The following is a 142,603-nucleotide window of genomic DNA, read 5'->3' as shown; positions in this document are numbered from 1 at the left end:
GGGAGGTGTTTTCAAGCCAGTGAGAAAAATGGTTTTACCCCAAAACTCAATGAGAAAGATCAAAGGACCCTACCAAAAATTACTTAAAATCTCTTTCAAGTCATTCTTCTACTCCTATTGCCTCTGAAACCAGCTCCGAGCAAAGAGGGCGTGTTTCCAGAGATAGAGGGGGCCAGTGCTCTGCTCTGGAATCGTTTTTGTTTTTTTTTTTTTGCAAAAGCTGCAGAGAGAGGATACAGAGGCTCACACACTCACACTCGCATGCCCTGCATCGCTAGCGGAAGTGGGTCCAGGCTATTGACTCAAGAAAGATGAATCAGATTGTCATCTTCCATTTCTGCTTTTTGTGGATTGCCAAACACTCTCAGCTGTTTCCAGGGCTGCTGGGGAGGCGGGGGGGGGGTTGGTGGTAGGAAGGATGAAGAGAGGGAGGGAGGGAGGAAATCCCAGCCTCTGTCGCAACAGGGCAAGAGTGTTTTTAAAACAGGCACTGCTTACAAGCTATTTTCACTTTCTGCAAACAACTTGTGCAATTGTTAGTGGCCATAGTTACCCACCCAGGGCTCCGAGAAGGGGGAAGAGGAGGGGGAACCTGGCAGGGAGCAGTACCTCCGTGCCTGATCCGAGGCATCCAGGGGGCTGTGTGGGGATGCTGTCTTGCTCACGACTTCTTGAGTGGACACCTCCAACCATCAAGGCTGGGGCTCTGATGTGACTCTGTCACACAAAGGCTGCAGGGGAGGGTCTTCTAACCCTCCAACACCAGCAGCAGGTGGCTTGTTACAGAAATCCCTCTAGTGGAATCTGGGGACCCTTGGGAGGCAGACAGACCAGGTTGACACCTTGACATCACTGTTCCATAGCTATCTCTCTGGGCCTCTTGTTTTCTCCTCTGGAAAAGAACACTCACCATTCATGACCCTCAAACATGGATTTCATTTTTTTTTCCTAACAAGATGGGGAACTCATCTTAAAAAAAAAAATTCTACTAAAAGGCAAGACTAGTGAAAGGCAATGAAGGTCAAAAACTCAGCATTTTACCCCTTCCAAAAAAAAAAAAAGACTGTGCTTTACAAAAGTTTGGCTAAAACCTCAGAAGCTTCCAAAAAGAGGTAAGACTTTTTTCAGCCTAGAGAAGGCCACGTCAGTGGGACCAGCAAGCAGTTTCTCCAGCTCTAGGGAAAAGCAGGCAATTTATGGTTCAGGGATCAACCTTAAAATAACTCCTTCACTCCTAAAATGCAGTGTTTAAATTTATAGAAACACCCACAGGTTCCTGGCAGCTGGGGGCTGCAACTGGCAACCCCAGGTGCTAGCTGGGGCAGGACTCCCCTCACCCAGACACTGCCAGGCTGCCCTCCATCTAAGCTGCCTGTCCCCACATCCTCTCACCCCTCCCAACTGTCCCAAGCCCCCAGTTATCCAAGCGGCCAGACCAGGGCTGTGATTTTTTTCAAACGATGCAAAACTTTTTTTTTAATTAAAAAAAACCAGCAAAATCTTATAAAAATGTTCTACCAGGTAGTCAAAATGCCCGCTTGTCTCATTTACAATAATACAATATGTCACAGTTTCTATGTACAATATTATAAAAAAGGTTGCACAGTACAAGTTAAGGCGTTATTTTTCACAAGGCATCAAGCCTCGATCCTCTAGTGTAGACCCGGTGGGGCCGGGGGAAGACGACGCTTAATTATTGCACCATTTTGAAAACAAAACTCGTCAAGGAGGATCGTGGTCTTCTCCCACCGGGCCTTCAGTCTCTGCTGGGGGTCGGGCATCATGGCGGGGGGGCGGAGAGGGGCACCCCCTCGGTGGCCACGCTGTGCCCGGCCCCGGTCCTCTGGGTCCAATAAATACCAGTCACAGTTTGGAAGGGGGCCGTGCCCGGCGCGTGGGACCCGCCACGGCCGCGCGCGGGTGGGGGTGGGGGGCGTCCGGGCTACATGTGCCGCTTCATGTGCAGCGCCAGGTGGTCGGAGCGCGAGAAGGCACGGTCGCACAGGTGGCACTGGAAGGGCCGGTGGCCCGTGTGCTTGCGGTAGTGGCGCGTGAGCTCGTCCGATCGCGCGAACTTCCAGCCGCAGCCTTCCCAGTTGCAGTGGTAGGGCTTCTCGCCTGCAGGGAGAGGGCGAGAGCTGGTCTTAGTTTTCCTCCTGCCGGAGACTCCCGGTACTCACTCTGCTGCCTAGTGGCTATTCGGGTGCGCACATCCTACCCCTAACCAGCTCTCCGAAGTGCTCCCGGCTACTTTTTAAACCTGTAGGCATCCTAGGCACATTATCCCTCACTCCCCGGTCTCGCGATCCTCACTCCCCCGGGGTCCGAGGCGCACCCTGTCCGCTCCTCCTCGGTGTCTAGAGCCAAGCCCCCAGGGGGCTCCTAAGCCTGCTCTCTCTCGCAACAGTCTGAGACACAGGGCCCCCCTAGGTTTCCTAAGTGCTCACCCCTGCCCAAAGTCCCGAGCCACGCTCCCAGGAGGATCTAGGGGCGCACTCACGCCCCAGGTTCCCGAACCACGCCCCCAAGGGGCTTTCTAAGACCTTGCCCCCTGCCCAACCCTTGGGCTACGCCCTCTGGGGGTTCCTAAGCATGCCCTTCCTCTAGCGCGCCCTCGCAGTGGTCCCCAGCCCGAGCTCGCCGCCCACCTGTATGCGTGCGCAGGTGCGCCTTGAGGTGCGAGCTCTTGGTGTAGGTCTTGCCGCAACCCGCGTAGCTGCAGGTGTGAGTGGCCGTGCGTTTCCGCGGCCAGGACCGGCGGCCGCGCTTGGGCTTGGCCTCCAGCAGCTCCAGCGGAGACGCAGGCGGCGTGAGGAGACCTCGGGCAGCGGGTGGCGCCAAACCCAGAGCCGCGGCGGCGGCGGCCGCGTCGTCAAAGAGACCGAAGGCGGCAGGCGCGGACGGCGCGTAATGCAGGCCGGGCCCGGGCGCGCCGAAGCCAGGGCCGCCGAAGGGAGGCGGGAAGGGGGCGCGCGGGCCGGGTGCAGGCAGGCGCGCGGGGCCATCGGGACTGAGCGGTGGCGTGTCGGCCGGTGGCGGGGGCCGGCCTCCGGGGCCTCGCATGCACGCGGCTGCCGGGCCTGGGGCGCCCTCGCGCTTGAGGCCCCGTGGTCCGCGGGCCAGGCCGGGCGGGCAGCCGTAGCCGCCGCCGCCACCGTCCGCCTCAGGGGGCTCAGCCTTCACCAGGCGGCCCGGCGGCGCCAGCAGAAAGCGACCGTGCAGCGCGGGTCCCGGTGGCACGTCCAGTTCGGGCCGCAGCAGCTCGGACACTAAACCGCCCGCGGGGGCGCCATAGGGAGGCGGCGCGCCGGGGTCCGGGTAGTAGAACGCCGGCGGCGGGGGCGGCGGGGGCGGCGGGGGCTCCGGGGCGGACTCAGCTCCCAGGCCGTCCAGCCCCATGGACAGGATGAAGTCCAACACGCTGTTGAGGTCGTCGTCGGTGCCGCCTGCCTCGGGCTCGGTGCGCGGCCAGCGCTGCGGGTGACAGGGCGATAGGCGCGGGCGTGAGCGCGCGGTGGGGCGGGGATCGCGGACCGCTACCCGCCTTCCATTACCCTGAGCCCGCAGTGCCTGCCGCCTGCGTTCTCCTACCCCGCAGCCCACGTTCTGCTACCCTGAGCCAGCCGCCCCCGCCGCCCGCGGTCCCTGCCGCCCTCACCTCCTGCAGGCCGCGCTCCCGGCACGGGCTAGCGAAAGTGGAGAAGGACGGGAGGATGGGCTCGCTCAGCGCCATGGTTGGGACTTGGGGCTGACGCGGATTCGGGACACCGGTGAGTGGCTGCCCGAAGCCGGGCTGGTCGGGGCGCGGGCGGGCGGGGACTGCTCTGCGGGCCGCGGCCGGGCCCGCCCAAGCCTTATAGGCGCGGCGCGCGCGGGGGCCGGGCCAAGGCGGCGGCGGCGGAAACGCGTCCCGGATGGGGACGAGCTCCGGGCGCAGCCTAAATTTAGCCGCGGTATATAAGCCGGCGGGCGGCGGCGGCCGTGGCCACTGAGGCCGCCAGGGCCCTGCACGGCCGGCTCGGCCCCTAGCGCGAGCAGCCAGGCCGCGCCCCTACCCCGGGCCCGCCCCCGCCCGTCTCCCAGGCGACGGCGTCAACACACGCTCCACAACAGCAGCATGACGCTCAGGGATCCCCGCTGTCCAGTCCTGGGCTCCCGCCTGCGTAAGGACCCGGAGCAGGGGATGGCATCGGGGACCCGGGACTGTGAATGGACCGGGGTCCCCGACGGATGGGGAAATGGGCCCCGCAGTCACAGAAGGGTCCCCAGAATCTTTGATGGATGGGGGTAATGGGTCTGGCGAGCTCAGGGTGGTGTTCCCTCGACTCCTGATGGATGGAGAGACTCAGCGGCTCATTTCCTTGGGACCCACCAAGCCCTGATCCACTGCTAGGCCCACCACTCTGCTTTCATGATGATATCAAGAAGTGTTAAAGTTTTGAGACTCTCGGTCTCAAGGAAGCCCTTCAGGGAGGGGAAACTGAGATTCCAGACGTGCTGGGAGAGGCTTGAGGTCTGACAGCTGTCCGTAGGCTTGGTGCCTTTTCTGACTCATGTAAGTGAACAGACTCAAGACAAGGAATCTGACAACACAGACCTAGAACCAGCGGGGCCAGTGGCAACAAGCCTCCCCTGGGAGCATCTTAAACACGGCCTCCTAGGTGCCCCACACCATGCTTGACGACCTGCCAGGAAGGGACTGTCCCTCCTGCTGTTACTGTGTGCTGTTCTCTGTGGGCACTGGGAACGCATTTGCAAATCCCTGCCTGGAGGCTTTCACTGTAATGGGGGGTGGGGAGGAGATGTCAAATGAACGACTATTTGGGGGAAAGCAGGAGCCGGACATAGGTAGTGAGTGTGTGTGAAACGGGGAGCGAGAGAATGTGTGGAATTTTGAACCTCACCCAAGAGGAGATGTGTGAGTCAAGATGTGGGGGAAAAGGGAGCCAAGTGGGTATCAAAGGGAGAGTATCTCATGGTGTAACCTGGAGCCAGTATCCAGCCTTGATCTCTTGATACCAGCACCCACGTTCAGGCTTGGAGGTGTCCATAATCAGGTAGAGTCCCACCGCCAGGTGGGGAGGGGTGCAGGCAGCTCCTAATCTGAAAACCTTCCCTGGGGTCAGGAGACTTTGTCACGGATATCATCTGGACCCCCCAACCCCCACCAAAGCCCAGGGCCACTGCAGGGGGACCGCCTTTCCATCACACAGATGCCAAGAGACCCTCTTTGGGGTCCACAGTCCTGGATCCTCCCAGCTGGAAGGAGCTCAGGGGTGTGCCATCTCATCGTGATTCATCAGATTGTGGATTAGGCAAACACTTGATAAGCCCTGTTTGCCAGCTGTGGGGCACCCAGAGGTGCTTTCAGTCCCAGGCACAGTTCATGACTTCAAGTTGAGCTCCAGCATGCTTCCTGCGGCCAGCCACTGTGATGGTGGGGAGTCAGTCTTGGCCACTGACCACTCCCTGTGTGACCGCAAACAAGTAGCTTTGCCTCTCTGAGCTCACAGAACATAATAATGCCTTACCCCCACAGGGATATTGTAAGAGTCATGCAGATGCTTTTTCTTTGGTGGAAGTGTTGATGAGATCCTGTGACCTTACCTGAAGGGCTGATTGCTTTGCTGATTGACATTCTCTGGGCCTCAATTTCCCCAAACGATAATGAGCAGAAGTTGAAGGGAAAGCGAATGTGTTTCCCAGGTTGTGTGATTCTCAGGCAATCGCAGACCTCTGCTCAGATGGCCCCTGGGTCCTCCTTCCCCTCAGAGACGTCCTACAGCTCTCTCCAGCCCATCCCTGTTCCTTCCCTACTCTTGTTTCCCTGCAGGTTCTGAAACACACCAAGCACATTACCTTGCCCCCCAGGCTTTGGTACTTCTGTGCCTTCCACCAAGCCTTCAGTCCTCTCACTTTCCACTTGCTGGGCTCTGGCTCATCTCCCACCCCCTCCTCCCTTAACTAATGAACTTTATTTTTATAGAGGAGTGTCAGGTTTACAGAAAAAATGAGCAGAAAGTACAGAGAGTCCCCATATATCCTCCCATGACAGTTTCCACTGTTATTAACACCTTGCGTTAGATACATTTGTTACGTATCAGTAATACATCATTATTGAGCCAATCTCAATACAATATTATTAATTCAAGCCCGCAGTTTACCTTACGGTTCACTCTTTGTGTTGGACACTCTATGGGTTGCAACAAATGCATAGTGACATTGATCTACTGTTATAGTATCATATACAACAGTTTTCAGTTCAGTTCAGTCACTCAGTCATGTCCGACTCTTCACGATCCCATGAACCACAGCACGCCAGGCCTCCTTGTCCATCACCATTTCCCAGAGTTCACTCAAACTCGCATCCATCGAGTCGGTGATGCCATCGAGCCATCTCATCCTCTGTCATTCCCTTCTCCTCCTGCCTTCAATCTTTCCCAGCATCAAGGTCTTTTCCAATGAGTCAACTCTTCGCATGAAGTGGCCAAAGTATTGGAGTTTCAGCTTCAACATCAGTCCTTCCAGTGAACACCTAGGACTGATCTCCTTTATGATGGACTAGTTGGATCTCCTTGCAGTCCAAAGGACTCTTAAGAGTCTTCTCCAACACCACATTTCAAAAGCATCAATTCTTCGGCGCTCAGCTTTCTTTATAGTCCAACTCTCACGTCCATACATGACCACTGGAAAAACCATAGCCTTGACTAGACGGACCTATGTTGGCAAAGTAATGTCTCTGCTTTTGAATATGCTATCTAGGTTGGTCATAACTTTCCTTCCAAGGAGTAAGCGTCTTTTAATTTCATGGCTGCACTCACCATCTGCAGTGATTTCGGAGCCCCCAAAAATAAAGTCTGACACTGTTTCCACTGTTTCCCCATCTATTTCCCATGAAGTGATGGGACCAGATGCCATAATCTTAGTTTTCTGAATGTTGAGCTTTAAGCCAACTTTTTCACTCTCCTCTTTCACTTTCATCAAGAGGCTTTTTAGTTCCTCTTCACTTTCTGCCATAAGGGTGGTGTCATCTGCATATCTGAGGTTATTGATATTTCTCCTGGCAATCTTGATTCCAGCTTGTGGTTCTTCCAGCCCAGCGTTTCTCATGATGTACTCTGCATAGAAGTTAAATAAGCAGGGTGACAATATACAGCCTTGACATACTCCTTTTCCTATTTGGAACCAGTCTGTTGTTCCATGTCCAGTTCTAACTGTTGCTTCCTGACCTGCATACAGGTTTCTCAAGAGGCAGGTCAGGTGGTCTGGTATTCCCATCTCTTTCAGAATTTTCCACAGTTTATTGTGATCCACCCAGTCAAAGGCTTTGGCATAGTCAATAAAGCAGAAATAGATGTTTTTCTGGAACTCTCTTGCTTTTCCCATGATCCAGCAGATGTTGGCAATTTGATCTCTGGTTCCTCTGCCTTTTCTAAAACCAGCTTGAATGTCTGGAAGTTCATGGTTCATGTATTGCTGAAGCCTGGCTTGGAGAATTTTGAGCATTACTTTACTAGCGTGTGAGATGAGTGCAATTGTGCGGTAGTTTGAGCATTCTTTGGCATTGCCTTTCTTTGGGATTGGAATGAAAACTGACCTTTTTCAGTCCTGTGGCCACTGTTGAGTTTTCCAAATTTGCTGGCATATTGAGTGCAGCACTTTCACAGCATCATCTTTTTTAGGATTTGAAATACCTCAACTGGGATTCCATCACCTCCACTAGCTTTGTTCGTAGTGATGCTTTCTAAGGCCCACTTGACTTCACATTCCAGGATGTCTGGCTCTAGATGAGTGATCACACCATCGTGATTATCTGGGTCGTGAAGATCTTTTTTGTACAGTTCTGTGTATTCTTGCCACCTCTTCTTAATATCTTCTGCTTCTGTTAGGTCCATACCATTTCTGTCCTTTATCGAGCCCATCTTTGCATGAAATGATCCCTAGGTATCTCTAATTTTCTTGAAGAGATCTCTAGTCCTTCCCATTCTGTTGTTTTCCTCTATTTCTTTACATTGATCGCTGAAGAAGGCTTTCTTATCTCTTCTTGCTATTCTTTGGAACCCTGCATTCAGATGTTTATATCTTTCCTTTTCTCCTTTGCTTTTCGCTTTTCTTCTTTTCACAGCTATTTGTAAGGCCTCCCCAGACAGCCATTTTGCTTTTTTGCATTTCTTTTCCATGGGGATGGTCTTGATCCCTGTCTCCTGTACAATGTCACGAACCTCATTCCATAGTTCATCAGGCACTCTATCTATCAGACCTAGGCCCTTAAAACTATTTCTCACTTCTACTGTATAATCATAAGGGATTTGATTTAGGTCATACCTGAATGGCCTAGTGGTTTTCCCTACTTTCTTCAATTTAAGTTTGAATTTGGCAATAAGGAGTTCATGATCTGAGCCACAGTCAGCTCCCAGTCTTGTTTTTGTTGACTGTATAGAGCTCCATCTTTGGCTGCAGAGAATATAATCAATCTGATTTTGGTGTCAACCATCCAGCGATGTCCATGTATAGAGTCTTCTCTTGTGTTGTTGGAAGAGGGTGTTTGCTATGACCAGTGTATTCTCTTGGCAGAACTCTATTAGCCTTTGCCCTGCTTCATTCCATACTCCAAGGCCAAATTTGCCTGTTACTCCAGGTGTTTCTTGACTTCCTACTTTTGCATTCCAGTCCCCTATAATGAAAAGGACCTCTATTTTGGGTGTTAGTTCTAAAAGGTCTTGTAGGTCTTCATAGAACCGTTCAACTTCAGCTTCTTCAGCGTTGCTGGTTGGGGCATAGACTTGGATTACTGTGATATTGAGTAGTTTGCCTTGGAAATGAACAGAGATCATTCTGTCGTTTTTGAGATTGCATCCAGGTACTGCATTTCAGACTGTTTTGTTGACCATGATGGCTATTCCATTTTACTGCCCTAAAAATCCCTCCCTCCCTGCCTCTAAGTCCTGGGTTAGGTTCTATAGTTTTGCCTTTCTTGGAATGTCATACAGTTGGAATCACAACGTATGTATCTTTTTCACACTGGCTTCTTTCACTCAGCAGCATGCACTTAAGATTCTTCCATGTCATTTGAATGGGAGAAAATAATAGCAAATGAAGCAACAGACAAACAACTAATCTCAAAAATATACAAGCAACTCCTACAGCTCAATTCCAGAAAAATTAATGACCCAATCAAAAAATGGGCCAAAGAACTAAATAGACATTTCTCCAAAAAAGACATACAGATGGCTAATAAACACATGAAAAGATGCTAAACATCACTCATTATCAGAGAAATGCAAATCAAAACCACTATGAGGTACCATTTCACGCCAGTAAGAATGGCTGTGATCCAAAAGTCTATAAGCAATAAATGCTGGAGAGGGTGTGGAGAAAAGGGAACCCTCTTACACTGTTGGTAGGAATGCAAACTAGTACAGCCACTATGGAGAACAGTGTGGATATTCCTTAAAAAACTGGAAATATTGCTGCCTTGCTGCTGCTGCTAAGTCACTTCAGTCGTGTCCGACTGTGCGACCCCATAGACGGCAGCCCACCAGGCTCCCCCATCCCTGGGATTCTCCAGGCAAGAACACTGGAGTGGGTTGCCATTTCCTTCTCCAATGCATGAAAGTGAAAAGTGAAAGAGAAGTTGCTCAGTTGTGTCCGACTCTTAGCGACGCCCTGGACTGCAGCCCACCAGGCTCCTCCATCCATGGGATTTTCCAAGCAAGAGTACTGGAGTGGGGTGCCATCGGAGTATGATCCAGCAATCCCACTGCTGGGCATACACACTGAGGAAACCAGAAGGGAAAGAGACACATGTACCCCAATGTTCATCGCAGCACTGTTTATAATAGCCAGGACATGGAAGCAACCTAGATGTCCATCAGCAGATGAATGGATAAGAAAGCTGTGGTACATATACACAATGGAGTATTACTCAGCCATTAAAAAGAATGCATTTGAATCAGTTCTAATGAGGTGGATGAAACTGGAGCCTATTATACAGAATGAAGTAAGCCAGAAAGAAAAACACCAATACAGTATACTAATGCATATATATGGAATTTAGAAAGATGGTAACAATAACCCTGTATACGAGACAGCAAAAGAGACACTGATGTATAGAACAGTCTTTTGGACTCTGTGGGAGAGGGAGAGGGTGGGATGATTTGGGAGAATGGCATTGAAATATGTATAATATCATATATGAAACAAGTCACCAGTCCAGGTTCGATGCACGATACTGGATGCTTGGGGCTGGTGCACTGGGATGACCCAGAGGGATGGTATGGGGAGGGAGGAGGGAGGAGGGTTCAGGATGGGGAACACATGTATACCTGCAGCAGATTCATTTTGATATATGGCAAAACCAATACAATATTGTAAAGTTAAATAAAAAAAAAAGATTCTTCCATGTCTTTTGGTGGCTCGATAGCTCATTTCTTTGTATCAAGGAATAATAGTCCATTGTAATAATAGTCCGGTTATATCCATACCATGCATGGTATGGATACACCACAGTTTATCCATTCATGGTAAACAATCTGCGGGAGACCCCAGTTCGATCCTTGGGTCAGGAAGATCCCCTGGAGGAGGGCATGGCAACCCACACTGATATTCTTGCCTGGAGAATCCCCATGCACAGAGGAGCCTGGCGGGCTACAGTCTATGGGGTCACAGAGAGTTGGACATGACTGAGCAACTTTCACGTCCATTCACCTATTTTTTTATAATGATGATAGTAGTAAATTATTTCTTAAATATTTATTTTTATGTATTTATTTGGGTGCACTAGGTCATAGTTGCAACATGTGGGATCTTTAGTTGTGGCTTGCGAGATCTAGTTCCCTGATCAGGGATCAATCCCAGGCCCCCTGCATTAGGAGTGTGGAGTCTTAGCCACTGGACCACCAGGGAAGTCCGTCTATTCACCTTGGAAGGACATCTTGGTTGCTTCCAGTTTGGGGCAATATAGTTGCAGTTGACTAGGCATTGATTATGGCTGCTGTAAAGTTTCATGTGCAGGTTTTGCCTGGATAAGTTTTCAAATTAATTGGATAAATATCTAGGAACACAACTGATGGATTGTAGGATAAGACTGTATTTAGCTTGGTGTAAGAGACCACCAAACTGCCTTCCAAAAGAGCTGTACCATTTGCGTTTCCATCAGCAAGGAATGAATGAGAATTTTGGTTGCTCCACATCCTTGTCAGCATTTTGTTGTTCAGTTGCTCAATCGTGTCCGACTCTTTGCATGAACTGTAGCATGCCTGGCTTCCCTGTTCTTCACCATCTCCCAGAGTTTGCTCAAACTCATGTCCATTGAGTCAGTGAGGCCATCCAGCCGACTCATCCTCTGTCATCCCCTTCTCCTCCTACCTTCAATCTTTCCCAGCATCAGGGTCTTTTCCAATGAGTTGGCTCTTCACATCAGGTGGCGAAAGTATTAGAGCTTCAGCTTCAGCATCAGTCTTTTCAAAGAATATTCAAGGTTGATTTCCTTTAGGAATGACTGATTTGATCTCCTTGCTGTCAAGGGGCTCTCATTAGTCTTCTCCAGCACCATAGTTTGAAAGCATCAATTCTTCAGTGCTGAGCCTTTTTATTGTCCAGGTCTCACATCCATATATGACTACTGGAAAAACCATAGCTTTAACTATACAGACTTTTGCAGACAAATTAATGTCTCTGCTTTTTAATATGCTGTCTAGATTTGTCATAGCTTTTCTTCCTAGACAAGGAGTAAATGTCTTTTAATTTCATGGCTTCAGTCACCATCTGCAGTGACTTTGGAGCCCAAGAAAATAAAGTCTGTCACCATTTCCATTGTTTCCCCATCTGTTTTCCATAAAGTAATGGGAATGGAAGCCATGATCTTCAGTTTTTGAATGTTGCATTTTTGAATGCCAGCTTTTTTCCTCTCCTCTTTCACCTTCATCAAAAAGGCTCTTTAATTCCTGTTTACTTTCTACCATTAGGGTGGTGTCATCTGCATATATGAGGTTATTGATATTTCTCTGGGCAATCTTGATTCCAGCTTGTGCTTCATCCAACCCGGCATTTCACATGATGTACTCTGTGTATGGGAAACAGTGGAAACAGTGGCAGACTTTATTTTTGGGGGCTCCAAAATCACTGCAGATGGTGACTGCTGCCATGAAATTAAAAGACACATACTCCTTGGAAGGAAAGTTATGACCAACCTAGATAGCATATTCAAAAGCAGAGACATTACTTTGCCAACAAAGGTCCGTCTAGTCAAGGCTATGGTTTTTCCAGTAGTCATGTATGGATGTGAGAGTTGGTCTATAAAGAAAGCTGAGCGCCAAAGAATTGATGCTTTGGAACTGTGGTGTTGGAGAAGACTCTTGAGAGTCCCTTGGACTGCAAGGAAATCCAACCAGGCCATCCTAAAGGAGATCAGTCCTGGGTGTTCATTGGAAGGACTGATGTTGAAGCTGAAACTCCAATACTTTGGCCACCTGATACGAAGAGATGACTCATTTGAAAAGACCTTGATGCTGGGAAAGATTGAAGGCAGGAGGAGAAGGGGATGACAGAGGATGAGATAGGTTGGATGGCATCACCAACTCGATGGACATGAGTTTGAGTAAACTCTGGGACAGGGAGGACAGGGATGGACAGGGAGGCCTGGCATGCTGCAGTCCTTGAGGTTGCAAAGAGTCAGACACAACTGAGCGACTGAACTGAACTGAACTTTCCATATTGGTTAAATAAGCAGGGTGACGATATACAGCCTTGACGTACTCCTTTCCCAATTTAGAACCAGTCTGTTGTTCCATGTCGGGTTCTAACTGTTGCTTCTTGACCTGCACACAGATTTCTCAGGAGGCAGGTCAGGTGGTCTGGTATTCCCATCACTTGAAGAATTTTCCAGAGTTTGTTGTGATCCACACAAAGGCTTTAGTGTAGTCAATGAAGCAGAAGTAGATGTTATTTTGGAATTTGCTTGCTTTTTCTATGAACCAATGGATGTTGGCAGTTTGATTCCTCTGCATTTTCTAAAGTCCAGCTTTAACATCTGGAAGTTCTTGGTTCATGTACTGTTGAAACCTAGCTTGGAGGATTTTGAGCATGACCTTGACAGCATTTGAAATGAGTGCAATTGTGTGGTAGTCTGAACATTCTTTGGCATTGCTTTTCTTTGGGATTAGAATGAAAACTGACCTTTTCCAGTCCTGTGGCCACTGCTGAGTTCCCAAATTTGCTGGTATATTGAGTGCAGCACTTTCACAGCATCATCTTTTAGGATTTGAAATAGCTCAACTGGAATTCCTTTACCTCCACTAGCTTTGTTCATAGTGATGCTTCCTAAGGCCCTCTTGACTTCACACTTCAAGATGTCTGGCTCTAGATGAGTGATCACATCATCGTGGTTATCTGGGTCACATCATCATGGTTATTGAGGTCTTTTTTGTATAGTTCTTCTGCATTTTCTTGCCACCTTTTCTTAATATCTTCTGCTTCTCTTAGGTCCATACCGTTTCTGTCCTTTATTGTGCCCATCTTTGCATGAAATATTCCTTTGGTATCTCTACATCTCTAGTATCGTCAGCATTTACTGGTGTCAATTTTTTTTATATTTCAGCCATTTTAATAGATGTTTGGTGGTATCTTGTTGTTTTAGTTTGCAATCCCTTGATGACATCTGATGTGGAGCACCTTTCCATGTGCTTATTTGCCATCTGTATGTCTTCTTTGGACTAGTTGTTAACTGTTTTTTTAATTTTCTTATTGGATTTTAATAATTCTTTGTGTATTTTGAACACTAGCCCTTTCCAGGTAGATGTTTTGTGAAGATTTTCTCCCAGTCTGTGGCTTGTCTTTTGATTCACTTAACAGTGCCTTTTGTAGAACAGAAGTTTTTCATTTTAATGAAGCCTAGCTTATCAGTTTTCCATTTCACAAATTGTGCTTTTGGTCTTGTATCTGAAAAGTCAGTGCCAAACCCAAAGTCATCTCCATGTTCCCTTATGTTATCATCTAGAAGATTTACAGTTTTGCATTTTATGTTGAAGTGAACGATCGTTTTGAGTTAACTTTGTTGTTGCTTGGCTGATAGTTTGGTTTTGCGTGTGGATGCACAGTGGCTCCAGCATCCTCTGTTGAAAAGGCTGTCCTCAGCTCATCTGACTGTGTGTTTCAGTGTAAATATGAGCTTCCCTGGCTCCTTGACCCCACAGATATTGAGCCCTCCCCAGGCCATACAGTGCCTTCCTCCACCCCCTGTATTTTTGTTGTATGGCCCTTTTCACCATTGATCATTTTTTTAATCCACCCGTTTGCTTTTTTTTTTGTCTCTCCTACAAATAGTGGATCACTCGCAGGGAGGATGGGAGCCAGGTGTATATTGGATCCATTGCGTGTGTTCTTCAAGCCCAGCTCAGCACACAGTGGGTGCTCAATAAATGTTCGCCAGAGGGATGAGCAAGCAGATGATCGGCTACATCTCTTGCAGCCATAGGAACTTCTGCAGGTAGCGCTCTACACCTGCAGGATTGTCTATACTCTCTCCCCTTCACCCAGCCTCCTGCACACCTTCCTCATCACTGTGGGTGATAATACGTTACATATGTCACCAAAAGTTATGTCCAAGTCCTCACTCCTGGTTCCTGTGAATGTGACTTTAATTGGAAAGGGGATCCCTGCAGATATAATTAGGGGTCTCGAAATGAGACCATCCTGAGTGAGGATGGGTCCTAAATCCAATGATAAGTGTCCTTATAAGAGAAAGGACACAGAGACACGAACACAGAGAAGGCCATACAAAGGTGGGACAGAGACCAGAAATTGGTAGCTGTAAGCCAAGGGGCACTGGAGATTGCCAGGGGTCACCAGAGGCCAGCGGGGAGGCCTGGGACAGATATTTTCCTCGGAGCCGTCAGAAGGAACCAACCCTATCAGCACCTTCATTTCGGAATTCTGGCTCCTAGGACTAAAGGGAGGCTACATTTCTGTTATCTTAAGCCCCCCAGTTTGTGTCATTGTGTGGTGGCAGCCCCAGGAAGCTCAGACGTCATGGTGACCAGCTGTTCTGCCTTCCTGGTTTCCATTCAGAAAGGGAGCCCCTCACTCTCTGTGTCCCCCGGGCCCAGCTGCGGACCTGGTGTGGAAACAAAGACGACGTGATGGCCACCCACCGAGGACCTCCCGGGGCAGCGTGAGGCACTTCAGCAGAGCATCCAGGGAAGGGAACCCACACAGCGTCCCTCCAGGGGGTGGAAGGAATGTGCGCTTGAGTTACCACATAGCTGTGTTACCGTGGGCACATCATGTAACCGAGCCTCAGTTTCATGGTGAGATAGGAGTCCTTACTGCCTGATTATGGGCATGGAGGAGTGAGCCGGATAGGAGATCCTGGGCCGAGGGAGAGACTTGGCACCGAGGAGTTCGGGGCATGGCCCCTCTCTGGCTGCGGGTCTGTCTCCCTGCTATCCAGGCTGCGCCCCATCCTGTGTGGGTATGTGTGATGTCTCAGAGGATGATACTTTTGGAAAATGAGCTCTGGACCCCCAAGTTCACCTCTTACAAGTAGGGTGACTTACTCCTTTTTAAAAAATTTTATTTATTTATTTTTGGCTGTGCTGGGTCTTTGTGGCTGTATGTGAGCTTTCTCTACTTGAGGCAGGCAGGGGCAACTTTCTCGCTGTGGTACACAGACTTCTCTCACTGCCAGGCGTGGGCTCTAGGGCATGTGGGCCTCAGGCATCACGGCTCATGGGCTCTGGAGCACATGGGCTCAGGACTTACAGCGCATGGGCTTAGTCAGGGGATCTTCCCAGCCAGGGGTTGAACTGGCGTCTCTTGCATCACCTGCATTGGCAGGCAGCTTCTTTACTACTAGCAATACCTGGGAACCTTCCCTGAGCGTGGGTCAACCCCACATCTCCTGCACTGGCAAGCGGATTCTTAACCACTGGACCACCACAGGGGGAGTCTTGGGGTGTCTTGGCAAAGCTTCCGAGCAGCCTGTCCCATTGCTAAGCGGGGGAGAATTAGGCATGTGTCCAAGCATTGCATGGTCAGTAATCAAACTGCTGATGCTGAAGCACACAGTGGGTGCTGAGTACCCTTCTCCCTGCCATGGGTAAATTCCTAAAGGCTAGGGACTGGCCCTGTCCACCCCACCAGCCCTCTCTTCCAGTCAGGAAGTTTATGTCTCTTGATAGTGATGTGCTTGCTCTCAGCTCTTTCCCCAGTCCTCCCACCCTCTCCTAGCAGCCCCACATGAATAGTCTAAGCCTCTCAGATCCATGAATAATGTTTGGAGCACTGTGGTTGCACAGATTCTGAAATCACATCCAGGTTCAGTGCTGGAAAAGAGTGCTGTGATCGATTAGTGATGTCGGTCACCAGTGAAGCCTTGTAGGGGTAGTAGGCATTCCAGGCTCCTCTGCCCATGAAACTCTCCAGGCAGCAATACTGGAGAGGGTTGCTCTTCAGGGGAGTAGGCATGCAGCTTCACGTTTACCATCTCTTGCCAGGCTGTCTTTAAGAACTCAGAAAACTTGCAAATCAGCAATTTTGAGTCTGAGCAACAAATAAATGTTGAGCTTCCTCTCCACATTCTACTGGACATGAAGAGGAAAATAAAAATGTACACAGCTCTGTTTCTGCCCACAGAGAGCTTACAGTCTCTTTTGACTGGGTCCTGGCCATTTCTAGGATCCTGTACTTCTTTCCCCTTTTCTTCTCAAGTCTAGATCGCCTCTCCCTTTAACAGCTGTTCTGTCCCAAATAGCTATTGTGTGTACTTGGCTCAGCTCCCAAGAGCAAGCACTCAGGAATTCTACAGAAAACACGTCACTTAAAATACAGCTGAGCTTCCAAGACAAATTGTGAACGCTCTAGAGGAATTACAGTCGCATGACAGCAGCAACTGGGCGATGGCTCCCAGCTGGGGCAATCAGGGTATTTCTGCTTAAGTTTGCACGAGTTTTTTGCAGCACGTTGCCAAACTCGGCTCCCCGACGTTTTGAGGCTCAGTGTTTCTCGAGGATGAGAAATGATGCAGGCAGGGATGACCCTGCAAGTGGGCTTTTCCTGCAGGTCACCACCTTGCCGCTGCCATGCTTGTGGCAGAGACCCATTGAGAAAGGGCACTTGCCAATTTGCCTTCCAGTCTCTGGGGTTTTCTTATCGCTTATGAACAATTAAGTAGTGAGCGTATAGGGAGGCTGCAGAATGTGTTTGGTTGATGACTGATGGATTTCTATGAGGACCCTTCATCATCCCCTCACCAGTCAGGCTGTGACTATCTCAGTCTCATTAACGCAGGGACAGGAGAGGGGAACAATTATTAAGCACCTACTGTATGCCAGCTCCTGCACTAAAGAGCTGCATATATTTTCTCATGTTTAATCATCACAGCAGGTCTGTTCAGCATGGTGAGCAACGAACAGAATGGGGGTGCTGAGCCAGAACCCCAGGTCAGATCCTGGCCCTGGCACTTATAGATCAGTAACTTTGAGTGAATGGCCTTCTCTTTTTTGAACCTTTGTCCCTCTTCCATCACAGGAGCATGAGAATACCTTGTCACATGTTAATGAAGATAAGAGACACCCCATGTAAAAAAACTTTTCCTAGAAGAGGCCCTCTGTTCCTGGAAGCTATTTTTATTTGACTAAATCAAGGGCTGGTACATCCTCGCTTGTAGCTTTTTACAAATATGTATGTGTGTGTATGTGTGTGTGTATGAAGATGTCATGAATATTGTTCTTTTTAAAAAAAATTATTTTGTTTAAGTATAGTTGATTAACAATGCTGTGTTAATTTCTGGTGTACAACAAAGTGTTCGTCATATCTCCCATATATTTCAATTTTAATTATGGATGTGTACATATGTGTGTATGATTTTTATGAAGGTGGGATTCACATAATATAAAATTAACCATTTTAAAGTGAGAAATTCAGAGCATTGAGGACATTCACAGTATTATGCAACCATCCCCTCTATATAGTTCCAGAATATTTCCATCCCCTCAAAAGGAAACCCCATTCCCATCAGCCAGCGCTCCATATCCCCTTCTCCCCCAGCCCCTGGTAACCACAAATCCGCTCTAATTAGTTTCTATGGATTTGCCTGTTCTGGATATTTCAACTGAAGGGAATTGCACACTACGTGACCTAAGCAGCTTTTGTTTGCCCAATAGTTACATGCGTTATTTTCCCCTTTATGAATGATTAGATAGATTGTGGAAGTCACTCAGTCGTGTCTGACTCTTTGTGACGCCGTGGACTGTCGCCCACCAGGCTCCTCCGTCCATGGAATTCTCCAGGCCAGAATACTAGAGTGGGTTGCTATTTCTTTCTCCAGTGGATCTTCCTGACCCAGAGATCAAACCTGGGTCTCCTGCATTGCAAGCAGCTTCTTAAGGGAAGCCCCTTATGAATAATTTGGAGAAAACCAAAAGAATACTGTTTCAGGATACATGAATATTCTATGAAAATCAGATTTCAATGTCCATAAATATATTTTTTATTTATTTTTAAATAACTTTATGTGTTTGTCTGTGCTGGGTCTTTGTTGCTGTGCGGGCTTTTCTCTAGTTGCAGGGAGTGAGGGCTACTCTCTGGCTGTGGAGCACGGGCTTTAGGGCACACGAGCTTCAGTGGTTGCAGCTCCCCGTCTCTGGAGCACAGGCTCAATAGTTGTAGCGCGTGGCTCAGTTGCTCCATACCATGTGGATCCTCCCGGACCAGGGCTCGATCTGTGTCTCTTGCCATTGGCAGGTGGACTCTTTCCCGCTGAGCCACCAGGGAAGCCTTCGTAAATATGTCTTATTAGCACACAGACACACCCATTCATGGATGTGTTGAGACTATGCACAGAAAAGAGACTGGATGAACTCAAGCAGAAAACACTGAATCTCTGGACCAAAGCTTAGAGAAGGTGAATTCTTTCTGGACTCCAGAGAGTGAGCTGGGTCCCCAAACCATAACTGCCTCTGAGTGTGGATTTAATAGACATTTATGGAATTCTTCTTACTGAGCTGGTCCTGAAGAGTGAGTTGTCATCAAGAGTGAGTGGGTCTCTGCCCTTACTTAGCTCCCAAGTGTTAAATCGATAACTAGCCAAATAGATACGGAGATGAATCGGAAGACATCCTTTAGATCAGGGATGTAGGGACATTCAGCATCTGGGATATCATAAGGCCTGGTTGTAGAGGTACAGTTTTTTAGTGATGACTGACTTCATAGGTTTTTTGTTTTTTCTGCTTAGATTTTTTGTTACCTTTTGGCCATAGCATCTGGGCTAGGGGCTGCCTTTTTGTTTTATTTTTACTTCATTTTTACTTTTAAAACAGTTTTATTTCAATTTAAAATTTTTATTTTATTGATATTTTGTTTTATTTAGATGTCAAATGTCTAAATTTTAATTTTTTATTTTAAAAATGTTAGTTTTATTTAGATGTAAAATTTTTTTAAGTTTCAGAGTTTTCCTTGGGGGCCTAGTGGTTAGGATCCTGGGCTTTCACTGCTGTGGCCTAGGTTCAATACCCGGGTGGGAACTGAGATCCTGCAAGCCGCAGCAGAGTCAAAAAAAATTTTAAGTTTTATTTAGGTTTAATTCTTTTCGTTTAAAATTTTGAATATTATTCAGATTTTCTAAAACTTTAATTTTGTTTCGATTTACTGTGGGATCTTTTGCATACTCTGAAATTTCCAAGTGGTGCCTCCATCACCTCAGTCCAGCTTTAGAACTGTTCCCATCACTCCAGGGGAATCTCTCATGGCCCCTTTTCAGTCCATCCCCACTTCCCCCCCAGCTCCAGGCACCCACTGATGTGCTAAGTCTATAGATTTGCCTCTCCCAGATATTCCATGTAAACGCAACCTTTTCATCTGGTTACTTTCACTATATATAATTCGAGGCAGAGCCTAACGGCCCCTGGTTTCTTTTCATTGCTGAATAGTATTCCGTCTTACGTGTGAACCACAACTTCGTCACCCCTTCGTCTATTGATGGACACAGTAATACTGTGTTGTCCTTGTAACTTCTTGGGGCCCAGGAACAATCCCACACGCATAGCTTAGAAAGGGCAGTAGGGCCTCCCTGATGGTTCAGTGGTAAAGAATCCACCTGCCAGTGCTGGAGACACAGGTTTAATCGCTGATCCAGGAAGATCCCACACGCAGCAGAGTAACTAAGCCCGTAAGCCGCAACTGTTGAACCTGTGCTCTAGAGCCTGGGAGTCGCAGCTACGAAGCCTACATGTGGTAGCTACTGAGGGCCATGGGCCCTAGCACCTGTGCTCTGCAACGAGAGAGGCCACTGCAGTGAGGAGCCTGCGCTCCGCCACTAGAGAGTGGCCCCTACTCACCACAACCAGTGGAAGCCTGCCCAGCAATGAAGACCCAACACAGTCAAAAATATATACAATTTTTAAAGAAAATGCAGTAATGTCCTTTCCCACCTCGTGTGCCCTGGCCTCCCCTTCCCTCATTGGCTGGGGACTCTAGCACTGTTTGCAAAGTCACCCCTTTGGGCGGCTGGTTAGACCTGTGTGGTTCCCTGCCACACCTAGCCAGGAGGAGGAGGATGGGGTCCTGCCCTCTGAGACACCCATGGGTTCTCTGCACTCACGTGCCCAGCATAATCAAACAGCTTGACCTAACAAGAGGAACAGGAAAGGCCTGGGCGCTGGGGCAACAACCACCAATTTTGAGCCCCCCGTGTTTGGCACCTGGGAGACCCTTTTCCTCGCACAGTCCCCTGACTTGCATTCTGACTTCAAGAAAGGTTTGAGCCTCGCTCGTATGCATAACAAGCCTGCACAGAGCCTCCTCTCCTTAGGGATCACGGCCCGTCGTCACACAGCTTGCTTTTTTCCTGTCGTCAACTGAAGGAGCTGGTTTTGGCACTGACCTCATTTGAATCTGCCTCTGCTCCTTCCTTGGTAGATGGCCTCAGGCACATTGCTTCACCCTGCTGACCTGCAATGGTGTAATCAGGGTGGAAAATAATAATGACATGATTAAGTTATTATGTTATTATATCATTATTATATATTGTTAATAATGATGGGCACTAGACAGGTTGGCCAGTGCTCTTCAAGGGATGCAGAGTTTAAGGACCCCATTTAACATTGCTAAAGTTTATTTCTAAATCTCCACATCTTTTATTTGGGCAAGGGGATAAGGAATTTCTGGATGCCTGGAACAGCTTCTCTGGAAAGCAAAGAAGCATAAATATTTTTCAGATCCACCTTTTTTTTTTTCACTTTCATTTTTTTAAGTTGAGGTGAAATTCACAAAAGGAAAAATTAACCACTTAAAGTGTACAGCTCAGTGGCATTAAGTCCATTCAAAATGTACAAACATCCCCTCGAGCTAGTTCCAGAACACTTTCATCACCCCAAAAGGAGACCCTGGACCCATTAGTGGGTACACTCACTCCCCATTACTCCCTTCCCATCTCAGTCCCTGGCAACCATTCATCTGCTTTCTGTCTCTATGAATTTGCCTGTTCTGGAGGTTTCATAAATGGAAACATTCAGTAAGTGGCCTTTTGCGTCTGGCTTCTTATACTCAGTGTAATGTTTTCAAACTTCATCCATGTTTTAACATGTGTCACAGTTGCTCAGTCATGTCCAATCCTTTGTGACCCCACGGACTGTATCCCACCAGGCTCCTCAGTCCTTGGAAGTCTCCAGGCAAGAATACTGGAGTGGGTAGCCATTGCCTTCTCCAGGGGATCTTCCCCACCCAGGGATCAAACCCAGGTCTCCCACATTGTAGGCACATTCATGTCTCAGTGCTTCATCCCTTTTAATGGCTGAATAATATTCCAAGATCTAGAGGACCACGTTTTGTTTATCTGTTGATGGACATTTGGGCTCTTTCGACCTTTGGGTGACGGTGACTAGCGCTGCTGTGAACATTTGTGTACAGGTATTTGCTTAAGTCCCTGTTTTCAGCTCTCTGGGGTCTACGCCTGGGAGTGGAATGGCTGGATCTTATAATAACGTTATGTTTAACTTTAGGGGGAGCTGCCTGATCAAATCCATTTTGAAAAGGCTCACCTGGGTTGGAGACAGTACTGGGTCTTCTAGCCTTGACTGCACCCCCCACCGCTGCCCCAGGATATTTCTTCTTCTGATGACATTGATTTGAGCCTATTCAAGCACAATCTCATGTCTTCCCTCCAGACACCCCATGATGGCTCTCTCTACCAAACGCTTTCTCCCCCGTTCCAGGAACACAGGGCTTTTCCCACTTCCCACTGGGAGCCAAGCCATGGGATGGATGACTGGCACCGCGGCTTTGACCGGATGGAACACACCTGGACGCTGCAATCAGCCCCCTTTATGAGGAACCTGAGGCTCACTGCCACCACACCAGCCCCCTCTCATCCCCAGTTCTTCAACATCTATGCTCATCAACCCTGGGCAAATGCTGGCTTGTGGTCCCTGAACTACAAATGCTTTTCTGATTGAATCTGGGGGAGGGAGGTTAAACAAAAACTTAAAGAGTGATAGGCCCTGATGGAAAAATATCTACAGTATCGTGGGGTCAGAGGTGCCCCCACTAAAAGACACACCCACATCCTAGCCTCCCATATCCGTGAATGTGACCTTCTTCCCAGGATGCATAGTGGCAAAGAATCCGCCTGCTAATGCCCGAGGTGCAAGAAACTCGGGTTCAATCCCTCGGTAAGGAAGATTCCCCTGGAATAGGAAATGGCAACCCACTCCAGTATTCTTGCCTGGGAAATCCCATGGACAGAGGAGCCTGGCAGGCTGCAGTCCACAGGGTTGCAAAGAGCCGGACACAACTGAATGAGCACGTGCACACGTGATTAAATGAAAGATCTTGAGATCATTCTGGATTTAGAGTGGACTCTAAGTTCAGGGACAGGTGTCTTTGCAGAGAAAAAGAAGGGGAAACAGAGAGAGAAAGCAGGCCATGTGAAGACGGAGGAAGAGAAAGGGGTGATGCACCCACAAGCCAAGGAGTGATGAGGGCGGGTTGCTGGCAGCCACCAGAAGGTGGGAGAGAGGTGGGACAGAGTCTCCCTGCAAACCTCTGGAAGGAGCCAACCCTGCCCACACCTTCATCTCAGACCTTGGCCTCCAGGACTGAGAGACAAATGTGTCTGTGCAACGCTACCCAGTTTGTAGTCATTTTTTAAAGCAGCCACAGCAAGGCGGGGACAGGAGGGGTGGTCAGGGGTCTCTGCACACTGAACCTGGCCTGATTGTGACTGAGATCGCCCGCTGAGGCTGAGGTGCCTTGGGCCCAGCCGGGAGTAAGGCGTGCCCACAAACAGCCAGGGTGGAGCAAGATAAATGCCATGAAAGAGGCACAATTATTATCGTTCTCATTATCATTATTGTTGAGTCATTACTGGTCTCCGTGAAATGGGGGGCTCATTATTCCCCCTACTCCAGCCCATCCCTCCCTTCCCCACCCCAGTTAATGGAACCCCCTTCTTTTGCTGAGGCTAGAGTTGCCAGATCAAACATAAGACGCCCAGTGAAATATGAATTTCAGAGAGCTGAGGAAAGATGTTTTCATATAAGAATCTCCCCATATAACTGCCTTCCCCTCCCCATGCTTAGCCTAGAGTTGTTTTTACAACTTGGCTGTGCCACGTGCATGTGGGATCTTAGCTCCCCAACCAGGGATTGAACCCGAGCCCCCTGTAGTGGGAGTGTGGAGTCTTAACCACTGGAACGCAGAGCAACAAAGTCCGTGCTCCAGACCCTGGGAGCCGAAACTACTGAGCCCACAGGCCTAGAGCCGTGCTCTGCAACAAGAGAATCCACTACAAAGAGAAGCCCACGCACTGTAACAAGGAGCAGCCCCCACTCGGTGCAACCGGAGAAAGCCCAAGCGGCAGTGAAGACCCAGCGCGAACAAAAACAAATAAGTAAATAAAATTAAGCCCTGGACCACCAGGGAAACCCCTACAAATAACCTTTTACTTTTGGAGCGACAGAGCTAATTGCAGAAAAGCTGTGAAGATCATACGCAGAGTTCCCAAGTCTCCCCGACCCAGTTTTCCTGAAAGTTAACGTCTCACAAGACCACGGTGTGTTTGTCGGGACTGAGAAATTAACACTGGGCAAAACTATTGATGCTACACTCCAGACTGTATCCGATGCCCCCGCATCGTCCATGAGTGTCCTTTTTCAGCTTTGGGCCCCATCCAGCGTTTAGTCATCACGTCACCCCAGTCTCCTCTGGTCTGTGACAGTTTCTTGGGTTTGGTTTTTCCATCACCTTCACAGTCCTCCGGAGTGCCAGCTGGCTGTCCCCCAGGACCACAGAATGTTCCCCCATCTGGGTTTGTCTGCTGTTTTCTTGTGACTAGATGGGGGGATTTAGGGAGAGGACCACCGAGGTGAGGGGTCCTCCATGTCACACCGTCCCAGGGGTCTCTGATGTCCTCATGACTTCTTACTGTGATGTGAACACTGCGCTTCATGCTTGGGGGCACCATGAGCATCCCCCCTAAACATCTTCAGGAACCAGATGGAGCGTCGGTTCCTTGAACGCGGAAGGCAGCGACAGGATGCATCAGGCACTGGGCCAGGCCCTGGGAGGAACCCACTTCGAGCCGCTGGAAGACAGACTTTTAAAAATGAATTAATGATCTTTGGTTGCGCTGGGCCTTCATTGCTGTGCATGGGTTTTCTCTAGTTGCAGCAAGCAGCGGCTACTTTTCGTTGAGGAGCGAGGGCTTCTCACTGCGGTGGCTTCTCTTGTTGCTGAGCATGAGCTCTGGGTTACATAGGCTCAAGAGTTTAGAGCACACAGGTTTAGTAAGTTGTGGACCCCGGGCTTACTTAGTTACCCAGCAGCATGTGGAATCTTTAAGGTCCCGTGTCCCCTGCATTGACAGATCGGTTCTTAACCACTGGATCGCCAGGGAAGTCCCAGACGACAGATTTTAATGGGAGAAAGTGGATGTAGAAGAACTTCTCCAACTTCAGAGCCTGGAATCCTGAAACGGTCCTCTTATCTTCTGCCCAGTTTCCCGAGGCTGCATACTTTGCAGCTTCTTTAAGCGATAAGAGAGGCAGCCATTTTTGAGAAGTGTGCCTGAAGCGTGTTCCTCATTTAATAGCCTGAAGAACTTGGGCTGAGTCATTTTAACTCTCGGAATTGATTTCATCTTCACAGCAGCTCTGTGATGTTACCCAAATTCTCCCAAGGAGAATGGAGGCTCAGAGAGCCTCTTGAAGATCACACAGCAGCTTGGGTTTGCTTGCTCCCACCAAATCTGCTCCCTATCTCAAGAAACCTTAGTAGTTAAGTTGCATCTTCCCTAGAATATGTTCTTTTTTTACTTAATCCATTTATTTGGCTCAGTGGTAAAGAATCCACCTCCAATGCAGGAGACACAGGAGACTCAGGTTCGATCTCTGGGTCAGGAAGATCCCCTGGAGGAGGAAATGGCAACCCACTTCAGTATTCTTGCCTGGGAAACCCCATGGACAGAGGTGCCTGGCAGGTTCTTGTCCTTGGGGTTGCAAAGAGTAGGACACGACTCAGCGACTGTGCAAGCATACCTACACGTTTTAGTTAATCATTTTTGGCCGTGTCTGGTCTTTGCTGCTTCATGTGGGCTTTCTCTAATTGCGGTGAGTGGCGGCTTACTCTTTGTTGTAGTGACCGGGCTTCTCATTGTGGTGGCTTCTCCTGTTGCAGGCCACAGGTTCTAGGGCACTCGGATTCAATAGTTGTGGCACATGGAGTTAGCTGCTTTGCAGCATGTGGGATCTTCCTGGACCAGGGTTCGAACCGGTGCCCCCTGCATTGGAGGCAGACTCTTAACCAGTGGACCACCAGGCAAGACCTAGGATATGTTCTTAAAAGGTTGGGGTGGGGGCAGGCCATCATGAGAACTGGGTCAGGGGGGCCTGCGAGCAGGATTTTCCAAGCTCGGTGCTGCTGACATTTGGGGCCGGATGGGACTGCCCTGTGCACTGCAGAGTGTTGAGCAGCATCTCTGGTCTCCACCAACCAGATGCCAATAGCATCCTCTAGTCGTGACAACCAAAAATGTCTCCAAGCTTTTCCCAAGGGAGCAGAGAGACCCTCCATGTAAACACAGGAGTCGAGCCTGCTACTCAGCTGTGATTTGCATTTCCAACAAACCCAGGAGCCCAGCTGGGCGGTGGGCCCGCTTCCCAGCTCTGGAAGGAAATCTCCCTCCATCCATTGTCACCATCAGCAGCCAGCTTGGAAGATGTTGGACTTTGGCAATTTAACAAAAGTCTAAGCTCCCCTGACTCAGGGGAGCCTTGTACTCAGCGATCAGTACTGTTTACACCAAACAATGACTGAGGAATTGCAGAAAGCCTGTCACATGTGGGTATGTGAAGAGCAAGAAAAACCAGAGGGGCCGTCAGCTCTCCTGACTCATATGCTGCTGTGCTGGGAGTTTGGCCAAGCGCTGACTCACGGCGATGTCATACCTGTGCCGCAGCCCAGGGACGGCACCCTTCTGAGAAAATATTGGCTCAAGCCATGGGCATTAGGCTCGGCCCTGTGCCTGCTCGTGGCACCAAGGGTGTGAAGGGGTGTGGGACCCACGATGGCTTTGCACCCTCCTGGGGAGCCCCGGGCTGTTTGCAGGAGGCAGGCTGAGTCAGCTGTGGAGGGTGGTGCTGGGCCGAGACTCCTGGAGATGGAGAAAGGGGGAGGGGAGCAGAACTTCAGATATGCGCCTTCTGGTTCTGTGTATTCATTTTTGTCTTTAACTTAAAAGAAAAAGTGAGATGAAATTCCTATTACATAGAATTAACCTGGGCTTCCCTGGTGGCTTAGAGGTAAAGAATCTGCCTGCCAATTCAGGAGACTAGGGTTTGATCCCTGGTTTGGGAAGATCCCCTGGAGGAGGAAATGGCAATCCACTCCAGTATTCTTGCCTGGGAAATCCCATGGACAGAGGAGCCTGGGGGGCTACAGTTCATGGGGTTGCAGAGTCAGACACAACTTAATGACTAAACAACAACAAAAATTAACCTGTTTTAGTCCTGCTATAACAAACTACCATAGACCGGGTGACTTAGAAACAGCAGGACTTTGTCTCTCAAAGTTCTGAAGATTGCAAGTTAAAGATCAAGGTGCCGGCTGATTTATTTCACTCCGTTTGTTTTCAAGGTCCACCTACATTAGCACATGAAACAGGGTTTCATTCCATTTTAAGGCAGGATAATATTCCATTGTGTAGATGAACCACATTTTTTAAATTTCTTCATCAATTGATGGATATATACATATTTCTTGGCTATTGTGAGTAGTGCTATTCCAAACATGTGTGTACGAATATTTGTTTGAACACCTGTTTTCAATTTTGGGGGGTCTACACTTAGGAGTAGAGTTGCTGGGTCATGTGATAATTCTATGTTTAACCTTTCAAGGAACCGGCAAAGTGATTTCCATGGCGGCTACAGCATTTTACGTTCCCACCAGCAGTGCACAAAGGTTCCAATTTCTCCACACTAACACTTGTTATTTTCCTGTTTTATTTTTTTGTGTTTTTTTTGGTGGGGAGCAGGAGGCAACCTAGTGAATTTGATTTGCATCCACTTTAAAGCATCTGCTCTGTGTAGACTCTGTCCAAAGTATTATGAGGGTGGGGGGGAGGGCGGGTGGTCCCTGGGGCCTGGAAGAATTTATGGGGACTCTTGAAACAGTGGGAGCATATGTCTCTTGACCAGGCTAGGAGGGGCATCCAGGAAGACTTCCTGGAAGAAATGGGTTAGACAGAGCTTCACTTGTGGCTCAGACAGTAAAGAATCCATCTGCAGAGCAGATGGACCAGGATTTGATCCCTGAGTTGGGAAGATCCCCTGGAGAAGGGCATGGCAACCCACTCCAGTATTCTTGCTTGGAGAATCCCATGGATTCTCCCAGGCTACAGTCCATGGGGTCTGCAGAGTCAGGACTGAGCGACTAACACTTTAACTTTCACAAGGGTCTTGCGCTATGGCCCATGGGTCAGCTGCCTGTTTTTACAAATAAATTTTTGTTTATTTTTGCATGCACTAGGGTCTTTGTTCCTGCGAGCAGGCTTTCTCTAGCTGCAGCAAGCAGGGGCTACCCTTAAGTTATGATGCCTGGGCTTCTCATTGCGGCGGCTCCTCTTGTGGCAGAGCACAGGCTCTAGGAGGGCAAGGGCTTCAGTAGTTGCGGCTCCCAGGCTCTAGAGCACAGGCTCAGTAGTTACGGCGCACAGGCTTGGGTGACCCAGGGCATGTGGAAACTTCCCATACCAGGGATCAAACCCATGTCCCCCTGCATTGGCAGGTGGATTCTTAGCCACTGGACCACCAGGGAAGCCTGCAAATAAAATTTTATTGGAACACAGCCATGCTTACTCATTTACATGTTGCCTATGTCTGCTTTTCACTATAACAGCAGAATTGAATCATTTCGAGAGAATGTATGACTGAGAAAGGTAAAAATGTTTATGTCAGGCTCTTTATAGAAAAACTTTGCCAACTCTTAAGCTAAGAAGGATCAGTGTGTACATCACTCCGACTCATGAGCTGGCATGATCAGGAATGGTGTTCTAGGTTTTCTGTCTGGAGGGTTGTCCAGTACCTGAGAGGAGTGTGAGAGATGAGGCCAAGGAGTTGGGGTCGGAGGTGGGGGATCTGGTCTGGGGCCAGTCATCTCCTCTGCTGGTTCCACCCTGTTTTTTCATCCTGCCCTGGGCTGGGAGGCTGGCCTTTAACACATCAACGACTCCTTGTTGAGTTTGGCCCAGAGGGCAGAAGGAAAGTGACTAGGGAATTGGTCCTCTGGGGTCCCTCCTGCGGGCGGCTGCAGTGGCGGTGCTTTCTGCTGAGGGCTGCATGCCCTCCCCAGGACACCCTGCCTGCCCCTCCCTCACCCCTGCTGCCTTGGGTGTCCCCCCAGCGCTGCTCATCCTGGAGGCTGGACCAGCCTGGCTGGCTTCCCAAACCCTGTCCCTTTGCCTCTTTTCCCCAATCACCCAGGGTGAGCATCTATCTGGGCTGTGTCCTGGGGGATGCATTGACCCAGCTGTCCCCAAAAAGATTTTCTCCTTTTTTTTTAGTGGGTGAAAACAGAACTTATTTTTTTATGGACTGAATGTTTATGTCCCCTTAAAATTCACATGTTGATCTCCTAACCCACAATGTGATGGGATTAGGAGGTGGGGCCTTTGGGAGGTGATTAAGTCATGAGGGTGGAGTTGTCATGAATGGGATTAGCACCCTTATAAAAGAGACCCCAGAGAGCTTGCTCACCCCTCTGCCATGTGTTGTTCAGTTGCTAGGTCACGTCCAAATCTTTGTGACCCCATGAACTGCAGCACGCCAGGATTCCCTGTTGTTTACTGTCTCCCAGAGCTTGCTCAAACTCATGTCCATTGAGTCAGTGATGCCATCCAACTGTCTCATCCTCTGTCATCCCCTTCTTCTCCTGCCTTCAATCTTTCCCAGGATCAGGGTCTTTTCAAATGAGTTGGCTCATCGCATCAGGTGGCCAAAGTATTTGAACTTCACCTTCAGCATCAGTCCTTCCAATGTGTATTCAGGGTTGATTTCCTTGAGGATTGACTGGTCTGATCTCCTTGCTGTCCAAGGGACTCTCAAGAGTCTTCTCCAACACCACAATTCGAAAGCAGCAGTTCTTCGACACTCAGCCTTCTTTATCGTCCAGCTCACATCTGTACATGACCACTGGAAAAACCATAGCTTTCACTATCTGGACCTTTGTTTGCAAAGTGATGTCTCTGTTCTTTAATGCTGTCTAGGTTCGTCATAGCTTTTCTTCCAAGGAGCAAGTGTCTTTTAATTTTCACAGCTGCAGTCATTGTTCGCAGTGCTTTGGGAACCCAAGAAGATAAAATCCGTCTCTGTGAGGTTACCATATATATTGTATCAGTGTATATATATCAATATATATTGTCTGTAGCTGGGAATCAGGCTTGTGTCAGAACCTGACCATGCTGGAACTTTGATCTCAGACTACTAGCCTTCAGAACTGTGAGGGGTAAAAATCTGTTGTTTAGGGACTTCCCTGGTGCTCCAGTGGTTAAGACTCTGCAGTACCAGTGCTGGGGGCCGGGGTTTAATCCCTGCAGGGAACTAGATCCTGTGTGCTGCAGCTAAGAGCCCGCATGCCGCCTTCAACTAAAGATCCTGCATGCTGCAACCAAAGATCCCAGATGCTGCGGCTAAGACCTGGCTCGGACAAATAAATGAAAAAAAAAAAAAAATTTTTTTTTTAAATCTACTGTTTACAAGCCACCAAGTCTATGGTATTCTGCTAACAGCAGCCTGTGCTGATGGAGACAGCCTGTATTGTCTCCCAGTTTACAGGTCAGGAGCCCAGCATGACGTAGGTGGTCCTCTACGCAGGGTCCCACAAAGCTGCAGTCAAGGTGTAAAAAAGCAGAACCATCACTTTGCCAGCAAAGGTCCAGGTGGGGGAGCCTCACCTGAGACTTGGGGTCCTCCTCCCTGGGTGTGGGCCGAATCCAGTTCCTTGTGGGTGTAGGACTGAGCCCCTCGGCTCCTGCAGGCTGCCTGTTCTCCCTCCTTACAACCTGGCCGCAGGCTTCCTCGAGGCTCGTGGCCTCGCAGTTCTCTGCTGCCTCCAATTTCTGGCTGCTAGACCTTCTTCTCTAAAAGAATTGTCCTTCAAATACTTAGTTTAATTTTGGATTGTCCAACATTGTTTTTGTAAAATTGTGGTAAAGTAAAAAAATAAAATAAAATTGTGGTTAAGTATACATAACAGAAATTAGCCCCCCTTTTATGCTTTGTTTGATTTTTAAAATTTGAAGTGTAGTTGATTTACAGTGTTGTGTTAGTTTTAGGTATACAGAAACGTGATTCAAATATATATATGTACACACACACACACATATATGTGTGTGTGCTAACTCTATTCAGTCATGTCCAACTCTTTGCAGCCCTCTGGGCCATAGTCCACCAGTCTCCTCTGTCCATATGTACATATATATATATTTTTTTCCTTTTCATATTCTTTTCCCTTATAGTTATTAGGTTATTAAAGAATATTGGGTATAGCCCTTTTTAAGTGTACAGCTCAGTGGCATTAAGTACATTTACATTATTATGCAAACATCACCACTGTTTATCTCCAGAACTTTTCATTTCCCCAACTGAAACTCTGCCTTTATTAAACACTAACTCCCCAATCTCTCCTCCCCCAGCCCTTGGAACTACCATTCTACATTCTGTCTATGAATCTGTCTACCCTAGGGACCTCAGCTAAGTGGAATCATACTGCATTTGTCCTTTTGCGCCTGGCTTGTTTCACGCACAGTCATATTCTCAAGGTACATTCATGTCATATGGGTCAGAATTTCATTTCTTTTATGGTTAATATTGTGTTGTACAGATATACCATATTTTGTTTATCCATTTATCCATTGATGACACCTGGCTTGCTTCTACTACCAACTTAGTTAAAATTTTTTTTTGATTAAGAAAACTGTTGCTAAAAAACAAAGATATAACCTAAAATTTAACCAGTGGGCCCTCACCTGATTAGGCCAGGCCCACCCTCCTTTACACAGACTCAGAAATCAAATGATTTGGAACCTTAACTGCATCTGCAAAAATCCCTTCACTTTGGCCCTATAATGTAACCTAATGAAGGGAGCAATGTCCCAGCTATTCACTGGTCCCACCCATAAGTAAGGTATTACACCAGACAGGAATCTTAGGAACCTGAGTCCCTCCTACCATGAGCCCCACCACCTCCCATTGCTCGTGGACGGTTAGAAAGGATTGCTCTGGAGGCTGGGGGGTGGAATTGGGAGTGGGGAGTTCCTCATCAGTAACACAGTGCCCCATCCTTCCAAATAAAGACCACGTGCATTGAGATAATGATAGTCCTTTGTCCTCTGGGCTGAGTGTCAATGCCCTGGATGACAAGACCCTGCAGGTAGGAATGGAGGGACTGCATTCAAGTTGTAAGTCCCCTGTCCCCATGCACAGAGGAAGCATCTGCTCACTTTTGAGACCTTTTGGAAGTGACTGGCCACTGGTTTTTGTCCCTATCGGGTCCAAGGGGACCCCTCGGAAAGGTTTTCAAAGGACTGACTAGCTGATGGCCAGACCTCTTACCGAGGTTATTGATTTGTTGCGATGAAGGACCTTTTGCAGACAATCAGAGGGCTGAGTCCCCATGACTCATGGTGTCCCGGGCACCTGGAGGCTGTGTACCAAAGGTGGTGACCGTCAGGGGAGGCTGCGTGTGTGCATGCGTGTGGCTCCCGGACACACCTGGTTGAGTCACCAGGGAAACCGCTGGGCAGTGGGGACACCGGCAGGTTGGAGGGGGCGGCCTAAGGGGTTCCACGTGGATCATCAGCTCCTTCAGGGATTCCTGTTTCACATTTGGGTTCAGTTTGGGGTCCTTGGGTATGTCACTGAGGCTGCTTCCATGTGGGGCTTGGGGTGGGGGAGGGGTGGATCGTGAGTCCATGGCTATAAAGCACGTGGTATGGACAGCAGTCACCTACAGTGCCCACCATCATCAGTGACAGCTCCTCATGGGCAGGGAGGTGGCCCCTGTGAGCCCAGATCCTTTCACCACCCCCTTCCACGGCCTGTAAGACGAAGCCTTATCCTTCCTCTGGGAAATCCCGCCAGAGTTAGTACCATTAGAGCAGGGTTCCCTGGGTCATGGGGCTGGTGGGACTCTGAGCACCAGCTCCGATCCAGGTGTGGAAAGTTCTGCTGAAGCCTACGTCATTGCTGCCCCTTAGTGAATACACTAGGTGCTCAATAAATGCCTGCCCATTTTTTTTCAAAGGAGGATAAAATTTGCACACAGCTTAGGGCTCTAACTTGAAGGGTTTGCACTGACGTGGATTGCACTGATGTGACCATCACCCAGATCAAAACGTGGGAACATCCAGTGTCCCCAAGGTTCCGTCTGCCATTGAGGAAACCATGCTTCTGACCTCTATCCCAGGAGATGAGTTTTGCCAGCTGTTGATTTCACTGATGGAATTCACTGTGGAATCACCATTATGCCCTCTGTCATGTCTAGTCCCTTTGCTCAATTTGGTACTCAGGGGTTCCAACGTTCTGTATGTAGTAGAACTCCTCCACCTCAGCCTACCCTGCCATTGGTGTATTGTTATTATTCAGTCACTAAGTTGTGTCCCATTCTTTGCAACCCCTGGACTGCAGCACTCCAGCTCCTCTGTCCTTCACTGTCTCCGAGTTTGCTCAAATTCATGTCCGTTGGGTTTGTGATGCTAAACAATTTCATCCTCTGGCGCCCCCTGATCCTTTTCACTTCAACCTTTCCCAGCATTAGGGTTTTTCCAATGAGTCAGAGCTTTGCATCAGGGCGCCAAAGTATTGGAGCTTCAGCTTCAGCACCAGTCTTTCCAGTGAATATTCAGGGTTGATTTCCTTAAGGACTGACTGGTTTAATCTCCTTGCATTAAATGAATATACTATAGTTCATTCATTGATGACATTTGGGTTCTTTCTTCCCTTCCTTCCTTCCTCTCTTTCTTTCTTCCTCTCTCTCTCCCTCCCTTCCTTTTTTCTTCACTGTGAATCTGTGGCTATATTTCTTTAGTGCAAACATACAGATTTATTCCTTTAGGGGTACACATCTAGGAACAGGATTACAGGATTGTAACTTTAGGAGATACTGACAAACACTTTTCCAAAGTGGCTGGACCAATTTATTGCTCGTGAAAACAGAACAACCACCCCAAGGGGAGAGTGCAGCTACTTAAGGAGCATGGCCCGCAGAGTCTGCAAAAAGAAAATCTGAAACACGAACCGTGGACAAGATTTGAGAGTACCCCCTAGACTGGCTGATGGGGGGCATGTAGCAGGTAAGTGAATAATGCTCAGGTTGAATTTTGTGAAATGAGATATCCCCACCCCATCTGAGCCAGAGAACATTTATTATGCCCACTCAGGTCCTGATGGCCTTCCCTGGTGGCTCAGACAGTAAAGAATCTGCCTGCAAGGCAGGAGACTCAGGCTTGATCTCTGGGTCAGGAAGAGCCCCTGGAGGAGGAAATGACAACCCACTCCAGTGTTCTTGCCTGAAGAGTCTATGGACAGAAGAGCCTGGTGGGCTACAGTCCACGGGGTCACAGAGTCAGAGATGACTGAGCAACTAACACACACACACACACACACACACACACAGGTGCTTATTCTGACAATCACCAGCTTCTATGCCCACGGAAGTGGCCTTTCAGGAAAATATTGAAAAACATTGACTGTGGCTTCGGATTCAGCCAAGTGTGACTTTGCTGGGCTAAGTCGTCTCCCCTCTCTGTGCCTCGGCTTTCCTTTTCTGTAAAGTGGCAAAGGCGTTGGGAACTCCCAAGGGCACTATGAGCAGTACTGAGACGCTGCTAGTGGACTTCCTTTGTGCTCCAGCGGCTAAGACTCCACAGCGTCAATGTAAGGAGCCCCGGTTCGATCCCTGGTCAGGGAACTAGATCCCAGCTAAGAGTTCACATGCTGAAACTAAAGATTCCGCATGTCGAAGCTAAGACCTAGCACAGCCAAACATATATATTTAAAGGGAGACGTTGATAGAAAGTGACTTAAAAATCCCGGTTCACTGTGGGCGACCCGCAGATGTGCTGGATCCCAGCTGCCGGTGGTACTTAGAGGAAGATTCCTTTCCTTTCCTCGGAAGATTTGTGACGGTTTACAAGCGCTGGGGCTTGCCAACATATTTCAAATATGTGCTTGGCCTCCCAGCCGCATCCACATTCCCCTTATCACTCCGGTGGAGGAGTCAGAGATCCCAGCCAAGGCGTCACTTTCCCTTCTCCGAGTCCGCCTGCCGCCAGCGGAGCCCTCCGCCCCGCGCTCCTTCGCAGCCTCAGCCTCGGGTGTGTGTCCAGGGGCCGCTTGCATAAACTCTGTGTTACGTAAGTCCTGAGCTGATTTTTGGAAAACTCCCACCCCCTCCTCCCAGCACCTTTTTTTTTTCTTTCCCTCCAGATTTTCCAGTGTCACCCAAACACCCAGCTGCAGGAGGGGGGATGGGGAAGGGGTTGTTTACACGTCTTGGTTAGAACAGCGTGTCTGGAGGCCCGGCCAAAATGTGTGTGAGTGCTTTCGATTGTGGAAAAACAAATGTGATTTGAGAAATCGAAAAAGGAAAAAAAAAAAAAAAAAAGAGGAAAAATGAAATGGAAAACAACTGCTGGCAGAACTGGAACTTGGAGGCACAGCCCCAATTGTAGGATTTCTAACGACCTGGGGAAGAACGTTCCGGAATACTCTAGGAGGCCCTTGTGCTCTTGGCAGGCTGACAGCCCGTGCCCCTCACCCTCCACACCACATCACTCGGGCCACTCCGGACGTGCTGAGGAGGGCGAACGGCTGCTTCTTTTCCCGGGGTTGTGAGCACATGTCCCCAGGCGCTTAAAAATAGCCACGGTTTATTGCAGACCTGAGTCTAACAATCAGGGTTTTCTTCAGATGTAAAAACTTTTCCACCGCAAGGGCAGTTTTTTTTAAATATGTGTAGTAGGAGTTTTCTTTTTTTTTTCTCCCAAGAGTAGATATGAAGGCTTGAGTTTAAAATGGCCAGCCCAGTGTTGTGTGTGTGTGTGTGTTTGAGGATTGAGGGACCTACTAATATTGAAGACCTACTATGTGCCATTGCCTATGTGGAGCCCCCATTGGGCCTCAGGACTCAGACAGCCATTAGTTTTTCTGGGGTCGGGGGAGGAATCAGAGGCACCGCTAATCCTTGGCTAGCCAGGAGTTCCACTGTCTGAGTTGGAAGTCTCTGGTCCTGACCCAGGCTTGTTTCCCTGTATGAACCTAGCCTCCATGGACCCTCTGAAACTGAAGGTAAGTTGCTGGCATATGTCTACCATGAATAATTCCAGCTTTCATCACGCAGGGCCCCAGGACATCAAAAAGATACAAACCAGTGACTTCCCCTCTCAATGCAGAGAGCTTGGGTTCGACCCCTGGTCAGAGAACTAAATCCCACAAGCTGCAACTAAAGATCCCATGAGCTGAAACTAGGACTTGGGGCAGCTAAATAAGTAAATATTAAAAAAACAAACAAACAAACAAAAAAAACCATTCCTCCCAAAGAGATTTTTTAGAGAACCATGGCCTAGAGCTTGGGTCAAGTTGCTTCTCTTCTCCAGTCCTCAGTTTTGATATCTGAGAAATGGGTTTATCTCCTGATACTTGCTAGATTCGTGGTCTGGAGTCCCTCCCCACACTCCACCAGATACTGACATGTCCGCTGGAGGAGGCTTTTTCCTGCCTTTGTAGTGCAAACGTGTAACAAGGCCACCTTGATCTTTGTGAGAAAGCTCAGGCCTGAAATATGACCTCTGGGAGGGACTTCCTGGTGGTCCAGTGACTAAGAGTCCACGTTCCCAATGCAGGAGGCCCGGATTCAATCCCTGGTCAGGGAACTAGATCCTGCATGCCCCAACTATAGATCCCGTGTGCTGCAACTAAGACCCAACACAGCCAAATAAATATTTTTTTTTTTTTAAAGAAAGTTACCTGTTTATTTTTATGAAAAAGAAAAAAAAAAATGTCTTCAGGGGGTCTGAGGCTCATTTCCTTTTTCATTAGTTTTCTGCCTGGCCAAGAGGTCTAAGTGTTACCAAATGATTGGGTCGTCAGATTTAACATCACAGAAATATAACATCACAAATTTAACCTCATCAGATAAAACGTGAGGTACCCAGTTAAAAGGAGATTCAAACAGCACATTTTTAGCATAAATATATACCAAATTTCACATGAAATGGGACATACTTCCTCCATTTAAAATTTTTTTTAGGTTTTAGAACCTAAAAATTTCATTTTCACCCTCTGAAGTAAGAAAAAATAAAACTTTTCTTTTCCTCTGCCCTAAAATTTTTTTTTCTTCTGATTTGAAAAGATATCAAGGGACTTCCCTGGCAGTCCCAGTGGTTCGGACTTATCCTTCCAATGCAGGGAGTACGGGTTTGATCCCTGGTCGGGAAGCTAAGATCCCACATCCCCTGAGGCCAAAAAACTGAACCATAAAGCAGAAGCAGTGTTATGACAAATTCAATAAAGACTTTTTTTTTAAAATGGCCCACGTTAAAAAAAAAAATCTTAAGAAATTACAACATTTCTGTGAACTCCTAAAAGTACCAGGGCTCTGGACTTCCTGTCCATGATGTATCAGCTGGCCCTGGAAAAGGTGGCCTTCATTTAAGTCCAAGTTCCCTGGGTGGACAGTGACCACAGAGATTCCCTTAAGTGACACCGTCAGGCATCTCCCAGGCCTCAGGCCAGTTCTGGGAAGAATCGGGGAGAAGTGTCGCTGGTTCAGGTCACTCTGCCCCTCACAGAGGTGCTTCCGGTCCTGAGGGGCTCTGTTTGAATACAAGGAAGCGTGAATCAGACCTCGGCGCCCCGGGAGGCAGGCCCAGTGAGGTGTCTTTCCAAGGGGCTACCCTGAATGCTCACCCCTTTGCTCACTGGCCTTCCGGCAGCCTGGGGTTTGAGGACAAATTTAGATCATTGGTCATCTGACTGAAGTAGACCTTCAACAATTTCCCAGGGTTTTAACAAGTTGTCACCAGACCTTTCTCGAGGAACCACTAGAGGGTCAGAGCCATCTTGGTGGCTTGGGCCCCAGCTGGGTTTTGTTGAGATGAGCCAGGTGGATCAGATATTTGGGGCCCCAAAAAACCAGAACTGCCTTTGATTTCTGTCTGGCTATGATGTCCATGATTTTTGCGTGATTTCTGCCTGATTGTGAGGAGGTTCAAGGGAGAGGGGACATACCTATACCTATGGTTGGTTCATGTTGAAGTATAGCAAAAAACAACACAATATTGTGAAGCAATTATCCTCCAATTAAAAAAAAATAATTTTTTTTAAAAAGGAAACAAGCTGTAACAAAATCCAGTCACCAGATTGAGAAAATAAAAGGCAGGATACCCAATTAAACTGGGATTTCAGATAAACAACCATTTCCCCTCCCTCCACCTCATCACCACACGGCATGTAGGATTCTTGGTTCCCTGACCAGAGATCGAACCCTCACCCCCTGCATTGGAAGCATGGAGTCTTAACTGCTGGTCCGCTAGGGAAGTCCTAAACAAAGATTTTAAAATGTAAGTATATCCTAAATTTTGCATGGAATGAGATATACTGAAAAGTCACCCAGTGTTGATCGAAATTCGGATGTAACTGGGTGTTCTGTGTTTTGTCGGGAGGTGGGTGGGGGAGCACGCAGCCTAGCTTGAGGTGGTAGCGGGTGCCAGGCCAGCAGCACCATCTCCTTAGGTCATCACCACAGCCAGTGAACCGATGAGGAGGCTGAGGGCTGCAGGATGCTGGTGCGGAGTGGAGGTCTTTCTGGTGGGCGGCTGCAGGCATGTCCACACAGGCATGCAGAATTCAGGTTTAATCCTGCCAGAGCAGAGCTCCTCAAATAATTAAATGTAGCATTGCAACATGACACAGCTACTCCACTCCTGGGGATCTACCCCATCCCACCCGCACCAAACTGAAAGCAAGTGTTTTCATGAGTTTTTGCACACACATGTCCACAGTATCACTAGTCCCAATCGCCAGAATGTAGAAACAAAGGAATTTTCTGGCGGTCCAGTGGTCAGGGCTTCAAGCTTCCACTGCAGGGGGCTCGGTTCAATCCCTGTTTGGGGAACTAAGATCCTGCCGGCTGTGAGTTGTGGCCAAAAGAAAAAGGGAAAAGGTAGAAACAAGCCCAATGTCCATCAGTGGATGAATGGATAAACACAATGTGATCCATCCATACAAAAGAATATTACCAGCCAAAAAAGGAATGGAGCACTGATTCATGCTATGATGTGGATAAACCTCAAAAACACCATGCTGCGTGCGTGAAGGAAGCCCAGACACAAAAGTTTATATGTGATTCCATTTATATGAAAGATCCAGAATAGGCAAATCCACAGAGACAGGAAGTAGATTTGGGGTTGCCAGGGGCTGGGGGAGGGGACATGGGGAGTGATTGCTAATGAGATGGGCTGTCCTTTTGAGGGTGAAGGAAATGTTTGGGAACTAGATAAAGGCGCTGATTGCCCAACACTATAAATGTAGTAAATGCCACTGAAACACAAACTTGAAAATGGTTAAAATGGTACATTTTATATTGTTTGTTAATTTGAGCACGACTTTTAAAAATATTAGGGAGGGGCTGGCTAAGAGGAAACTTGGGCTATCATCAGGCCTGTGGCCAGATTCCTGGAAAAGTTGTGAGCAGGGACCCTCTTTGGTGGGCTTCCCAGGTGGCTCAATGGGTAAAGAAACCACCCACAATGCAGGAGACGCGGGTTCGAGTCCCCGGGTCAGGAAGATCCCCTGGAGGAGGACATGGCAACCCACACCAGTATTCTTGCCTGGGAAATCCCATGGGCGGAGGAGCCTGGCGGGCTACCGTCCATAGGGTTGCAAAGAGTCGGACACGACAGTGACAGAGCGTGCATACAGGCACGTGCCCACTTTGGTTGGTTACTTGCTGTCATGAGCCGTGCCGTTTATAGATGTCAGGCTCCACTGAATGCTGGGAGGCAGGACCACTGGTGTGCTGCCCCCTTACAGAAGTGGCAACTGAGGCCCTTGAGGTCAGGGAACTCGCCCAGGGACTCAGCATGAGCAGCTGGGATTGCCTGTGGGACCTCAAGCCCAGCAGGTCCTTCCAGGGAAATACCATTTGCAGGCCAAGGGTGCTCAAGTCACCCTGGGGGTGGGCCCAGGAAAGCCATCGTGGGACATTGTAGCAGAGAGAGCCAAGGGCTTCTCCTCTGACAGCCCCTGGCAGGCCCAGCATACAGGGGCTGACGGAGGATTAGAAAAAGGCCGGAATCCCCATAATCAGGAGATGCTTTGGTTAAGAGCTGGGTTCCTGGAACCAGGTAGCTGGCTTTGTTGGGCTAGGGGAAGGGCTTCACCCCTCTGAGCCTCAATTTCCCCCCTGAACCTGCCCCTCCCCCCGAGGGTCGGCATTAGCAGAAGGTGGTGCTATGTGTGGGCTGGTGCGGCGTTGAACCCAATCCCTGGAGAGTTCACCACACCCCAGGGCATCTCGACCGAGCTTTGAAACCCCTCCCCCGAGGGGCCTGGACATCTAGTTATCTGTTTGAGAAATGAGAATTGCGGAGAGGACACCAGCTCATTCTGAAATGTTTAAACAGGACCAAAGTCAGTCCACCCTGCTGAGAACTGGGGGCTGGGGGGCAAGCACACACAGGGTGCTCTGGGTAGGAGATTTAGAATAATCCATTGACTGATGGATTGATCGATGAATAATACTTTCAAGAAAACAAGGTAGCAGATGGGGTCATCTTGTTCTTGCAAGAGAGTGGTTCCCTGCTCAGGCAAAGCTGAACAGAAAGGCACAGCGTCCCATGCAAAGGGGAGTTAAAGGCAGAGAGAAAGAGACAGAGAGGGGACTGCAGAGAGATGGGGAGAGACAGAGAAAGTGAGAGAGGGACCCTGAGATTGGCTGATAAAATTAAGCCTTTTAGCTACTTTGAATTGAAGCCCCTGATGGGATTCAAACCTTCATCTGACAGATGCAGGAAGAAGCTGAGAGGTGGAGGGAGTGCCCTCCTTTCATCATCACCCGCACCCGTGGATGCAGCTCTGGTGGAGCCCCCGGCGGGCCTGCCACAGCCCCCAGCCTCACGGATGTCCTCTGTCCCCACTCCTGCATCCCCCTGGCCCACAAGTCCAGTTAAAAATAGCTAGTGGAGGACCACGGTGACTTCTGAAAGGGGCCTCAGCCCAGCCAGCCACGACGTGCAGGCCACAGCCAGTGACGGCATTCATTGTGGCAGCACTCAGGGTACAAAGGCTCCTTCAGGGGAACCGGCGTGTCTGGATCGGATTTCTGGAGAGCAAACGCTTCTTTCATTTCCCTGAGCCCCGGCAGGGATCTGCCCTAACGGCAGAAGAAAACATCCCCTGGAAGGGAACAGGATCTCTTTGGGGGTGTGGGGGGAGCCCCAGGGCTCTACTGAATGCTGGCACAGAGAGAAGCTCCTGGGGCACCCCAAGGCAGCCCACTTCCCCCATTTAGAGTAAGTTGGGAAGGCTTCCTTCTCCAGTGTTATGAAAGCGGCTCTGTAGCACTGGCATTCTTTCTTTCCCAAATGCTTGGGGAAATTTACCAGTGACGCTGTTCAGACCTGGCTTGCTACGCGGGAAAGTTCTCCACCAGCCCATTGGTTTCTTCCATAGATACAGGGCTATCCTGGCGATCTCTGTCTTCTTTTTAAGAATATTTGTTTATTTGGCTGAGTTAGATCTTAGTGGCAACACCCCGGATCTTCAGTTGCCACATGTGAACTCTTAGCTGTGGCATGTGGTATCTGGTTCCCAGACCAGGGATTGAACCCAGGGCCCCCTGCATCGGGAGTGTGGAGTCTTAGCCACTGGACCACCAGGGTGGTCCCCTGGTGATCTGCTGCTTCTTGAGTAAGTTGGGGGAATTTGAGTCTTTCAAGGAATTTGTCCGTGTCATCTGAGCCATTGAATTGACTGGAATCAAGTTGTTTTTGGACGGAGGAGCCTGGAAGGCTGTAGTCCATGGGGTCGCTGAGGGTCGGACATGACTGAGCAACTTCACTTTCACTTCTCACTTTCATGCATTGGAGAAGGAAATGGCAACCCACTCCAGTGTTCTTGCCTGGAGAATCCCAGGGACGGCAGAGCCTGGTGGGCTGCCGTCTATGGGGTCGCACAGAGTCAGACACGACTGAAGCGACTTAGCAGCAGCAAGTTTTTTATAGAATGCCCTGGTGAACCTTTTGAAATGTGTAGGACTTGTCCCCAGGGTCCCCTCTCTCCTTCCTGACATTGATCATTTGTGTCTTCTTTTATTTTTCTGATCCATGTGGCTCAGCCCAGGAGGAGAAGCTCCACACCTTGGTGTTGACTTTGTCCCAAAATTCGGGCAGTAGTGGGCTTTGTTGTTCTCACTGTTCTGATGGCAATGACATCAGAGGTCCTTTTGGAAAGGCCACCCTGCCTGTGCGAACAACCTGCCTATGTAAAGGTGATGGTCACCCATCTTCTGGCTGCACCCTTTGAGCTCCCTAACTTTAACTTCTAAGCATAGAACAGAAAGAACTTTGGGCCCTGTGAAGTCCAAAGTCCCTGGCTCAAATCCATTCCTTTTTGTCAGGACTGGGCTAGGGTAAGGCAAGTGAGGCCTCCAAGTGTAAAATGGAAAGAGGTGTCCATCAGCAGGCTTGTGGAAGGCAAGGTTGGAGAAAGCTCAAGGAGACAACTTGGGTTACCATGACAACGGGTGATGCTAATCCCTGCTTGCTACACCTGTGAAGAGGGGGAGGAGATGGAATTAGAACTGATGCACGGATTAAATATATAATAATATATGGATGCCACACCCAGGGAAGTAAACATCCTGAAAATAATGATGGTGTGTGCATGCTCAGTTGTGTCCCAGTCTTTGTGACTCCATGGACTGTGGCCCTGCAGTCTCCTCTGTCCATGGGATTCTCCAGGCAAGGAACACTGGAATGGGTTGCCATTTCCTCCTCTTGGGGATCTTCCCAACTCAGGGATCAAACCCATGTCTCCTGCATTGGCAGGCGGATTCTTTGCCACTGAGCCACCTTGGAAGGATTCATAATAATTATTTAGCTTCCTAAGAGCCATTATTTGCTCCATTTTACAGATGAGAACACTGAGATCCAGAGCTGGTGGCAGAGACAGGATTCGAACTCTGGCTGTCAGGCCCCCAGCCTGTGTGCGCTTTGGTCATCACTGCCGACCGAAATCACAGCTCCACCCGCGTTCCTCTCTGCTTGGGTTTGCATATTCAGCTGGAGAAAAGTGATTTAAAACAGGAACACCCACGGTGGCCCTGAGTCTGCCTAAGTTCTGGAAGCGGGGCAGCCTCAGGACTCTGAACTTGGCTGGTGTTTTCCCCTAGCCCCAGGGGCCCAGGGACCAGGATTTGGCCTGTCTTAGGCCCCAAACCACCTGCTCGGCCCAGCGTCCAGCCGGCCTGTGTGTGAGTGAGGCAGAGAGGGGACCCTCCGCCGTCCTTATATACCGGGGTTATTTTTAACCCGGCCTTCCAGAACATTACGGAGCTTCCTCTCTCCGACTCGCAGGAAGCCCTACTTGGCTGTGTTTCCTGCTAACACGCGGCCCTGAGATTGCTGAGAACAACAGGCTCAAGACTGCTCGGCTCCGGGGAAAAAAAAAAACCTGGCCCCCTTTCAAAGCCCTGACAAAACCTTTTAAGAGCCCAGCGCTCCCGCCAGCCAGAGCATGGCCCCCATAGGGCTGACAGATTGGTCCAGACTGTGTCCAGGGCCCCCAGGCAGGGGGCCCCCAACTCCATCACCCCTTCCCAAGGTGGGTAGAAAAACCTGTGCCCTCCACCCCACCCCCACCACGCCCCTTGGAGAGACAAATACTTGCCTTGGTGGATTTTTTTATGCTTTTGTTTTTTTTTTTAATTTTTACCTGTGTATTTTTACTGAGGGGAAATTCACGTAACATAAAATTAGTCATTTTCAAGTGGAAAATTTGGTGGCATTGAGTCCATTCTCCATGCTGTGCAACTATCACCTCTACCGAGTTCCAAAACATTTCCACCACACCAAAAGGAAATCCAGTCCCCATCAGCAGTCACTTCCCATTCCTCCTCCTCCAGCCCCCCGCAACCACTGATCTGCTTTCTGTCTCTATGGGTTGGCCTGTCGTGGACATTTCTTAGAGATGGAATCGTGCGTTGTGTGGCTTCTAGCGTCTGTCTTCTCTCCCATAGCAGTTTTTGAGGTTCATCTACCCTGCAGGATGAATCAGCGCTTCACTCCTTTTTATGACTGAGTACTGTTCCACTGCATGGAGGCCCCTGTGTTTTGTGTTATCCACCCCACTGTGTTCTTCTGTTTGTTTTGGCGGCAGCATGCAAGATTTTAGCTCCCCGACCAGGGACTGAATCCATGCCCCCCTGCGGTGGGAGCAGTGGAAGCCAGAGTCTTGACTACTGGACTGCCAGAGAAGTCCCTACTTGTTGATGGATGGATGTTGCTTTCCAACATACTTTGAAGGCTTAGGTTCAGAAGAAACTATTTTTGTCAATGCTGTGTCATTTTTTTCTTGAAAGTGTGGCCGTTTGAGAGCAGAGCGAGTCATCCATAGTGTCTGCGATTTGGCAGCAGGTGTGGAGGCAAAGCGCTTGGCGACAGAGGCATCTCAGCACTTCCGTTCTGGTTTGACCTGTTATTCCCGTGGTCTTCTGTGCGCAGTGATGGTTTCTCACGGGTGGGCAGTGAGCTGTTGGGGGCAGCTAGGATCTGGTTCAATCCAGCCTCCTTTGCTTAACAACCGTGGGACGCTGGACAAAGCCCTTTGGTTCTCTTAAAGCCTAAAACCCTTATTCTTTGACATCAGCCCCCAGTATCCAGAGATCTTTGTGCTGGGAGGGCCCTCTCCTTTGCAGATGAAGAAACCGAGACTTAAAGAGGGCGTATGACTTGCCCAGGGTCTCAGGGGTACAAGAAGCTCAGAGGTGGGGCTCCCCTGGTGGTCCGGTGGTTAAGACTCTATGCTTCCACTTCAGGGGGTGCAGGTTCGATCCCTGGTCGGGGAACTAAGATCCCACATGCCATGTGGTGAGCCAAAGGGGGAAAAAAAGGAAACAAAACAAAAAAAATGCCAGGGATGCAGCCCCAGCTTGATTTTGGGTGGGCTCCTCTCCTGGTTGGGGGCTGGCATGCTTGTGAGCAGCCTTCTCCTGACCCTCCTGGGGTCCTTTCTTTGGCCCCTCAGAGGAGCCACTGCCTCCTTTTCCAGTTTTTCTTGTCAGTACCTCCTGGAGTCACCCATCCTGTTGTTTGCTCCTTTGTGGCTTTGTCTCAGATAAGATCTTGTCACCATGTCTAAAGACATTTGCTTGAGTCAATGGTTCTTACCTGATGGAGATTCTGCGCTCCAGGGGATGTCTGGCAATGTCTGGGGACATTTTTTGTTGTCACAACTTGGGGTAGAGGGTGCTATTTGCTTTGAGTGGGTAGAGACCAGAGATGTTGTTCAACAGCCTACAGGGCCCAGGATGTCCCCTACCCACAGGGATGATGGACCCCAAATGTCAGCACTGACATGAGAGAGACCCTGCCTCAACATGCAAGAGATCCTGTTTGCTGTCTGCCTATCATCAACCAGTCTATCATCTGTCAATTGATCATCTAGTTATCGTCTTTGAATCATCAATCAATCATCTATCAGTTATGTATCTACCATCCATCTAATTATCTGGCATCTATCTGTTAGTCATCTGTCTATATCTATCTACCATATTTATTCCTCTTGGCTCAGATGGTAAAGAATCTGCCTGCAATGCAGGAGACCCAGGTTCAATCCCTGGGGAGGAAAGATCCCCTGGAGAAGGGACTGGCAACCCCCTCCAGCATTCTTGCCTGGGAAATCCTACGTGCATGGGGTCAAAAAGAGTTGGACTGAACGACTATCACTTTCGCCATATCTATAATCTATCAATTATCTATCTCCTATCTATCTACCTACTTAACCTATCACAGGTAACAAGCCAGTCTCAAATATCAGCAGTGCCAAGAAATCCCAACCCAGCGATGACTCATGTGTCTGTATCAGAAAGGGCCGGGGTCCTCTGTGGGCTGGCTTCTTCCCACCTCCCAAGACTTGGAATCCTCCTACAGCCCTGTGACATGGGATCCTTTATCCCCAGGTGAGGAAACTGGGACCCAGGGAGGGGAGGGGCCTTGCGTGTGAAGCGGAGCTCAGGCTGCACTCTGAGGGCAGTAGGGAGCCATGAGAGGTGTTAAAGCAAGGGAGGAAACCAGTTGAGTCTGTGTTGGGGAGATGGCTTTGGGGCCCGGATGTGGTCTTGACTGAGGCAGGGAGCCTCGAGGGGACCCCTTTGGGAGAGCAAAAGGACTCCAAGAAGGAGGGGGCGACCCAAGTAGGGTTCAGGAGAGGTACTGGAGAGAGAAAGAGACGAGCAGGGCTGTTTCTGTAACAGCGGCTGCAGAAGGGAGGGGGCCAGCTTCATTGGGCTCCTCCTAGGGGTCCAGGCATGGACCACCATATGTGTCCCTGGGGAGGGGAGGTCCCCTGAAGAGGGGAATGGCAACCCAGCTTGTCACCGAATAAGCCTTCATCAGTGTTTATCTAGGCCAGGTATGGTTCAGTGGGGACACAGACTTCTGGTGAGGAACTGGCATGCGGGGGGCTCCAGCCTGAGGGGGACATTTGGACATAGACACCCCCAATTCTGTGGGATTCGAACGGGGCAGTGGGAAGGACCCAGTGCTGGGGGCGCCCAGAGCGGGAACAGGGTCTCTGCCTGGGACTGGGGAGCGTGGCCCAGGGAAATGGTATGTAGGTTCAGGCAAACAGGCAGAGCGGTGTTCCAGGTAGAGGGCATGGGTCTGGAGGCGAGACTTCAGCAAATTTGGGAAACAGGAGGAATTCAGTATGTCAGAAGGAAATCTAGGGAAGTGAACCTAGATTAGAAAAGATTGTAATGTGAGTGGCTCTTCCCTGGTGGCTCATCGGCAAAGAAACGGCCTGCAGGGCTGGAGATGTGGGTCGGGCCTCTGGGTCAGGAAGATCCCCTGGAGGAGGAAATGGTAACCCATTCCAGCATTCTTGCCTGGGAAATCCCAGAGAAGCGCCTGGCGGTCCATGGGGTCGCAATGAGTTGGACACGACTCAGAGACTCAGCAACGACACTGAGAGCTGGAGGTGGTGTGATGGGCAGTTATGGGGACCGGATCCTCTCTCTTGTCACCTCCCATCCCTGCCCCAGCATCTGACAAGGTGGCAGCAGCTGTGGTTGGGAACCTCATCCCAGTAGGAACAGGGGACCTCAACTCAGGGCAAGTTTAAAAGTTGCACCTAAATTTATACCCGAAGCAGCTTCCAAGCCTGCAGCTATTTCTCGTCACCTTATTTTGGGTCTGCTGCCCTGGACACCTAACGCTTTGTAGCTGGCTCCACCAGCCAGGTCCCAGCACTGAACTTAACCCTCTGACCTTGCATAGCCCCGGGTGGAGGCCCTTGTCATAGCTACGGGTCCCTGAAGTCACTCAGCAAACCGTCAGCCTCTGGGCTGCGTGAGGCTGGGGGATACAACCCCCTGCAGGCCATGCCCGAGGAGCCCTGGGTCCGGGGAGAAAGAGCAGGACACAGATACCCCAGACTGCAGTCAGGGCTGGACTGAAGGGCGGGACGGGATGTGGGGAGGGGGAGACAGCAGGCTCCATAATGGGATCTGACACATGGAGTTGAGATGCGGGGGCACAGAGGGGATCCCCTCGTAGGGAAACCGCATGTGCAAAGACCTGGAGAACTGAGGCAGCCTGGGCCAGCCAAGAGGGGTGGAGATGCCCAGGGCCAGGTCAGCGGTGCCTGAAGACTGGAAGCCTGGACTTGACCTGAAGGCAAGCAGATTTCTCTCTTTCTTTTAAGCTTTTGTTTTATTTCTGTATTTATTTTTCACTATGCCCGGTCTTCGTCGCTCGGCGTGGGCTTTCTCTAATTGCAGCGAGCGAGGGCTACTGACTAGCTTGGTGTGCGGGTGACTCCTCTGGTGTTGGAGCTCGGACTCTAGGGTGCAGGGGCTGCAGCAGTCGTGGCACGTGGGCTCCCTCGCCGCGGCTCCCGGGCTCGAGCGCTCTGGCCCAGTAGCTGCGGCCCAGAGGCTTAGTTGCTCCACGGCACGTGGGCTCCCTCTCCGCGGCTCCCGGGCTCAAGTGCTCTGGCCCAGTAGCTGCGGCCCAGGGGCTTAGTTGCTCCACGGCACGTGGGCTCTTCCTGGAGCAGGGATTGAATCTGCGTCTCCTGCACTGGGAGGTGGATTCTTTACTACTGAGCCACCAGGGAAGCCCAAGAGGGTTTCTTTAAAAAAAAACAACTTAATTTGTATTGGGATATAGCCCATTAACAGGGGCTTTCCAGGTGGCTCTACGGGTAAAGAATCCTACTGCCAATGCAGAAGACGCAAGAGACTCAGGTTCAATCCTGGGTCGGGAAGATCCCCTGGAGAAGGAAATGGCAACCACTCCACTATTCTTACCTGGAAAACTCCACAGAGAGAGGAGCCTGGCGGGCTACAGTCCATGGGGTCGCAAAGAGTTGGACACGACTGCGCATGACTCGACAGCATAGCCGAATAGCAGCGTTGTAATGGTTTCGGGTGAATGGCGAAGGGACTCAGCCATACAAACCTGTATCCATTCTCCCCGAGGGGCCTTCTTGACGGAGAGACAGCTGGGTTCCATCCCACTCGGGAGGGTCCATGGCAGGGGGCTGTGCGGGGGCAGCTGAGCTGGAGGAATCTTGCTGCCTTTGCCTAGAAGAGCTGAAAACATCTCCTGGTTTCTCATTTCCAAGACCCGTGGCTTGTCTAAATGTGGAGCATTTTACTCCGTGATGGATGCCCCCTCTGCCTCCCACAGTTTATCTCCGCACCCACTCACTCATTCCTTTATTCATTTATTCAGTCATCTCAGTCATGCCTTCCCTGTCCCTGGGGAGCCTGGCACTCAGCCTGCTTTGGTCCTCCAGGACCCCTGGCTCATCTACCAGAGCAGATGCGTTCCTCACCCAGTTTTGCCTCAGGAACAAATTCCCCTTTGATTTCCACTGGCCACCACCAGCTGGGATTCACACACTGCTAATCCCTGTGCCAACCAACCCATATGGGGTGGCCCAGGAGTCCATGGACAGAGGAGCTTGATGGGCTACAGTCCATGGGGTCACAGAGCCAGACACGACTGAGCAACTAAGCCCAACACCACAATGTGTCTATAAACTATAGCCTGGGGTGGGCGACAATCCTGCCTGCCGCTTGTGTTTGTAAAGCCTGGGAGCTGAGACTATTTGTTATCTTTTCTTTTTTAAATTGTAAAATATGCATAAATTGAAAATGTTAGTCTCTCAGTCCTGTCCAACTCTTTGCGACCCCATGGACTGTAGCCCGCCAGGCTCCTCTCTCTGTCCATGGGATTCTCCAGGTAAGAATACTGGAGTGGATTGCTGTTCCCTCCTCCAGGGGATCTTCCCAACCCAGGGATCAAATCTGGGTCTCCCGCATCGCAGGCAGATTCTTTACCGTTCTGTCTGAGCCACCAGGGAAAGCCTGGTGCATAACATAAAATTCATTTTAAAAACGCACAGTTGAGTAGCAGTAAGTACATTCACATTGCTGTGCCACCATCGTCCATCCTCAGAACTCTTTCATCGTCCCAGACTGAAACTCTGTCCCCATTAAACACGAACTCTGCATTCCCCCTCCCTCTCCCCCGACCCTGACACCCACCATGCTCCTTCCTGTCTCTTGTGAGTCTGACTCCTCTAGGGACCTCGTATAAGTGAGATCATTTAAGTGAGGTCATATAAGTGAGATCAGTATTTGTCCTTCTGTGTCTGGCTTATTTCATTGAGCGTAACGTCCTCCAAATTCATCTGTGTTGTAGCCTGTGTCAGAATTTCCTTCCTTTTTGAGGCTGAATAATATTGCATTGTGCAGATGGACCATACTTTGCTTATTCATTCATTCATCGATGGACATTTGGGTTGTTTCCACCTTTAGCTATTGTGTGTTTTCTTTTTATAACAGCTTGACTAAGATATAGTTCACATCCCATATAATTTCACCCACCCAGGGTGTACGAGTCCATGATTTTTGTGTATTCAGAGAGCCATACCTCTGTGTATTTATAGACCTGTCACCGCAATTGATCTTGGAACACGTTCATTACCGTGAAAGAAACCTGTATCTCGTAACTGTAACCCCCTGATACAAATGATTTTATATTTTTTAGTAGTTGAAAAAATACAAAAGGAAACATACTATTTGGAGACAAAAGGAAGCTCTATGAAATTCAAATGGTGTCCATAAATAACGTTTTATTGGCACCTGGCCCTGCCCATTGATGTACATCTGGTTGGTTTTTTTTAAGAAGTTTTTTTTTAAAGTTTTATTCTTTCACCCACAGCATAATCATACTAATCTCCCTCTCTCTCTCTCTCTTTTTCTGGTGCGTGGCATGTGGAATCTTAATCCCCTGACCAAGAATCAAACCCATACCGCTACATTAGAAGCACAGAGTCTTTTTAAAAATTTATTTATTTATTTGTTGGCAGCACTGGGTCTTCGTTGCTGCGTGGGCTTTCCTCTAGTTGCAGTGAGTGGGGGCTACTCTGTGCTGCGATGTGCTGGCTTCTCTTTGCAATGAGTTCCCTTGTTGCGGAGCCCAGGCTCTAGAGCCCAGGCTTCAGTGGTTGTGGTTCACGGGCTTAGTTGCTCCACGGCATGTGGGATCTTCCCAGACCAGGGGTTGAACCCATGTCTCCTGCATTGACAGGCGGGTTCTTTGCCACTGGACCACCAGAGGAGTCCCAGATGTGTATCTTGTCCCTGGCTACTCTCAAGCCACAGTAGGAGAGTTGGGTGGTTTGGGCAGAGACTGTATAGTTCACAAAGCTGAGCCTTGGTACCGTGTATACCTTTGCAGGAAAAGCTTGCTGACCCTGCAATTTCTCTGCACCTCATCATCCAGGCTCCAGTCCTGCTGTGTGTGCATGCTAAGTCACTTCAGTCATGTCTGATTCTTTGTGACTCTATGGACGTAGCCCACCAGGCTCCTCTGTCCATGGGATTCTCCAGGCAAGAAGAGCAGAGTGGGTTGCCATGCCCGCCTCCAGGGGATCTTCCCGACCCAGGGATAGAACTCACGTCTCATCATGTTTCCTGCATTGGCAGGTGGGTTCTTTACTGCTAGGGTCACCTGGGAAGCCCCCCAATCCAGCTGAGCCCCCTCCATCTTGCCCAGGGATGTCAGCACCAGCCTCCTGCTTCCTTCCTTGTAAGACTGTTATGCCCAGGAGCACGAGTGTCAAGTATGCCTCCTTCAGGGAGGCCCTGCAAACATCACTGTGGATGGTGTGTTCAGAGTTCAATTCAGACGTCCCGTGCCGTGGCTCCCTTAGCTCAGGAATTCTGAGCGCCAGCACCGCTGACATCTGGGACCGGATTGTCCTCTGTGGGGGGGCCATCCTGTGCATGGTAGGGGTGCTTTTCTGAGTGTGTGTTTATTTGGCTGCGCTGGGTCTTAGTTGTGGCACCTGGAATCTTTGATCTTTGTCGCAGCGTGCTGGATCTCTAGTTTTGGCATGTGAACTCTTGAGCTGCAGCATGTGGAATCTAGTTCCCTGAGCAGGGATAAAACCCAGGCCTCTAGCCTTGGGAGCGTGGAGTGTTAGCCACTGGACCACTAGGGAGGTCCCAGATTGTAGGGTTTTAAGCAGCAACCCTGATGTCTGCCCCCCACATGCCTGCAGCACCCTCCACCTGCCGGCACTGAAGACCAACAATGTCCCCATGTAGCTACATGTCCCTTCAGGGCAGAATTGCCCGAGTGAGGATCCCTGCAATAGAACTGCTTCATTTGTACGTAAGCAGTTTAATATTCAATATTATGTGTATATGTAGCTCTTTCCCTGCTGATAGATGCCTCCGCTACTTCTGGTTTTTCCCCTTTCTTAGAAATAATGTAACACGCTTCCTGTGTGTAACATTGAGTCATATTTTAAATCACAAAAGGACCTACATGAGACTCATCTAGCTGTTTGAGAAACACAGTATTCGTCCCGGGTAGCCTCTCAGCCTGGGCACTGCTGACACGTGAACGGGGATCCTTCTTTGCTGTAGACCTCTGTCCTGTGCATTGTGGGGTGCATTGCAGCATCTCTGGTTTCCACTCACCAGATACCAGCAGCCCCCAGTAAAACCTCCCCCACCAACATAACCAAAAATGTGCCCTGACATTGCCCAGTGTCCCCTGGGCTTAAAATCACCTTCCCCTTTTGTCTGACCCCACCTGGCCTGGCTTGGTGGGTGGTAGAAGGTGAATCGGAGAAGGCAATGGCACCCCACTCCAGTACCCTTGCTTGGAAAATCCCATGGATGGAGGAGCCTGTTAGGCTGCAATCCATGGGGTCGCGAAGAGTCGGATACGACTGAGTGACTTCACTTTCACTTTTCACTTTCATGCATTGGAGAAGGAAATGGCAACCCACTCCAGTGTTCTTGCCTGGAGAATCCCAGGGACGGGGGAGCCTGGTGGGCTGCCGTCTATGGGGTCGCACAGAGTCGGACACGACTGAAGTGATTTAGCATAGAAAGTGAATAGAGACCTCCCCCTCATCACGCAGACACACCAAGGGTTGGGCTTTTCACACCTGACACCTCTCCCACTCCTCAGCGCCCTCCTGTGATATGTCGATTACTCGCCTCTTTAGCAGATGGGTAAACTGTGACCTAGCGAGGAAAGCCAGTAATCTATCCTCCTGCTCCCTTACGTAGTCTCCAGGCAGCAGAAATTACAGCCCTCAGAGTCCCAAATAGCTTGTTTCTCTCTCTCCAAGGCAGCTGCTGAACACACTAGGCTGTGGTTCAGACTCCCAGCTGCAGAGATTTTTAAAGATTCAATTCTCATCCACTGGAGATCACAAGCTTTAAAGAAGGCAAAGCAGTCTGGTCCCTGATGAGGGTGGCCTTGTTGTGTTTGCCCACGGCAGTGGGGAACCATCACAAATGTGTGATGGGGAAAGTAAAAATGAGCCCCTGCCAGTGAGTCCCACCCCAGGCTGTTCGCAGTGAGCTCAGAAGGAGGCTCCTACAGACATTTTGGTGAGAATGTGGGACCCTGAGATGGTACTGGGTGCAGCTTTGGAGGCATGGCTTAGAGGTCACCTCCTCCAGGAAGCCTCCAGGAGTGCATTCCTTCCATTCTCACCTGGTCTGCTTTGCAAAACTCCTCAAGGTTAGGGAAGCCTCCACCCCTGGGCCCTGAAGGCTCCTCACCAACTGGCGAGGCAAGATGTCGAGGTGAGGGAACCTTGAGAAGAGCGTGGAGGCTCAGGCTGTTAGAGCTTTGAGGCTTCTCCGCATTTTCAGAAAAGAGAAGGCTATTTAAGCCGGTTGTTTCCAACTCTGCCTGAATATTCGAGTGACCTCGGGGAGACCTGAAGACCTACAATCCCACCATCTGAACTCAGTGAACACGGTATCCCCAGCAAAGGGATAAGCCAGGGTCAGGTGCCTTGGGATATGAGGGACAGGGGAGGACCATCATGGCTCCTCCAGATCCTGCCCCCAAGATGCACAACCAAGCCTGGGCACCAGCAACCAGCAGGCATGCTTACTGGTGAATGGCTGTAAGATAACTAACTGCACTCTGCAAAAATGTCACTTTCTTGAAAGACACAGAAAGGCTGAAAAAAATACTCCTGATAAAGGAGACTAGGTCCTGAAGAAGACTCTCGAGAGTCCCTTGGACAGCAAGGAGATCAAACCAGTCCATCCTAAAGGAAATCAGTCCTGAATATAATATTCATTGGAAGGACTGATGTCGAAGCTGAAGCTCCAATACTTTGGCCACCTGATGAGAAGAGCCGACTCATTGGAAAAGACCCTGATGCTGGGAAAGATTGAAGGCGGGAGGAGAAGAGGGTGACAGAGGATGCGATGGTTATATAGCATCACCGACTCAATGGATACGAGTTTGGGTAAACTCTGGGAGAGAGTGAAGGACATGGAAGCCTGGTGTGCTGCAGTCCATGGGGTCGCTTGGACACGACTTAGTGACTGAACAACAACAACAACGGAAAGACATGAGAACAAAAGACAACCAGTGAGAAACTTCCCTGGTAGTCCAGGGGCGAAAACTTTGTCTCCCAATGTACAGGATGCTGCTTTGATCCCTGGTGGGGGAGCTGAGATCCCGTGTGCCTCACAGCCAAAATACCAGAACAAAAAACAGAAGCAATATTGTAACAAATCCAATAGGGACTTTAAAAGTGATGCATATTAAAAAAAATTATTAAAAAAGACAACAGGTGAGTCTGGACTGGATCCTAAATGAGGAAAGAAAATATTGCCTTAAGGGATATTGACTTAGTCTGTTTGTGCAGCCATAACACAATATCAAGGCTTCCCAGGTGGCTCAGTGGTAAAAACCTGCCTGCAATGCAGAAGGCAAGTGTTCGACCCCTGGGGTGGGAAGATGCCCTGGAGAAGGGAATGGCAACCCACTCCAGTATTCGTGCCTGGAAAATCCCATGGACAGGGGAGCCTGGCGGACTATAGCCTATGAGGTCACAGACTCAGACACAATTGGGCACACATGCATGCCACACAATACCAGAGACTCAGTGGCTTATAAACACAAACTTATATCTCACAGATCTGGAGGTTGGAAGTCCAAGTTCAAGGTAAGGGCTGATTGGGCACCTGTTAAGGGCTTCCTGGCTCATAGTTGTTGCCTTTTCACTGGGTTTTTACATGGCAGAAGGGGCAAGGGAGCCCTCTGGGATCTCTTTATAAGGGCCCTAATCCCATTCACCGGAGAAGGCAATGGCACCCCACTCCAGTACTCTTGCCTGGAAAATCCCACGGATGGAGGAGCCTGGAAGGCCGCAGTCCATGGGGTCGCTAAGTGTCGGACACGACTGAGCGACTTCACTTTCCCTTTTCACTTTCATGCATTGGAGAAGGAAATGGCAACCCACTCCAGTGTTCTTGCCTGGAGAATCCCAGGGACGGGGGAGCCTGGTGGGCTGCCGTCTATGGGGTCGCACAGAGTCGGACACGACTGAAGTGACTTAGCAGTAGCAATCCCATTTACAGGAGTTCCACCTTCATGACCTAATCATCCCCCAAAGGGCCCACCTCCTTGATACCACCACCCTGAGTGTTAGGATCCCAGAGTATGCATTTTGGGAGGACACAAGCATCAGACCAGCAGCGGTGGGGTTCATTTGACTGCAAAATGTCAGTTTATTGTTTAGTTGCTAAGTCGTGTCCAACTCTTTGCCACCCCCATGGACTGTAGCCCACCAGGCTCCTCTGTCCATGGGATTTTCCAGGCATGAATACTGGAGTGGGTTGCCATTCCCTTCTCCAGGGGATCTTCCTGACCCAAGGATGGGACCTGGGTCTCCTGCATTGGCAGGCAGATTCTTCACTGCTGAGCCACCAGGGAAACCCTACAAAATGTGAGTAAGATCATGGCATTTCTCAATGAAAAATTTGGGGAGTGCAACATTTGTCCTGGAGTTGTGTGGGAATCTCCTGGTTCTCAGGAATCGCCTGTATCTCAGGATATACAAAGAGAAGAATTTAGGGGCCTTGGAACATGGTGTCAGCTGTGTATTCTCAAATAGTTAAAAATGATATTATATTGCTCTGAACTTAATATTTATATCCCACCCCATGCATGTGTTGCAATCCTAACCCCACCTGGAGTGGGGTGCCATTGCCTTCTCCGATGTACCTCAGAATATGACAGTATTTGGAGGTATGGTCTTTAAAAAGATGATTATGTTAAAATGATGCTGCACAGTGGGCTCTAACCCAATCCGACTGGTGTCCTTATGTGCACGCTTCGTCGCTTGGTCGTGTCTGACTCATTGTGACCCCATGGACTGTAGCCCGCCAGGCTGCTCTGTCCATGGACTATGGAAGCATCGTGGTTGCAACAGCAGGACCAGGGCAGGGGCCCTTCTCTGAGGGCCAGTGGGGATGGTGGTGCCAGGGTGGGCGTCCGGTGCAGTCTTGGGCGGAGGTCCACACTGCCCCTTTCCAGCCTCTCCCCCACCTTGATGACCTCAGTCCCTTTCTCTGTCTGGTCTCTTGAGTTGTCCCTCATGAGAGCAGTGTTTGCTCCATTTTGCAGAAGTGGGCATTGACAGGCCTGTTGGCCACACACTGATGTGCTTGTCACGCCTCAGGGCAGAGAAACCCCGTCCCCACACGCTGTCACTCCTCGTTCCTCTCCCCCCACACCTGGCACCTGCCAGTCTCTTCCCTATCGCGATGGATTTGCCTGTTCTGGATGTTTCATATAAATGGAATCACATACAATGTGACCTTTCGGGTCTGGCTTCTATTGCTCGCCAGTTTTCGAGGTTCCTACGCGTTGCAGCCTATGTCAGTGCTTTGTTCCTTGTTGTTGTTGTTCAGTCGCTAACTTGCGTCCAGCTCTTTGCAGCTCGATGGACGGCAGCGCACCAGGCTTCCAGTCCTTCACTATCTCCAGGAGTTTGCTCAAACTCATGTCCATTAAGTTGATGTTGCTCTCTAACCGTCTAATCCTTTGCTGCCCCTTCTCCTTTTGCCTTCAGTCGTTCCTTTTTAGGGCTGACCAAATATGTTATTTTTTAAAATCAGGGCTTTGCTTATAGAAATGCAAAATGCTATATTTGGCAAACATCAAACGATGTTTGGTTTCATTTTTTTTTTATCCCCTCCACAAATAGCTCAAAATTGACTCAAGCTGCCAAACATCACACACTCCCAACGCTTAACCACAAGCCTAAGGGTCTCCTATTGAAAAGATTCGGGGTTCGGACATCCTTGGATGGCCCCCATGGGACTAACATTTTAATTAAAAAGGTCTTACAATGACAGACTTGAAATGTAAACTCCCAGGCATAGAAGGCCCGGGCCATGCCTGACATTCCAGGCCAGTCTCCTTGGAGCCCAGCAGCCGCAGAAGTCCCCAAGCTGAGCCAGGAATAGTTCTGCCTTTTATTTGGAAAGAGAATTACAGGGCGTGCAGCCCAGCCCCAAGCTTGCTGCGTCGAAGCCGTATTTTTGAACACGACCGTAACCACACACTTGCCTTCGATGGTCTGTGCCAGGCTAAATGCTGCCAGCTGCCTAGACGCTCGGCTTGAGGCTCTAAACACAGGTTCTTTTTTATTCCTGTTTTAAGGTCTATCCGACTATTTCTGTGCAAAAACAGATTTAAAATCTCGATGGCTCAGAAGCCGCTGGCAGCTGCCAAGGCCGCCCTGTTCTCTCAACTCCCCCCAAGGGGAATCTCAGGTTTGCCTTGTCTGTGGAGATTTTCCTACCTGCAGGAGCTGTCCCTGGTTCCCCAAATTTCCACCTCCCCATCACCCCAAGCCTGAGGAGGGTGGGTCTCTGGGACTGATGGGCTGACTGGCTAGGATGAGATGAACGATTCCTGGAAGGAGGCCTGGGTGTTTCTACCAGAGAAAGCAGGATGCATGATGGGAATGAAAACAGTCATGTGGTCACAGTGGTTGAGCCAAGATTTGAAGTTGGGCCCTACCTAGGTGAACGTCACAGCGTTAGACCGTGTTGAGCCCTGGCTGGTGGGAGTGTAAAATGGTGAAGTCGCTGAAGTTTGGTGGGTCCTCCAAAAGTTAAAGGTAGAATTACTAGCTGAGCCACAAGGGAAGCCCAAGAATACTGGAGTGGGTAGCCTATCCCTTCTCCAGGGGATCTTCCCGACCCAGGAATCGAACCAGGGTCTCCTGCATTGCAGGCAGATTCTTTACCAACTGAGCTATCAGGGAAGCCTAGAATTACCCAATGACCCATTAATTCCAGTCCTACCACAAAGAATTGAAAACAGGGGTTCAAATGAAAAAGGGCTCCCTAGGTGGCACAGTGATAGAGAGTCCAATGCAGAAGACATAAGAGATGGGGTTTAGTCCCTGGGTCAGGAAGATCCCCTGGAGTAAGAAACGGCAACTGACTCCAGTATTCTTGCCTGAAAAACTCCATGGACAGAGGAGCCTGGTGAGCCACAGTTCACGAGGTCGCAAAGAGTCAGACACGACTGAGCAACTGAGCATTCATGCATGTGCTTCCTGTACCCGTTCAAATAAAACTTGTGCATGCATGTTCACAGCAGCGCTAGTCAGAGTCTCTGAAAGGTGGAAACAACCCAAATGTCCACCAGAGGATGAATGGATAAACAAAATGCAGTCCATGCATGCAATCGATTCTAGGTGGCACAGTGGTAGAGAATTCGTGTACCAATGCAGGAGACCCAAGAGATGCAGGTTCAATCCCTGGCTTGGGAGGAGGGCATGACAACCCACTCCAGTATTCTTGCCTGGGAAAGCCCGTGGGCTGAGGAGCCTGGTGGGCTACAGTCCACAGGGTCGCAAAGAGTTGGACATGACTGAGCAAGCACAAGGTGAGGTGTACAATAGAATATTACTCAGCCATCAAAAGAAAAAACACTGATGCATGCTACCATGTGGATAAACTTTGAAGACATCATGCTGATTGAAAGAAGCCAGACACAGAAGGCCACAGAGTGTACGATCCCATCTACAGGAATTGCCCAGAATCAGCAAATCTGTAGGGACAGGAAGTAGACTAGTGGTTGCCAGGAGCTGGGGGAGGGGCAGATGGGCAGTGACTGCTTATGGGGACAGGCTCTCTTTTGGGGGTGATGAAAATGTTCTGGAACTAGGTGGTAAACTAGAGATGATGGCTGCATAAACTTGTGAACCTACGAAGCCCACTAAATTTACTTCAAAATGGTAAATTTCACATTATGTGAATTTCATTGCAAAAAAAAAAAAGCAACTCAGCTCTACCCTTGGGTTCAAGGAAAGGAAGTGTCTGGAAGCAGGTGGGGGAGATAACGGCATATCAGCAACACCTGTGAAAAAAACTTCGGGGTTCCGTTGGGTTGATATGACTCAGCGGGGGGAGGGGGCGGGGCTGGGACACAGTGAATCTCTGCCCCTCAACAGGGGTATAGGGTCCGGAAGAGGGAGGTGGGTTCCCTGGCCAGACCACAGCCGTGGAGTGAGGCAAAGACAAAGAGCAGGGGATTTGGGGAAGAGCTCTGCAGGGCTGAGAAAATTTCAGAACCCATCCCTTCAAAGAGAAATAGTCAGTGTTAACTCTAAAGCTGGGCTGATTGCATTCAAATCCCAAACTCTGTCACTTACGAGCTGTTATGGCCTTGGGCAAGCCACTTGGCCTCTCTGAGTCTCAGTTTCCTCAACTGTGAAATGGGGTTAAGAATAGGACCTGTTTTGAGACTTCCCTGGTAGTCCAGTGGCTGGGACATCGTGCTCCCAATGTGGTGAGGGTCAGGGTGGAGGGTCTGGGTTCGATCCCTGGTTGGGGAACTGGATCCCATACGCTATGAGTTTGCATGCTGCGGATCCCAAGTGCCACAACTAAGACTCAGCACAGCCGGATGAATAAATATTAAAAAGAAAATAAAAGAATAGGACCTGTTTCATAACAGCTGTGAGAACTCAGTGGCTTGGGGTAAATGCACTATTCCCAGCAGAGGGAATGGCATAGGGAAAGCTCTGGAGATGTGAAGCTGTGTGACCGAGTGATGATGAACAGTGGGCAGACCTGGAGAGAGGCTGGGTTTCCGCCTCAGACACACCCAGCACACAGTAGGTGTTCAGACGGCTTCAGATGCCTGCCCTGGCCTGGAGGAAACGAGCCAATTCCATCCTCTTTGCTTCAGGTTGGCCCCTAGGAATTAAAGCCGCCCCCCCACACCCCACTCCAGTTCTAGTTTAAAGAAGTTATACAAATGAGCAAGCACATAAAAAGATGCTCAACATCATTAATCATCAGGGAAATGCAAATCAAAACCACAAAGCGATACCACCTCACACCCATGAGGGCGGCTCCTATCAAAAACACAGAAAATAACAAATGTTATCGAGGATGTCGAGAAATTGGAACACTTGTGCGCTGTTGGGGGGGAAAGTGAAAAAGTGCAGCTGCTGTGGAAAGAGCACAGGAGTTCCTCGAAAAATTAAAAATAGAACGACCTTATGATCCAGCAGTCTCACTTCTGGGTAGATCCCACAAAGAACTGAAATTGGGGTCTCTAAGAGATCCTTGTCCACTCGTGTTCATAGCAGCATTTTCCACAATAGCGGAAAGGTGGAAGCCACCCAAGTGTCTAGCAAAGGATGGATGATGAAGCACAACGCAGTCCATCCGTACAGCGGAATATTATTCAGCCTTTAAAAGGAAGGAAGCTGTCGCACAGTACATGGATAAACCTTGAAGACATTATGCTGAGTAAAATAAGCCAGTAACAAAAAGATAAGCGGGCATGATTCTGCTTATGGGAAATTCCTAGAGCAGGTTCATAGAGACAGAAAGCAGAATGCTAGTTGCTAGGGGCTGGGGGAGGGGGAGTGGGGAGTTAGCATTTAACCAGGATAGGGTTTCGTTTTTGCAAGGTGAAGGGCACTTGGAGATGGATGGTGATGATGGTGTGAAGGTACTCAGGGCCACTGAGCTGTGCATTTAAAAATAGTTAAGGTGGTGAATTATATGTTATGTGAATTTTACCACAATTTTTACCACAATTTGAAAAAAAACCACACACACTCTGAGATGTGTCTGTAAGAGAATAGATAATTCATTTGTACCCAGGGTGGGGCTCGCTGGGTGATGCAGGGTGAACAGCTCATTCTCTGGGTGCCTGTTTCCTCCACTGCAAACTGGGGGTGTGGGGGCCCCCCTCCCAGTGTCACTGGGAAGGTTAACATGTCATGTAGGGAAGCCAGATGGGGTTGGGAAGGGGCGCCCCACATTTCGCAGGTCCTGCTTGGGAAATCAAACCTTGAATGTTCTGTTTTGGCTGACTGAGCACCGTGCCTGCACTTTATTGCACAGAAAGATGCCAAGCACCTTGAGCAAACATAAAACTAAAACTTGGGGCTTCCCTGGTGGCTCAGTGGTAAGGAATCTGCCTGCCGATGCAGGAGACGCAGGTTTGATCCCTGGTCCAGAAAGATCCCACATGCTGAGGAGTTACTAAACCCTGCGCCACAACTACTGAGCCCGTGCTCTAGAGCTTGTGCTCTGCAGCAAGAGAAGCTGCCACAACGCGAAGCCTGCGTGCCCAGACCAGAGAGGAGCCCCTGCTCTCTGCAACGAGAGGAAAGCCTGGGCAGCGACGAAGACCCTGCACAGCCAAAAGTAAATAAATAAAATTCTAAAAAAATAAAAAACAAGAAAACAAAACCCCCAAACGTGCTGGTGTTTGTCCCGTGCCTGCCACGTGCCTGGCCAGCATTGTATCCGCCCATTTTACAGAAGAGGGAACTGAGGCTCAGAGAGGTGAAGTGACTCGCTCCAGGTCACCCAGCAGGATGTGGCTGGGGTGGAACTAGAAGCCCTAATTTGCCTGAGCCCAAGCTGTGAAGGCCCTGAAAAACAGGGGAAGGCTCCCCTTGATGGTTCAGAGACAGGGGCAGCGTTGGTTTCTTCTGATACAACACAGCGTGGTTGGGTGATCAGAACTCTGTCCTAGCTGTACAACTCTTTCATAAATGCAAAATATATTCGTTTTCTTCACTATGGTGAGGAAGTGGGGGAAAGTGCTATTTTACAAAATGTGCTACCTAAATGCTATTGTGGGGAGGAGGGATCATCCCCGATGAGCCCGGGGAACAGCAAAGGGACACCTGGAGAAAATCCAAAAAAGGTCTGGAGTTCGGCAAACCAGAATTGTTCCAAGGTTGTTGTTTAGTCAACAATGTTACCCAAACTCATGTCCATTGAGTCGGTGATGCCTTCCAACCATCTCATCCTCTGTTGTCCCCTTCTCTTCCAGCGTTCAATCTTGCCCAGCATCAGAGTCTTTTCCGATGAGTCGGCTTTTCAAATCAGCCCAAGTATCAGAGCTTCAGCTTCAGCATCAGTCCCTCCAATGTGTATTCAGGGTTGATTTCCTTGAGGATTGACTGGTTTGATCTCCTTGCAGTCCAAGGGATTCTCAAGAGTCTTCTCCAGCACCACAGCTCAAAAGCATCAATTCTTCTGCGCTCAGCTTTCTTTATGGTCCAACTCTTACATCCATACACGACTACTGGAAAAACCATAGCTTTGACTAGACAGACCTTTGTCAGCAGAGTGGTGTCTCTGCTTTTTAATATGCTGTCCAGGTTTGTCATAGTTTTCTTCCAAGGAGCAAGCATCCTTTAATTTCATGGCTGCAGTCACCGTCTGCAGCTATTTAATTGCTCCCTTTTGACAAATGGACTGCAGACATGGGAGAAGATGGCTTTGGGGAGGCTAAGGAGTGGAGGTAGGGGAGACAGAACTCTTTGTACATCATTGCAACTTTTCTGAAATAATAGTCTGGATGAGCTAAAACTATCCAAAGTAAAAACTTCCTTTTCATGAAGTCAACATGAATTTTGGCCCAGATGGGGCTGTGTCTCTGGGGGAGGCTTATGCTTCAGGCTGGAGAGAACACGGAGCCCTTTGTCACCCTTGAGAATCGGTGATATTGCGTCAGGTGGCCTTGGCTCACCAGACATGAGTGTAAGGCCACCTCGCGGCCAAGCGGATTGGAGGGAGGAGCAGGCTTGGGAACAAGAGGGATAAGTACCCAACCCTTTCTTTTTTCTCCCCCTTTCCTCTGGGTCACTGGAAAGTCTTGTTGGTTCTGCCTCCAAAATGCATCCTGATTTTGTTCTCTCTACTACCTGGCACCACCCAGCCTTCATCCCTGCTCCAACCCATCCCTCTGGCCTCTTCCCCCTCGTCTCCTCCATCACCCTGTTCCAGCCACCCTGACCCCATTGTCCAGGACTTTTCAGCCTCCGGCCTTTGCACTGGCTATTCCATCTGCCTAGAATACCCTTCCCCCAGGAAGCCATGTGGCTCCTCCTCTAACTTCCTCCTGTTCTGTGCTCCAGAGTCACCTGGGAGCAATCACCCTTGCCACTCTGAATTAAACAGTCCCCTCTCATCTGTTTGCTGCTTTGCTGAATCATCTGTCTCCCCTGCCAGGTCTTCACTTTCCAGGACAGGTGTTACTGACCAGGGTCCTTGGCATTCCCCAGCCAGTAGAAATTGACTAGAGGCCAGACAAAATATTCAGGCAAGGCCTTACTGGGGCCCCTACTGCAGCAGGAGAGAGCGGCTGCATGTACCAGCTTTCCTTGCTTGCTTGCTTGCTCCCTGGGGCGGGGGAGTCAAGCTCATTCCGTTCATGGGATGAGGGTAGAGAATGTCCGAGGGTCAGGCTGGAGGGATGGCTTAGGTGGTTTGCCCACCCCTTAGGTGGTTTTGTGTGCAGGATGCGTGCACAGTAAGCTGCTTTTGCCCCAACCCCTTGCTTTTGATCCAGGCTCTTTAAAAGTGGCAATTAGGTTTTTTGGTCTCTTTTGTGTCTTTTAGAATTGGCCCTAACTGCTGGATGCACCCAGTTATTTTTAGTCCCATTCAGTTTCTTGGTATTTTGTTGCTTGAGGAGAGGTGTGTCCAGGTGCAAGCTTGGCAACACTGAGGCAAGGGGTCCCAGGTCCCAACCTGTGTCAGCTTCTTGCAGCTTTACTGTGATACAGTGGCTGCATGAAGAATTCCCTGGTAGCTCAGACAGTAAAAACAAAAACAAAAAAACACCCTCAGTGCAGGAGACCCAGGTTTGATCCCTGGGTCAGGAAGAGCCCCTGGAGAAGGGAATGGCAACCCACTCCAGTATTCCTGCCTAGAGAATTCCATGCACAGAGGAGCCACGCAGGTACAGTCCATGGAGTCACATAGAGTTGGACACAACTAACCCTTTCAAAGCATGCACCTGGATGGGTTTTGGTAAAACTGCACGCACACAGTGGAACTGGCAAGCGTGTTTATGCCTGTAAATTTCCCGAGTCTCTTGGTAATTCCTTTCTCCTCTCCCCTTCCTCACCTGTCCCTCCCATCTTCACCCCTTCCCTCATCCCAGGCATCCACAGTCTGCTCTCTCTGACTATGGATTGGTTTGCACCTGCTAGAATTTCACATAAACGAAATCATCGGGAGTTTTCCTGTCTGGTTTTTTCCACTCAGCATCACAGTCTTGAGCTCCCTCCAGGCCATCACGTGCATCTGCAGTCCATTCCTTCCTGTGGGTGGAGGAGGGTTCTGTGGTGGCCACCGACACAGTTTCTCCCTTAACTGATGGTCATCTGGGTTGTTGCCATTCTTGACAATTCTGAATAAAGCTGCTATGAACATTCCTCTGAACACGTGTTTTCATTTCTCTTAAGTAAATACTTAGGCGTGGAATGACCGGGTCAAATTCTAAGTATGTGTCTCACTTTTTTAATAGAGGTAAAATTTGCATGCCATGAAATTAACCATTTTCAAGTGAACAGTTCAGCAGAGCATTCAGTACATCCACAATGTTGTGCAACATCGTCTCTATCTAATTCTAGACCATTTCCATCGCCCCAAGATGTTTAACCTTTTAAAGCTGCCAGGCTGTTTTCCAAACTGGTTGTACCCTTTTTACATTCTCGCTGCAGTGTCTGAGAGTTCTAACTGATCCACCCGTTGAGGGTCGGTGTTTTTTTCTGTCTGTTTCACCCAGAGCCAGCCCTGGCTCATGCAGGTGTTAAATAAATATTATTTGTTGAATATGTGAATGAATGAATGACCGTGATGACTCCTGGGGTGGTTTCTGAAATACACAGGTGGGGGCCTGGAATACATCCAATGCGTGTTGAGGACGGAGATGCCCCCTGATGTCTGGAGACCCTAGGGCATCCGGGTCACAGTATAGCTCCACGTGCTGGCCACCAAACAGTCCTCAGTTTATCCACAGCATAAGTTCCATTTTACAGAGGGGGAAACAGGCTCTGAGAGCACCTCTGAGGAGGATGTGGGGTTAGCAAGGACTCTGCAAAGGCCCCAGAATGAGGCAAGAAGGATCAAACTGCATAGAGGCCAGCGGTTGACCTGGTTTCAGGGGACTTGGTTTGAACCCTAGCTCTGCCGCTGTCATTGTGTGAGCCCAGGCAGGGCAGCCACCATCCTGATCTTCCCTTTCCTCTGTTTTGGTTCAAACGGTAAAGAATCTGCCTGCAGTGCAGGAGACCCGGGTTCGATCCCCAGGTAGGGAAGATCCCCTGGCAAAGGGAGTGGCTACCCTCTCCAGTATTCTTGCCTAGAGAATCCCATGGACAGAGCTACAGTCCATAGGGTCACAAAGAGTCAGACACGACTAAGCAACTAACACATACAATTAATTAGGCTGCACCAGGATCTTAGACGCAGCGTGCAGGATCTTGTCTTTTTTTCAGTTGCAGCCTGTGGGATCTAGTTCGCTGGCCAGAGCTCAAACCTGGGCCACCTGCTTTGGGGCTCGGAGTCTCACCCATTGGACCACCAAGGAAGTCACCGCTTTCCTCTTCCATAAGGGCTTTATTGAGGGTCTTGTGCGAGTGGAGTTCATAGCCGTGACTACAACACTCAGTCCCATCAAGTCAAATTCTAGGAGGTGAGACCAAGAGGAGGGGCAAGCTGGGATAGATCAAGGCTCATTTATCTTTATTGTTTTTAACTAGCAAATATCCAACATCCCTGGTTTTCCTATACATATAGTAGCAGTATATAATTTCCTAAACAAATATTTATAAGTATAAAAATTTATAAATATTTTCCTTATATATTTATTTATATGACTATTTGTATATTTATGTATCAATATATTATATATCTTATATAATTTACTATATTTGCTGTTTTTGTTCAGTCACTAAGTTGTGTCCGACTATTTGCAAACCATGGACTGCAGCATGCCAAGCTTCCCTGTCCTTCACTGTCTCCTGGAATTTGCTCAGATTCATGTCCATTGAGCCAATGATGTCATCCAACCATCTCATCCTCTGTCCCCCCCTTCTCCTCCTGCCCTCAGTCCTTCCAAGCATCAGGGTCTTTTCCAATCTCTTTGCATCAGGTGGCCAAAGTATTGGAGCTTTAGCTTCTGCATCAGTCTTTCCAATGAATACTCAGGGTTGATTTCCTTTAGGATTGGCTGATTTGGTCTGCATGGTGTCCACGGGACTCTGAAGAGTCTTCTCCAGCTCCACAATTATTACATGCAGATATAGACAGTCAATCCTTGTTAGTCAGAGAGTCTGTGAATTCTCCAACTTGCTAAAATTTACCTATAACACCCAAATCAATTCAAGGACACACACAGAGGGGCGACACATCGGAATCACTTAGTGCAGGACCCCATCCGAGGCGGGACAAGGCCACGCTCTGCCTTCCTGTTCCAGACTGTAAACAAGCATCCTTTTCATACCCTTTTAGTGCCACAGTTTCCCCACTTCTATGCTTCTCATTGATGATCCTGCCGTTTAAGAAGGCCCCCAAGGGTAATGCTCACGTACTGTCTGGTGTGCCTAGGAGAATAGAGGCTGGGATGCATGTTGGGGAAAAACACGTGTCACTTTATTCAGGTGTGAGTTCTGTTGGCCGTGAGGTGAATGTGAAGGAATCAACACTATACATTAAACAAAGTGTATTTAGGACTTCCCTGGCGGTGCAGTGGATAAGAATCTGCCTGCAATGTTGTTGGACATGGGTTCGATCCCTGGTCTTGGAAGATTTCACATGCCTTGGAGCAGCTAAGCCCATGCACCACAACTCCTGAGCCTGCGTGCTGCAACTATTGAAGCCCACGTGCCTAGAGCCTGTGCGCCCTGATGCAAGAAGCCACTGGAACGAGAAGCCTGCACACCACGATGAAGAGAGGCCCCTGCTCTCCGTAACCAGAGAAAGCCCTCTTGCAGCAACGAAGACCTAGTGCAACCAAAAATATCTTAAAAAAAAAAACAACACCTATGGCTGATTCATGTTGATGTTTGGTATAAACCAATGCAATACTTTAAAGCAATTATTTTTCAATTAAAAATTAAAAAAAATTTAAATGCAAATCAACAAAATTTTTTAAAAAGTGTATTGAAATAGAAACATGTGGAAAACAAGGCTATGCATTTACTGAAGATGTTGTGACCAGAGGCTTGCAGGAACCTCGCCTTGTATTTTCTTTAGGGGCTATGGGTCCAATATTGGCTAATTCAGTGTTTTAGAAGTATAATGAGAACTGACTATACACACACACAATATGTGAACATATGTAAATATATGCAAATATGTGATAATACACAAATGTGTAATACACGTAAAGTTTTATACATAAACTTATATTTACACACATTTAAAAAATACTGTATATATATATATAAACACAACATTGTAAAGCAGCTATACTCCAATACAATTAATTTAAAAATTGATTCCTGCTTTGTTGACTACGCCAAAGCCTTTGACTGTGTGGATCACAACAAACTGTGGAAAATTCTTAAAAAGATGGGAATACCAGACCACCTTTCCTGCCTCCTGAGAAATCTGTATGCAGGTCAAGAAGTAACAGAACTGGACATGAAACAACAGACTGGTTCCAAATTGGGAAAGGAGTACATCAAGGCTGTATATTGTCACCCTGCTTATTTAACTTATATGCAGAGTACATCATGAGAAATGCTGGACTGGAAGAAGCACAAGCTGGAATCAAGATTCTGGGAGAAGTATCAACAATCTCAGATACACAGATGACACCACCCTCATGGCAGAAAGTGAAGAAAAACTAAAGAGCCTCTTGATGAAAGTGAAAGAGGAGAGTGAAAAAAATGGCTTAAAACTCAACATTCAAAAAGCTAAGATCATGGCATCTGGTCCCATCACTTCATGGCAAATAGATGGGGCAACAATGGAAACAGTGAGATACTTTCTTTTCTTGGGCTCCAAAATCACTGCAGATGGTGACTGCAGCCATGAAATTAAAAGACGCTTGCTTCTTGGAAGAAAAACTATGACTAACCTAGACAGTATATTAAAAAGCAGAGGCATTACTTTGCTGACAAAGGTCCGTGTAGTCAAAGCTATGGTTTTTCCAGTAGTCATGTATGGATGTGAAAGTTGGACCATAAAGAAAGCTGAGCGTGGAAGAATTGATGCTTTTGAGCTGTGGTGCGGGAGAAGACTCTTGAGAATCCCTTGGACTGCAAGGAGATCAAACCAGTCAATCCTCAAGGAAATCAGTCCTGAATATTCACTGGAAGGACTGATGATGAAGCTGAAACTCCAAGATTTTGGCCACCTGATGCGAACAGATGACTTATTTGAAAAGACCCTGATGCTGGAAAAGATTGAAGGCAGGAGGAGAAGGGGACAACAGAGGATGCGATGGTTGGATGGCATCACCGAATCGAAGGACATGAGTTTGAGCAGGCTCTGGGAGTTGGTGATGGACAGGGAAGCCTGGCGTGCTGCAGTCCATGGAGTCGCAAAGAGTCAGATACAACTGAGCGACTGAACTGAACTGATATATATATATATACATATATTTTTTCTTTTTTACGGTTGGTTTGTTTGAATCCTGTTCCAAGCCAATGTGCGTTAGGTTGGAATGTCTCTTTAACGTATAGTTTTTCCTCTCTCCTTTCATTTTCCCCTTTGCTTTCTATTCGTTGAGGAGCCGGGGTCGCCTCTAGATTTTGCCACTGGCATCCGTGTATGTCATTCACCTGGTTGTGGCTCGGTGTGGATTTTCCAGCATGGTTAGCCCCCTTGAGACACAGGACAGGTCCCGGGGCTCTGTGCCATCTGAGGGACCCCGCAACGTCACGTCCTGTCCTCACAGCCTCCAGTGACCACCCACCGGAGCCCCAGCCTCTGAGTGGGCTGCATTTGAGGCCGGACAGCTGTCCCTCTAAAGCCGGGATTCCCCCTGGGACTGGGGTTAGGACAGCAAGGTGAATCCCACCCCTGCTGGGTCAGACTCGTCTTTATTTAGAAAGGGAATACTTTGTTCATCATGGATATTTTTGCACTCATTTGATTTTCAAAAAGATTGCATTACATATTATTGATGTCTAAGATGGAGATATTCTTAGAGCACTCTTGGCCCCCCACCTCCCTCCTCTGGACCCCTTTGACTTTGATCCTCATCTGCATGGGATAATAGTAATAATATCTTCCCTCCTACCACCGTGGGGTTGGAGTGAGGTTGGAAGGAACCCACAGGCAGGAGAGTGTTTTTAGCCCCCTCCCTCCCCCAGGACAAGGTGGTCCTGGAAGGGAAGTGGTTCAAACAGGGAAACTGAGAAAGAAGAAGGTCACCTGGTTGCTGGGCAGAGGGGTAGGGGAGAGAGGACCCGGTCACCTTCCTGCCCTCCCTGACTCTGTTGCTTCACCTATAGTTTGAGATGGCAGCCCCATTCTTCTGCTTCCCTCTCTGTCTACAGACTTCAGACTTCCAAAAACTGACCTCCCCTGGTTCTCTGAGTTTCCTGAACACCTACTACGTGCTGAGCTCAGCCCCACCCCTGTCCCAGGGCCACAGCAGTGAATAGGACAGGTCGAGTCCTGCCTGATGGTCCTGACATTCCAAGGGGATCACGTCTGATGATTTGATGACAGGTCATGACAGAGACAGGGAATTGCATAAACAGGGTGTTGGGGGGGGTATGGGAGCTATTTAGTAGCTAGGGGACCCAAGGGGGCCCTCTCTGAGGAGGTGACATTTAAGCTGAGGCCTGAAGGAGGTGAAGGAATGCATTGTGTGAGAATCTGGGGGAAGGTGCTTTGGACAGAGGGAATGGCATGTGCAAAGATCCTGGGGTAGAGAACAAGCTGGGCTTTTGAAGAGCCTGTGGCCCAGGCAGGGAGGGAGCAGGGCTGGAGAGCTGGGCGGAGGTGTGCCAGAAGCTTCAGGAAACCAGGAGATCGGTTTGGGGATAAACATTCGAATCAGGCTTTCAGATGTAATTTCTCATAGCATCTGCTTTTCTGGGGCCATTTGGCTATGTAGTGCCTCTGAAGCCCTCCGCCTACCCTCGCATCCCCATCTGCCTGCCTCTCATCTTGGAGTTGTGCATTGGAAAGTAGAATCATCGCCCCTGGCTTTGCAACGAGTTATGAATACTGCACTTAGTTAAAGCTTAGTTTCCAGTGGTTATGTACGGATGTGCGAATGATGACCATAAATATGACCATAAAAAAGGCTGAGCGCCAAAGAATTGATGCTTTCAAACTGTGGTGCTGGAGAAGACTCTTGAGAGTCCCTTGGACTGCAAGGAGATCAAACCACTCAATCCTAAAGGAAATCAACCCTGAATATTCTTTGGAAGGACTCATGCTAAAGCTGAAGCTCCAGTACTTTGGCCACCTCATGCGAGGAGCCGACTCATTGGAGAAGACCCTGATGTGGGGGCGGGGGCGGTGCGACAGAGGATGAGACGATTAGAGAGCATCACCGACTCACAAGACATGAACTTGAGCAGACTCTGGGAGATGGTGGAGGACAGGGAAACCTGGTGTGCTGCAGTCTATGGGGTCGCAAAAAGCTGGACACGACTTAGCGACTGAACAACAATAAATGCTCGAGGTGAGGGTAAGGGAAGCAGTGAGCATTTTGCCAGGTCCCTCTAGGTTCCAGGTGCATGTCTGTGTGTGTGGTGGTCGAGGAGGGTGTAGCAACCATGGCAGAGCCCTAGGAACCCCCAACCTGACCCAGGATGAGCAAGAGTATCCTAGAGAGCTTCTCAGAGGCAGTGTCCAAACCGGGGCCTGCCCCCAAGCAGCCGTATGGGGTAGCCGTATGCTGGAGCTCAGGCCCCTGCCTGGAGCTCAGGTTGGCTTTGAGAGGCCCAGTGTTTTTGAATCCTGGCTCTTCCTTCTTTTAGGCCTGGGGCTCAGGACAGTCCCTGAACCACCTGGAGCTCTGTCGCACCCAAAGATCTGGAGGGAAGTGTCCTTTACCATTTTTTTTTCCTTCCAGTTTTGGGACTATCTGAAGGCAGGGGCGAGACCAGGGCAGGTCTTGGGGGATTCCCAGGGTTCTGCTGCTCAAACCTTGCCTCTTGGAGGTGGGAGGTGGGGGTGGAGTGAGGCTGGACCCAACCTGACCCACCTCGAGCAGAGAATTTCTTTGAGGTTTCAGAATGTATTTTGAAACATCTCTGAAGTTTTCGCTCACCCCCTTGACATTTTCTTGTTAACTTTGCTGTAAAACCACATGCAATTTTCTGTTGAATCTGTGCGTACACTTCCCCAGACTCAATCCTCTCATTACTGAGTGAATAGTCACTAAATCCAAGACAGGCCTGGGAGCCGGGACCCTTTGCTGCTGTGCTGCTATCCTACCTGGACACACCTCTGCTGGCAACAAGATACAAAGAAACCACATGGGAGAGGACATCCCCATGTCCAGCGTCCAGCGACTGGAAGTTCTCCTTCCAATCCAGGGGTTGAGGGTTTGATCCCTGGTCAGGGAGCTAAGATCCTAGCTGCCTCCCGGCCCAAACACCAAAACATAGAAACAAGCGATATGGGGCGGATAGAGAGTAGCGTGGAAACATAGACGTTACTGTATGTAAAATAGACGGCCAGTGGGAACTCGCTGCAATGACGTGGGGAGCTCAACCCAGTGCTGTGACTGCCTAGAGGCGTGGGAAGCGGTGGGAGTGGGAAGCGGTGGGAGTGGGAAGCGGTGGGAGTGGGAAGGAGGTTCAGGAGGAAGTGGACATATGGATGTCTATGGCTAGTTCGTGTTGATGAATGGCAGGAATCAACATAATATCGTTCAGTGATTACCCTTCAATTAAAAATAATTTTTTAATGTGAAAGAAAATAAATGATGATAATAAGCCACAACAAGCCCACGAACTAGGTACTGCCATCATCAATTGTACACACGAGAAAATCAAGCTGTGGTCAATCTGTCTCCAAGTTTGGTAAGAGAATGAAATGAGCTTTCTATCTTTCTTATGTTCCTGCTAATTGGGTTGCTCCTGTTCCTAAAGCCAACACTAGAAGATATAGCAATATTTGTTGCTGTTCATTCGCTAAGTCTCTTTGCCACCCCATAGACTGCAGCACACCAGGCTTCCCTGTCCTCCACTATCTCCCGGAGTCTGCTGAAGTTCATGTCCTTTGAGTCGGTGAGGCTCTCTAATCGTCTCATCCTTCATCGCCACTCACCGCCCCCCCTTCTCCTTTTGCCTTCAATCTTTCCCAGATCAGGGTCTTCTCCAATGAGTCGGCTCCTTGCATCAGGTGGCCAAAGTACTGGAGCTTCAGCTTTAGCGTCAGTCCTTCCAAAGAATATTCAGGGTTGATTTCCTTCAGGATTGACTGGTTCGTTCTCCTTGTAGTCCAAGGGACTCTCAAGAGTCTCCTCCAGCACCACAGTTTGAAAGCATCAATTCTTTGGTGCTCAGCCTTCTTTATGGTCCGGCTCTCACATCCACACATGACTACTGGAAAGTGTTAGTCGCTCAGTTGTGTCTGACTCTTCGTGACCCCATGGACTGCAGCCCACCAGGTTCCTCTGTCCATGGGATTCTCCAGGTAAGAACTGGAGTGAGTTGCCATTCCCTTCCCCAGGGGATATCTCCCCAACCCAGGGACTGAACCCAAGTCTCCCATATTGCAAGCAGATTCCTTTACCATCTAAGCCACCAGAGGAACTGGTAAACAGCCACAGAAAAGAATTCTAGGCGTTGAGGTCCTTGCTCTTAGGGGGAAAGGGGGGCTTATTCATGCCTGAGGCTGGAAGGAGGCAGGAGGGCATCTTCCATGAGGTGAGAAAGGTCAGAGGGAACAGCCAGTGCAAAGGCCCCGTGCTCCTCACAGCCATCCTGCATGGTTGGCGATTAAAAAAAAATTTTTTTTATTTATTTTTTGAAAAAAAAATTATTTTTTGGCTGTGCTGGGTCTTGCTATTTCAAATCCTTAAAGATGATGCTGTGAAAGTGCTGCACTCAATATGCCAGCAAATTTGGAAAACTCAGCAGTGGCCACAGGACTGGAAAAGGTCAGTTTTCATTCCAATCCCAAAGAAAGGCAATGCCAAAGAATGCTCAAACTACCGCACAATTGCACTCATCTCACACACTAGTAAAGTAATGCTCAAAATTCTCCAAGCCAGGCTTCAGCAGTATGTGAACCATGAACTTCCAGATGTTCAAGCTGGTTTTAGAAAAGGCAGAGGAACCAGAGATCAAATTGCCAAAATCTGATGGAGCATCAAAAAAACAAGAGAGTTCCAGAAAAACATCTATTTCTGCTTTATTGACTATGCCAAAGCCTTTGACTGTGTGGATAGTAGTTTCCATAAACTGTGTGGATCACAGTTTCCATAAACTGTGGAAAATTCTGAAAGAGATGGGAATACCAGACCACCTGACCTGCCTCTTGAGAAACCTATATGCAGGTCAGGAAGCAACAGTTGGAACTGGACATGGAACAACAGACTGGTTCCAAATAGGAAAAGGAGTACGTCAAGGCTGTATATTGTCACCCTGATTATTTAACTTCTATGCAGAGCACATCATGAGAAACGCTGGGCTGAAAGAAGCACAGGCTGGAATCAAGATTGCCGGGAGAAATATCAATAACCTCAGATATGCAGATGACACCACCCTTATGGCAGAAAGTGAAGAGGAACTAAAGAGCCTCTTGATGAAAGTGAAAGTGGAGAGTGAAAAAGTTGGCTTAAAGCTCAACATTCACAAAACAAAGATCATGGCATCTGGTCCCATTACTTCATGGGAAATAGATGGGGGAACAGTGGAAACAGTGTCAGACTATATTTTTTGGGGCTCCAAAATCACTGCAGATGGTGAGTGCAGCCATGAAATTAAAAGACGCTTACTCCTCGGAAGGAAAGTTATGACCAACCTAGATAGCATATTCAAAAGCAGAGACATTACTTTGCCAACAAAGGTTGGTCTAGTCAAGGCTATGGTTTTTCCAGTGGTCGTGTATGGATGTGAGAGTTGGACTGTGAAGAAAGCTGAGCGCCGAAGAATTGATGCTTTTGAACTGTGGTGTTGGAGAAGACTCTTGAGAGTCCCTTGGACTGCAAGGAGATCCAACCAGTCCATTCCAAAGGAGATCAGTCCTGGGTGTTCTTTGGAAGGAATGATGCTAAAGCTGAAACTCCAGTACTTTGGCCACCTCATGCAAAGAGTTGACTCATTGGAAAAGACTCTGATGCTGGGAGGGATTGGGGGCAGGAGGAGAAGGGGACGACAGAGGATGAGATGGCTGGATGGCATCACTGACTCGATGGACATGAGTCTGAGTGAACTCCAGGAGTTGGTGATGGACAGGGAGGCCTGGCGTGCTGCGATTCATGGGGTCGCAAAGAGTCAGACATGACTGAGCGACTGAACTGAACTGGGTCTTCATTGCTGCATGGGCTTTTCTCTTGTTGTGGCAAGCAGGGGTATTCTCTAGTTGTGGTACCTGGGTTTCTCACTGCAGTGGCTTCTCTTGTTAGGGAGCACCGGCTCTAGCACGCAGGCTTCAGGAGTTGTGGCTCAAGCGCTCAGTAGTTGCGGATACCGGGCTCTAGAGTGCAGGCTGAATTTTTACGGCACACTGGTTTGGTTGCTCCCCACGCAGGTGGCATGTGGGATCTTCCCTGTCCAAGGATCAAGCCTGCGTCTCCTGCACTGGCAGGCTGATTCTTTACCACTGAGCCACTAGGGAAGTCCAATGGTTGGCAATTTGAACCCCATTGCTCAGGTGAAAAAACTGAGGCTCAGCTACCCCAGAGAAGCCCCCCCGGGGGGTTTGTGGCAAAGCCGTCTCTGACTTTGGACACTTGTTTCTCGGAAGAGTGTCGGGACTAGGCCTTCCTCTCAACTTGTCCCCAGTTCATTCTGGGAGATCTTACCAAGATGTCAAATGAGGGGTTGCAGGTGGGGGGCGAGGTGAAGGAGGGCTTTGGCATGTCAGGGCCAGGAGAAGCCAAACACCTGTGAGCAGACAGACAGACAGGCGGGTGGCAGCCGGCAGAGGAAGTGGCTTAGCAGGTAGACAGGTAACAAATGCATGGAAACCCCAGGCTGGCCCGGCGTTGTGGGCGGGCGGGGGGCCCGGTGCCTGCTGCCACATCTGAAGGGCAGCCCCTGGCACCTCCCCCGCTGAGGAGAGGCAGGAACAGCTGTGGCGACTGGGGTTCCCAGTGGAGGCTCACGTAGTCCCGGCTTGGGTGTCAGGGCACTCATGAGCTCTGTCCTTCAGCATCCCTCGAAACATCTCTTATCAGGAGGTTCGCCACTGCCTCCTGCATTTTCCAGCTCCAAGAAAGAAAAGGCCTCCTCTGTTTTTTACATTGTTTGTTTTATTTTTGGCTGCGCTTGGTCTTTGTTGCTTTTGTGTGGGCTTTTCTCCAGCTGCAGAGTGGGGGCTCCTGTCTAGTTGCGATGCTCAGGCTTCTCACTGCGGTAGCTCCTCTTGCTGTGGAGCACAGGCTCTAGGCCCGCGGGCTTCAGTGCTTGCGGCTCCCAGGCTCTGTAGTTGAGGCACACTGATTTAGCTGTCCCGAGGCATGTGGAATCTTCCCGGACCGAGGGTTGAACCCACGTCTCCTGCTTTGGCAGGTGGATTCTTATTCACTGCACCACCCGGGAAGTTCCCCTCCTTTGTTTTTAAGTTTTATTGAGATATAAATGCACATACCCTATAATTCGCCCATTTGAAGTATCTTATGCAATGGTTTCTAGTGTATTCACAGAGCCGTGCATCTATCACCACGGTCCATTTTCCAACATTTTCATCACCTCAGGAAGTAACCCTGTACCCTTCAGCTGTGTGCATGCTCAGTTGCGTCCAACTCTTTGAGACCCCCATGGACTGTAGCCCTCCAGGCTCCTCTGTCCATGGGATTTTCCAGGCAAGAATACTGGAGTGGGTTGCCATTTCCTCCTCCAGGGGATCTTCCTGACCCAGGGATCGAACCCACATCTCCTACATTGCAGGCAGATTCTTCACCGCTTAGCCACTGGGAAAGCCCTACTCTTTAGCTATCATCTCCCTACTGCTCCAGTCGCCTCCCCCGACCCTAAGCAACCACTAATCTGCTTTCCAGCCATGCAGATTTTCCAATTCTTTCTTTCTTCCTTGCCTTTATTTATCTGGCTGCACTGGGTCTTGGTTGCACCATGAGGGATCTTTGGCTGCAGCGCATGTATTCTCTAGGTGTGGCTCGCAGGCTCCAGAGCTTCCTTGCTCAGCAGTTGCCAGTTAATTGCCAGCAATTAAGGGCTTAATTGCTCCCTGGCACATGGGATCTTACTTCCCCAACCAAAGCCTGAACCCACATCTCCTGCTTTGCAAGGCGGATCCTTAACCACTGGACTACCAGGGAAGTCCCTGAAGCTTCCATTTCTTGACGGCGTCACTGGTTCAGCTCCCTCCAGCCTGTCCCTGCTTGGCACGTCTCCCTCTAGCCCATGTCAAGTGGTGTCGCTTTATCTTCACATCACCCGCATGGGGTGAGTGCTACCACTGTGCCCAATTCACAGATGAGAAAACCAAGGCTCAGAGACTGCAAGCTCTGGGTCCTGTTACAGAGCGGGGGCTGGGATTTGAACCTTCACCTCCCCAGCTTTAGCTCTGCAAAGTCCCCACTGCCCTTGAGATAAGGCCCAGCCTATTAACTTCAATTTGTCAAGTGGTCCTCCCCTCTAAGCCTTTGCCCATGTGGGTCCTTTTCCCTGGAGCATCCTCCCCACTTTCTGCAACTAACCCTCACTCTTTTCCCCAAGACCCCTTCCAGCATCCCTTCCCCCAGGAAACCCTCTGGAGGCCCTGGTATAGCCGTTCCCTGCCCCCTCCCCAGCCTGAGCCCTTGGCTGTGAGACCAGCAGGCATCCGGCTGAAAATCTGAAAAATAAGTCCTGTAAACAAGTCACTGGCAGCATTAAAGGCTCTCATGGGCCGGAATCGCGATGGGGGGCCCTGATAACCCAGCTGTTTTGTGCTAGCTGCCCTGTGATGACATGGGCCAACTCTTCTCAGAAGTACGCATATGGAGAGGCCCCCAAACCGCCCTCCCCCACCCGGCGCTGATAGCAGATAACAGCGCCCGAGCTGTGGTTTTCGCAGCAGTCAGACTTGTGGTGCTAGGTCGACCGAGCCGAATGAGATCAAAACAGTATCTGGGCCCAGCCGTGGTCAGGAGTGAAGGGCCGCGCGTGGGGCACTCGGGGATACGAGGGGGAGGCAAGGGGGCCCCCAGTGCCTGATGAAAGCCGTGGGTTGATATTATGCACAGTGGGGCTTTTTCCATCCATTTCACACTGAAGAAATTGAGGTCCGGGACTTCCCTGGTCAGGCCTGGTGGTTAAGAATCCACCCGCAAATGCAGGGGAAATGGGTTCTATCCCTGAAGATTCCACATGCCGCAGGGCAACTAAGCCCACGCGCCGAAATTATTAAGCCCATTCTCCAGAGTCCACAAGCCACAACTACTGAAGCCAGCGCAAAGAGACCCTGTGCTCTGCAACAAGAGAAGCCATTGCAGTGAGGAGCTTGTGCATAGCAATGAAGAATAGCTCCGCTTGCTGCAACTAGAGAAAGTCTGCACGCAGCAATGAAGACCTAGTGTGGTCAAAACTAAATAAATAAGTAAAAATAAAGTTATTAACAACAAAAGAGAAATTGAGGCCTGGTTGGTCCACAAGCCACATTCCTTGGGTCTATCTTGGCCAAGTGGGCATCCAGATGGGTCTCAAACACTCTTGGTTCATAGACAGGGTTCAGGAGTAGTGGAATGAGCTGCCATCAGGCCCAGAGCTCTCCAGGGGGACTGTGGATTGTCTTAGGGGTTGGCAGGAAGTGCCAGTAGCTTAGGAGACTATGTCTAGAATGGTGGCTTCTTTTCTGTCACATGGTCATGTCTCTGGAAAGGGGCACTTCAGTCTTCCTGGGTTCAGGTTTGAGGATGGCAGTTGCCAGCCAAGGACTCGGGACCTGGAGAGGCTGACTCAGCTGAACCCTGCTGGAAACAGAGCCTTGACTCCAGAATGCATCCATGCTATTCCACACAGTTTCACACTGTTTCAGCTTTCTCAGGAAAACAGGCTCAAATTCCCTGCACCCTGGGGCCTCCAAGGATAGGCCTGAAAGCCCCCAAGCTCCAAAGGCAGGGCTGGGTCTACAGTACATCCACCCATTTTGAGCAAATATTTTCAGAACAACCAGAGCATGCCAGGCCCTGTCCCAGGTATATCCACAGGCACGTTTGGGAAAAAATTCAGACCCTGTGATCTGATCCCTAATGTCCTCTGACCCCATCTTCTCTCATTCCTAACACACTAGCCTCTCTCCTGTGCTGTGATCACACTGGGTTCAGTCTGCCTCTGGGCTTTGCATTAGCTGTTCCTTCTGCCAAGAATGCTGTTCCCATGGATCACTCCCTCTGGTTCTCTCCCTCACTTCCTGAAGGTCTGAGCTCAAACAAGGAGGCCTTCCTTGACCTTCTCAGCAGAAATAACCTCCCTAGTCCCACCCACCTCCTTGCCCTGATTCGTTTTTCTGTATTACAGAGATTTTTTCCTGATGTTATGTTCCTAAAGGAAATCGACCCTGAATATTCACTGGAAGGACTAATGCTGAAGCTGAAGCTCCAATCTTTGGCCACCTGATGTGAACAGTCGACTCATTGGAAAAGACCCTGATGCTGGGAAAGATTGAAAGCAGGAGGAGAAGAGGGTGACAAAGGATGAGATGGTTGGATGGCATCACCGACTCAATGCACATGAATTTGAGCAAACTCTGGGAGATAGTGAAGGAGAAGGAAGACTGGTGTGCTGCAGTCCATGGGGTTGCAAAGAGTTGGACATGACTTGGTGACTGAACAACAATGTTGAAGTCGTGTTGCTTGTTATACATTTTTTTTTCCTCCATGGCCAGGAATCTTGGCTTTCTTGCTCGCTGTGGTACCCCAGCCGGGCATGCAGCAACTGCATAGTAAATAGCTGTGAACAAGTCTGGGGGAGAACGCATATATGTGTATGTATGACCGAGTCCCTTCCCTGTTCACTCGAAACTCTCACACCATTGTTTGTTCATTGGCTATACCCCAATACAAAATAAAAAGTAAAAAATAAAATAAAATAAATCGCTGTGAATAGATGGATCAAGTCAAGCGGAGGTGTGAGGTGGGGCTGATTTGGGTTTGGGGAGGTCTGTGGGGGACCTCTCTGACCTGACATTGGAAAGGAGGCTTGAAGAGTTTGCTCCTGGGGAAGTGGGCCCAGGTGTGACCCAGGACAGGCACAGAGCCCCCCGGGAACCACCAGGCGAAGGGGTCGCCGGAGTCCCCAGGCTTTGCTCAGGCCCCGAGTTCTGAGATTATCTCTTTCTCTGTTCCCTACCCTTGTCCATGGGATCTGAGGGTTGATGTGTGTTCATGTCCGGCTAACTCTTTAAATAAACTTTTTATTTTGGAATAATTTCATGCTTCCCGGCAAGTCACACAGGAAGTACAGGGAGCCCTGCAGCCCTCCCCTCACCCTCCTCTATCAACATTTGACATTTTCACAGTATCTTTGCCAAATTGAAGGGACGTTAATGTTTACATTACTATTAATGAAATGTCACAATTTATTTGAACATCACCAGCTTTTCCACTGGCATCCAGCTTTGGTTCCGGGATCCCACACTGCATTTAGTCACTGCACTGTTTTAAAAATATGGACACTGGGGCTTCCCTGGTGGTCCAGTGGTTGGGAACCCGCCTGCCAATACAGGGGACATGGGTTCGATTCCTGGTCTGGGAAGATCCCACATGCCGCGGGACAACTAAGCCTGTGAGTCACAACTACTGAGCCTGTACACCTAGAGCTTGTCCCCCGCAAAAAGAGAAGCCACCACAATGAGAATCCCACATACCCCAGTCCTGCTCACTGCCACTAGAGAAAGCCCTTTTGCAGCAACAAAGACCCAGCCCAGACAAAAATAAATTAAAAAAAAATTAAATAAAGGAATTTTCTTTTCTCCTTTCAAGTAAATAAATAAAATTAAAATATGGATTCCATGTATTGGAAAGGCTTCCCTGGTGGCTCAGATGGTGAAGAATCTGCCTGTAATGTAGGAGACCAAGGTTCGATCCCTGGGTCAGGAAGATCCCCTGGAGAGGGGAATGGAAACCCACTCCAGTATTCTTGCTTGGAGAATTCCATGGACAGAGAAGCCTGGCAGGCCACAGCCCACGGGGTCGCAAAGAGTCAGACAAATCTGAGTGACAAACACACACATATATTGGAAACCCAGCTGGGAAGCTGGAGAAGGTTTGAATGAAGGGCTGGGTGGTGTCAGTGGACTTCTGTGAGGCTACCCCTGAGCAGGAGGTCCCTAAGGTCAAAGGCATGCTGCGAGGAAGCCAGGGAAAAATTGAGGCTCCATCTGGGAAAGAACCTGCTAATCCTGGGAGCTGTCAGGGGTGAGGGTCCCCCCAGGCCGCTCTGTGGGTAGTGAGTGCCCTGTCACGGGGGCATGTAAGGAAGTTCTGTTTGGGCTTCTGTTGTTGTTCAGTCATCAGGTCATGTCTGACTCATTGAGACCCCATAGACAGCAGCACATGAGGCTTCCCTGTCCTTCACCATCTCCCGGAATTTTCCCAAGTTCATGTCCACTGCATCAGTGATGACATCCAGCCATCTCATTCTCGGTCACCCTCCTCTCCTTTTGTCTTCAGTCTTTCCCAGCATCAGGGTCTTTTCCAATGAGTCAGCTGTTTGCATCAGGTGGCCCAAGTATTGGAGCGTCAGCTTCAGCATCAGTCCCTTCAATGAGTATTCAGGATCAATTTCCTTTAGGATTGACTGCTTTGATCTCCTTGCCATCTAAGGGTTCCTAGAGGAGATCTTATGGCATGCTCTGGCAAGCACAGGGAGGTTGGATGGGATGAGCAGATGTCCAATTCCCACTTGAGAAGAATTCCCTGGAGCATTTCCATCTTGTTCTCCTTGTGATCCACCCACGTTCCTCTTTGCCTTCAAGTCTGAGGAGCTGAGTTTTCATGTTGGGCAAGCAGGTCCCTCTCTCTGAGCCTCAGTTTCCCCATCTATAAAACAGAGACTTCTCACACACTGGGATGACTATCTTCAAAAAGATGAAAACGATCAAGGGTTGGCAAGGACTTAGAGAAATTGGAACATACAGAGAGTAAATTTTTTTTTTTTTTAAATCTTTGGACTTCCCAGTGCAGGGATCTTAATTCCCCGACCAGGGATTGTACCTGTGCCCCCTGCATTGGGAGTGCCGAGTTGTAACCACTGGACTGCCAGGGAAGTCCCCATACTGCGGATGAGAATGTAAACTGGCTTAGTAGCTTGGAGAAGAATCTGGTCGTTCCGCAGAGTTAAACATCGAGTTGCCATATGACCCAGCAATTCCACTTCTCGGTACAGACCAGGAGAAGTGAAAACACATGTCCCCGCAAACACTTGCGCACACACACGTCCACAGCAGCGATAGTCAGAGTCTCCGAAAAGCACAAACAACTAAATGCCCATTGATAGGTGAGGGGATAAACAGAATGCGGTCCCTCCATACAATAGAATATTATTCACCACACGCGTTTATGCTCACTGACTTCAGTGGTGTCTCTCTGTGACCCCGTGGCCTGCAGCCCACCAGGCTCCTCTGCCCATGGGATTCTCCAGGCAAGACCACTGGAGTGGGTGGCCATGCCCTCCTCCAGGGACTCTTCCCAACCCAGGGATCAAACCCACGTCTCCTGCAGCTCCTGCATCACAGGCGGATTGTTTACTGCCGAGCCATGGGGAAAACCCATTATTCAGCCATAAAAAGGAGTGAAGCTCTGATACATATTACAATGTGGATGAACCTCAAAAATATGATGCTGAGTGGAAGAAGCCAAGCCCCAGATGCCACATATTGTGCAATTCCATTTATAAGAAATATCCAAACAGGCAAATCCGTGGAGACGGAAGGCAGATGTGTGGTTGACAGGGGTTGGGGGTGGGGCCATAAGGAGTGATTGGTAAGGGGGGCAGGAGTTCTCTGTGGGGTGATAATGTTCTGTAATTAGATAAGGGTGATGATTGCATAACACTATGAGTATGCTAAAAAACCACTGGATTGTATACTTTAAAATGGTTAAAATGGTGCATTTTATGTTATGTAAATTTTGTCTCGATTTAAAGAAATCAGAGCTAGCCTCTACGACCATGCCTAAAGCAGGGGGCTGGTGGCGGGGGGCGGCCACAGGTACTGTCCCTTCCCCCTTCTTTTGACTCAGTGACCAGGATAGATTTGGGGTGTCTAATGACACCCCACCCGCCATGCCCAGGTGGCAGCTACTCAGGCTAGAATGGTAAAGGGGGAAGTGGGGCTTTTCGTGGTTCCAGGGCCCCTGGATTTGCATCGGCCACTTTTACATAAAGATCTTTCCAGGCTGTGCCCAGTGGGCCCTGAAGCCGGCCATGGGGTCCTCGGGCTGTGCACAAGGGGTGATGTCGCTAGTTTAGTTGCTAAGTCATGTCCAGCTCTTTTGCGACCCCATGGACTGTAGCCCGCCAGGCTCCTCTGTCCATAGGATTTCCCAGGCAAGAATACTGGAGTGGGTTGCTGTTTCCTTCTCTGAGGTGTCTTCCCAGCCCAGGGATCGAACCCACAGTCTCCTTCATTGGCAGGCTGCTTCTTTACCACTGAGCCACCAGGGAAGCCCTCACTGGAAGCTTCTGCAATACCCAGTGTGACCTGCTGGTTCCTGTTTTGGGGGAATGTTATCACTACTGTCTTCTTAGAAAGAGCTCAAAGTGGGGGAGCCTGCCAACCCCCACCGACTCAGGGCAACACCTTTGTCCTCTCCTTCCCCGGGGTGGGGTTCAGATTGCAGCTCTATCCTGGGGTCAGCAGGGACTCCAGGCCACGGGTTGGGGTGGGGGAAGGTGACAGGGCCCATTTACAGAGCACTTCCTATGTCCCTGGCTTTCTCTGTGCTGTGGGTCATCTCCTGGGACCCCCAAACAATGTGTTAGCCCCAGGCCCACAGTTCAGCTGAGAACATGGGGTTCATAGAGGTGTGATGGCCAGACCAAAGCCAGGCTGGGGTTTGAGGTGCTGGCCTGTTGCCAAACCAAGGCTGATAAAGCCCCTGTTGAGATAAGCTGGGGAGACGGCTTGCCACCGTTTATTCAGGCAACAAATATTTACTGAGTTCCTCCTGGTGCCAGGGTCTGGGGCTGGGAGCCAGAAATTTGATGGGGAGCAAGCCAGAATGGTCTTACTCTCCAGATGACTGATGGCCTATAGCCAGGGGACAGATGAGAGAGAGACAAATGAGCAAGGTGATTCTACAGAGTATGGTGGGGTGGTAGTGGGGTCTGAGAGCTGCAATGAGGGCCTGCTTGGGGGAAACGGGCTGGCGGGGTCTTGATGGTGACCCCCTGACAAGGTACCTGACAAGGCATCTCTTTCGTTGCTCTCTTTCCTGCTTTGGTTTCACCCCCACGGGTCTAGAATTTGCATCATTGGGACATTTCTTCTTTTTAAAACTTCTGCCTCCTGCCTTCTCTTGGTGCAGGCTGAAGTGGGGGGCGGTGCAGCTCCTACCACACAGCCCCCCATGAGCAGAGGAATTCCTCCTCAGCTTCAGGCTTCTCAGAAAAGCCACCTCTGCGGTCCCCGGCTTGTGAAATGACCCCTGGGCTGGCCAGGAAGACCCTGCTGGACTCGCTGCCTACCGAGCGCCCCCTGCACCTGAGGCTGGAAAGGACACCTCCTCGCCAGCCCCATTTTACAGAGGAGACCCCGAGGCCAGCGAGCTCAGACCAGGACTTGAATTCAGGGAGCCTCAGCTCTTGGGCACAGTGAGCCTGCCTACCCTCCACAAGGGCATCAGACTAGAAAGAAAGAGACCCTGGAAGGGTCAAGGAGGCTCACATTGCATCTCCACCAGCAACATGGAGCCAGGTAGCCTGGCCTCACTGGGCCTCAGTATCCCCCTCTGGCACATGGACTGGGGACCACTTCTGCTTGCGGCTTTAGCGGCCTTTGTATGTGTCCACTCCATATCGTCAGCCTCCACTTTAACCTCTTGTTGGCATTGCATTGATTTCAGAGTCATGTCCATGCTCTTGCTGGTAGCTTTGGAGGTTCTACGTGGCCAGTCCCTGCCCCCACCCCAGACCTGGGTCTTTGCCAGATCCTCAAACACATCAGAATCCCCCTGGACCCCAGCACTTGCTCTTCCTGCATCCACCCATGTCTCCAAACCTCATCTAGTTGTTGTCTACTTACCTGTCGGTCTCGGCCTGATGTCAAACTTCTTTCCTTCTTTTTAAATGTTTCGTTCAAGTATAGCATATAGGCATCTACAGCTCAATAACTTTTCCTCAAGTGAACACACCAGTGTAACCAGCATCCAGATTAAGAAACAGAACATTCCCAGCCCTAATCCTTCCTGCCAAACCCTGGTGGGCTCAAAATTTTTGAATTGATGGTTAATGATTACATAACAGCCCTGCTGTCTGTGATGCAGCTGCCAGATAAGCTGCTGGGCCCATGGGTTGCATTAATAGAGCTATAGACTCCAGAACAAGGGAGGTGATTTCTCTCCTCCTTTTGGGTTGATCAGAGCAGGCAGACGGCGGCCCCTGCCACTATGAAATGGGGCACAGAGACAGAGGGTTCAGTGAAGACCACCATGGTATGTGTGCTTGTGTGTGCCCTGGGAGAAGGCATTGGAGGCTTTAATGCATTTAACTTAGAGAAGGACAGGCCCAGGTCCTTGTCACCAGCTTTAGGTGGCTCAATGGCAGAGCAAGGCAGGGCAGGGGCAGAGGGTCCCCTCTGAGCAACGTGTGGATTTCTGGGCTCCTTTAATGGTAGTGAGCATCCTGTTAGGAGAGGGATGGAAGCCTGATTCCCCAGGACACCAAGCTGAGCAGGAGCTCATTACTGCAGGCTGGCCAAGACAGAGGTAGTCTAGCCTCTTACGTCACACCAGGCCTGGCAGAGAGGAGGGCATGGAGGAGGTCTGCAGGAGACGTGTGGCCATTCTGGGACCTTTCTTGGGAGGGAGACAGAAGCCCAGAACCTACCCAAACTCACGGGGCCCAAACTGGCTTTCCAGGCACGGGCCGGCCTTGGGGTGCTGGTTTTGGGTGGAGTTCAGGTCAGGTTATATCTGGCATGGCGGTTCCCTCTCGCCGGCTGCAGCTGCCCGGGGCGGGGGGCCACTGGGCACGCTCCACCACCCGCACAGTCAGGCCGCCGCAGGTGCTGGGCCGGCCGCTTTACATAGCCATGCTTGGCCTCCCCCGCCTGGCTTGCCAGCCTGCCCCCTCGACTCTCACCAGGAAAGGGCCCCGGGGTCTCAGAGCAGGAGCCGACTCTGAGCACCAGTGAGCTCTTGAGTATTTTTATTTCACTTCTGCGTTTCACTTTTACTGGTCGTGGGTGACATGTACATGTTAGTTAGGCTCCAAGCAGTAGCTGCTGCGTCTGGGCTGGTTCCCTTGTGTGTCGATCAGGGGTGGGGATGGGGGCGGGCACACGAACTCGGGTTTGAATTCTGTCCCCGCCATTGGTGGGCTGTGTGGCCTCTGGAGCGATCCTTAGCCCCTCTGAGCCTCCTGAGAGGGGCGTGGGGTGCAGGAGGGGACCTTGGGCCTGGGTTCTGATGCCACCCTGCTTCTGGCCTGCCGTGCAGCCTCAGGCAAGTCCCTTCTCCACTCTGGACCTCAGTTCTCTTCTCTGTAAGATGGGAATAACTGCGACCATGTCCTTGAAATGTTGCTTCTCTGACCCAGCGGTTGTTTGGGGTCTGGTTGGGTGGTTGTCCGGGGGAGGTGAGGAGTCCTGGAGACTTTGAACCAATGGTGTGTCCTTGAACTTGAGAAGCTTGAGCTTGTATGAGGCTAGTTTAAAGTGCAGATTCCTGAGCTCCCCCCTCACCAAAATCACATATATTGACCTCCCCACTTCCAGCCTCTTTGGAAGCAGAGGTGCTGTCTCCTGGGCTGCAGTCCTCATTTTGTCCCCAATAAAATTTAACTAGCAACTCAAAAAATAAAATGCAGATTCCCAGGCACTTCCAGGGGTGTGGAGGGAGCAGGGGAGGGTTGGCCTCAGGTGTCAGCAGATGCCATGTCAGGCCGACAAACTTCAGGAAACGCTCTAGGACCCGTGAGTGTGGTTGGAGTCCGGTGAGTGTTTCCTGAGGGGCTTCCCTGGTGGCTCAGCCAGTGAAGAATCTGCCTGTGACACAGGAGATGCACATTCGATCCCCGGGTCGGGAAGAGCCCCTGGAGGAGGGCATGGCAACCCACTCCAGTACTCTTGCCTGGAGAATCCCATGGACAGAGGGGCCTGGTAGGCTGGAGTCCGTAGGGTAGCAAAGAACTGGACACGACTAAAGCAACGGAGCACGCACTGTTTCCTGGGACAGGACCGGGGAGGGCTATGGGGAGGGCAACACCAAGGCCCGGAGAGGTGAAGCCGTTTGCCCTGGGTCGCTCAGCCAGCCAGTGGCCGCACTGAGATTGAATGGGGCGGGGGAGTCGCACACGGGCCCCGGCCGCTCCAGCGAGCCTGGCGCTCTGGTGCACCCCGCTCTGAGCATCTGGCCCAGGGGCCACAGGGCTGCCGAGGAACGTGAAGCTTCGCGCTTCCCCCGGGAACAACTGGCAGCCCAGTCAGGGTTTATATAGCGGCTCCCAAAATATCAGGCCGTGGATAGGCTGAGGCGGCGGAGGGTGCGGCGGGCCAATGCCGTGGCTTCCTGTCCTGCCAAGATGTTTCCTGCTGATAGCTGGGCCCAGTGGCCTTATCTGTGACCCTGGGGCCACCAGGAGGACACCCCCCCCCAACAAGGGGACAGACTGTTCTAGGCCCCAGGGAAGGGGCTGCAGGGACCCAGGAGGGGGTCAGGGCGAGCAGCCCTCTGAGGGCGGTGGGTAGTTAGGTCCACTCTCAAGTTTTGAGATGGAGTGGAGCCCGACTGCCCCAAGTGGAACTGCAGCTCTGCGGCTACAGTGACTGTGTGACCCTCAGGAGCTGAGTCCCACTCAGAGTCACCCTCATCCATCAAATGGGGATAGCAGTGGGCTCCATTTTCACTTAACATCCCCCACCCTGGCCTCCCAGCCTGGGCATCAAGGAGCCTCCAGTCTGGGGGAGATGCCTCCTGCACACACAGCCCTACAGGCTCAGGGCTCAGCTAAAAGGAGGCTGGAAGAATCCAGGTGTCTGTCTAGGGTGACTGCCTGGAGGAATGGTGTCATAGCTAGGGTTTAGCGGATATGTAGGAGTTCATCAGGCAGAAGGCATGGAAGGGATGACCAGGCTGAGGGAACAGTGTGTGTGAAGGCTTGGAGTCAAGTGACACTCTCCCTATTTCACAGAGAAGGAAGCTGAGATTCCAAGAGGGGGTGATTCCATGGCTCTGAAACCTGACTATTCCTCCTAGATCTGCCGACCAAGACCTGAGCTCCTGGGAGAGGACTTATTCCGTCTTGGTCGAGACCCTGGGATCCGGGGGATTTTTTTTTTTTTAATTTCAAAATAGATTTTATTGCAACCAAAATAATGGCATTAGTTCATTCACATAATAAACTATATATATATATATGTATGCACATTTTAAATTATAGGCAATAAAAGGAATAATATTTTCTAGGAAATAAAGTTCATTTTGGCAGTGGGTGTAAAATTAAAGTTGCCTCTAGTCATAACTCAACATCCTCAATTTTGTATAAGTGTGACACATTTTCTTGCTTGCTGTGTCCTGCTCAGTCACTGTGTCTACCGCTTTATCAGACTGATACGCTGTGATTAATCATTACTCATTTCACTCTGATTCTCAAAACAGTCTTTCACCTCTGACTCTCGCCGGCTCCACCGTGGTCCTCTGAGCCCTGGTGCCTGAGTCTGGGGGCTCTGATGGGAGAAGCAGGGAGGGACCGGGGTCAATGATGCATCTCCAGGTTCCAGCTGAGGCCTGAGACAGGGTCGCTGGCCCTGCCGCTGTTTTGGCCTCTGGCTTCAGGGACGTGGTCCACACCTCCCTGCCCTCAGAGGCAGGGACCAAGATGCCACAGAACAGCAGGGTCCTAGGACTGTTTCTCCAGGAGGACCCAGCCTGCCTGCTGGGCCCATATCTCCCATACTGGCTCAAGTTTAGAGCTTTTGTGCAGAACACAAGGAGGGTCAATGGGGTGAGAGGTGAGGGAACCGCTGGCTTTCATCTCCTCTTTCATTTTTAAGAGACGTGAGTGAAATATGGAACTTCGTTCATAAATCAGTGCTACCTCTGTGGGGCCTCAGCTATTTGGGGCTCCTGGTTGGAGGACTCAAACAAACGTGTGTGTGCACTCAATCATATCCAACTGTTTGCGACCCCAAGGACTGCAGCCCGCCAAGCTCCTCTGTCCACGGAATTCTCCAGGCAGGAATACTAGAGTGGGTTTCTGTTTCCTCCTTCAGGGGATCTTCCTGACCCAGGGATCGAACCCAAGTCTCTTGCATCTCCTGCATTAGCAGGTGGATTCTGTACCACTGCGCCACCTGGGAAGCCCCACTCAAACAAATACATGTACATGAATATTCACAACAGCATTTTCACAGTAGCCAGAAAGTGGAAACAAACCAAATACCCGTTGATGGGTGAAAGGTAAACAAAATGTGGTCCATCATACGAGGAAATATTAGCCATAAAAATGAATGGAGCCTGATACACGACACAGTATGGATCAACCTCAGGTTCATCACCCAGAGCGAAAGAAGCCAGACTCAGAAGGTCACAAAGTGCGTAATTCCATTTATATGAAATGTCCAGAAGAGGCAGATTCATCAAGACAGGAAGCAGCCTAGTGGCTCTGGGGCTGAGGGAGGGGTTACGAGAAGGGACTGCTTATGAGAACAGGGTTCCCTTTTGGGGTGATGAAAACGATCTACAATTAGATACTGCTGGTGGTTGCACAATTTTGTAAATGCACAGTGCCCCTGAATTGTTTGTTCACTTTAAGATGGTTTGTTTCATGTCATGTGAATTTCAGCTTATTTACAAAAAAAAAAAAAAAAAAGATTTTTTAGCTGTGTGGCAGTGTCCTAGGGCTGGGGGGGTGTTTAAAATTTCAAATGGTGAAGCCTTGCGCTATGATCTGATTTTCTTGGCTGAGGACGGGATGTGCCCATTAGGCAGTCAGTGCTCCATAGGAAGACCTGCTTCTAGAGCTGGGGCGAGGTGGTCCCACCCTGCTGTAATGAAATGCCTGCATGCTTTAGCTCTGCCTGCCTGCTGGACCCTGAGCTACACACGCCCCGCCCCCCACCAGCTCCCAGTCCCCCCACAGAATCCTCCTAAGGGCCATTGTGAGCCCACTTCCCAGATGATGAGTTGAGGCTCAGATTCCCCTGGTCACCCAGACAGAAGGCAAGCAGCCGAGTCCCGGCCGCATTCAGGTCCGGCTGGCTCCAGCACTGTGCGCTTGGTATACCTCCCCAGCCCTCGCTTTCGGATCTAGGACCCCTCCCTCCCCCAGGCGGCGGTGCCGTGGGGGCTGCAATGTGACCACACGCCCCCACACACCCACTCACGTGGCTGGGCTCCTGCTGCCCTGGGCGTTCTGGGAAGCCGTGCCAGGTGTAACCTGTTTCTCTTGGAAGGGAGCAGAGGCAGCAGTGGGATGGGAAATGCGCTCAGCGTCTGATTGCAGGCGGAGTGGGGGAGGGGCTCTGCGGGAACTGCTGGGGGGAGCAGCTGGGAGCAGTCTGAGCTTCGCGGGAGGAGGGCCAAGGCAGCCCCTGCTGGGTGATCGCTAGGCACATCACTCCTGCTCTCCAACCTCAGTTTTCTGCCATGAAACGGGCTTTATGAGAGCTACTGCCTCTCAGAGCAAATCTGAGGGATTACTATTGTTGTTTAGTCGCTAGTTCGTGTCCGACTCTTTGCAACCCCATGGACTATAGCCCGCCAGGCTCCTCGGTCCATAGCATTTCCCAGGCAAGAATTTTGGATTCCCTTCTCCAGGGGATCTTCCTGATCCTGAGATCAAACCCGTGTCTCCTGCATTGGCAAGTGGATTCTTTACCACTGAGCCACCTGGGAAGCCCAGTGTGAGGGATGGATGAGACAACTAGGGGTTCAGGCAAGGGGGAGCCCTGCTTGGCAGGTGGAAGTTGGGACAGGAAGGACTGTTTGGATCCTAGATGGGACACACGAGAAACACTCTGGGCTTCAGTCGGTAAAGAATCTGCCTGAGATGCAGGAGACCTGGGTTCAATCCCTGGGTCAGGAAGATCCCCTAGAGAAGGGAATGGCAACCCAGTATTCTTGCCTGGAGAATCCCACGGACAGAGGAATCTGGTGGGCGCAAAGAGCTGCACACCACTGAGCAATTAACACTTTCCCCGGGGGTCTAGTGGTTAAAACTGCACTTCCACTGCAGGGGCCGGGGTTCGATCTCTGGTCAGAGGAAGTTCCGCATGCCTCACGGTGCAGCCAAAAAGAAAAAAAAAAAGCAAACAGTATGTTTTGGCAGTTCCTCAAAAAATTGAAAATAGAATTGCAACAGATGAATTGATAAACCCAATGTGGCATATATGTTTGATGAGCTATTATTCAGCCTTTAAAAGGAAGGAAATTCTGACACCTGCTGCAGGTGGAAGGAACCAGGAGGATGTTACACTGGGTGGAAGAAGCCGGTCTTGGAAGGACAGATACTGTGTGATCCCACTTATTCGAGAGCCCGAAGGTAGTCACATTCGTAGAGACAGGAAGTCGAATGGGAGTTGCCAGGGAAGGAGGGAAATGAGGGGTGTTAGCATTTAATGGGGACAGAGTTTCAGTTTTGCAAGATGAAAAATTCTGGAGATGGACAGTGGTGATGGTTGCACAACAGTGTGAATGTACTTAATGTCATGACCTGTGCTCTTTAAAATGGCTAAGACGGTAGGACGGCCCTGGGGGTCCAGTGACTGTGCTCCCCATGCAGAGGCCCGGGCTTGGGCCCTGGTCAGGGAGCTCGATCTCATGCGCCGCAACTAAGAGTTCCCACGCTCCTAAACCAAACGATTCTGCATGCCACAGTGAAAATCGGAGATGCCACATGCCGCAACTAAAACCTGGCAAGCCGAGCAAATAAATAAGTGCACGTGTGCGTGCGCTAGTCGCTCAGTCGTGTCTGACTCTCTGCGGCCTCATGGAATGTAACTCCTCTGTCCGTGGGATTTTCCAGTCAAGAATACCAGAGTGGGTTGCCATGCCCTCCTTCAGGGGAATCTTCCCAACCCAGGAATCGCACCCTCATCTCTAGCATCTCCTGCATTGGCAGGTGGATTCTTTACCACTAGTGCCACCTGGGAAACTTTTACAAATTGGCTAAGCTGGTGAATTTTATGTGTCTTATCACGATTTTAAGAAAGAAGGAAAGAACCCAATGATCCCTCCTCTTGGAGCTGCTCTGGGCTCAGACTGCACTAGAGGAAGTTACCAGGTTTGTCTCTCTGATTAGAAGACCCCCAAACCATCTGCCTGCCAAGCTCCAGCTCATCCTACAAAACCCAGTTCGAACACCCCCTCCTCCAGGCAGCCCTCTCGGATCTCCCTAGTAGATCCTGCTTTGCCACTGGGCCTCCCAGCCCTTTCCTTCTTCTGGCTCATCCCTGACCTCTCTGAGATGGGGTGTGTGTGTCTGGCTAGTCAAGGGATGAGGCTGAACTGGTGAGGAGTTGGGGAATGGGGAATCCTGCTTTGATTATGGGGCAACAGCATAGGAGAGAGGCTTGGGAACCAAGACCGTTTGTTCAGTAGGCATTGACCGCCCTGCCCACACCTGCCCTGTGCCCTGAGGAGCTCCCACTGTGGGGGACAGAGCAGGACTCACAGCGTGTGGTCAGGATGGGGCTGGGGCTGAGCGGCAGGGGGGCCCTTTGGCTCTGCCTCAGTGACTCCAGCACCTGGCCTGGCCCTGCCAGGGGGAGCTGGAGGCCCTGGCCGGGAGAGAGAGGGGCAGAAAGGATTGTCGCTTAAAGCCTGGGTTGGAGAGGGTGAAAGCGTGCCTGTGTCCTCTAGGTGTGAGCTGTGTGTGTGTCCTTCTGTGTATCTGTGTTGCAGGTGTGTCTCTCTGTGTCTGTCGTGTGTATATCTGTGCTTTTCATGTGTCTCTGGGTGTGTACGCATGTGTGTGTGATGCACCCATGTGTGTGATGCACCCGTGTGTGTGTGTGTGTGTGTGCATACGCACACGTGCATATGTGGCAATTTTGAGGAAGTGAATCCCCCACTCAGATGTGTTTGCTGCCCAGAGACTATGGGAAGTCTCTCCACGGTGTCATCACCCCAACACCCTCCCCATCCCACAGTCCCGTGTCCCCAGGCCTTCTTGGCTCTCGGGCCACACTCCAAATCCGACCTCTTCTCTCCATCACCCAGCACTCCTGGCTTCCCCACCTCCCTCCTACCTGGGTTCACCGCTCTCCCATCAGTCACCAGGGGAAGCTGTGAAAACCTCAACCTCTCTGGGGCTCCCCATCCCCTTCTCTGGGGGCTCCTGGTCTTTGTTCTCCCTGCCACGCCCAGCCTCGGCCTCTACCCTGAGTTCCCCAGGGATGTCTCCCCACCCCCTGCCAGGATGAGGCGTCCCTGCCCTCACACAGCCCCCCACATGCTGTGAGCATGGAGATAACTGTTGTCCCCGCCCCCTACTTCATGCTCTCCAGAGTAGAGGTTTTTTGGTCTGGTACAGTTGCCTCTCTGCATTGAGAATGAGATCTGGTACACAGCAGGTGCTCAATATATGCCCACATGAATGAATGAATGAGTGTGGGAGGAGGTGCTGGAGAGGTCAGAGGAGCCAGATCCAGCAGGTACGCACCTGAGGGCCTAGGCAAGGGACTGATGCTGAGAAGCTATCTGAACACCTGAGGGGGGCCACACGTGGTCTTAGAAGCATCACTTTGATGTGGGTTGGACAAGAGGCAAGTGCCAGGTATGGGAGGTTGTGTCAGGAGCTGGGCTTGTCCGGTGGAGATGGTGGAGATGCAGGGGCTTAGGCTAGGTGGGGATGGGAGGCGAGGGGAGGAGCGGGAGAGCTGAGATTAGGGAGGTGAAAAGGGCAGGAGAGTCAGTGATACACGCTCCTTGAGTTCCCGTTTGTGCCTTGAGTTGGCTGGGCAATTGCTCACTCGGGCCGAGGAGGCAAAGTAGAATGCTGAGTCCTTCTGGGGATCCCTTGACTCTGTGGCCATTTCCTGCGAGGAAGGACCTGGAGACTTTTTTTCCAGATCAAGCTGAGATAGAGGATCCCCTGAGGGAATGGAGAAGAAACAGGGGTAGACAAAACACAGAAGGAGATGGTGGCCTGGAAGCCAAGGACAGAGGCCCCCCAACCTTCAAAGATGTGGGTGTGGTCTGCACTCCTGTAGTTCCCAGAGGGGAGCTTGGCATAGAATCCAGTGGGCAGGGACTTCCCTGGTGGTCCAATGGCTGAGACTCTGGGCTCCCAATGCAGGGAGCCTGGGTTTGATCCCTGGTCAGGGAACTCGATCCCACATGCCACAAGTAAAGATCGTGCATGCCACAGTGAAGATCAAAGATCCCATGTGTCTCAACTAAGACCTGGAGCAGCCAAATAAGTAAATATATTAAAAAAAAAAAAAAATCTGGAGGGCACAGAGTCCTGGTGCAGTGGAGTTGGAACATGCATGGACCACAGCCCCACCTGCAGGCATGAAATGGAGAAGACTGGCCCCTAAGTGCTGGTGAAGACGTGGAGCAGATGGAACTTTCACTCACTGCTGTGGGAGGTAAAATGGTCCAGCCACTTTGCAAGATGGTGTGGCAGTGTCCACGGAGCATAGGTCTCCCCCTCCTCTATAACTGAGAGGTCACGCCCTTCGGTATTTACCCGCAAGAGATGAAGACATGCAGCAGCCACAAAACCTGGGCACACGTGCTCGGAGCAGCTCTGAACACAAACCAAACACCCAGTGACACGACTGAGCCAACAAACTGCTGAGTTGTTTGTATCCCACAGTTGTGCTGTGGGATAGTTTACAGCAAAGCAAAAGGATAGGGGAATGTGGGTGAGTCTTGAATTTATGATGATGAGCAAAAGTGGACAGATCCCAAACAGGACACATGGTGTGAGTCTGTGCATCTGAAGTTCAAGAATAGGCAAAATGAACCAATGGTGTTGGCCAACAGGATAGTTCCTTCTTGGAGATACTGCCCAGGGGATGCAGGGCTGTTATGTGTCGATTTGAACAGCCACAGAGTTAAAAATGCTTCAGGCTGCACACCTCAGATCTGAGTATTTGGCACGAATTTCTGTGTATCTCTCAATCCAAAGGTAAATATATACAGTCACTAAAAACTCAAGATGGTAAAGAATCTGTCTGCAATGCAGGAGACCCAGTTTCAATCCCTGGGTCAGGGAGATCCCCTGGAGGAGGAAACGGCAACCCACTCCAGTATTCTTGCCTGGAGAATTCCATGGACACAGGTGCCTGGCAGGCTGCAGTCCATGGGGTCGCAGAGTCAGACATGACTAAGCACATACAGGCAAAAACAATTTGGACAGCACGTGAAATGCATGTGATTCGCTGGTAGGGAGGCTGGGCAGTGATTACTGGAAAGAACTTGCTGGAAATTTCCAAGCATGGTATTCCCAGTTTGGCCATGACCTTTTAGTCTTATTAAAAAACACCAGTTAAACGCCTCAAAAAAACATGGAACTACCTTATAATCCAGAAGTTCCAGTCCTAGGTACATAACCAAAAGAACTGAAGGCAAGGATGCAAATAGACATTTTCACACCCGTGTTATTAAGAGCACAATTCCCCTGAGCCGAAAGGGGGAAACAACTCAAGTATCCGTCGACAGATGAATCAGTCCACCCAATGGAATATTATTCTGCCATAGAAAGGGAAGCAGTGACACACACTTCCATGTGGACGTGTCTTGAAAACAGCATGCCAAGTGAAAGCAGCCAGACACAAAAGAGCACACAGAGCGTGATTCCGTCTACGTGAAATGAAGAGAACAGGCAAAAGCACAGAGGTGGGAAGCAGGCTGGTGGCTGCCAGGGCCTGAGGGCGGAGGATGGGAGTGGCTGCTCACGGGGACAGGTTTCCACATGGGGTGGAGAAGGTCTGGGATCCCATGGAGGTTGTGGTTGTACGAAGTTGTTTTTCTCTCTTTCTTTGTTTCCTCTAGATCCTTGTTCGCTGTGTTAGTGTCCTTCCTTACCGCTTATGATATTCTTTAAGGTCTATTTTGTCTGATACGAGAATTGCTATCCAGGCTCTTTTGAGTTCCATTTGCAAGGCGTATCTTTTTCCATCCCCTCCCTTTCAGTCTGTATGGATCTCTGGTCTGAAGCGGGTCTCCTGTAGACAGCATATATATGGGTCTTGTTTTTGCATCCAGTCAGCCAGTCTGTGTCTTTTGGTTGAAGCATTTAACCCGTTTACATTTAAAGTAATTATTGATATATGCGTTCCTACTGGCATTTTCTTAATTGCTTTGGGTTTATTTCTGTAGGTCTTTTCCTTCTCTTACGTTTTCTGCCTGCAGGAGTTCCTTCAGCATTTGTTGTAAAGCTGGCTTGGTGGTGCTGAATTCTCTTAACTTTTGCTTGTCTGTAAAGCTTTTCACTTTTCCATCAATTTTGAATGAAATCCGGGTAGAGTAATCTTGGTTGTAGATTTTTCCCTTTCAGCACTTTGAATATATCCTGCCGTTCCCTTCTGGCCTGCAGAGATTCTGCTGACAGCTGAGCTGTTACTCATACAGGGTTTCCCTTTCATGTTGCTTGTTTCTGCATAGTCTTCTGGATGCGCTAGATGCCATGGGATTGCCCACTTCAAAAGGGTTTTGCGAATGGTGATAGGTTATGTGAATTTCACCTCAGCTGAAAACACAGCATTGCCTGCCACTGCAGGAGACTCAGGTTCAGTCCCTGGGTCGGGAAGATCCCCTGCATGAGGAAACGGCAGCCCACTCCAGTATTCTTGCTTGGAGAATGCCAGGGACAGAGGAGCTTGGTGGGCTACAGTCCATGGGGTCGCAAAGAGTCAGACACGACTGAGCATACAGCACACACACACAAAACAGTGAACTGGTAACACCAGGGTCTTACACCTTCTCAAAGGATCTCGGCCCCTCGGAAAGGGCAATGAGTCATTCCTACTTGGTGGACAGCAACCTAGAACTCGCTTTCTTCTAACAAAATGGCATGTAGAAGCTCCATGTGTTCATGGACACAGGCCCAGAGAGGGTCGGGAGCCTGCTTGAGGTCACACAGCAAGGCTCGGCTGTGGACTGGGGCTCCTGGGCGAGCTTGAATGAGGCACAGACCCAGTTCCCCATCTGTTGAATGGCTGGCAGGAAGTGGGTGAGGGGTCCCCTGCCTGCATGCCCCCAGGGGGCAGCACTGGGTATAGGGGACATGTGCAGTCCTGGTGCCCTGGGGACTGCTCCAGCCTGTCTTTGGGCCTCAGTTTCCCCACGTGTACAGCGGGGCTATGAGGTTCAGGCAGGTGCTGGGCCACCCACATGAGCTAAGTTCCCCTGAGTTTGGAGAGTCAGCCTGAGTCCTTGGTGGCCCTGACTTGATCCTTGTAGCCAGGACAGGCCACTCGGTGGGTACCACAGGCACTACCTGAGATCAGAGTCCCCAGCGACTCTGCCCACCCTCCACCCATCAGGGGCTGAGAGGGCACAACCAGGCAATCTGGGAGCAGTCAGAACCTGAGCCCTTTCTAGGACGAACCCAAGCCTCGGTTTCTACATCTGTCCTGCTCAGGCTGAATGAGAATCCCCCATACAGGATAACAGGTGTTTGGGGGCAGCTCTGTGCTGAGAGAGGGCCTGATCCTTCCCATCCCCAGGTCTGTACCGCTCACCTATCTCTGTGGCCTTGGACCTGCCCTATTCGAAGGTACCCAAGCATTTACTTATGACCTGTGGGTGCCTCCTGGTGGTCACGACTGGCAGAGCCTGTGGGAGTGTCCACAGGCTTGAAACTCAGCTCAGCACTGCCCTGGACCCGGGGGACACAGCAAGGATAAACCACACAGGGGATCCTTCCCTTCGGGGGCTTCTAGGCAGACTGGGGACACAGGAAATGTCAGACAAAGAACTTTTGTTTGTAGGAACAAGCTGGCGTGGCTGGGGGAAGTTGAGATTTGAGTTAAGCTAGGTCAGGAAAGAGGAGGCCGAGAGACAGGTATACAAGGCAGAGGGAACAGCAAGTGCATGGGCTCCGAGGTGGAGACAAACTGGGGCAGAGATGCGGGGATGGGAAGAACACAGGGGAGGAGGGCAAGAGTGGAAATCTAGATGGAATGGGGCCAGACACTCAGGCCAAGAGGGGCAGTCTTACTCTGAGGACCCTGGGGAGCCATGGCAGGATTTTGAGCAAGGGTGAGACATGATCTCAATTACAGTCTTTATTGAGAGTGATCTTAGGGGACACCCCTGGTGGTGCAGTGGATAAGTATCCGCCTGCCAGTGCAGAGGATGTGGGTTCAATCCCTGGTCTGGGAAGATTCCACATGTCAAGGAGGAATGTAGCCCCTGAGCCACAACTATCGAGCCTGCTCTCTGCCTTTCTCGCAACTAGAGAAAACCTGTGAGCAGTGACGAAGACCCAGCACAACCAAAAGTAAATACTTTTTTTTTTTTTTTAAAAAAGAGTGATCCTAGGCTTGTCACAAAAACACTGGTGATAGTTTAACATGTATGCATCACTGACCAGAAGAAATAAAACTTGACAATTGCAATCGAGGTTCATGGTCCCCAGCTCAGCCCTGGACATTCCTCTCCCTGCCCCAGAAGGTGCTGTTATCTAGAATTTGGAGTTAGTCTTTCTCTTGTGTGTGTGTGTGTTAGTTGCTCAGTTGTGTATGACTCCTTGCGACCCCATGGACTGTAGTCTGCCATGCTCCTCTGTCCACGGGATTTCCCAGGCAAGAATACTGAAGTAGGTTGCCATTCCCATTCCATTCCCTTCTCCAGGGGCTCTTCCTGACCCAGGGATCCAACCCGGGTCTCCCGAATTGGAGGCAGATTCTTTACCATCTGAGCCAAGGAAGCCCCAGTCTTTCCCTTATGTGATTTTGCATTTTATTATATACTATGGACGTGAGCCTGAGTGAACTCCGGGAGTTGGTGATGGACAGGGAGGCCTGGCGTGCTGCGATTCATGGGGTCGCAAAGAGTCGGACATGACTGAGCGACTGAACTGAACTGAACTGATGTGACCATAAGGGCTTCCCAGGTGGTACTTGTGCTGAAGAATCTGCCTACCAATGCAGGAGACGTGGGTTCGTTCCTTGGGTTGGGAAGATCCCCTGGAGGAGGAAATGGCAACCCACTCCAGTATTCTGGCCTGGAGAATCCCACGAACAGAAGAGCCTGGCAGGCTACAGTCCACGGGGTCGCAGAGAGCCGAACGTGACTGAGCACGTGAACCAGTAAACCATGTGGCTATGAATGTTGTAGGGCTGTTCTATGCGATTTTAAACTTTGTATGAATGGGGGTGGGGGCGGGAACACATCTTCCTGCGGTTTGCTCATCTCATCAACAACGTTGACAGATTTCTAGTTGTTAGTATTTTCCATTGGTTTTTAAGCGTTGAAAAGCTGAGGGACAGCACGTGTACACAAAGTGTTTAAAGTGCATGTCTCAGTGCACGTGAGCTGCATGCCCATGAGCGGCACCCAGCTGACTATGTAGAAATCGATCTCCCGTCATTCCAGAAGGTCCCGTCCGGGCAGTAGCCTCCTGGCCCCAGCAGCTGCTGCTTTCGCGTGTGGGGTGACTCTCTGATGTTATGGGTGGGCTCCCGTGGCTTTGTCACTGCTGTGACTTTTCCATCGCGTGGCTCATCCACGCCTTGTGTTTCTAGTCTGAAGCTCTCGTGTATCAGGCTGCTGTGAACTTTGGAGCCCCTGTCTTTTCATGATGTGTGTGCTCAGTTGTCTGGGGTGAGTGCCCAGGGGTGGAATGGCAGAATCCCAGGCTGGGCAAACGGTCAACTTTGGTAAGACTACTGGGTGGAGCTGAGAGATGTGTTAGCATTCCCAGCCCTGGGCCGTTCACTGAGTGAGCAGAATATTCGCGTGCATGAATTGACAAGTGCTCTGCCATCACCCCACCTGTTCCCATTTGGTTGTTTTCCACTGTTAGCTCTTACAGAGCCGTGGTGAGTGTTCTTAGACCGTTTGCGCTTGTGTGAGGGGTATAGGGGGGCCTGCGATGGAATTTGGGCCTGGGCCGGGGGAAAACAATGGCATCGTTACTTTAAGTTAATTAAAATTAATGAAAATTCAGCTTCCCAGATGGCTCAGTGGTAAAGACTCAGCTTGCCAAGCAGGAGACGTGGGTTATATCCCTGGCTCAGGATGATACCCTGGAGGAGGAAATGGCAACCTGCTCCAGTATTCTTGCCTGAAAAATCCCATGGACAGAGGAGCCTCGAGGGCTATAGTACATGTGGTCGCAAAGAGTCAGACACCACTACACTCAGTGACTGAGCACGCAATTAAAATTCAGCATTTCTGAGCCAGGGCTACAAAATCTCAACAGGCTGGAGGGTATTGATTCCTGGCCCTTCTTCCCTGCTGTGAGCTCTGCCAGAGAAGGCCATTAACACACCTTTCCTTTTGTGATTCAAGAAGCAAAGAACCTCCAAGGACCTCCAAGACGAGCACTTTCTGCTGTGCGTGTTTAGATGCCCAGTCGTGTCTGACTCTTTGTGACCCCATGGACTGCAGCTCGCCAGCCTCCTCTGTTCTTGGGGATTCTCCAGGCAAGAATTACTGGAGTGGGTTGCCGTGCCCTCCTCCAGGGGAGCTTCCTGACCCAGGGATGGAACCCATCTCTCTTCTGTGTGGAGACTCATCTCTTATGCCTGTGCTGGCAGGTGGATTCTTTCCCACTAGCGCCACCTGGGAAGCACTTTCTGATGCCTGATGGTGAATGGGACGCATTTGTGAAGGGGAAGTAGCTTCTGACTATTCCTACACCTGTTCCTGTTAGAAATGTCTGCTATATTTAAGCATTCCTTTCCCAAATTTACTGATGTGGTTCAGTTTGGTGGTGGGATGAGTTATGTGGCTCAATTAGACTCGGTGGAAAGATATTTTCCTAAGAGTAAACCCTGCTTGGTCATGTTGTAATATTGACCACCACTCAGTTCTGATTGCTAATATTCTGTTTTCTGAATGTTGAGCTTTAAGCCAACTTTTTCACTCTCCTCTTTCACTTTCAACAAGAGGCTTTTTAGTTCCTCTTCACTTTCTGCCATGAGTTGTGCGTGTCATCTGCGTATCTGAGGTTATTGATATTTCTCCCGGCAATCTTGACTCCAGCTTGTGCTTCCTCCAGCCCAGCGTTTCTCATGATGTACTCTGCATAGAAGTTAAATAAGCAGGGTGACAATATACAGCCTTGACGTACTCCTTTTCCTATTTGGAACCAGTCTGTTGTTCCATATCCAGTTCTAACTGTTGCTTCCTGACCTGCATACAGATTTCTCAAGAAGCAGGTCAGGTGGTCTGGTATTCCCATCTCTTTCACAATTTTCCACAGTTTATTGTGATCCACATAGTCAAAGGCTTTGGCATAGTCATTAAAGCAGAAATAGATGTTTTTCTGGAACTCTCTTGCCTTTTCAATGATCCAGCAGATGTTGGTAATTTGATCTCTGGTTCCTCTGCCTTTTATAAAACCAGCTTGAATGTCTGGAAGTTCATGGTTCATGTATTGCTGAAGCCTGGCCTGGAAAATTTTAAGCATTACTTTACTAGCATGTGAGATGAATGCAATTGTGTGGTAGTTTGAGCATTCTTTGGCATTGCCTTTCTTTGGGATTGGAATGAAAACAGACCATTTCCAGTCCTGTGGCCACTGCTGAGTGTTCCAAATTTGCTGGCATATTGAGTGCAGCACTTTCACAGCATCATCTTTCAGGATTTGAAATAGCTCAACTGGTATTCCATCACCTCCACCAGCTTTGTTCGTAGTGATGCTTCCTAAGGCCCACTTGACTTCACATTCCACAATATCTGGCTCTAGGTGAGTGATCACACCATTGTGATTATCTGGGTTGTGAAGATCTTTTTTGTACAGTTCTTCTGTGTATTCTTGCCACCTCTTCTTAATATCTTCTGCTTCTGTTAGGTCCATACGGCCAGGAGCCACCACGGGAGATCCCACCCATGACAAAGGTCATGCAGAGAAGACCTGACAGGCAAAGGCAGATCAGGACTCGAGGGATTCCCTGGACCTGCTCGAGCATCTGCCCCGAAACCAAAATCTGTCTGTCTACTGTCTACTATATTATGCCTTTCAACCACTCTTCTGATATTAGCAGGGGGCTGTCCCCGACCACCTTTCTCTGGAGAAAATCAACTTAGGGCTCTAAGTTGATAAGTCTCCTGGGCATAAAAGGAATATTTATATTCTAACCCCTCTGTTGGCATTCTAGCTTGCTTGACAGGTTTTTCCTTACTCTTACAACTAATGCACATGATTGTTCACAACTTCCCAACCATGAAAGGCACGGGAAGCCTAAACATTCTAAAAGTCCTAATGGGCATAGAGCCCTTTAAGGGGTGAAGAATTATTAAAATAGTACTGGTAAAGGGCTTCATTATTGGGCCAATGCTTGCTGCCAAGTTCCCATATCCCTTATCCATTGTGCACCTGGGAGTGCATTAGTTAATGTAGTTGGAATGTAAGAAAAACAAGTAGTAGCCTTGGTATTAACCACATCAGACCTTTGAGCTAATAAGTTCTTTCTTTGTTGTGACCCACTGCACCTTTGCTCCGTGAGAATGTAACAATGTTTAGTACTTTCTGAGGCTGATACAGATTAAAAATATAAAGAAAAAACACTTCAAGGGAAAACAAGTTTTCTGGTTGATCAACCTTTATCAAAAAAGGGTCATAAAATGTCAACAGGCCTCCAGGCCAAAAGATAATATACATAACATAAGACCCTTGTTTATGGAAAGGCATATAGGAAAAAATCCTGGTTTCGATAAGGACAAAACTGCTGGAGTGTTTGGGCTGACTCTACATGACCTTACATCTTTCATTTCCCTCTATGTACAAGTCAGGGTATAAAAGCTCCTTTTGAAAATAAAGTTATGGGACTCGCTCACGGAAGCTTGGCCTCCCCATGTCATTCACTCGCCAATGCTGTTCATCTTGAGGGTATCCCTGGACTCTGCTGAAGCTGGTCCCCAGCACCATACCATTTCTGTCCTTTATTGTGCCCATCTTTGCATGAAATGTTCCCTTGGTATCTCTAAATTTTCTTGAAGAGATCTCTAGTCTTTCCCATTCTATTGTTTTCCTCTATTTCTTTGCATTGATCGCTGAGGAAGGCTTTCTTATCTCTCCTTGCTATTCTTTGGAACTCTGAATTCATGGGAAATAGATGGGGAAACAGTGGAAACAGTGTCAGACTTTATTTTGGGGGGCTCCAAAATCACTGCAGATGGTGACTGCAGCCATGAAATTAAAAGATGCTTACTCCTTGGAAGGAAACTTATGACCAATCTAGATAGCATATTAAAAATCAAAGATATTACTTTGCCAACAAAGGTCTGTCTAGTCAAGGCTATGGTTTTTCCTGTGGTCATGTATGGATGTGAGTTGGACTGTGAAGAAAGCTGAGCGCCAAAGAATTGATGCTCTTGAACTGCGGTGTTGGAGAAGACTCTTGTGAGTCCCTTGGACTGAAAAGAAATCCAACCAGTCCATTCTAAAGGAGACCAGTCCTGGGTGTTCACTGGAAGGACTGATGCTGAGGCTGAAACTCCAGTACTTTGGCCACCTCATGCGAAGAGTTGACTCATTGGAAAAGACCCTGATCCTGGGAGGGATTGGGGACAGGAGGAGAAGGGGATGACAGAGGATGAGATGGCTGGATGGCATCACCGACTCAATGCACATGAGTTTGGGTGAACTCCGGGAGTTGGTGATGGACAGGGAGGCCTGGTGTGCTGTGATTCATGGGGTCGCAAAGAGTCGGACACGACTGAGCAACTGAACTGAACTGAATTGAATATTCTGTTTGGAAGCTCTAAACTAAGGCTCGTTTACAGTTGCCTTTTTTTTCCTATCTTTAACTTGTTTTAGTATTCAAGTGCTGGCTCCTTCAAAGAATGAATTCGGGAGCTTTCCACCATTTTGATTGCCTGGAATTAGAGTCATCTGATTTTAATGCATTAAATTGGGGGGATTATAATATTATACTTGTAATGTTCCTTTAAAAAAATGTACAATTTAACAGAATTATGAGGCAAACATCTGTGTCATGACCACCCACTTGAGACATAGAATATGGTGTTGTATGAAAGGAGAGAAGGTTAGCACTCCCTTTAACAAGGATGGAAGAGGCCCTTGGGCCTGACAACATCCATATCATTAAGGCATTGCCTCCTGCTTCATGGCATCTAACCACTTTTTTATTGGACCTAATTAAACTTAAAAGCTTTTGCACAGCAAAAGAGAAGGAAATGGCAACCTACTCCAGTACTTTAGCCTGGAAAATCCCATGGACGGAGGAGCCTGGTGGGCTGCCGTCTATGGGGTCACACAGAGTCAGACACAACTGACGCGACTTAAGCAAACTTAAAAGTTTTTGCACAGCAAAGGAAACCATAAACAAGATGAAAAGACAACCCCCAGAATGGGAGAAAATACTTGCAAATGAAACAACTGACAAAGGATTAATTTCCAAATATATAAGCAGCTCATGCAGTTCAATATCAGAAAAACAAACAACCCAATCAAAGTGGGTAGAAGATCTAAACAGATTTTTCTCCAAAGAAGACATACAGATGGCTAATAAGCACATGAAAAAATGCTTAGCATCACTTATTATTCAATTCAGTTCAGTTCAGTTCAGTCACTCAGTCGTGTCTGACTCTTTATGACCCCATGAATCGCAGCACGCCAGGCCTCCCTGTCCATCACCATCTCCTGGAGTTCACTCAGACTCATGTCCATTGAGTCAGTGATGCCATCCAGCCATCTCATCCTCTGTCGTCCCCTTCTCCTCCTGCCCCCAATCCCTCCCATCATCAGAGTCTTTTCCAATGAGTCAACTCTTTGCATGAGGTGGCCAAAGTACTGGAGTTTCAGCTTTAGCATCATTCCTTCCCAAGAAATCCCAGGGCTGATCTCCTTCAGAATGGACTGGTTGGATCTCCTTGCAGTCCAAGGGACTCTCAAGAGTCTTCTCCAACACCACAGTTCAAAAGCATCAATTCTTCAGTGCTCAGCCTTCGTCACAGTCCAACTCTCACATCCATACATGACCACAGGAAAAACCATAGCCTTGATTAGATGGACCTTTGTTGGCAAAGTAATGTCTCTGCTTTTGAATATGCTATCTAGGTTGGTCATAACTTTCCTTCCAAGGAGTAAGTGTCTTTTAATTGCATGGCTGCAATCACCATCTGTAGTGATTTTGGAGCCCCAAAAAATAAAGTCTGACACTGTTTCCACTGTTTCCCCATCTAGTTCCCATGAAGTGATGGGACCGGATGCCATGATCTTCATTTTGTGAATGTTGAGCTTTAAGCCAACTTTTTCACTCTCCTCTTTCACTTTCATCAAGAGGCTTTTTAGTTCCTCTTCACTTTCTGCCATAAGGGTGGTGTCATCGGCATATCTGAGGTTATTGGTATTTCTCCTGGCAATCTTGATTCCAGCTTGTGCTTCTTCCAGTCCAGCGTTTCTTATGATGTACTCTGCATAGAAGTTAAATAAGCAGGGTGACAATATACAGCCTTGACGTACTCCTTTTCCTATTTGGAACCAGTCTGTTGTTCCATGTCCAGTTCTAACTGTTGCTTCCTGACAGATTTCTCAAGAGGCAGGTCAGGTGGTCTGGTATTCCCATCTCTTTCAGAATTTTCCACAGTTTATTGTGATCCACACAAAGGCTTTGGCATAGTAAATGCAAATGAAAACTACAATAAGGTATCACCTCACACCAGTCAGAATAGCCATCATCAAAAATCTATAAACAATAAACGCTGGAGAGGATGTGGGGAAAAGGGAACCCTCTTGCACTGTTGGTGGGAATGTAAATTGATACAGCCACTATGGAGAATAGTATGGAGATTTCTTTAAAAACTAAAAGTAAAACGCCCACATGATCCAACAATCCCACAGCTGAGCAAACTCCAAGAAAACCACCACTGAAAAAGCCCAGTGTTCATTGCAGCACTATTTACTGCAGCCGGGACAGGAAGCAACCTAGATGTCTGTCTACGGATGAACGGATAAAGAAGTCATGGTGCATACACACAACAGAATATTACTCAGCCATAAAAAGGAATGAGTTTGAGTCAGTCTGAGTGAGGTGGATGAACCCAGAGCCTGTTATTACGGAGTGAAGTAAATCAGAAAGAGAAAAAATAAATATTGTATATTAATGCATATATATGGAATCTAGAAAAAATAGTACTGATGAACCTATTTGCAGGGTAGGAATAGAGACTCAGATAGAGAAGAGATGATTGACACAGTGGGGGCAGGAGAGGGTGGGACAAACTGAGAGAGTAGCGTTGACATATATATATTACCATATGTAAAATAGAGAGCTAATGGGAAGTTGCTGTACAACACAGGGAGCGCAGCCTGGGGCTCTGTGACAACCTGGAGGTGTGGAAGGTGGCAGGGAGATCCAAGAGGGAGGGGACGTATGTATACCTATGGCTGATTCATGTTGATGGATGGCAGAAACCAATGCAACGTTGTAAAGCGATTATCCTCCAATTAAAAATAAATTTAAAAAAAAGAAATAGAATACGGCCAGCATCCCAACCCACACCCTCTGGTCCTTCTCCTCTCCTCCCCACTCACCCAGGTAGCTGTGCTCAGACTTGATCTTCATCTCACTCTTTAGAGGTTTTCCTTGACCCTAGAAACATCCCTGAAGAATATAGTTTAGGTTAAGCCTGTTTTTAAACTTCATCCCCAAAGAATCACACTGTCTATGTTGTTTTGTGTCTGAATCACTGCTCACTGAGTCGGTCTTGAGTGAGTGAGTGAAGTCGCTCAGTCGTGTCCGACTCTTTGCGACCCCGTGGACCGTAACCTACCAGGCTCCTCCCTCCATGGGATTCTCCAGGCAAGAGTACTGGAGTGCATTGCCATTTCCTTCTTCAGGGGATCTTCCTGACCCAGGGACTGAACCCAGGTCTCCCGCATTCCAGGCAGACACTTTAACCTCTGAGCCACCAGGGAAGCCCGAGTAGGTCTTAGTGCCCAGCTAAGAAAGCCATCCCATCTTATTCTTTTTCAAGATTCCTCTTCTTGACCCTTTGATCTTCTATGTACATTTAATTAGTTAATTTTTGGATGTACTGGGCTTTCTCCAGTTGCCGCAAATGGGGGCTCCTCACTAGTTGCAGCAAGTGGGAGCTTCTCATAGCAGTGACTTCTCTCGTTGTGGAGCACGGGCTTTACAGTGTGTGGGCTTCAGTAGCTGTGGCCCATGGGCTTAGTTGCTCCAAGGCATGTGGAATCTTCCCGGACCAGGGACTGAACCCATGCCCCCTGCACTGGCAGGTGGATACTTAACCACTGGACCACCGGAGAAGTCCTTCTATGTCCATTTCTGAATTCGTTTGTCAAGTTTCACAGAAACCTGATTGAGATTTTATTGGGAAATACATTTAATCTATAATTCAACTTGAGGAGTGTATTAGTTTCTTATTGCTGTGGTAACAAATTACCAGGTTAAAACAACACAGATGGATGAACATAACAGTTCTGGAGGTCAGAAGTCTAAAATGGGTCTTACCAGGCTAACAAGCAGGTTATCAGCAGGAAAGTGTCCTTTCCGGGGTCTCTAGAGGAGAATATGTCTCCTCAGTGTTTCTAGCTTCTAGAGACTGCCTGTGTCCTAGGCCCCTGACCCCTTCCTCCATCTTCAAAGCCCAGCAACACTAGGCAGAGTCCTCACACTGCCACTTTCTGGTTCCTCCTCTTCTGCCACTTTCTTCCACATTCAAGGACTACTGTAATTATGTTGGGCTCACCTAGGTTATTCAAGGCAATCTCCCTACTGAGGTCAGCTGATTAGCAATCAAGCCCATTGGCAAACTTAACTGCCCTCTGCCATATAACTTAACATACTCATAGACTTGATGGATTAGAACGTGGGCATCTTGAGTTGGGGTGGGGAAGCACTCTTCTGCCTTCCACAACAAGTGCTGCTGTTGCTGTTTACTCGGTAAGTTGAGCCCGGCTCTTTGAGAACCCACAAGGAGTGCTGGCGTCTTTGCTATTGCGACTCTATACTCAGGGTGTATCTAACCATGTGTGTGTGTGTTAGTCACTCAGTCGTGTCAGACTCTTGGCGACCCCAAGGACTGTGGCACGCCAGGCTCCTCTGTCCATGGGATTCTCCTTGCGAGAATACTGGAGTGGGTTGCCATTCCCTTCTCCAGGAGGTTCCAATGACCTGCATGAAGTGCCCATGCAGACCTTGGAGAGTTCTTTAAATTTAACCCTGGGTGCTTCATTGTTTGACACTGTGGCTTAGCTGTAGTTTGCTTCATGCCTGTGCTCACTCGTGTCAGACTCTTTGTGACCCCATGGGCTGTAGCCCACCAGGCTTCTCTGGCCACTAGATTTCCTAGGCAAGAATACTGGAGTGGGTTGCCATTTCCTCCTCCAGGGGATCTTTCCGACTCAGGGATCGAACCCACGTCTCCCGAGCCACCAGCAAAGCCCTGTACTTTGCTTAAGGGTTGTTTATTCATTTAAATCATGAATGGATGTTTAATTTTATCAAATACTTTACCTGCACCTACCTATTGAAATGATCACATATGCTTTCCTCCCTTACTTTTTTTTAAGACAGTGGATGGATTTTCCAGTATGAAGCCAACTTTGCCTTCCCAGGATTTACCCTGAATTTAGTCACAATGGTATGTCCTTTCTATACAATGCCAACTCCACCGCCTGCCCTGAACCCCTGGAATTTTATTTAGGATTTCCACATCTATGGTCACATCTAATCTCACTAAGAGAGATTATAATTTTCTTGTCTCGTATTGCTTCAGGGACATGCTAGTCTTGTAAAATGAGTGTTTCATATTTATTTATTCTTTGGGAGAGTTTGTTAAATTCTTTTTTTTTTTCCTTGAATGCTTGGTAGAACTTTCCCAATAAAGTCATTTGGATTTGGAGTTCTGACTAGCTTAATTTCTATAGTAGTTATAGGACTATTTAGATTTTAATTTCTTTTTGAGGTTATATTTTTCCCTTCCAGGAATTTATCCAAGGTATCTAAAATTTTCAAGTTTGCTTGCATAAAGTTGCTCATAATCTCTCTTTATCCAGTGCTCTTCTTGCCCGTATGGTTTAACTCAGGAGGATCAGAAAAACATACCTTTCCCCAGTGTGGATGAAGTCTGAGCTGGGCACACAACTTGGTGGACAGAAAGTGGACTGAGTGTCTTTGTGAAATGGCACATGCCCTGCGCTCATCTTTTTAATACTTTTAAGCTGTAATAATGTTTATCCCCCATTTCCAATAAAAGTCTTAGTGCCTTTATCTTGCTCAAAATTTCCAGAAGATCTTCAATTTTAAATAGCCTACTTGTTTTGTTGATTCTCTTTATTGAAAGCTTTCTATTTCCCTCATATCTGTTCTTTGTTATTTCCTTTCTATGCTTGTAGATTTATTTTATTCTTTTTCTAACTTTTTGAGATGGATGCTAAGCTCATTCTTTTCAGTCTTTCTTTTATATTTTATATACAGTGGGCTTCCCAGGTGGCTCAGTGGTAAAGAATCTGCCTGCTAATGCAGGAGACGTGGGTTCAATCCCTGGGTCGGGAAGATCTCTGGAGAAGGAAGAGGCAACCCACTCCAGTATTCCTGCCTGGGAAGTCCCATGGACAGAGAAGCCTGGCAGGTTACAGCCCATGAGGTTGCAAAAGTCTTTCTTTTACATTTTATACATAATGTCATAGTATAGGGGACTCCCAGGTGGCACTAGTAGTGAGGAGCCTGCCTGCCAATGCAGGGGACATACGAGACGCCGTTCAATCCCTGGGTTGGGAAGATCCCCTGGAGAAGGGCATGGCAACCCACTCCAGTATTCTTGCCTGGAGAATCCCATGGACAGGGGAGCCTGGCAGGCTACAGTCCACAGGGTCACAAAAAGTTGGACATGACTGAGGTGATTTGGCATGCAGCATGCATTATATGTTACATATATGCAACATACCTCACATAAACATATATTGTAATATCTAGTATTTATAAACCTAAGGCTGCACAAATTTCCTTCAAAGTGCTGGTTTAGCTGCATTGCACATGTTTTGAAATGCAGTATTTTCATTACTTTTCAGTTCAAAACCTATAATTTTCCTAGAATTCCTTCCTTGGTCAATGGATTATTTGGAACTGGTTCCCAAAGAATGGAGATTTTTCTCATTATTGTTTTTAAAACTGATTCCTAACTAAGCAGTATTTGGCCAAGGGACTATTTCCTTCAGGCTTGCTTTATAACACAGTGTGCTTCAAAGGAAAATGTATTCTGGAGTTGCTGAATACTGTGTTCCACAAATACAGGTCCATTAGGTAAAATTCACTGCACTGTTCAAATACTCCCTTTACTTCTTTGGGGTTACTTGTTCTATCAGCTGCTGAGAGAGATGAATTTAAGTTGCTCATTTTTACTCTGGACTTAGCTACCCTTGTAGTTGTGTCGATTTCGGCTTTATGTATTTTGAGACCACGCTATTAGGGTCACACAAATTAAAAAAAATTTATCTTCCTAATGAAGTAAATCTTTTATTATTTTTATTATGATGTCCTTTATCTCCAGCAATGATTTTGCCTTAAAGCATATGCTGTCTAATATTAACTTAATTCCAGCTTTCTTCTGGTATTTCTATGGTTACTTTCCCCATGCTGTTATTTTTAAATTGCCTGCATCTTAATGGTTTTGATGCATCTCTTATAAACAACACAGAGTTGGAATTTTAAGAAATCCAGCGTGACATACTGACCTTTAGCTGGAATATTTAGCCTGTCTACATTTAACGTAAGAACCAACCTGACACTGAAACCTAGGTTTACATCTACTGTATTGTTTTGTTTGCTGTTTCTTCCCCTTAGGTTCCTTTTTATCTTCTCTGGCCGTCTTTTAGGTTGTTTTGTGTGTGTGTGTCGGAGAAGCCAATGGCACCCCACTCCAGTACTCTTGCCTGGAAAATCCCATGGACGGAGGAGAATGGTGGGCTGCAGTCCATGGGGTTGCTGAGGGTCGGATACGACTGAGTGACTTCACTTTCACTTTTCACTTTCATGCATTGGAGAAGGAAATGGCAACCCACTCCAGTGTTCTTGCCTGGAGAATTCCAGGGACGGGGGAGCCTGGTGGGCTGCCGTCTCTGGGGTCGCACAGAGTTGGACACGACTGAAGCAACTTAGCAGCAGCAGCAGCAGTGTGTGTGTGTGGCTTTAAAAAAATCATTGCTTTCCCTCGGAACATTTGGAAATTGCAATTATTTTATTATTTTTAGTGATTCCCTTAGCAAATATAATGTGCTGTGCTTAGTCGCTCGGTCGTGTCCAACTCTTTGCAACCCCATGGACTGTGGACCACCAGGCTCCTCTGCCCGTGGGATTCTCCAGGCAAGAACACTGGAGTGGTTGCCATTTCCTCCTCCAGGGGATCTTCCCAACCCAGGAGTTGAACCCAGGTCTCCCATGTTGCAGGCAGATTCTTTACCAGCTGAGCCACCAGAGGAGCCCTTAGAGACGATAATGCATGCTTATGAAAATGCAGATTCCATCCATGCTTTTCACTGTCCTCCGTCACAATCACGTACTGGGAAACTTTTCCTCCATTTACTTCTTCAGGACGTGTTTTTTTTCTTGTGTATATTTTAATTCTACCATTTTTCTTAACTTCAGGAAACACTGTCTTACACAACCTAGGTTTACGTTTTCACATGTATTTACTTTATTCCTTACTCCTTCTTGCATCTGGACTTGCCATTACTTTCCTCTTGCCTGAAGTAATATAATTTAATATTTTCTTTAGTGTGAGTCAGCTGCTGGTAAACTAACGGGTTTTGTCTGAAAAAGTTTTTATTTCAACCTCAGTCTTGAAGTGTTTTCGCTGGGTGGGCAGTTTTCTCTCAGCACGCTGAGAATGTCACTTTGCTTTCATCTGGCTTCCTTTGTTGCTGATGTAAAGTAAGCTGTTTACCTCACTGTCACGCTTTTGAACTTAATATTTGCCCCCCTGGCTGCTCTAAAGGTTTTAGTTTTTTCTGTAAACACTTTACTGAAATGTTATATACAGAAGAGTGAGTAAATCATAAGTTGTTGATACATTTTCAAAAGTAAGACCACTTCTGTAATCTGCATACAGATTAAAAAAAATTCACTATTATTTTCTAATTTCCATTACATGTTCTTCTTTGACACATGGTAATTTAGAAGTGTTCTTTAAAAGCTAATTATATTTGGAAATTTTTTTAAAAAGACTCATTTGTTGTTAATTCTAGCTCAATTCTCTTGAGAATTTCTTAGAGAATGTAGACTCTAATACTAAGAATTCTTAGAAATTTGTGAAAACTTTTTCAGGGTCTATCACATTTTTTTTTTTGCCTGAGGTCTGTTTGGTCTGATATCAATATAACTACATGAAGTTTATCTTGGTAAGTTAGCATCTTTTTACTTTTAACTGTGTTGTGTACTTATGTTTTAGGTGTGTATTTCATAAACGGGCTTCCCAGGTGGCGCTAGTGGTAAAGAACCCACCTGCCAAAGCAGGAGACATGAGACATGGGTTTGATCCCTGGGTCGGGAAGATCCCCTGGAGGAGAAAATGACAACCGACTCCAGTATTCTTGCCTGGAGAATCCCATGGACAGAGGAGCCCAGGGGGCTACAGTCCATGCGGTCACAGAGTCAGACACAACTGAAGTGACTCAGCACGTATTTCATAAACAGGGTATAGCTGGATTTGGAATTTTAGTTCAGTCTCTTTAACAGTATCCTAAACTAGCAGATTTGCATCATTTACATTTATGTGTATGACTCCTAATGTTTGGACTTATTTTTACAATCTTACTTTAGTTTCTATGGCACAAAATGAAAAGCTGTAGTGGAGGTTTTTCTTTTTGGCCACGCTGTGTGGCATGTGGGATCTTAGTTCCCTGACCAGGGATCAAACCTGTGCCCCCTGCATTCCTGCATTGTAAGTGTGGAATCTTAACCACTGGACCACCAGGGAAATCTCATGTGGTGCAGTTCTAAGTGCTGTTTATCATTAAAAGATTCTTAGGACACTTGTTTATTCTGATTTTCCTATGCTTCTCTCTCCTGTTGGTTTGTTAAAATTTTCTTTAAATCCTTTCTCAACCACTGGTTTGGGAGTTATACATGGATACATAGCTTTTTTAGACTTTAGTCCATCTTCCTCCCAAACAGTATAAAGATGTTGGGAGCCACTGATGCCAACCACCTATCTCCTTTACTTTACAGGATGCTGTGCAGAATTTTAGTTGTACCTTAGGTTACTACCCAGACATGTTCAATATTACGACTGCTTTATATATAGTCAATGATAGTTTAGATATTCCCAATGGCTTCCAAGTTTTTTCAGCATTTCTTGTCTCTATCCTTCCTCATGCATTGAATCTCCTTTTTAAAAATAATTTTATAGACTTTTGGCTGTGCTGGGTCTTCGCTGCTGTGAGAGGGCTTTTCTCCAGTTTCGGAGAGTGGAGGTTACTCTTCGTTGCAGTAAGCAGGCTTCTCGTGGTGGCGGCTTTTCTCGTTGCGAAGCATGGGCTCTACAGCACACGGCCCTCAGTGGTTCCGGTTCCGGAGCTCTAGAGCACAGGCTTAAGTTGCGGTGCATGGACGTAGCTGCTCCGCAGCACGTGGGATCTCCCCAGATCAGAGATCGAGACTGCGTCTCCTGCAGTGGCAAGCGGATTCTCTACTACCGAGCCTCCAGGGAAGACTCTGAATGTCCCTGATGTACACACGCTGCTTCACTTAGGGTCTGTTACGGCTGCATGTTTCTTCTTCTGCAGCTTAGCCGGGCACAGAATTGCTCGTCAAGGCTGGTCATCTTCTCTGAGCGATCTGAGCATTGCTGCCATCATGAAGCCAGCTCTCGGCCCGTTTTTTTCTTCTTTCTTGTGTTCTGTGTTTTTAACCTTCTTTGTATTGCTTTTATACGCTTCACTGAGTGTCTGATGTTTTGTGTTTTGACTGTGATGTTTCTTAGTTATAGACTTAGGTTTATTGATCCTGATTTGGGCTCACGGGTTTCCTGAATCTGAGAATTTAAAGATTTTCATCCATCTGGGGAAATTCTGGCCACTGTCTCTTTGTACGCTGTGGCTCCCCAGGGTCTTCTGGAGGGGGCCGCCAGGGCTTGCTGCAGATGCGGGCATGGCAGTGAGGGGTAGGGCATCAGGGGCGCCTATAAGGGCTTTGGCCTGAGCCCTGGGCCAGGGCAGTGTCCTTTCCTCCATGTGGTGGATGACCAAGACTCTACTCAGGCTGATGCCCACCAGACCTCCAAGGGGGAGCTGGGTGATATGGGAGAGGGAAAGGAAAACACAGCCCTTGGAGGCAGGAAGGGGCAGGCCTGTGACTGCAGTGGGCAGACAAGCTGTCTTCTGCCCACGCCCCTGCCGAGCCCCCCTCTATGGGCCAGGCAGCGGTCCTCAGGCTCCAGGGCATGTATGAATCACATGTAGAGCCTGTGAGCTGGTCTCCTGGCTCCATCTCCAGAGACTGCCTCAGCGGGTAAAGGAGGGTGCCTGTGAACCTGCGTGTGCGGGGGGATGCTGCTGCTGCTGCAGCAGGACCACACTCTCGAGGAAGCCCACCGGGCTGGGGAGGGGAGCGGGCTGCTGGTGGCCCGAGGGCTGAGGGCTGTGACGGTCATCTCAGATGGGACGGAAACATCTGCCCGTGTGCCCTCCCCTCTGCAGCCCCTCTGGGAGGCCCCTGGGCAGTGGCTCTGCTCGCTCATTGCCTGGTCCCGTCTTCCCCAGGGGATGTAGGGGCCCCAGGAACTGGTGCCACACCCAGGTTGGTGTGAGCCTGCCCCTCGCCCGGGCACCCAGGAATCAGCACAACACTGCACCAGAAGGAAGGCATGTTTAACCGATGGAGTTTAATGTATTCATGACACAAACACGGACCGGGTTGGGGCGGCGGTGTCCCAAGCACAGATGGGGATGGCCTGGGACCCCCACCCTCTGAGGCTGGGGGCCCGCGCCGGACCCCTCTTCCCCTGGTGGGACAAACACTGATGTGGCTGAGTGACAGAATCATGTGGCACGGGCTGGCCCTGAGAAGGCGTCTCTATTCAAAGCTCCAGACCAGGAGCCTCCAGTCAAAGTGCGAGGCGCTGGGAGGGCGACCCGGTGTCAGCCTCACTGGGGAGGAGGGCGAGGAAGAGGAAGCCTGTCCTCGCTAAGTGCTGCCTGAGAGCTTCAGGATGGGGGAGGGAGGCGCAGACGGTGAGGATCACGTACACGGCGACGGCCCGAGACAAAATCTAGGAATGCTCGATAAACCCACAACGTTCAACACAATGGCAACACAACGGCAGCCCTGCCAGCCCTGCCAGCCTGGCCAAAGAGCGGTCTGGGCAGCGCTTCCCAATCTTTTTGTGACTGGGAGCTGAACAGCACAGAAGGCTGTATTTGACCTCTGGAGGGAAAGATGCCTTTCGTTCCCCCCAAACTGACTTAGGGGCTGAGAGACAAGACCTCTTGAAGATGAGCCTCTTCTGGGAAAAGGGGACTTGGGAGGTGAGAGTGGCGGCAGCAGAGCAGGTGCACCTGGAGGAGGGGCCCCTGGGTGGAGCCTGGAGGGGTGCCGGGGTCCAGGGGAGCCCCTCCTTCTGGCAGGCTGGGCAGGCGCTTCCACCAGGAGCCCCCGTGCTGGGAGCGTGGGCCACGACGGCCCTTCACTGGGTCCGGAGCTGGTAATCTAGAAAGAGGGAGGGGGGCGTCCACTGTCTGCTCTGACCCTGGAGGAGGGGCCGCCCCACCTGCCCTGACCCTGGGGTTGCTCCCTGAGCACCACCCTGGGGACAGTGGCACCCTCACCAGGGGCCTTTTCAGCATCCTCCACCTGCCCCATGGGCAGGTCGCACGTACCTCCGTTCTGAGTGATATAACGAACCCACGGTAAGGCCTGGTAGCCACTCTTCTCGATGATCTTCAGGTAACGCACCTGCGGCAGAGGTATCAGGGCCCTAAGCATGCACACGCCACCCCCGCTCCTGGCTGCCCACCAAGTCATTCCTCCCGGGGCTGGGCTGAGACCAAGAGGGCCAGGGAGAGGACGAAGCACCTTAGTCTGTATCACACTCAGGCTGAGGGAGGGTGGAGATGCTTCTAGAAGGTGTGGCAAAGAGCCAGATGTGCACTTGCAGGCACGACCCTCTAGCAGATTCCTAGAAGGGGCCAAGCCCAGGGCTTTCAGCCCCATACAGGCTTCTGGGGGCGCCCGGGAAACGGGCCCCACAGGGCTTCGGGGGCGCCCGGGAAATGGGCCCCACAGTGGCAAGTGTGTGAACCATAGTTTTGGGGGCTGAATGCATCTCTGAGCTTGGAGCACAGGTCAGGTCTGAGAAGACCACTGCGGGCCTCTTTCCATCAGGGCCAGGCTGCCCACGGAGATGGGCAGGGCTGGGGAGCAGCTTGGAGCCCCGGGACAAGTCAGCTAGCACCCTTTGCTAACTGGCTGCACTGGTGTCTGTCACCTTTAACCCTCTGAACCTGGACTGATGCCTGGTCCCTGAGAGGCCCCACTGGGCCTGTCCATGCCTGCTCTGGGGCCCCGGCAGCCCTGGTCGCACATACCTGGATGCCAGAGGTAGTGAAGTAGGGGATCTCAAACTTGACGCTGATCGGGGGCTTGCCCTCCTTGTCCTCTGCCTCCACGCTGGGCAGGCCAAAGTGGGCCCGCATCAGGTACTCCTTACCGCCCTGGGGGAGCAGACCACAGAGGAGATGGTCAGGCAGAGACCCTGGCAGGTTCATCCAACAGCTGCCCCTGGAGGATGCCAGGCTGCGGGCCTGGCCAATGAGTCCCTTCCTGCATGGTCTGTGGTCACTCAGGGCCTCGGCTCCTGCAACACACTCACACCCACACCAGCCCCACTGGGGAAAATTAGTCCTCTAATTCTGGGGATGAAGAGAAACTTCTACAAGTTCCCAGGCACAGAAACCTAGTTGTGTCAAGGAAAAGAACACTAGGCCTTGGGGAGGAAGAAGGGAGAGGAAGAGCGAGCACTGGCAGGGGGCGACAGGGCTGCCTGGGACTGATGAGCTGGCCCTAGGTCTTCCCCTGGAAGGGAAAGGCTCTGGTCCAGGGAGCTGAACCATGACTCCAGAGATGGGACTTGTAGTGGGGGAAGGAATGGCTTCCCTGCTGGTGCAGTGGTAAAGAATCCACCTGCCAATGCAGGAGATGCTGGTTCGATCCCTGGGTCAGGAAGATCCCCTGGAGAAGGAAATGGCCACCCACTCCAGTATTCTTGCCTGGGAAACCCCATGGACAGGGGAGCCTGGCAGGCTACGGGGTTGCAAAGAATCGGACACAACTGAGAGACTGGACTCTCGGCGTGAGGGGTCAGGAGTCCTGGCCTGGTTGTCCCACACAGAACTGCAGGGAGCAGTAGGAAATGCAGCTCCCATCACACCAGGACACAGAGGGTTTTGATCCTCAGGCCTTTGGCAACAGGAGTCACTGCTGACTAGGGCTGCCTCTGCATGGCCTCGGCAGAGCAGCGCAGAGCTCAGCCTCCCCTTCCAGGGATGAAGTGAGTGGTCAGGATCTGCTCATCAGTGCAGGTGTGTGGACTCTGCCTGACTTGGAGCTGTGTGCTCAGTGAAGATTCTGGGACAAGGGGAGAATAACGCAGTCTCAGCAATAGACAAAGCAGGGCTTCCCTGGTGGCTCAGTGGTAAAGAGTGCTTGCCAACGCAGGAGACACAGAATCGATCCCTGATCTGGGAAGATCCCACAAGCTGTGGAGCAACTAAGCCCATGCTCCACAGCTGTGGAACCTGTGCCCTACAGACGAGGAACCGCAACTACTGAGCCCACACACCCTAGAGCCTGTGCTCCACAAGAGGAGCCGCCGCAATGAGAAGCCCAGCACCACAACTGGAGAGTGGTCCCCGCTCCTGTTTACCGAAACTAGAGAGTCCACGCAGCAGCGAAGACCCAGCACAGCCCAAAATAAATAAAATTATATAAAAAAATAGACAAAGCAGGCAGCAAAGGAATAAAACCAGCTCCATCAGCCTGTACATGAAACAATAACCAGACCAAAAACCTCAGCTTTATAAAAACCAAGAGGAAAATGAAAGCAAAAGAATATGCAGAGGTGGGCCCTCCCCGGCGGGTGGCAGAAGTCTGCAAGCCTACCTGTGTCAGTCATGTCCGTGTAAATGGCTTTAATTTCCTCTGTTAATGAGACTTGGAGACTGGCTCACAGACCAAAACCCAACTCTCCACTGTAAAAGCAGAGTCAGAAAGACGAAACCAGTAGAAAGAATGGGTGAAGGCATGCTGGCTAAAGTCAAACAAAGCAGAGCAGGGCTGGGCTTCCCTGTGGTCCAGTGGTTAAGAATCTGCTGACCAATGCAGGGGACAGATTTGATCCCTGTTGGGGAAGATCTCACATGCTCCAAGACAACTGAGCCAATGCGCCACAACTTCTGAGCCCACATTCCACAGCCCGCAAGCTGCAACTGAACTACTGAAGCCTGTGCTCTGCAACAGGAGAGAAGCCCCTGCAATGAGAGCCTACACACGGCAACTAGAGGGTAGCCTTCGCTCACCATAATTAGAGAAAGCCCGTGCATAGCAACGAAGACCCAGTGCAACCAAAAATGTTTTTAAAAAAGATTAAAAAAAAAAAAAAAAAGGCGGAGCAGGACTGCTGCCACAGGGGAGAATTCAGGGCAAAGAATTCCAGGTGCAGAGGACAACTGTTTACAGCCCGAAAGGCTACTGTCCTACAAATCCACAGGGAAGACACAATAGTTATGAGTGTCTATGCACCAGGTAACACGCAGCGACTTCTGTTAAGCAGACGCTACAAGAGAGGAGACGGGAACCAGAGGAACCAGAGGAAGGCAGAGCCGGCCCAGCTCTCTGTGTGGCTGATGCCGTCACGGCAGCATAGCAGACCTCTTGGTGCTTGTGTCAAGTTCTCTACCCCAGTTACAGAGGCCTTGTCTTCTCAAGTACATGTGGGATAGTCACAAACTTTGACCTTATATTAACACACAATGAATACTTCAATAAATCTTATAAGCAGAATAGCATGAATAACCTTCTCTAACCTCAATGCAACAAACTCAAAGTGAAGATAAAATGGAAAATAAAAGGCCCTTTGACCAGAAAAACAGAAAACAAACAAAACGAAAAAATACTCATTCGATTACAGGATTTCTAGATAATAGTATCAAATATTACATGCCCGTTCTATGGGTTATATAGCTAAGGCAGAGTTCAGAAGAATATCTGTGGTTTAAATATTTATATCAATACAAATTTTAAAATAATAAAATTTTTAAAACTTGAAAATCAGGACAAAGGATGAAGAAATTAAAGACTTATAAAACTGAAAAATATGACAAACAAATTAAAAAGTGAATCTGGAAAAAAAAACAGACAAACCACTAGGTAACCTTATCAAGGAAAAGTAACAAAAATGCAAAATAAGATATAACAAGGGAGAAGTCACTGTCATAAGAGAAGGGGAAAAAGACACCCCTTTCTACAACTCTGTGTAGGCAAATTTGAACCTGGTTAGGATGGATAATTTTGTAGGAAAATAAAAATTTACCCAAACTGACTCCAACAGAAATAGAAACTCGAAATGGCCTAATTTCCACAGATGAGTTAGAAAGAGTATCAGAGAGACAGATGGCCACACACACAGCCAAATCTATCAATCCCCTCAAGACCAGATGATCTCAAGGCCACTTTAAAGCTGTTCTGCAGCATGGAAGAGGGAGACCAAAAAAACTATGAAACAGGTACAACATTGACACCTGAGATAGAGGTACCAAAAAAAAAAGGTCAATCTCAGTCATGAATCTCAATGTAAAAATACTACATACAATGTTAACCAACAGGATTAATGGCACATCAAAGAGAAGACATATCATGATCAACTGGAGTTTGCCAGAATGCAAGGACGGTTCAAGATCTATCCTGTGTTAATATCTGAACTGACAGACACCGAAGAGGCATTTTGCTAAATTTGTTGCCCTTTTGTGCTAAAAACACAGCAAAGCAGAACTGGAATAAATTGCAGCCCAAAGCAACAAGACACTGAAAAAGGGAAACCTTAGTAGTTCTGGTTGGAGGCAAAGCCAGGAGGCTGCCCTCTACCACCACTTACAGGCATGGAGACAGCAATGGAAGCAGGGAGATGCCAGGAGTCATAAGGTGCCCAAGAATAGGAGAGGAAAAGGGGCAACTGCAACTGCTGCAAACATATGAAAGAACATCTAGGAACCCATGAGAAAAGAAAAAAACTACCACAATCAAAAAAGATTACAAAGCAAAAATACTCCAGAGGCGAGGCTGAAAGACAAACACCAAACTAAGGAAAACCACTTGCAACTGCTATCAAAGAAAAAGTACTCACCTTGCTCATGTGCAAACAGCTTTTGGAAACCAACAAGAAAGTGACCAAACTTGACAGAAAAGTGAGCAAAAGGACAGCTACTATAGTTTCCAGAGCAAGGAACACAAACAGCCCCGAGACAAAGGGAAAAGGCGCCGCGTCTTTTTACCACGAGGAACGTGCAGCCCGTGCAGCCTCATTCCTGCCTTCCGTCCCTGGGCACTCTGCCCACAAACCCAGACTCGAGTGCTCGAAATCCTGAACACCAGCCAGGCGGCCATGCCAGCTTGTGGGTCCGGCAGCAGGTGGTCTATGTTCCTGGAGCTGGTGCTGCTCTGGCCCCCAAGGCAGGCAGTCTGCGCCCCTGGAGGCAAGCTGAGTTCCAAACAGGAGCGGCAGGCAGAGAAAGAAGGGCAGCGGGAGGGCGGGGCGGGGGCGCTAACCTGACTCTGGAGACAGGCGGGTGCACGCACGAGACGAAGGTGGAGCACCCCCACCCCACCTGCCCCTGTTCTCCACCCACCCTCCCTTCTGAGCCTCCCTGAAGACCCAGGTGGGGATCCCGGCCGTGGGCTTGAGGGGCCCGCAGTGGTCAGGCTGCCACGCTGCGTGGGACCCAGGGAGCAGGCGGGTGTGGTGAGGGTCTGGGGGGTGCCCTGCCGAGAGGGTGCTCACCGGGAAGGACTTGATGGACCAAACGATCTCACTGTTCTCGGGCACCCACTTGACGCTCCCCACTGTCGTCTTGAACTTGGGTGAGTCGGCATCGTTGGGCACAGGGATGTGGATTTCCACATTGTTGGCTGTTGATCGCCGCTTGAACTGGCTCTTGGCCTGGAGATGAGGCAGTGGGGCCAAGGGTGCAGAGGGTGAAGGTGAGACAGCCCAGCTCCCACCCAGCCTGCTCCCCAAGGGCCACAAACCCCTCAGCCTGGCCTGTGGGATTCCCCCAGCCTCTCCTGCCCTCTGAGGTTTTCTTTAAGCTCAACTTTGGAAGGTAACCTCTACCCGCCTGTCTCCTCAGCCTTTGGGGCTTCCCATCCTTCTCTGCGGTCCGGGCCTCCGGGGACAATGTCTGCGTCACCTGGACTGGCCTGGGATGGATGAGGTCACTGGGTGGCAGATGTGTGCCACCTGGACACTCAGTCACAGCCTGCTTCCACGGTGGCAGCACCTAGGACCTGGGCGGCGTGTCCTGTGTCCCAGGCCCACTCTCGGCGAGCTCACGGGGAGACAAGATGGATGACAGCCACAGGTTCAGCCCCGGGGCAGGGCTCACAAGAGCCCCCGTGTGCCCCCAATCCTGCGTTAGGACCCTGTGTCAAAGGCGCTGGACAGGCCAGAGATTCCGGAAAGCCCGTACCACGCGGGGCCACCCACATCCCCGTCTCTTACGCCCTGCACATCTGGCTGACGTTGCGTGCAGGACGCACACGCACCTTGATCATGTACTCGATGCGGCTGTGGGAATGCTTTTCAATCACGGACTCGATCCAGATCAAGGGCTTGACCTGTTGGGGAGAGGGAACACGGCGCTCTCGCCTAGTTGTTTTACAAAGCTCCCTTTCACAGAGGGGAAACAGGGCAAGCGACCACTGGGCCTGGTGTGAGCCCAGCACCAGGGGCTCTTGGGAGAATCCAAGCCGGTGCCAGGATGGGTCAGAACAGAGAGAGAATGCAGAAAGCATCACAGAGGACACTCTGGGGGTGCTGTCGGGGAAAGGGGGCAATGGTGCCAAAGTGTCTGTCCCCCTCAAAGTTCGGAGCCTCGTGTTGACAAGCAGGCTCCTTGGAGCCCGGCTGCCCCTGGGGCACTGTGCCTGTCCCACGGATCACCTCACAGACCCGAGGCTCACCATGGAGGAGGCGGCTCCCACCCAGCAGGGAAGGGGGGCGCTGCCGGGGCGAGGCGGGGGTGGGAGCCTGGGGCCCAGGCGCTGGCGACTGTGCACTCACATGCGTGTTGAGGCGGTAGGACATGAGCTCGAACTCGCCGTCGGGCGGGATGAAGGAGATGGTGCGGTCATTCTCAAAGCGTGAGAGCCGCACGCACTGGTGGAACTTCACGTCCTCCAGCTCCACGGACTTGCTTTTGCCACCTGCAGGGAGTTGGGGTGTGAGGGTGTGACAGGCAGACCCTAGGTCCCCTGGGCCACTCTCTCAGCGACGGTGTCCCTCTGTCTGGGGCCCAGCCCTGCAGAGCAGAGCTGCTTCCAAATCTGTGAGAGCGTCTTGGGCCACGAACACCAAGGTGGCCGGCTCTTGAGACAGGCATCCCCACCTCTCCTCACCCCCAGGAAGCCCCATCACATCTCAACACTGGGCTGAGGGCAGAGCTGGTGGGCGGTTCACTCTGAGCCCCTAGCCTAGGGTGCTGCCTGGGACATGTTTGCTGAATGACGAACAGACCCCACTGGGCGTGCTCAGGGATGACTCGGGGTCCCCTGAGGGCCCTGGGCCTGTCATCCCTGGGATCCCATCTCAGTTTCTCGGCCCAGAGAGGCTGAGGGTTGGGCCCAGTCCTGGGAGGGGGTCTGCTCTGCTGGGCAGATGTCTGAGAGGCCCTCACGAGCGCTACTGCTGATGTAACTATGACAACCTTCCTGTGGGTGGGAGGGGAGGCTGGAGGTCAAGCTTGGGAACACCAGAGCCCCAGCAGCCCTGGGCTTCTGAGGCCACCCCAGGCTGCCACACCACAAAGCATTATACCCAAGCCAGGCAGGGCAAGCTTGAGCTGCTGTTGTGGTTTCTGCACAGCCCAGCCCCAACGCCAGGGGTGAGGACAGAAACCGGGCCCAGGAGGAGACGAGCCCTGCAGTCCATGCAGGAGGGCGGGGCTGAGGACCTTCTGTGTGACCACCGAGGTGCCCATCTGCACATCTGGCCTGAGAGGTGACAAGGGGACTGGACTGGAGGATTTTTCACTCCCCCGTGTCCTCCAGGCCCAGGCGTTAGCTGACCAGTTTTCACCGTTGTAAACAACGCGACAATGTTTCTAAGGCAATATGCCTAAGGTGAACTTGCTGACCGCTGAGGTGGACGCTCCCGGGCCTGGGTGGGGTACTCACGGCCTGTGTTGTCGAAGAGGACCTTGTCGTTGAGCCCCAGGCGCAGCTCGGGCATGCCGGACAGGAAGACGCGCATCTTGATGGAGCCTACGATCTCACTGCGCAGGACGTTCCCGTTGGCACTGACCTGGGGGGTCGGGGGGCCGGGGGTGAGGGGAGGCCCCGCGCCAGCGGCCACTGTCCCTCACCATGCTGTGTGACCCTCCCGGCCTCTCCCACTAGCGAAGCCCTTCTCTCTGTCCCCTGAGCTGAGGAGGCAGTGTCAGGGCAGACCTGGAAGGCAGACACCCGTGGGCCCCGCCCTCTAGGTCTCAGGCCACAGCAGGCTCCTCCCTCTTGGATGGGCCAGCTGATGCTGTGCCTGGAATCCTTTTGGGGGCTCTTTCACACACTGACCCCTCTGAGGTGCCCCAGGATGCCCAGGGCAGACCTGGTGGCTGGAGGCTGTGTGCTTGGCTGGCCTGGGCAGGGATTCTATCAGTGTCTGCTCATCTACTGGGCTCTGTGAGCTTTTCTCAGAGCAGGGCGGACTCACTTTTCAGAAATCTATTTCTTCATGTGGGGCCAGGTGAGGCTACTTTATGTTCTAGGTGAGCCTAGGGCTTGTTGAAGATGGAGCTGCCTGGGTCCTGTAGGGCTGCTCTGAGGTCTGATGCAAAGTAACAATTACACTTAAGCAAATACAATCCCAGCTCTAACACTGCCTGGGCAGTTCCTCCTTGACCGGGAGGGGCGGAGACTCGGGCGACTTTTAACTCCTGTGCAGACTGGAAGGCATCTGAGAGTGCAACTGAAAATCACAGCACATAGGAAACAGCCTTGTGGACACAGCCGGGGAAAGAAAGGGTGGGATGAGACGGCACACAGAAGGGAAACATACACGACCGTATGGAAAATGGACAGCCGGCGGGAACCTGCTGCATGGCACAGGGAGCGCAACCCAGCGCTCCGTGACAACCTAGAGGGGTGGGTGCTTGGCTGAGCCACAGGTATGCACATGTATGGCAGAAACCATCGCAATACTGTAAATCGATTATCCTTCAGTTAAAAATACATACATTTTTATAAGTAAATAAAATAACCATCACAGCAGGACGATGGGTAAACCCGGGGGCTGTCTGGAGGGAGCAGGCTGCTGCAGCACGTCTCCACGGCCCCATCTTAGAGATGAGGACACCGAGGCACGGAGCAGCTGGCAGAGGTTCTGGGGCCGCAGCCCGGCCCGCCACCCCACAGTGCCCTTCTGTGAGGATGCCACATCCACACCGGCAAGCAAAGCAAACTCAGAGACCTAGGGCCACACGGGCCACTCCTTGGAGGCCCTGACTCCCTGATTTCTGCGAAGAAGCAGGAAAATCTGTCCAGTCTTTAACTCAAATATCTGGACGTGCCGTGGGCAGGCATGGGAGACCTTCACCTCTAAGGGAAGTGACTCAGAAAAAGGCACAAAACAGCACGGGAGGTCCTGCCACCTCCCATCACTCGCCACGCTCTGACCTCGCTGTCCTTGCCTCAGCAGGCAGCGTGTGACCTGACCCCCATCTGCCTGCCCGTCCACCTCCGTCCACACCCTGGTGAGGGGTCGGGGGGGGCTGCTCACTGCGGGGTCCAGCATGAGGACGGTGCCTGGGGCAGCGCGACTCGTGAGTCCGTGCAGACATGGCCCCTCACCCCTGAGCTCTGGGCAGCTGGCACGCCACCGCCTTACTCTGCGGGTTCTCAGTGCTCCCCCCAACTGCCCTGAGTTCTCCTTCTCTGGGGGGCTATCCCCCCTGGGGGAGGGGGTGCTGTGCAGCCCTCTAGAGCTGAACGATGGCAAAGGAGGCTTGGGAAGTGGAGACAAAAGCCACGCAGCCTTTAAGGCCAATGCTGGCCGTGACAGGCGGCCCAAAGTCGGCGCCGTCCCAGGGCAAGCGTGGAAGAGCTGAGTGTCAGCAATATGGCTGCTAATTATACCTGTAGAACCAGATTTTCAGAATCTGGAGGCCAGTGTTGATTTTGGAGGCCGCCAGCTTTGCCGTCAGACTCAGGAAGGTGTGCTCTAACATGCCTGGGGTGCCCATACTGCCTCGTGCTGCCCCTTGTATGAGAGGACAGGGCTCCCTGGACGGTGCCATGTGTGCAGACACAGGGGCTGGGGCAGCCCTGAGCTCCCAGCGCTCTCCTGGGCAGCTGCTTACAAACCGCTCCCTGGGATCTGCTTCTCCACCTCAGGACACCTGAGAACATGTCCGGGCTCAGTAAACGGTCCAGATGAAGGTCCTCCGGCAGGAGGGGAGCGCGGTGAGCCACTGCCGCCTCAAGGCTTAGAAAATAAAGATGGGGGTACATTTACATTCAGTCTACTGCAAGAATCTTTTGGAAAGTGCTCTCACTCAGGAATTCCACGCCTGGGCACTCAGCCCTCCAGAGATCCTACCCAGGTAAGGGAGATGCCCAAACACACATGAGGATGAGCAATCATGCTCATTTCTGCACTGGCTGGAACAGCCAAAAATGGGCAAACCTAAGTAGCCCATGTGACAGGTTTGGCCCAGTCTGCCCTGGTTTGCCCAAGTACTGGGAGTGAGGTCTTCTGTGTGGAGACAGGTAGGCTGCAAGTGAGATGGAATTGGCTTGCATCACCCGTTCTCTGCCACCGACCACAGCTATAAAATCTGGGCAGGGCGTTTCCCTGATGGCTCAGTGGTAAAGAATCCACCTGCCAATGCAGGAGACACAGGTTTGACCCTTGATCTAGGAAGACCCCACATCATCCCTTAGTTGCGGAGCAACTAAGCCCGTACGCCACGACTGCTGAGCCAGTACTCCAGAGCCTGGGGACTGTGACTACTGAAGCCCACACACCCTAGAACCTGTGCCCCACGACAAGAGAAGCCACTGCAGTGAGACGCCCGTGCGCTGCGACCAGAGAACAGCCCAAGCATTAACACAGACACAGCACGTTAATTAATTAAATAAAGTTAAAAATCAGCAACAACAAAAAACCTGGGCAGAATGCATGGGCAACTATTGGGAGACCAAAAAGGCGGATCCAGAAGAGCTGGCCGGACGAGCAGTTCTCCCACCCGCCGTGATGTCAAGGTGCAGCAGAGGCCTGGAAGTGGAAGTGAGCAGTGGGGTGTAGCCAGAGCTTGCAGAAGCCTCTAGTTCTGACTCCAGGGCCAGAAGGGGAACTCCTGGCGCTCAGAGGGAATACGGAAATCCCCCGGTTCTCCCCTCTTTCAGTTTTCTCACGGCTGTCTGGGGCCCAGGCAACTGAGCTGCTTTTCCAGGGGTGGGGGTGCTAAACCTAGGATTCCAGCCCAAGTGCAGACCAGCACAAGAGTAGGCATCTAGAGCCCTAAGTTTTTGGCTACAGACCCAAGAAAGGAAGGCCCAGGCAGCCAGAGAGCACAGGTACACAGCAGACAGTGAGAGGTTCAGGAGAGCAACCTCAGGAAGTTGTTTATGTCCAGACCTCTCTAGAACCAGGTGCGCACAGAGAAGAGCCTACGGCCAAAGGCCTTGAGAACAAACTGTTCCCAGGCCCAGATGGACCGCTGGGCACTGCATATTTGGAACAGATGCAAATAGCAAAGGGCACAGAGGCTTTGAAAACTGAACTGATACTCATGGCTCATAGACTGAAACTTATGGCCTGAACCTAACCAGGTCAATTGTCAGCTAAAACAAACCAAAAAAACCCAACATTTTCAGTATAATTTAAATAAGACCTAGAATCCTACCGCAACATATAACCTAAAATTACGTAGCATACAAAGAACCATGAAAATTTCAGCTCACATGAAAATACAATCAACAGACACCAATACTGACATGGGTTGCGATTCTATGAAGAAGACTTTAAACCACTATGAGAAAAATCGCAAATACTCTTACAACAAATGTCAAACTAGAAAGTCTCAGGAAAGAAATAAGACTATAAGGAGAAGGATCAAATGGAAGTCTTAGATCTGAAAAATACTGTAACAAACTAAAAGCTCACTGGATGGGCTCAAGAGCAGAATGGAGATAACACAGTAGGAAAAGGGTCAGTGAACTTGAAAGCTGATCAACAGGAATTATCCAATCTAAACAACAGAAAGAAAGATGGAGCAGAATGAACAGAGGCTCAGAGACCCTGGGGACAATCATAAAAGGGCTAACATTTATGTTACTGGGGTCCAGAAGGAAACAAGAGTGAAACAGTAAAAACATATTTGAAGAAATGATGAATACAAACATCTCAAGTTTGGTGAAATACATAAGTCTATAGATCCAAGGAGCTGAACAAAACCCAAACAGGAGGAACTCAAAAATATCCATACCTAGACACATCATAAACTATCTGCTGAAAACTAAAGACAAAGGAAAAATCTGAAAAGCGGCCAGAGAAAAACTACATATTATTATTATCTACAGGGGAATACTGATGTGAGTGACTGGATTTTCATCAGAAATCATCGAGCCCAGAAGGAAGTGGTACAACGTTTTTAAGGTACTAAAGGAGAGCTGTGAACCCAGAATTTGATATCCAGTGACAGGATCCTTCTGGAAAGAAGGTGAAATGAAGACATTCTCAGATGAAGGAAACCAGGGGAATCTGTAGCCTGTTGCCCTGTTCTGAAAGAACTGCTAAAAGGAGCATTTTAGACAGAAGTAAAACTGTACCAGAAGGAAACCTGGAAAACTGGGAGTGAGAGGAGAGCAGCAGGAACAGTAAATACCTGGGAAAATAAGGTAGAGAGTCTTCTTTTCCTCCTCAGTTCTTTAAAGTATGCTTGGTAATTGAAAGCAAAAATGTTTAACACTGCCTAATATGGTTTTCAGTATAGAGAGACAGTTGTATAGGACAACTCTACAATGGGGTTGTAAAGTTTCTAAATTTCAAATAAAGTTGTAAAATATTAACTCTAAGTAAATGATAAGAAAGTATGTATTTTATAGCAACCACTAAAAAAAAACTATACAAAGAAAAAATGACAGAGTGAAGAAACAAAATGGAACACGACAAGTGTTCAAGTTTAATTGGTATTTACAGAACACTCTATCCAACAAGGGCAGAATGTACATTTTTTTCAAATGTACATGGAAATTCACCCAGACAGAGCGATCATATTTTGGATCATTAATCTTAACAAACTTTAAAGAACTGACAGTAATATAAACTATATTCTCAGACAGTAACAGAATTAAATTAAAAGTCAATGACAAGATAACAGAAAAATCTGTAAACATTTAGAAATTAAACAATACACTTTCATTAAGTAATCCATGGGTCAATGGAAGTCTCTAGGAAAATGTGAAAATATTTTCAACAAAAATGAAAACCCAACGTTATCAGTGTAGAATACAGCTAAAGCAGTGCTTAGAGAGAAATTTTAGCATTAAATGTTTGTAACAGAAAGAAGAAAGGCTTCAAATTAGTATCTTCCGTTACCACTTTAAAAAACTAGCAAAAGAAGAGCAAAGTGAGCCAAAATCACAAGGAAGACAAAAGCAGAAATCAATGTAATTGAAAACAGAAAGACAACAGGGGAAATCAATGAAATCAAAGCCGATTCTTTGTGTAGGTCAACGAAACAGATAAACCTCTCATAAGAGTGACAAAGAGAAAAGAAAGACAACATAAATTACCAATATCAGAAATGAAAGAGCGGTATCAGTACAGACCTTGCACATATTTAAAAGCTAATAAGGGAATACTATAAACAACACTGCATATAAACTCTGACTTAGATGAAATAGACCAATTTCCTAAAAACTGCAAACTACCAAAACTCACTCAAGATGAAATAGAAAACCTAATCAATCCTACAGCTGTTATATAATTGAAATCTGTAGTGAAAAATACTCTGAAAAAGAAATCTCCAGGCTCAGATAGTTTTACAGGTGAATTCTACCAAATAAAATTAAAAATAAGCAATTTGAGATAGCTTTCCCAAAATGAAATACTTAGGTGTAAATTTAACATGCAAATTTGTACATGGTAAAAACTATAAAATGTTGATGAAAGAAATAAAATATTATCTAAATATATATATAGAGAGACATGTATTTCTCATGGATTGTGAGACTTAATATACTAAAGATATCAAATCTCTCCAAATTGATTTAACAGAGTTATTTAACTCAATACCAATTAAAATCCCAAAGCAAGCGGATTCTAAAATTCTATAAAAGGAACTAAAGAGCTAAACAATTTTGAAAAACAAGACTGTCAGGAGGATCACATTATGGAAAAGTACAGAAACCAGAAGCAGACTTGTACAATATAACAAATTGATTTTTGACAGAAATGCAAAAGCAATTTAATGGAGAAAGGATAATCTTTAAAAAAAAATGATGTTAGAACAAGGAAAAAAATTGTTCAACGTGCAAAAAATGGATACAAGCCTCATACCTTACATAAAATTTAACTAAAAATTGATCATAGATCTAAATATAAAACTATAATCTTTTAGAAGAAAACTTAGGAGAAAAATCTATGTGACCTTGGGTTTGGCAATGAGTTCTCAGACATGGCACCAAAAGCATAAACAGTTTAAAATTTTGATATTTGGGTTTTTTCCTGAATATTTTTTTTCTGTGGACCATTTTTAAATCCTTTATTGAATTTGTTATAATACTGTTTCTGTTTTGTTTTGGTTTTTTGGCTGAAAAGTATGTGAGATCTTAGATCCTCAACTCGGGATCAAACCTGTACCCCTTTCATTGGAAGGTGAAGTGTTAACCAACTGGACTGCAAGGGAAGTCCCTAAATACTTGATACGTGGACTTTCTCAAAAACTTCTGCTCTGTGAAAGAAATGCCAACAGAAGGAAAAATGACAGACTCAGGAGAAAATATTTGCAAATCACACATCACATTGGATAAAGAAAAAAAAAAGACTTTATCCAATACCAAGAATTTTCAAAACTCAGCAATCAGAAAACAAACTCAACTTAAAAATGATCAGAGACATGAAAAGACATGCCTCCAAAGATATATGGATGACAAAGAGGCATACAGCAAGATGCTCAACATCATTAGCCATTAGGGAGATGTACATGAAAGCCATAATGAGATAGGATGACAAAAATGAAAACGCTGATCAAGGATGTGGAGTGACTGGAATTCTCATCCACTGCTGGTGAAAACACAAAAATGTTACTGGAGAACAGTTGGACAGTTGCTTATAAAGTCAAACATACACTTACCAGATGACCCAGCAATCCCACTCCTGGGTATTTGCCCTAGAGAGATGGAAACTTCTGTCTACACATAAATCTATACAGAAAATGCTCATAGCAACTCTTCACAATTGCCAAACACTGGAAACAACCCAGATGTCCTTTGATGGGTGAATGGATGAACCAACTGTGATTCAGAGTATAAAATAAATGAACCAAAGAAGACATAAAATTTGGATAAACCGAGCAACTTGGATGAATCTCAAGGCCATATATTGAAAGAAGTCAGATTCAAACTGACACACACTGTATGATTCCACTCACACAACAATCTCAAAAAGACACAGCTGCTGTGATCCGCAGGCGCAGCTGCCGGGGCGGGGCGGGACAGGCGGGAGGGTGTGGCTACCGAGAGGCAGCAGGGGCGGGGTGTTTGAGGGGATGGAGCTGTTCTGCTGCCCAGTTATGATCATGGGTACACAAGTTTGTACACGTGCTCAAATTCACAGAAGATGTGGTCAGTTACCAACTAACAATAACTTAATAAATAAAACTAAAGAAACAAACATGCACAAACAGTAAAAACCAAACCCAAGCAACTCCAAAAGCCAGCTGTAGGGGAACTACACCTTATGCTCTCAGTTTTACACAAAACAGCATCTGTCTGCAAACCTACAGCAGGAGGGGGCGAAAGATGACAATGAATCCTTCCGTGATGTGGCCTTTCAGATAGCGGAGCCCTGCGCTTGCTTGCTTTCTAAGTATTGTTTTACTTTTGCCTGGAGGCATGCAGGATCCTAGTTCCCCAACCAAGGTCGAACCCAGGCCCCCTGAAGTGGTAGCATAGGGTCAGCCGCTGGCCCACCGGGAAGTCCTGGAGCCCTTGGCTGTCTAACCCTAGACATTTTTTTTTTTAATGATATGCATGCGTTCGTTCTAAATAAGAACAAAAACTAATGAAGGTAAAACAAGCTCGTGTTGCAATGAGTCCCTAACTGAATCCCGCTGATCTGCTATCACACAGAAACTGTTTCTCAGGGCCTTGCTAATTTTAAAAGTCAAGTTGCTTTATTTCTAATCACGAAGAAGATACATTTTTTAAAAAAGAAAAGGAAGCCTACCAGGAGATTGACGGACTCGATGACATCCAAGAACACCTCGTTCTTCCGGTACTTGATGCCCTCCGAGCGCCAGGACACTGCGTTGGTGACAGTGGCCGGGGGCCGCGGGGCCCCCGTCTCCAGCTTGTGGCCTTCCTGAGTGATGTACCTGTGGGCCCGGGCTCAGAGTTAGCTGCCTCAGGCACTGACATATTGAAAACAGCCCCTCCCTGTAGCAGGCGCCAGGAGAGGCAGGCTCTGGTTTCACCTGGGGCCATTTAACACAACAAAATCACGATTTCCAAAACCCCAACACACTCCTCAGTTACAATGAGTACAGAGTTCTCAGTCTCAGGGCAGCAAGGAGACAGCGCTGGTGAGGAAAACAAGCAGTGGGCATGCAGTGCTTCCCAGCTGGGCATGCAGAGGAGACCGACCTCCCTGGGAGGGTGACCTGGTGACCCTGATTCCACTCACTGTTTAGCCAGAAGTCATGTACCACCTGACCCTGTGGACTGCAGCCCACCAGGCTCCTCTGCCCATGGGACTTCCCAGGCAAGAACACTGGAGTGGGTCGCCATGCCCTCTTCCAGGGGATCTTCCTGACCCAGGGATGAAACCCACGTCCCCTGCATTGGCAGGTGGATTCTTTACCACTGAGACACCTGGGGAACAACAGATGTGGGGTGTGCTGAAGTCACGCAAAGACAGTCATGGGAAGACAGCAGCTCTGACTAACTGAAATGGAAAAAAGCGCTCACAGGAGGCCTGCTTCCCAAGACGTGCTTAATCAACGGTGACCATTATTTGGTGCACAGGATTCCAAAGGAGGGAGCTTTTTCATCACAATCTCATTTATGACAGTAAAAGCAAAGGCAGTGGGACTTTCCTGGTGGTCTAGTGGTTGAGAATCTGCTTTCCAATGTAGGGGACACAGGTTCGATCCCTGGCCAGGAAACTAAGATTCCACAGGCTACAGGGCAACTAAGCCCATGCACCTTTACTAGAGAGCCCTCGGGCCGCAAACTCCAGAGCCCGCTCGCTCTGGAGCCCGCATGCCACAACTAGAGTGAAGCCTGCGTGCTGCAAGGAAGACCTCGCGTGTCCTAACTGAAACCCAAAGCCGTCAAAACTAAACAAGCATGTTAAAAAAAAAAAAAAACTAAACAAGCATGTTAAAAACAAAAACAGAACAGCAGCAGGCAACTCCCTACAAACACGGCACTGAGCGCACGTCTGTGGATGGAAATGAAGACCCAGCAACAGGAAAAGTGCTCATGCCATGCATGATGCTTGAGTGCAAAAGGACCCACAGCTGCCCCAGGAACTTAGGAAAGTCCTGGTGGGCTGGAGACAGGCAGGGGACCAGCGACGTGATTACACATTTGCCTCCTGCACCTCCAAACCTGCCCATGACTTCAACACATGACATCGCCTTGGCCTGACCCCCACTCACCCGTCCCCGGGCCCCATCCCAGCCACTCACTCCTGTAGGATCTTGCTGTCTGTGGTCTGGGGGTAGCCGAAGTCCATGAGCTCATCCAGCAGCTCATAGATGATGACGAAGTTGTCTCGAATGCTCTCCTCCTCCAGCTCTTTGAAGTATTCTGAAAATACCTGCAGTGTTGCCGTGGGAGGCAGATCAGTGAGAGGAGAGATGAGGAGTGGATGAACACCTGCACAAGTTCATTTGCACTTCGTGCCCTGAGGCCCCTGCCAATAGCCCTTCTGTTCACAAGCTGTGTTTGCCTGGTTCCCAGGGGTGCTCGGATGAGGTCTTGGGCTCAGGGAACGTGGGCAAGCGGACAGCAGTGGCTGTCTGTGACGCGCGAGCCGGACTGGGGGTGTGCAGGGGACTGAGACCTGCTCAGAAGCCCGAGTTCCCACCCCTGCAGGCCCACTCTCCTCCTCTCTCCCTGACAGACACCTCCAGGCCTGGGGCCCCTTCCCAGCTTCTCTTTCACCCTGACCCTTTGCCTCTGAATCAGGAGTGATGCAGATGAGGGACATGGGCCCCTGAGGACAGGACCAGGAGCTCTCTAGGCCTCTTGTGACCTCCCTGAACCCCAGTCTGTACAGCTGTGCCTGCAGATAAGCCTGCCCCATTTCAACAGAAAATGCACATGATGAAAGCAGGGGCACCAGGGGAGCCAAGGGGAAGAGGAGCTCGGCAGAAGGTCTTTCGGGAGCACAAACAAGGAAGCAGGAAGGCAATGCCAGTCACTGCTGGGAGGAGAACCTTCCTCCTTCCCGCTTCCCCATCTCTACACCCCAGGACCGCAACTGCTGGGCCGCTCCTCGGAAATCACAAACAGCGCTGACTGGCCCGCGACAGCCTGGGGATGCCGGCTGCCCCTCAGCCTGCCCGTGGGGCCTCTCCTGCCCCGTGTTCTCACCGCCCCGCCCCCCACTGTGGAGCGGAGGAGACTGCTGAGCGGGCTGCACACGGCACCATCTGGAGTATGAAAGCTTTCCCGGGCAGACCCCAAGCCTCCTGGGTCGGACTGTCCACTCTCTTCAACCCTATGAAGCCCCTACATCAGCCAGGCCCCTCCACCCACCTCCTCCCTGGCCTCCCTGCTGCCTTTAGGCTCTTTTCCCACTCAGCTGCCAGAGAGGATCTTAAATCAGGTCTTGTCAGGCTCCTGCTTAGAGCCGCCCACTGTCTCTCATCAGACTTGTAAGAAAATCTAAAGGCCTCACTAGGCCCTGTGCAGCAAGCCCCAGCCTGAAGTCCAGCCCGGCCGCCCTGCTGACAGTGCCACACTCTGTCCCGGAACACTGGGCACCACAGGCACTTCTGCCCCAGGGCCTTTGCACGTGCCGCTCTGGCTCCCCATCTCGCTGGCAGCTGGGCCTGGCGTGTGTCACCCCTCTCTAAGGTGGGGCCTCAGGCCACTGTGCCTTTAGAGCCCCCCCAAGGAGATTCTGAGCAGAACTTGGCTCCACCCTCCTCCTGGTTAACCCACCTCCCTAATCCCTGACTCAGCGGGTCACTCTCCAGCCTTCCACAGCCAGCTGGGGGCACACCTGTCCTGCTCCCTCAGTCTTTTTCCTGGGGTTCCAGCTCCCCCAGGGATGCTACAGCCCTCGGGTGGCCAAGATGGGGAGGCACACTGAAGGGCAGGGTGACGGATGCCCTTCACGGCCCCTGTGCCTCTACTCACCTGCACCACCTTGTAGAGGAAGGAGAACACCAGCGACACGCACGCGTTCTTCTTGGAGGTGGCGACCACTGCACGGCGGCCACAGTTAAGGAGCGTTCAGAGGTAGGGCTGCCACTTCCCAGACTCCCGTGCCCTGCGTGTTTTGGAGCCGCCCCCAGTTGCTGACTCGGCGCTCAGGGTTCCCCAGCTCCTGGTCTGAGCCAGGCCTGGGCACTGTGGTCACAGACAGGGGTGGTCCCGGCTCCCAGGGGGTGCTCAGCTGACAGAGGGGCAGCAGGAGCACAGGAAACCCACCCCAGCTGCCAGGTGAGGGGCACTGCCCAGGGGAGGTGACGCCCGAGCAGAGGGCTGAAGCCCGAGGTGTGGCAGAGGGCACTCCAGTAAGGTGAGCAGTACCAGGAGAGCAGCGTGACTCATCCTGGAACGGAAACCAGGAGCACAATCTGCCCTCCTCCAAAGCCCATCGCCTACAGGACTCTCCTGAGGCTCCGGGCTCTCCGGCCTGGGCCGATTCTGGCTCGCGCCTGTGTCTTTCCCCCTGAAGCAAACCTTTTGAATGAAGCCTCCATTTGCTCACCCATGGGCTTCCAGGTGGCTCAGTGGTAAAGAATCCGCCTGCCAAGAAGGAGCTGTGGGTTCGATCCCTGGGTCAGGAAGATGCCCTGGAGCAGGAAATGGCAACCCACTCCAGTATTCTTGCCTGGGAAATCCCATGGACAGAGGAGCCTGGCAGGCAACGTCCACGGGGTCACCAAGAGCCAGACATGGCTTAGCAACTGAACAACGATAACAGCGTAACAGGGGCCTGGGAGTGGATTCACCGAGGTGAGGTGTAAACTGGCACACACTCTGGACATGGGATGTGTCCCCAGCTCCTGGGGTCAGTGCGTACTGGGAACTTCCTGTTCCTCTTTCCCTAAGGGCTTGATCACCTGGGAGAACAGCTCCTCTGCCCTGCACCCTGGCCACCCCAGTGCCAAGCTGTGGGCTCCAGGAGGGAGAAAGGGGCCGTCTCCACCTCACTTCCAGCCTCATCCCAGCCCAGCACAGGACCCCAGGAAATGGACGCTGGGCCAATCAGGGGAGTGCTGGCTTCCCTAGTCCAGGCACCACGGGTTCCAGGTGCTTTCCAAGGAGGGGCAACGGGCACCTCCAACCCTTTGGCTGGGCTTGGAGACTGCCACCTGACAATGGAACTTGGGCTGGAGGTGAGCAGATGCCCACTCAGGCAGGGTGTGCTGAGCACTGGCATCCAGAGGGATGAGCCCTCGCCGTCTCCTCGCCGGCTGCCCACGCATGGGCACCAGGGCCCCACTGGGAACTGGTCTGACGGCTCCTGCTGAGCCGGAACCGCTACTCCCCCACCCCCCACAGCTGGGCACCCATGCCCAGACCCAGGGCAGCTTCTCAGACAATCTCTTCCTGGCTCACGGGCTGCCTGCCACACTCTGCAGAGCTACCCCCTCTAGAGAGAGGTGAAGAAACAGAGATGCACTACAGGGAGCCAGGCCTCAGGGCCGTGGGTAAGCGTCCCGGGCCAACACCTTCTACCCTGCAACGTGCACACACATCACGAGGGATGGCCCTGCTCTAGTGGAGCTTTGACCTGGCAAGGCTGTATGGACCCAGGATCCTGCATTCCCAGAAGGCTCCCAGGGGATGCTCTGGCCCATGGACCACACCTTCACTAGCAAGGTCCCATCTGTCTCCAAGAACATGGAAAAGGGGACAGAGCCCATGTTGGCTGGGCATGTTGCACACCCACAGCTCCGCTGACACTAACAGCGCTGCAAGGAGGGGTCACTGCTTTCACTGGACCGGGGGGAGGTGAGGACCTGCCTCTAGTCACATGGCGACCGGAGCACGGGGCTGTGGGCTGCGAAGCCAGGCTCTTCCTGCAGCAGTGTAGATACCAGAATGCACCTAGAAGGGTTGGCCAAAGCCACGGGATGGCCGGTCAGCCCTCCTGGATGGGAACTGGCTGAGCCAGGCCTCCCCATGGGCCTGAGCGCAGGGGGCTCTGAGATCTGGGCAGGGTGGGGAGGAACCTCTCCCCTTCTCTGTATCCCACCACCCCTCACAGTCCAGGCTTCTGCGCCCCCCACCTCCCCATGTCCACTTCTGATCCCTGAAGTCTGCTCTCCGCTCAGCAGCCAGAGAAAATGCAGAAAATGCAAATCAGACCGTGTCAGCCCTCTGCCTGAAACCCTCCCAAGACTTCCCAACACACTTCATCCAGGTGGTTTCCTACAGGGCCCTGCAGTGCACACCCTGCTGACCACGGGGCCTTGCTCCTACCATGCACCCCACTCTAGGGCTCCAGTCACCCCCGCTGCAGCTGCCGAGTGAGACTTCACCCAGGCCTCGATGCCTCGTGCCAGCAGACACCTGTGGCAGACACCTGGCCTTCCTGCAGGTCTCCACTGGGATGTCCCCTCCCCAAGCGACCTGTCCTGGCTCCTTGGACCTGTCACACTTGTCATCCTTAGGCGGCAGGGAGCTCCAGAAGACAGGGCTGTGCTTGATGGCTCCCCGCTGGCCTGAGCCAGCCAGCCCTGCGGACAGCAGCTCTCACTTGCACATGTGTACGTGTGCACACACACACACACACACTCACAAGCCCACACAGGAGCCATCTCCCCCACCCCCCGACAAAGGGATACGATACAGGTTGTTGTGCTTGATCCACATGAAGCGGACTCCCCCATGGGCCAGGATGGGCGACAGCATGCCCTCCTCCTCCTTCTCCATCAGGATGGGCATGAAGTGCTCCACCTCCGACATGTCCACGTCGCCGCGGTAGTTCCGGCAGATGAGTACCTGGGGGGTGGGAGACAGGGAAGGCACTTTCACCTCCAGTTCCACCAGCCTCTGGCCCTCCTGGGAACCCCAGTCACGCCTGTCCATCGAAGGGCCATTTGATCTCCACGCCCCAGGGAACTCCTCAAGGAGAGCACTTCCCCACGTGAACATCTACTGGGGCTACTGAGAGTCCTTGTATGGGGGCCGTGGGAGGGGGCTGTGGGGCAAGAGTCCAGGGCTGAATCACGGGGAGATGCCAGGTTAAAGGTCCTGCAGGCTCTCAATGCAGACCTTCTCCATGCCTTCCCGTGTTCATGCACCCTGCTCTTCTGGCTCTGTCAGGAGAGGGACACTGCTGAGTGTGCACACCTACCAGATCCCCCATGGCCTGAAAAGAAACCCTTCTCATCTCTCTCTCATGGGTCCAGATGTGCAGCATCACTGCTGATGGGAATGTAAAATGGGACAACCACTTTGGTAAAGTTTGACAGGTTCTCAGAAAGCTAAAATCAGCTTATAACCCAGCCATTCCTCTCTTAGGTATTTATTTATCCAAGAGAAAGGAGACCAGACATCCACATGAAGACACATGTGCGGATGCTCACAGCGCATTATTTTAAGTAGACTCAGGTTGGCGAGAATGCCAACATCCTTCAACAGGTGAGTGGAGACAAGAATTGTGTCCAACCACACTACAGAAAACTGCTCAGCTATGAAAAGGAATGACTCCTGAGACCGGTGACAGCAGGAGGGAATTCCAGGATCACTGAGCCAAGGGAAAGAAACCAGACAATGGAGACCGGAACTATGTGATTCCACCTACACAAATACATCCTGGGAAATGGTAACAGAAAATACATTAGTGGCTGCTTGGGGACAGGCTGGACATGGATGGGTGTGGGGAACCTTTAGGAAGTGACAGAGTGTGTGCCCATGGTTTTCTGGGAGTATACAATGACTGAACTTATCAAACGATATGCTTTATATGAGCACAGTCAGTTACACGTAACTCACTGAAGGAAAGAAAAGGAAGCGTAAAGCATCACCACGGTGATGCTGCCCAGAGTAGCTGCTGCTCCCATGCATCCCTGAGGACAGCCAGCTGCAGGATGCAGCAATGTGCAAAGAATGACACCACTGAGCCAACCAGCCTGGGAACGCCTGCCTCAGGACCTTTGTTGCTGCATGCTTGCTAAGTCATGTTCGACTCTTTTGTGACCCCCACGGACTGTAGTCCGCCAGGTTCCTCTGTCCATGGGAAAATACTGGCGTGGGTTGCCATTTCCTTCCCACAGAATCTTCGTTTCATAAAATACATTGTCTTACTGCTGCAAGCCAGAGAGAGAGAGTGGTCAAGTGAGTGACCAAGAAAGAACCTTCCTTTCCTAGTTTCTCCTTTGTGGCCTAAGGGCAAGGGACCCTGTGCACTCATTGCTGTTCAGAAGGCCTCTTAGAGACTCAGCACCCAGTGGGTGAGCTTGTGGGTACCTGGCCCAGGGACTACGACATACCCTCTCATATATTCTTTGCCAGAAGTATATACTGCTTCATATAAATCCCCCCACTATGAAGTGGACTGATATTTTTAAAGCGATGTCCGGAGAGGTGGCACCACCCGCCTGAGGTCACACAGTGAACAAAGGAGAGCCCGGGTTCTAACCCCACTTCTCACTCCCTGCAGGGCCACTTCCACTCGATAAACATTGCTCTCCTGGGCTTCCCAAGCCCAGCTTCTACTCCAGGTTATCCAACTTTGGGGGATGCAATTGGCATGGAGCCCCTGAGGCCCCAGTATATTCCGAGGAAAGAGCAGGGAGCAATATATTTTGCTCACCTTCATCACACAGGCTGCAGAGGCCCACTCACTCATGCTACCATACACTATGCGGGGCCTGGGGACACCAGGGTGACCAAGACAAACAGGGTCCCTGCACTGAGCTATTTGCTTGAAGGGAGATGAGAGACTTGGCAAGGGTGTGACCTTCAAACTGAGGCCTTAGGATACAGGTGGGATAGAGGCAGAGGGACCAGTGAAGCTAAAGCCATAGGATGGGAGGCAGAGCCCACGGTGGGTACCTAGGAGCACTGGTTAAGTAGAGTGAGGGCAGCCTCGGACCCTGGCCCCATAGCAGCTATTCAGTAAATGTCTCTGCACTGAGCGTGGTGGTGAGGCCAACAAGGGCAGGATAGTGCCCAGGTCTCTAAATGGACACCTGTGTGGATGGCGGTGTCACTCCCTGAGAGGGAGAGAGACAGCAGGGCTGGGGGGTGGTGCGGAGCTCGTCTGAGGAAATGCCGAGTTTGTGACGGCTGTGAGACCTCCAGGGTGTCCTGATGGCCCGCGGAGCTCCAGATGAGTGCTCCAGACTTTGGTTCAAATTCAGGGGTCACTGGCACAGGGACAGAAATCAAAGCCTGCCCCTTGGGACTTCCCTGGCAGTCCAGTGGTTAAGACACTGTGCTTCCACTGCAGGGGATACAGGTTCAATCCCTGCTCGTGAAACTAAGATCCTGCAGGTGGCGAGGCATGGCCAAAAAACAGGAATGAATGAATGAGTCAAAGCCTACTCCAACTAGAGCAACAGTATGTGAGGCATGCCAGGCCCAAGCAAGAGGAGCCAACATCCGAGGGGCGGGCAGGAGAGAAGGGGCAGCAGTGAGAGAAACGGGGGAAACAGAGACACAGCAACCCTGAGGCCAATGGAAGCCTGCTGAGGAGCAGAGGAGTGGTGCCAGAAACTGCAGAGGTGAGAAAGGTAAGGGCAGCGAAGCGTCCTAGAGGGCTTTCCATCAGCTCAATGTGGCCCCGCTGGTTTCCTTGGAGATCAGAGGTGCTGGCTGGCAGGTACACATGTGGTTGAGAATTTCCTTGATGTCCCATTACCTTCCTTTTTTATTGAGCGCAGTTTCTGCAGAAGGCAGACTTTCAAAACATGAGGCCCAAGGGGAGTGGAATAACAAATATGGGGTGGTCAGGGAGGATGGGAGGCAAACCCACCCATGGCAGCCTCTTCTGAAAGACACATATAATCAGGCTTCTCCCAGGCTACAGTCTCCTCACGGCAGCTGTTCCTTCTTGGGATCAAAGTGGTCTCCTCCCACTCTCCCCTCTGGACCCCCTTCACCCACGGCCCTCTGGGTCCCATCCTCCAGGCTCCAGCATTACCCACGACTACCCAGCCTCAGCGGGCTGCCCCTGACCCCATGGGCCTAGTGTGACACCTCTGCGTCCACCTGACTGCCACCTGGTCGCCTGCCCGGCGCTGGCATCTCCCTCCTCCAGGAAGCCTTTTGTAACCACTTACCGGCCAGCCCACACTGAGGGTGGGCAGCTGGCTTACCTGAGGGCCTCGGCCTTGCTGTGGTGGCTAACTGATCATCTGGACCCAGGCAGCTGCTTGGATCTGTCTGTTTCCACGCACCACCCCTACAAGACCTCAAGGTCCATGGCAACTGTGGACCACGGGTGGTGCTGCACTTGTCTCGTGTGTCTGCTCAGCGAGTTCACATGCTTGCCCGAGGTCATGCAACTGAGCAGCAGGGGCAGGTTTTGAGCTCAGCCCCCAACCTGCTGCATGCAAGGTGCTCATGAAATGTTTGCTGGAAGAATGAGTGATCTGAGGAGGTGGCCTGTGGGACCTCTGGTGACATGGTGGCCAGGGAGGAAAGAAGAACACACGCTACATGGGGTGGGGGGTTGGAGGTGGGTGGGAAGTTCAAGAGGGAACATGTGTAAACCAATGGCTGATTTATGTTGATATATGCAGAAACCAACACAACACTGTAAAGCAATTATCCTCCAATTAAAAATAAATAAATACTAAAAAAAAAACAAACATGCTACAAAAACTCATGGAATACTGCACCCTCCCACCCCTGGGGTGTCCTGTGTCTTTCCTTGCCTCCAAGGACTCAACCTTCTCAACCTCCCGTCCTCAGAAGGGAGCCAAGCACAGGGCCTCACTAGTTGTTGACTTTGGGTGGCATCCAAGGAAGGCAACCCACTTAAGGGAGGTTTGGGAAAGTACTGGGGGTGGGGAGTGAGGCAGCGAGGGGCAGGCATTTCAGCTCTTCACTCCCTACTGCTTCTGGGCACACTCCTGCCCATTCCACCTGGGACTGGCACCCATGTTTCCTTCACTCACTGATGTGGGGCTGGTTAAATGTTGTTGGCCCTGTCCTATTATAGGAAGCCCTGGTGGCTCAGTGCTAAAGAATCTGCCTGTTCATGCCTGCCAATGCAAAGGACATGGGTTCGATCCCTGTGTTGGGAAGACCCCCTGCAGGAGGGCATGGCAACCCACTCCAGTATTCTTGCCTGGAGAATCCCATGGACAGAGGAGCCTGGTGGGCTACAGTCCCTGGGGTTGCAAAAAGCAGCCCACTCCAGTATTCTTGCCTGAAGGATCCCAGGGACAGGGGAGCCTGGTGGGCTGCCGTCTATGGGGTCGTACAGAGTCGGACACGACTGAAGCGACTTCGCAGCAGCAGGACTTAGCGACTAAACGACAACAAACTGTCCTATTCTTGTTAATCCTCAATGCAAGAGACCAGATATCACTTGCCCTCTAGCCAGGACAGACTTGGGGGAAGGCAGAAGGCCACTTCTGAAAGGCTTCAAGATCCCTCCTATAAAAAGCTTTCCTAGAACCCCCCCCCCCCCAGAAAAGCCCCCTGGGAGCGGGTCCTAGGGTTCTGCTGCCCCTTCATATTTCAGCCGGGTTGTCACTCCCCCTGGGCAGTGCTTCCTTATCCCCAGTGGAGGCTGACTCTATTAGATCCTCACTGCTCCGCCACGGCAATTTACCTTTATTTGTGCTTTTTAAGATGAGTGTCCCTCCCACTCACCAGATCGTGGGCTCCAGAAGGCCAAGGTTCAGGGACTGACCCTGGTTTCGCTCACCAAAGGCAGCCCAAGGCTTAGCACCCGGCTTGGCATTTAGTAAGTGCTCCTCAAATATCAGCTAAATGAACAAATGACTCTGGATTCAGCTCCTAGACCCGCCACTTTTCTGTGACCGATGTGGCCGTGAGCACTTTGTCTGTGCCTCGGTCTCTCCCTCCGCGAAAATAGCACTCCCACCAACCACCTCACCTAGCCCTTGTAACTCAGTGTCACAGTGAACGTTAAGAAACTGCTTCAGGGACTAATACACAAAAATCGCTGCATAAAGAAAACGGGCCGAGCTCCCAGAGGGCGGTACTGGCCCGAAGGTACACTGTCCCCGACACGCTTCACCACCTCTGGTCAAGGGTCGCGCAGCCCCTTGGCTCCAGGATTGGTTTCTCAGCCGGCTGCGGCCCGCGCGCTCCACCGCCTCGGGTTGCCCGGGCCTCCACAGAGATGGGGATGAGGGTCGTGCAGTCGGTTATCTGGCAAATGCTGCAGCCCACCGCGTTACCTAGCAACAAGGCAGGTCTCGCGGACCTAAGACCCCTTCCTGGATACCCAGCAAAAGGGTGGAGTCCTCCGGTGAGGCCAAACGGCTTCCTTGCCTAAGACCAAGGTGGCTCCCATTGGACGGCTACCTAGCAACAGGGTGGGTCCCCACGGGGCGAGGCCCCCGCCGGTTGCCTGGCAACGCGGAGGGTTGGGAGCCCTTGGTACCTTGCCCTTCAGGTCCAGCACGTAGACGGCACTGGCGGACATGGCGGCTGCGGAAAGCCTCGGCAGTGGCCGAGGGCGGCGGCAACAGCGGGGACTGCCAGGCGGTGAGCCGGGCCGGGCGCACCCCGCGACAGTTCGTCTCCACTTCCGGTCGGGGGAGCCGCGCGCGGACCGTTATGTCCGGCCGAGGGGGGGAACAGTCAAGAATGCGCCGGCGCAGGGTGCACTGTGCACAGGCGCGGTTTGCCCGATGTGCCCTATTTCCCGCTCCTCCCTCAAGCATCCCGGAAGTAAGCCCAGAGGGGCGGGGCGGGGCGGGGAGAGGCCTGGAGGCGGCGGGCGGGGCCAACTGGAGCAGGGCACTGTAAGGTGCCAGGCTGGGTGAAGCCATAGCAGCTGGAAACTCCCACTTTGCAGGCCAAGTTAGGTGAGAGATCCTGGTGGTAGAACCCACCTAGAGCCATACGGAACTCACAGTCTGGTGGGGAAGTCTAGGAAACAAATATACAGTCACCAATTGTGACACCCTTTATCAGTTCAGTCACTCAGTCG

General features: G+C 50.0%; 2 protein-coding genes, 1 long non-coding RNA gene and 1 other non-coding gene across 4 annotated transcripts; 2 read left to right on the top strand and 2 right to left on the bottom strand.

The window, feature by feature from the left end:
- Positions 1-1,442: 1,442 nt before the first annotated feature.
- On the bottom strand, positions 1,443-3,844 carry KLF2 (Kruppel like factor 2). Its single transcript, XM_025293751.3, has 3 exons — positions 3,659-3,844; positions 2,649-3,474; positions 1,443-2,118 (listed from the first exon to the last, which is right to left on the bottom strand). Exons 1-3 carry the CDS (start codon positions 3,731-3,733, stop codon positions 1,943-1,945), a joined length of 1,077 nt encoding a protein of 358 aa, XP_025149536.2. The 5' UTR covers positions 3,734-3,844; the 3' UTR covers positions 1,443-1,942.
- A 30,816-nt stretch (positions 3,845-34,660) lies between these two features.
- LOC112587002 lies at positions 34,661-78,162 on the top strand. Its single transcript, XR_006553558.2, has 3 exons — positions 34,661-34,900; positions 42,682-45,726; positions 78,021-78,162. It is a non-coding gene; the product is annotated as an uncharacterized LOC112587002 (long non-coding RNA).
- A 24,653-nt stretch (positions 78,163-102,815) lies between these two features.
- On the top strand, positions 102,816-102,941 carry LOC112587181. The gene has a single exon (XR_003111707.1). It is a non-coding gene; the product is annotated as a U6atac minor spliceosomal RNA (small nuclear RNA).
- A 10,698-nt stretch (positions 102,942-113,639) lies between these two features.
- AP1M1 (adaptor related protein complex 1 subunit mu 1) lies at positions 113,640-142,298 on the bottom strand. The gene is made up of 12 exons (XM_006057828.4): positions 142,052-142,298; positions 136,305-136,461; positions 133,642-133,709; positions 131,961-132,091; positions 130,496-130,643; positions 122,221-122,347; positions 121,109-121,251; positions 120,592-120,663; positions 119,828-119,986; positions 115,362-115,487; positions 114,654-114,729; positions 113,640-114,483 (listed from the first exon to the last, which is right to left on the bottom strand). The coding sequence occupies exons 1-12, from the start codon at positions 142,091-142,093 to the stop codon at positions 114,461-114,463; spliced, it is 1,272 nt and encodes a 423-aa protein (XP_006057890.1). The 5' UTR covers positions 142,094-142,298; the 3' UTR covers positions 113,640-114,460.
- Positions 142,299-142,603: the final 305 nt, after the last annotated feature.

Source organism: Bubalus bubalis, chromosome 9, assembly GCF_019923935.1.
Source record: "Bubalus bubalis isolate 160015118507 breed Murrah chromosome 9, NDDB_SH_1, whole genome shotgun sequence".
Lineage (NCBI taxonomy): Eukaryota > Metazoa > Chordata > Mammalia > Artiodactyla > Bovidae > Bubalus > Bubalus bubalis.
Note: the sequence above shows the minus strand (reverse complement) of the source record. Positions and strands in the feature narration are given on the sequence as shown.

Bases quoted from the DNA above. Each gene is read 5' to 3' on its own strand.
- KLF2 (XM_025293751.3), bottom strand. From the start codon at position 3,733: ATGGCGCTGAGCGAGCCCATCCTCCCGTCCTTCTCCACTTTCGCTAGC. The intron at 3,475-3,658 runs GTGAGGGCGGCA...TGTCACCCGCAG, and splicing joins GGGAGCGCGGCCTGCAGGAG to CGCTGGCCGCGCACCGAGCC. The intron at 2,119-2,648 runs GTGGGCGGCGAG...CTCTCCCTGCAG, and splicing joins GCACCTGCGCACGCATACAG to GCGAGAAGCCCTACCACTGC.
- AP1M1 (XM_006057828.4), bottom strand. From the start codon at position 142,093: ATGTCCGCCAGTGCCGTCTACGTGCTGGACCTGAAGGGCAAG. The intron at 136,462-142,051 runs GTACCAAGGGCT...CCCACCCCCCAG, and splicing joins TGCTGGACCTGAAGGGCAAG to GTACTCATCTGCCGGAACTA. The intron at 114,484-114,653 runs GTACGTGCGACC...CCCTCTTTCTAG, and splicing joins TTATATCACTCAGAACGGAG to ATTACCAGCTCCGGACCCAG.